At 47.3% G+C, this 144,179-nt stretch overlaps 1 protein-coding gene across 2 annotated transcripts; it reads left to right on the forward strand.

The window, feature by feature from the left end:
• The first annotated feature begins 229 nt into the window (after positions 1-229).
• Positions 230-80,717, forward strand: LOC147716873 (uncharacterized). Of its 2 annotated transcripts, none has more exons than XM_086923777.1 (3): positions 230-376; positions 29,777-29,903; positions 76,873-80,717. In XM_086923777.1, the coding sequence occupies exons 1-3, from the start codon at positions 359-361 to the stop codon at positions 77,865-77,867; spliced, it is 1,140 nt and encodes a 379-aa protein (XP_086779903.1). In that variant the 5' UTR covers positions 230-358; the 3' UTR covers positions 77,868-80,717. The 2 variants fall into 2 exon arrangements, with proteins under 2 accessions (XP_086779903.1, XP_086779904.1); XM_086923778.1 differs by having other exon boundaries at positions 76,876-80,717.
• The last annotated feature ends 63,462 nt before the right edge of the window (positions 80,718-144,179 follow it).

The raw sequence follows: 144,179 nt of genomic DNA on the forward strand, positions 1-144,179 counted from the left end.
TTCCCGAACACCGTAGCCAATGACCAATTGGGCAGCGTTTTACCAACCCAATCATCTACCATGTTACAGGCTATTATACAGTACAGCCAATGAACACCGAGAAATCCTATACCCAATCCAGAGATAAGCGTTTCCACAACCAACCCAAGGTCATTACGCTTCCCACACTATAACTTCAATATGTTTCCTCGAATATGATTGGATGCACTTACCCGGTTGCCCCCCCCCCCCCTTGACTCTGGCCGTACTTGGCGTTATTACGGGACAAGAGGTGTTCGTTAAGGGTGTATCACCGGAACACAGATTTCAGTCTGAAAAATAAAACTTTCCTGGAAATATTGCAGCACAATTAACTACTATGGAAATGGCGGAGCAGGTAGGAATTCACTTCAGTCAGCATACGAGGCTACTGTTTCTTTGCGGTAGCAGGAGTAAAGGTTGTATCGACACATTGTCGCCAGAAGTTGGTAGGTGGGTTAGGTTATCTGCGAGAAACGGTTGGTATATGAGGGTGTTGAGAGACTGTTAGGAATAATCCTTGATCTAATCGAAGGAAAATGAAGTAGCAAGTTGGAAACCTACCGCGCACGGTTGGGCAGCAAAGCCAGGTCCATAAACCCGGGCCGAGGCTTGGCTGACAACGTCCAAGAGCAGGATATATGTGATCTTGACATATCTCGATGTACGTATTAGTATAACCAGATTTTACATAGTCACAGATGAGTCAACAAATTACCAAAATATCTTTAACATTTCAAGGTCTGTCAACAGGAGAAATACGATGACCACTTTCTAGGATGTTCTTAGTCTAGTTTTATTTGTATTCATTTGGGCTTAACTTCATAAGTTGACAAGATAGATGGGTAACTGGTCTGAAGCACATATGTTAAGTAGCTGCGACATTAGAACAAGCATTTACAATGCAACAGTTTCGCCTTTGCAAAAGTTAGAGCTATTGGCATTGTAAATGACAACATTTTTATTTATGTGTTGGTTTTGAAAACAGATAAATAAATGGCATTGTCATTTACAATGGCAAAAGCTTAATCTCTTGCAAATGCCACCCCCACACACAGAGCACCCCCACACAGAGCCCCCCCACACACACAGAGCCCCCCACACACACCCACACAGTCACCCACACAGAGCCCACCACAACCACACAGAGCCACCCCCACAACCACACAGAGCCACACCCACACAGAGGCCCCCCACACAGAGCCCCCCCACACAGAGCCCCCCCACCCCCCACACAAAGCACATATTACTGTAACCATTTGAGGAGATAATAGGTGCAGTAACAGCAAATTTCACAGCGCCTTACGCTGGGGCAGAACTAGCCCGTGAGGATGGCGATGATGCATGGTATACGTGTCACTGTAGAAAAGTTTTAAAGAGTGTGCCAAAACTCTCTCAAAGTCCCTAAGTGCATATGCTGATAACCAGGTGGTGCTCTACAATAAAAGGCGCTGCTTAGGATGAAATAGGTTACACAGGAGTTTAGAAATACTTTTTTTGCCTGACCACTTTAGGCAAAGATGCTTCCGCAGCCCACTGTAAGCGCACGCTGGCTTTTAAAGGTCTGCGCAGACTCAGACGCAATATTGATTGAAAGGCGAGAAAGGGGGGCATGTGTTTGCCCCTACGTATCCTGGAGTGGTGGAACACGCAGCCAGCCTTATGACGACAGACCTGGTTCTGGGGTCCTGAGGAGCCCCCACTGCCTGAACATTTCTGCTTCACCATCCAGTCTTCGATCCCCTTGCGAGCCAGGCAGGCATTCACCGCAAAACTGTCCCCTGCGAGGAAACAATGAGACAGGCACTTCAGGGCTTCGGTGAGCTACACCATGGGAGCAGAAAACACAGCAGCGCACCGTGGCCCCCCATCTACACTCAACTTATTAGTCACCATTCACTTGAAGAAATGCATATGGGCCCGCTACTGCTCAAAACTATTATGGACAAATGCATTCAGTGTAAAAATTTTAAAAAGTGGTTTAACTATACATTGTAAAAAAAGATTGCCAGGATAATGCTAGTAATGTGGTCACACAAATTGGGTGCAAGTTCCCATGACCACGGGTTCCTTCCTCCTGAGAAAACGGCACAGCTTGGCCAGCGTTTTCATGTGAAATGACCCATGTTACAACTTTGACAAGCGGGGAGCCAGCGTAGGAAATAGTGTCTTTAAAATGAGGACAGGGGTGGGGGTTTGAGGTTGACACGAAAAAAAAGAATTCCAAACTATCCCAAGCAAAAAGAAAAGTTTGCCAAACAGAGGGGGCGATTGGGGGGAATAATAAAGATGTCGTACCTTCAGGACTTTCTCTGGGTTTGCACACAGCAGCTGCCCATCAGTTCCGTGGAAGAAGGGGGTAGTGGGTGAGATATGCAAAACAAGCCTCGTCCCCAGAAGCCGATGGGCTCGAACACGCCCCTCCATTTCCGGAGCTCTTAACGTGTAGTATCCCCGGGCACACGTAGGTGCCCGGAGAGAGGAACAAAGATTGTTGGGGGCACGAGGGGCTCTGACCTCCACTCCACGGGAGACACATTTCCGCGTATCAGAAAGTAGGCACCGTGAAAAAAGGATCCTGGAAATTGGTTTAATTTACAATGGACACCGGCCTGCCAGTACCATCTAAGCTGTGCCAAGCCCCGCGCCCCTTCGACAACGTACACTGAATAAAACGCTAACACACTGTTAATAAAACATTTCCCCGGGGAAAGGTCATTTAAAAAGGCTTTGGTTATTAGGAGGGCAGTGCCTGGAGTAGGGCAAGGGTCGTAGTAGTTGGGTGGTGGATGGCTTAGTATAAAGAGGGAGGGTATTATAGTAGAAAGATAATGCTAGTCCGTGCGTGTATGTCTATGTGTAGTGAAGAAGGTCGTGGGGTGGCGGCTGCATTGCACGGTATAAGGTGGTGGTGAGTTATTTCTTGTACGTAGTGCTTTTGTCTGTTTGGTGAAATCTGCATGCGAGGAAAGCTCCCACTGCCCGGCTCTACTCCGCTCCCGCCAACAAAACTTAATCAGTTGTGGAAAGTGCTCAAAACAGTGGTGATTGAAAGCCCGACGCAGTATAAAAATACTGGTGTCTATGGCACTTTATTTGCAAATGTAAAATGATCATGATTACAATTGTGTAATTGCGCCTGAAGTAGCCTAAACCGAATTAGATAGTGCGACGTCACATAATATACCCCCAATTGTTTATAGTCTGTAATACCTACAAAGACTGCCGCTCCGAGGCTTATAAATTTAAATTGAAAGCGTTTGCTGGCAGCGGGCGGGAGCTATCTGAGGCAGCCTGCTCTATTTTCACCCTGCCTGCTTTGGATTCGTCGCAGTGGGAAGCGGTAGAAGAGACTGTGGGCGCCTTGCTGGGGTTTTGTGGCAGTGGGGAGAGGTGGAAGAGGCTGAGGGCGCCAAGCAGAAGGAAGCCGTTTTAGGGAAACTTCTCTGTTTGCGCCATGCCTGCCTGCTGGGAAGAGACGGACGGCACCGTGCGTGAATAAAGGTGCACATGCTGTGTGATGAAACGCGGTGCTTGTAACTGAACACTATAAAATAAACAGCAAGGAACCATAAAGCAATACAACTAAACAACCCAAAACAACACCAGGTCCAACAATCAAAAGTATAGACTCGGAATCACTCTACCTTTGAAAAAAGATATAAACTGCTGTGCGGCGTGATGGTGCAGTTAGACCCCGGGGCGGGTGAAAAGAATACGTCACCCTCTCGGCCAAAGTGATTGCAAATAGCAGCTGCGGTCCACGTGTGGGGGTAGGGGCAGTGTAAGATTGAGAGAAATGAACAACCAAGATGATTCACACATACACACGTTCGAGCAAAGAAAGTAGCAGGCGCGGGCATTACCATGTCGGCCGCAGCCGTGATGCATCCCATGGATGGTGGGAGACATGATGCAGGAAATCTTCAGACGGCCACCAAGGAACGCCTGCCGAACAACAGAAGACAGGATTGCAAATCCTCTCTTCCCCGTGGAACGAAACCACGCCTCCACAACAAGAGACAAACTCCGCCTCTTGCGGAAGACTGAAAGCCCTTTTTCAAAGTCGTCCGCCCCATTCACCCGGTGCACTCGTGTGAGTGTTTGGAAAGAGCCAGCTGTGTGTAGACATAAACGAAAGACATCAGTTCCAAAATAGAATGAACTAATAGGAACAGGCTTTAAACTGCAGAACGTCACGTAATAACTAGCGCGCGCATATAATTCGTGACATTTCTTAGTGGCATAATCCCGGAAGCTACACAAAATGTTGGTTTTAAATAACATATTTTTGTTAATGCTGTAGAGAGCGTTTTCGGCATTCGGTACACTTGCCTGCTAATCACGGGGTGTACTAGCGTTTGTAAATAACTGATGCGAATGGCTCCTTTTCCAAGTCTCATAAGTAAACAAGCAGGGGGTTGAGATCAGTGGTCGAATATAAAGGTTATGGTAACTGCAATTGTGAGTACGACGGCGGAGGACTCGGAAAGGGAGGTCAGAGATGTGGCTAAAATAACAAAATGCACAGTATGTAATTATATTCTAATCTAGGCATTTCGTTTACAGCTTGCAGGTAACTATAGAAAACAAGCGAAAGCACAGTGCCCTTCCCATTGGCGGAAGGTAAAATTCCAGCCAATGGGAAGAGGAGAGGGCGGGACTTAAAAAAATACCCAGAAACGCCCCTGAATCGCGTCAAGGCGGGCCCTGAACTGAGTGACGCTCCTCTCCTCCAATGGCTGGCCAGCATTTACGAGGCCAGCCAATGGAGAAGAGGGGCGTGTTCAGGCCCCCATACTACACACATAAGATTTCGGCTCCGCCCACTGCTTATGCAGTGCGACGGTAGCCGAAACCTAAAAAGTAACCATTAGCAGCGCTAATTCGTCTAGCTTGTAACTGAAATGTCTTCTTCAGTTCCAGATGAATGTAGGCACTCCAATACATGCACTCTGTCACTCCTCATGTTATGACCATAAGGAAGAAGGCCTCCCGCTCAATAATACTTTTAGGTCTTAGAGGAGGGCGGGCATTTTTTTGCCAAAGAAGAGAGAACCTCTATGACGACTATTTAGTTTAACAAACGACCACAAAGTTTCTATACTGCCACAGTGCACTCCTCATGTTATTTCCATTTGTAAAGCGCATTACCAACAGTGAGGGTATCCTAGGGCTGAGCAGGTGTGTGGCTAGCTATGCCTATGATAGGTTGGTTAATTGAAAAGCCAATCCTTTAGTTTCTTGCAGTATTCAAGAGAGGAGGCTCTGATGTGGATTGGGGGATCGTTCCATGATTTAAGAGTGATGTATTGGAACCTCTGTCCTCCTGATCTGGTGGACATGTGGCATGTAGGAGTCCTGCGGAGGTGTCTAGATGGTTGGTGGAAGGAGCGATGACTGTTCATGTAGGTAGAGGGATAAGGTGGGTAGTGCCTTGAATCTGTGTGTGTGTAAGGAGTCAGAACTGAGCACCTTTGTTTATCTGGAGCCTATAGAGCTCCCAGAGGTGTGGTGTGATGTCAAGGTTCACATAGATGTCATCTGCGGCAGCAATGATGACTGTTTTTGTATGGTGATTTTGTCTGAATCCTAACTGCGTAGCTTTAAGCGGCTTCTGTTTGGTCAAGCATCAGTTGATTAGTTTCTCTAAGACCTTTGTTAGGTGTGGTAGGAGGTAGCTGGGTCTGTAGTTGGAAAGCATGGCTGGGTCAATGGGTGGGGTCCTGAGCAGAGACATGGTAGTGGCATGTTTCTCGACATTCAGAAATGTGGCTGAGTCGATGGATGTGTTGAAGATTAGGTGTTAGTGCTGCGCTGATCAGAAAGAGTCATTTGGTGAAGTCATAATGGGAGCAAGGCTCAGATGGGACCTCTAAGTGGATGGACTTTGTGGCAAGAAGCAATATCAACTGGGGTGATGGCATCCACCAAGTCATGTTTTTTTTTTTTTTGCTGAAATGGGAATTGAGTTGTAACTGTGACGAGGTCTGGTTGAGGGTTGAATATGCTGTATGTGGAGGTGACTTTGTTACAGAAGAATCCGTTTATTGATGCATTGAGTCATTCTTGTATTCACCTATTATCTCCTCGTCCGTCTTCCTCGCCACAGTAAACACCATTGAGCCTCCGGCTCCCATGGAAACTCCAAGTCAACTTTTACATTCTAGTCTCCCTCTCCCAATATTGCCTCCGGTGGTGACAGTCAATCCCATAAAGGGATACAGAAATAGCAAAACGCCCTGTTTTTTTGTTTCTGCACTACTTCGAGTGCTGTGTGCCTGCTTTGCAGGTGAGTGGGGCTGGGTGTCGGGGAATGTTGGTTATGTTTTGGTTATTTTTTTGTTTCTCTTCCCCTCATCTGCCTCTTCTTCGGGTCCTGCTCTAGCGGACTCGGGGTTTCAGGTGGATTGGTTCGCTAGAGGGCCGACCTCTGTTGCGGGGAAGCACGCGTCTTGACCTGCTTTAGCAGTCTTTTTTTGTAATCATGCTGCCTTTCTCTCAGCGTGCGTCCTGCACAGCGGACATAGCATGGTAGTGGATTTTGCTTTTCTTCCCCTATTGGTAGGCGGTGTTGCTGAGCTTCTTCGCCTTGCCTTACCTGTTTGTTTGGTCCTCCGCTGCATGTTTCTTTGTATTTGGGGTCTTGCGGCTTCATTAGGGAGGCGCGCCGGACTTCCTCAGCTTTTGTATTTGTGTTGGGGGCGTGCAGTGGGAGGGTTTGTTGGTTGCCATGGCGACTTGGAGCCTTTATCTCGCGGTCATGTTTGAGGTTTACAACCTGTCTGGGTTCATTAGATTTTGCTGGTCAAGGAGGGTGGTTAGTCTGCTGGGGCTGCTCCTGGCTCCTTGGATGTGGCTTCTGGTTCTGGCATGACACTTCCTTCTTTGGATGAATTGCAAAGGATGATTGATTTGGCGGTGGCTGCTGCTTTACAGGACAAGGTGGCTGTTCCTCCTGCTAAAAAGGCGAAGGCTGATGATGCTCCTGCTCTTGACTCTGAGACGGAGGAGGATGTTGACGTCAAGCGACGTTTTGTGCAGGGTGCCGACCTTAAGGTGGTGCTTGGTCACATTCGCAAGAATTTGTTTTTTCCTGATTCTGTTGTGCCTTTAGAGGATGATTTATTTGCGCAATATCAGCGTCCTGAGCCTGAATCTCTGCCCCTTCATTCTTCTGTTTTGAAAGTTTTGGAGACGGAGTGGAAGGATGTGGACAAGGGCTCTTTTCCACGTTTTTTGAATACACATTATACTTTGCAAGACTTTTCCGGGAAGTTTCCTTCCTCAGTTAAGGTTGATTCCTTGATGGCTAGTATGTCGTCTCATGGGACCATTGTTTCTGAGGATTCCTCTCCTGCTGACAGGTGGATTGTAAGGTGGATGATGCAGTGAAACGCACTTTTGCTGCTGCTAATTTTTCCATTCGGGCGGCGGCCTATTATTCTTACGCCATCCAATCTTTGCTTAAGGACTTTCAGTCGTTATCAGAATTGTTGTACCAGGGGGAAGATGTGTCTTCTACACTGGCTATGATGGAGCAACAGGTTCATCTGCTTTCTGAGTGTGTCGTATGATTCCTTGAGGGCGGCTGCTTCTGCGGCGGGGTCTTCTGTCGCTGCGAAGAGGCAGTTGTGGCTCCGCTCCTGGAAGGCTGATGCTACACAGAAGGGTCTGTTGATAAAGATCCCCTTTACTGGTGTTAAGCTGTTTGGTTCCCCATTGGATGACATGGTTAAGAAAACGGCGGAGGACCGTAAGCTGCTTGCTCCTGAACGGGCTGGTCGCTTCCGTGCCTTTGGTTCACATAGGGCTTTTGGTCCTTCACGAAGGGGCCTTGCGAGTCAGCCCTTACGTAGGAGGGGGAGTGGCCGGGGTGCTCCTTCCTTTGACAAATCCCGGTTCTCGGGCGCTTCTACCTCCTCCTCCTCCAGCTTCAAAATCATGACTGGGTTGCTCCTGGAGTTGGTCCGGTTGGGGGGTCGGCTGAGTTTTTTCCAGGACTCTTGGAGCGAGACTGTTTCGGATCAGTGGGTCCTTCATGTGGTTTCCGAGGGTTTTTGTCTTGGATTTACCCAGACTCCCCAGGCTGTTTCAGGTCCACTCCTTGTCCCAGAGACCCCTAAAGAAGGTGGCGCTTTTGGAAGGCATTGAATCCCTAGTGCGAAAGAGAGCGGTGATTCCCGTGCCAGGGGATCAATTGGGGTTGGGAGTTTATTCAATTCTGTTCCTGGTGTCCAAACGCACAGGGTATCTCAGACCTGTGATGGATTTGAAATGGGTAAATACTTATGTTTTTCATCAAAAATTCAAGATGGTTTCTCTCCAGGTGATCCTTCCTCTTGTTTCTCAAGGGGATTTTCTGGCCTCGATAGACTTTACGGATGCATATCTCCATGTTCCTGTACACCGACTCTCAGAAGTTTCTGCGTTTCTGCGACATGGGTCGGCACTATCCGTTCCAGGTATTGCCTTTTGGGCTCTGATCTTCGCCCAGGGTTTTTACTAAGGTTCTGGCCCCTCTTGTTGGCCATTTGCATGGGGAGGGCATTAGCGTTTTTCCTTATCTAGACGATATTTTGATTTCTGCTTCTTCTCTTTCTAAGGCGGAGTTGCATGTCCGGAGGGTGTGCCATGTCCTGGAGAATCACGGATTCCTGGTGAATGTCCCGAAGTCCTCCCTGGTTCCTGCACAGGAATTGACTTACATTGGCGCACTTTTCAAGACTCAGTTGGGGATGGTGTTCCTGCTCCCTGCTCGGATTCTGTCTCTGATCTCTGCTGTTTGATCCCTGTTGTTGGGGCCTTCTCATCCTGTGAGCCTGTGGTTGAGGGTGCAGGGTCTAATGTCAGCATCTTTGTTAATGGTACCGTGGGCTTGCCTTCACATGTATCCGGTGGTGTCCCACATTTTATTGCATTGGGACCCCTGTTCCCTCGATATGAATGTTTTGATCCCTGTGTCATCCGAGGTTCGAGTGGTCCTGGGTTGGTGGTTGGACGTGGTTCATCTGTCTCAGGGTCGCCCATTTCTGATTTTTCCATCTCGAATTATCACTACAGATGCCAGCCTGCTGGGCTGGGGTGCTACTCTGGGGGATTCGACGACACAAGGGGTTTGGTCTCAATCTGTGATGTCCTGTCCGTTCAACTACAAGGAACTGAAAGCGGTTCTTTTGGGTCTGTTGGCATTCTCGGATCTTCTGTTGGGTCACCATGTGCAGGTCCGGACGGACAATCAGGTGGTGATGTCGTATATCAACCATCAGGGGGGTTGCAGGGTTCTTTCCCTCAGTTGCCTCAGTCGTCAGATTTGTTCTTGGGCAGAGTTACACCTGGCGTCCCTGTCTGCGATTTATCTGCCTGGTCGGGAGAACACTGTGGCGGACTGTCTGAGCCGTGTGTTACCCTCCATGGGTTCGTTGTCCCTGATGCACTTGATGTTCAGGAGATTGAGGCGGATATTTGGGTCTCCAGTTGTGGACCTCTTTGCGTCCCAGTCCAATGCCACGGTCCGCTGCTTTTGCACAATTATGCCTTGCCGGGATGCTTGGAGGGTGGATGCTCTGTGATTCCGTTGGCCGCGGGGCCTCTTGTATGCCTTCCCCTCTATTCCCCTGATTCCAGCTGTCTTGCAGAAAATCAAGAGGGTGGGGTCCTTTGTCCTTCCGATTGTCCCGGGTGGTGTTGTCGCCCTTGGTATCCCCTATTGTTGGAATTGGCTGTGACACCGGGGTGGGCGCTACCATTCGTGCCTTCCCCTCTGTTGGGCCCTCTACTTCCGCTTCCTGTCCCTGAGTCTGCGGGCCTGGCTCTTTAGAGGAAATCCCTGATCCGTGATGGTTGTTCGAGGGCTGTTGCTGGTGTTATTTAGCAGTCCCAGAGGCCTTCTACGTTGAAATCCTATGCTAAGCATTGGGACAACTTTGCTTCTTGGTGTCTTCGTCACATTCTTTCTGTGGCTTCTTTAGACCCGGCTTGCATTCTTGATTTTCTGAATGACTGTTTAGAGTTGGGTTTAGCCATTTCTACTATTCGGGCTCAATGGGCGGCCATTAGGGCATTTCATGTATTTCCTTTGGTTTCGGTGGCTCCTTTGGTGGTGCAGCTTTTTAGGTCTCTGTATTTCCAGCGGCCCGTCCTATCCTGTGTCCTCCTCCTTGGGACCTTCCTTTGGGATTGCGTTCATTGCAATCTGCTCCTTTCGAACCTTTGGAGACGGTTGATTTGAAGTTTTTGATGCTTAAGGTCTTCTTTCTTGTAGCTATTGCTTCTGCCAGGCGTATTGGGGAATTGGGGGGCTTTCCTGCGGTCTGCTCCGTTTTTGGTTGTTTTGATGGATCGTGTGGTCTTGCCCCCTCATCCTACGTTTGTGCCGAAGGTTAATTCCTTCTTTCATCGGTCTACTGAGGTGGTCCTTCCTGTTCTTTGCCCGGATCCTTCCTCGGATGAGGAGTGTCTTTTGCATCTGTTGGATGTTCGACGTGCCTTGTTGGTTTATTTATCCCGCACCTTGAATCATCAAGGAATCTGTTATTTTTCATTTGCTCGCATGCTAACAGAATCTCTAAACTGAATTCTAAAAATTATGCATAATGCATATGATTTGAGCTTCATGGTATATTGTTAATGAGGATGTTATTCTTCACTAATATTTACAAAAGCAAGTGTCATACTCCGGCTCTGTCGGGCCAGAAGGGCCACTTTCTTGTTTCAATTCACCTTACGAGTGACGTGTTCCAAACAGTTCTGAAAAGAATCTCCCATCCCCCATCCCCTTCTTGAGATGAGGGCTATAGTATTGGCTCTGGTACAGCCCTGAGGGCATTTCCATTGACTTTTACAAAACTTATGTTGATTCAAGTAAAGTGCAACCCGCCCCCCTACACACACCCGACACCACACACACACACTATGCTGCAGGTATAATTCTCATTAAAACACCCTTAGGAAGCTTGACACAGTCTGTATTTTGTGGATCCTCTAAGCCCATGTCCTTAGTGAATACCCACTATACCATCGTAGATAGTGTAATTTCACTCAACGTAAGTAAGCACATACCTATTTTTTTTAATACATGACAACCAATAGGTGCTCATCTAGGGCTGTTGTGCTCATTTGCATCTTTGGAGTTCAGTGTGATGGTCCACTTCAGTTATAAGCGGAGTGCAGTAGCTGTACTTCTTGGCACAGAGAAGGTGTATGAAATGATGGAGGAGCCTTATAGGCCGTTGAAGGGAACTTTTGCTCCAGGGCTGAGGTAACCTGAATGACCATGGTATTCTGCTCCTATTAGTAATATAGTTCACAAGCATGAGCCTTTGTGTACAGCAGGACTGGGCAGGGATGTCTCCTTCGCATGGAACGTCTGATACAGCTTTTCGGCAGTAGTATACGTTCTTTGGGCTTAACTTTGTTTGTCTTGTGATGGTAAAGAGGAGATTAGGCTGGCAGAATAGGCTGGCAGAATATGTTCCTCTTTTAATTAAAGGGTAAGATATCCACTATCAAGCTGACAGTGCTCTTTAGATTATATCTTTCTTGCTACTTCCATACCTTCAATACAAACCTTTTTAGGTCTCGTGTGCGTTGCTGCGCAAAGCGCTGCTCGCTCTGCGAGAGATTTTGTGGTTGAGGGGTTTTCAGAAAGGGACTCGAAGCCCATCCCCTCATTTCCATTGGCTGGCGTCACCGTTTATACTAAACGTTGGCCTGCCATTGGAAATGAGGGTTTTTGGTTGACTCCCTTCGGCCTCTGATCCGGACTGAGTTATCTGCTTTGCTGCTGTCGCAAAGCGCTTTCTTATCTTTATGGGGCCATGTGTTTCTAATTAGAAACACATGGCCCCATAAAGACAAGAGATCCCCATGCTCCGGCTGCAGCGCTGTCCTCTTTCACTGTCAGGACCACGCTTGTTATCTTACTGCAATTGTGGTTGGCAAACGCACACACCAACGATGTTTTTTGTCACTGAATCTTTCTTTCAAACAACGCTTAAGTTGAAATCGGGAGGAAGAGGGCTGCAAATAAATAATTAATAAATATAATGTAGATGAAGTACATCATAATGATACCCCGAGGTTGGCAGGCAGTAGGGTGCCGACGACCGTGTTCGCTGACGACACCCTCCTGTTGTCTAAGTCTCCCATGGGGATACAGCGCATACTAGAGGGTTTTAAGGAATTTTGCAGAGGCCGGGGCTTGGAGATAAATGCCAGTAAAACAAAATTCATGATCTTCAACCCACCCGCAACTACTCGCCCAAATCCCAGCTTGGGCACAACTACATTAGAAAGGGTATCGACTTTTGAATATCTGGGGGGTTACCATCAATGAGAATTTCTCATGGGGCCCCCAGCAAATCAAGTCGCAAATGAAATTGGCTCAGCTCGCTGGGGGAATCCTCAAGCTCTCCAATTCGTCAACATTCAAAACCCGTTGGTCCCCCTCTGGAGATTTATAAAATGCAAGCAAGGAAAATGCAAGCAAGGAGTGCAGTCCTGTACGGCGGCGAGTTATGGGGATATTCTTACAGACCCGAAATTGTCAAAACAGAGAATACATTTTTAAGACAATTGTTGGCCCTCCCACCTAGTACCCCGCTCCTCCCCTTGAGGTTTGACTTAAGCCCCTGAGGTTCTGGCGCAGGATCTGGAAAACGCCAGAGCTGCTAAAATATAGGCTAGAACTTAAAGAAATATTAACCTATCATAGTGCCGTTAAAATCCCTTGGTTCATGTTTATAAAGAACGAATGCATAAGATTGGGACTACCCGCCCTATGGGATGACCCTGAGAGGAGCTGCAAAAAAAAAGAAAAATATAAAAGAAACAATGAATTACTATGATGTCGCACAAACACTAGTCCTATCCTCACTGGTGATTATCAATGTTAGAAATGTGGTTTGTGCTTGGCTAGAGTATGCATTTTAGTCAGGCAGAACCCACCATTCTAGTCAGGGAAGTCAGTTGCACACTAACGATAACCTGTGCTCATCCTCTGGTAGCTTGTCGCAGAGCCGACCGGCTTATCTTCAGAGGCAATGTGTAAAGCATTTGTACAACACACTCACACAGTAGCAAAACAGCTAGGCCACAATAGAGGCACCACACAGGTTTATATTAAAAAAAAAAAAGCTTTTGATATTGTAACCACATTGGGAACAAAATGACACGAAACACATTAGAAGTGCAGTTAATGCAGGATTGTAATGTCACATTAAATGCTGGGAATAATCATTGCTTAAATATTACTTTACCTGCATATATCACATAGGTACTTTCCGAAGTAATGCTGTTTCTCTAGAAATAGTCCCCTATATCGCCGTAAAAAGCATATTGATGGCATTAGGAAACTAAAAGTGGTACAGAAGCACCTGCGCTCCTATTAGCGGTCATGTGGTAATTTCTCAGGGGGCACACAAAGAATCCGGATTTGAGTGGGGCATGGGCACGTTTCCACCCTGCCACGTGGCGGAAATAATACCCCCCTAAATGTTGGCAAGCCCTCCATGGCCACCGGGTTGTGCCCTTGTGATTATGACACATAACTGCCGCCTGTGAAGGTAGTGCGGGACGGCCATGCACTGAGGTGGGGAGAACATTTCTACCAGAAAGAGTTTCCAACTCTGGGGAACCGCAGGGCTAAACCAAGCGTCCTCCCTATTCAGACGGGTGTGCAACTAGAGGGTCCCACACGTCTACCCTGACCCCAATATTTCTGTTCCTGGAGACGGGAAGGGTCGGTGGGGGGGTCATGACCTGTGTCCTCGAGTTTTCCCCAGCATGGAGAAGTAGCCGTGACGGCTGTGCTGTTCTATCTTTGGTTGGACGGAAATTCCTTCTGGGAGTGTGGCTGCCTCCCGCAAGTAATGTTGAGGGTGGGGCTAGCTGTTGCCATGACAACCCTGGTCACTGCAAAAACATGGTAAGCAGACAAAGCATTTTGCGTTAAGCATGCAACACTGCCCGCTCACCCTTTCCCCTGGCAAAGTGCTTTGTTTGCGCACAAAGCACTTTGTGGATACAGCGCAGGGGCAGAAATAAAGTGAGGAAGTCTTTGATTAGCACCCTGCTGCCGGACTCACAGCCAACCTAGTCCCACAGTAGAGGTGCTTAGGGGCAATTCTTGATGGCCCTGGGATTGCAAAACAGGGGGCAAGCTAACAAGCTCTTGAAAAGCATTAGTATGGCTCAGTAGCAGGCAGCAGGCCAGCACATCAAGCAGATTTATTTATTTATTTTATTTAGAAAGTTTTATATAGCGCGGACAAGATCCTTGCGGATATCAGAGCGCTTTACAAGAGAAGTACCTGGGGGAGCATAGACAGACAGGTGGAACAATAGATCACATAGTATGAGACAGCATTCGATGTCCAGTGCCCTCCTCCGCCGTGTAGCGGGGGACCTCTTCCAACCCTCCGAAGTCGTCGAGCTGTCGGGACTAGGCTCCTGGAATTTCAGCTGCCCCTGTGATGTGCAATTAGTAACAGTACTGAAAGGTTGAGTGAGAAAGTTCGGGCGGGGAGGTGTAGTGGAACAATAGGTCACATAGTATGAGACAGCTTTCGATGTCCAGTGCCCTCCTCCGCCGTGTAGCGGGGGACCTCTTCCAGCCCTCCGAAGTCGTCGAGCTGCTGGGACTAGGCTCCTGGAATTTCAGCTGCCCCTGTTCATTACGAGTGTTCAGAGTAAAGCTAGTAGGGATTTGCTCGTTGTAGATCTCAGGCAGTTGGCATATGATGGCAAGACAGTGGAGTAGGGAGATAGAGAGATTCCTCGGCGCGTTGGGGTGCTCGGAGTCAGGGGTAGGCATCCTTGGATCAGGGCGAGATAAGGCGTCATGGGTCATCCTTCCGAGATCAGCCCCGGGGGGCGGCCATCATAAGGGCAGGCATCTGTAATTCCTGAGCGAGTATTGTATATTGTGCACAATTCAAGGCCAGTGGTAAATGGCAGATCGCAGATCAAACGTCCGGCAGATCGCAGAGGTCGAAGCAGGCGAGGGTCACCGCCAGGGATTCCTGAAGAGGGCTCACCCCCGCGGGCAAGAGCCACAGAGAGAGTCTGCAGGGTCGCCCCTGGGAGAGGCAGCAAGCGCTGGGGCCAGATTGGTCAGGCAAAGGCGCCGATCGTTAGCTGGGAGTCACACCGGGCTGCCATTTTAGGGTCAGGCAGGCGGGGGAAGGTCGATTCTAGCCGGGCCACCCCCGGTGTCTTGCCGCTAGAGGCCCCCGGAGACTATCCTCAAATAGAGGCAGCCCCTGCGTTCCTTAGATTTCGCCCGTCAGCGTACCTCCCATCGAGAGTTGAGTCACCGGCGCTCCGGCCGCCATTTTGCCCGCAGCCGTCCTCACCTCGCGTCTCCTCCCGGATCCAGCTACAGCGGCGCCAGGGGCGATCGGAGCAGCCCCGCAGGTGTCCTGCACATTCCGCTTCCTCTGGGTGCCGAAAGCAGCCCCCGGGCCAATGGGGAACCGCCAAACCAGGCTCCCGAGCAGCGCCGGAGCCGGGAGCCGAGATGGAACACGGCCGCCCGGCTCGGCTCTGCCCCCAATAAAGTGAGGAAGTCTTTGATTAGCACCCTGCTGCCGGACTCACAGCCAACCTAGTCCCACAGCAGAGGTGCTTAGGGGCAATTCTTGATGGCCCTGGTATTGCAAAACAGGGGGCAAGCTAACAAGCTCTTGAAAAGCATTAGTATGGCTCAGTAGCAGGCAGCAGGCCAGCACATAAAGCAGATTGCAGAGTGATAGTTCCTCCTGCAGCCCAGCAACCAGCAGGCAACAGACCAAAAAAGCGAAGTAGTCCGTCAAATGGTGGTCCTTCCTGGCAGCACAGCAGTCTTCTAGCAATATGCAGATTATAGATCCAGCAGCATCTGGTTACAGGTCTCATGCATTGTCTGAAAGCATGTGGTCAGAGCCCCAGTACGTATTCTCAAAAATGTATTTGATAATGGGGTGACTTCAAAGGAACTCTCGAAGTGTGCAAGAATTCCTTTCAGCCCAGCACTGGCTCCAAACAATCAGTAGGGGGTAAATCAGCCCTTTTTGAGTTGGCAGGACACAAGCTTTACAGATGTTAAATGTGAACCACCTCTCCCAGCCCAGGAAGAATATTGGTATGCAGAAGAATGCGAGTGGATCCCTGTCACACCCAGCCCTTCCTGTGTGGTGGCTGTCTAGAAAGTATGCACAAAGTGTAGCTGTTAATGCAACAAATGTTCCCTCTAATTGATTTCCTCTGTGTGCGGCAGAGTAAGGTCTCTGTGCTGCAGCCAAGGCTATGTGCTTTTGAAAGAATTTATGTTAAATGCAGCCCATGACTGACGCTGTGATCAGGGGAGCAACTAGAGCCAAACTTCAGCGGGGGCTAACACTCCCAGCCAAGGCTGGCCCAAGCACTGGTCGCACACTGTGCAACAGTGGCGCCCCTCCCCCTTTTTCTCCTACTCCATGAATTCCCTCATCACCAATTACCAACAATGCACCTCATCTCTCTATCTCTCCTTTCTGACAAACATTTGATTTTTTAACTGCGCTGCTCCTAGTTTACTCGCACTCAGTTCTGTGATCTGCATTGTACATGTTTGTGTTGCATGCACATTAACCCTCTGCGGTGTGTGGGTCCACGAAGAGGGCGAGAGCCGCTTCGAGGAGGTCCCTCGCTGAACACAACACATGGGCCAGCATGTGGAGATAGTTGCACAATAAGTGCCCAGGAACAAACTCTAAACTCTGCCCTGCCAGCAGAGTTTTGCCACTCTACGTTTCAACAAAAACTCTGCCTGCCACTGCATATCTTAGTTTAGCGGTGTCTACACCTTTTCTACGCCTACGATATTTTGGATGTATTGTACATTGACCACTAGAGAGAGCACCCAGGTCGTAGAAATAATATACACTGCATGGTTTTCAGAAGGTCACAGCAGAGCTGCAATGAACGCATTTAGCTGTAGTTTGAGTCACTAAGTCCTACCTGTTTGAGTAGCCAGCAGGCTGCTGACTGGCTAGCAGCGTGCCGGGCTCAGCTGCCAGGGTTAATTTTCCTATCATGTATCATTTATACAGCTGTGAGGAGCGGTTTGAGTCGCCGCTTGTGTGGAAGGATCGAGGGGGGTTCTCAATGAAAGTCTTCTTGCGTATTGTTGGGTTAACTCTTATCCAAAGGGTCTAAGAAAGCAGTGCTTTGCTAAAATTGTCACTATTAACTACAGACCATCTTATCACCAGGCCCCCTGGGATTCTAATAACTATTCATACACCGGCTGCAGTGTCCCCAGCCCATCTGACATGTGCACTGTCATAAGGGCAGGAGCATATCCATGGAAATATTGGAGTCTTGTTTATGTGGAATTATGTGCCAACCATCATAAAGCACTAATCAGCCTTGTAGCCTGCTGCCCCAGAGGCTTACTGAACTAGTGATGCGCAAGTGATGCGAGTCTAGAATCGGTGTGCTGCTGTCAGGGCTAAATGTTGTCAGATAGGGAGAGGAAGATGGCAGTGCACTGCACACTTGTGTGGAAATAGATGGGGTGTTTGTGTGGAAACTAGTGACCTAGCCTTGTGCTGCACCTGCCTCACCCTGCTATGCAGAGGTTAGCTGCTGTTTTAAAAGAACCAGGGAGCCAGTCATGCTCTGCAGACTTTTTGGGAAACGGAGGTAGTGAAAACTAGGGCTCAGGTCTTGCGTTACACTTGCCTCTCTCTAGTGTGAAAGGGTTAGCTGCTGCGCAGGGTCTAGCTTTTGTGCAGGGTTTTGCTGCTGTGCTAAAGAGTCGGTGGACTAGTGTGGAAAAACTTGTGGTGAAAACTAGTGCTCGGTCTTGCATTCCACCTCTCTCGCTCTGCTGTGCAATGGTGAGCTGCTGTGCAGGTTTTAGCTGTTGTGCAGGTTTTAGCTGCTGTGAAGGTTTTAGCTGCTGTTCTAATGGGACCAGGGTGCTAATAGTGCTCTGTAGGCTAGTATCGAAACAGAGGTAGTGGAAAGTAGTGCTCCGGCCTTTCGCTGCACCTACCGCACTCTGCTATGTAGTGCATGGGATAGCTGATGTGCAGTAGTTAGGTGCTGTGCTAAGGAGGCCAGTGCACCAATCATGTTCTGCAGACTTGTGTGGAAACCGAGGTAGTGAAAACTAGGGCTCAGCCTTGTACTCCACCTACACTCAATTTGCGCCGCGGTTAAGCGGATATACACACGTACATATGCACACACACACAAGCAGATACACATACATACACATACATACATATACACACACAAACAGATTTTTTTTTTATAAAGCTCTACGTTGTCACTTTAGTCTCATTTCATAATAGTCAAATCTTAATTTGGATTTACAAGATGTGTATCAATAAACACTACCAGGAGTATTGACACTCATTAACCTCCCTTTCATTTAGGACTCTGAGCTGAGCCGGCTTCCACCCTGGATGAGGCAACTCATTCTCCATGATCACTATCTGGGCATACCTGAAGGCTAGAGCTGACAATTAAATTTGTATTCGTATTGTTTTAGGATTTGTATGCTCTGTCTGACATAGTCGGCCATCAGGCCTTACTACTGATGCTAAAATATCATGACACTCAAACATCTGCTGAACCTGTCCCAATCTGCTGGGTTATTCCAACTTTTTGCCTTCTAGCTCCTATTTTTATGACCTTCTTTTTGTTGGCTTTAGGAATCTGTGTACTTTACCACTGCTAATAAAGGCTGCAGTGCGTGTGCTCTCTCCTCTAAACATTGTATGAGTGGTCACCGGGAGGCGGGCACTCTTTCTGAAAGTGCACACACTTGTGTTAAGTTTCTCCGCAGTGTGAATGTCATTTGGCTATACCTCCCTGCCGCTCGTGCTGAATTAAATACTTTGTAATGATCGCATTTGGGCACACTACAACACCTTTTCCACAGCTAATTACACAAGCTCAATACCGGGAGTTTTATGTTTCATTTAAAGCAATATGACGGGCTTGACAAGGTCTTTGATTTAATAGCACTTGAGATGAAATACAGCACGATGTTATGCAATCGTATATTATCTGCATTCTATATTTAGGGCTTCATTTTTTAGAGTGATTAGTGCCATTCTCTTCATTTTAAGGTGATGTTCCGTCTAAAGGCTGGTGTTATATTATGTGCACATGTTTAGATACGTATTATAGAATGGTGTTGCCTTAAGCTTCATTATGTTGTAAAATTAATTGCACTATGCATTTTGTTGAAACATATTTGTTACGTAATCTTGGAACTCCACCAGTCACATTCTTTGATGTTAGGAATGTGTTTAGCTATTGTGGAGTGTCTATACTACTGCACCGCTTTAAACATATAAGTATTTCCGTTATGTTTACTCGTGCCTTTGAGGTGTTGGCACTATATAAATTCACAGATGTATGGCACTAATTAGATTGATGAAGGCTTCAATGAAGCCGAAACGCGTCTCTCCAATCTCGGGGTCGAGTGAGACCTTTGACAATAAAGAAAGTTAAATCGCACATCCTCGAGTATGTGCCTTCTTCCTGTCAGGAGTGGGATGGTGTGTTCATGTACATATATGTATATATTTATTTATTATGCAAAAAAGAATCTGAGAACTCTGGGTAGTTCTCAAGTTTAGGTGGAAAGCAGCTCCTGTATAGAGCACTCTCAACACCAGCAACACTCTAGATCTGCTCACCTCAAGTGTGTGTGTGTGGGTGGTGGTGGTGGTGGTGCCTTGTTTCCATAGGGAAAGCATTTTTGACTTGCCTATAACTTTGGTGTAGTTTGACCAATCTGAATGACATTTTCTTAAAAAAACAGTGTCAAACTAGGTCAGGGCTCTACAAATCTAAAAAATCTCACTTGACCTGCAGGTCGAGTGAGTAGACTTTTCTACTCGACCTAACAGCAATGCACTCGACCCACAATTGATCGCATAATGGACTTTTTTCAAAACATTTGCAGCGCCAACAACCTAGGAAAACGTTGGCCACCCAAATAAACGGCAAATTTCACCCATTTACCTCCACAGAAATCCTATATCCTATAAATGCCAAACTACTCGCAAATGAGTAAATAGTAATTGCCAGTACAAGAAATTTAAAATGATATACACTCATTTCAAAACAATAAAAAAAAGTTTCCCTCGGTATTATTAATGGTGCCTGGAGTGTCCATTTTCATTACTACATTTTAGATCTCCATCCGCCATTAGGTTGAATGCCCACTATCGCACCGAGCCCGAGGTGAGCAGTCTACTTGCAGGCACAGGCTGCTAATTACATTAATAAATCACTCACGGACTGAAAAGAATGCACGGTGAACGTATGCGCAAATACGTGCTAAACATAACAGTAAATACATCTGTTGTGGGGATATGAAAGCCACTTGCAGGGTAAATGTAATACAGCGCTGTGCAAAACTCCTTATGAATGAATTAATAAAACACTCCGATGTTCGGTCAGGTTTGATAGCACACTCTCACACCGGTGCTTCCTGAAAGGTGCATATGTATCAATAATATCACTGTTGTCTCCTTAGAAAGCACCGCACACAGGGGTTTAACCCACAGACTGTACTGAAGGTAGAGTATCACTACAGGGTTGATTAACGAGCTCTAATTATGCCCACTGGGACTGGTATTATCGGGTGGCTCATCCCGTTGAGTGTCCCAAGGGGCCGCAGGACATTGGTTTTATAACATTTGCTTGAGACTGACGTACATGCAGTTCTCTCCCACTGGTATTTGGACGGGGTGTATAGACAGTCCCACTATTGCAAAAACAATCGAAGTCTGTTGTGTTACCCTTTGCAGTGGGTTCTTACACTGTGCTCTGCCCACAATTACAGTCATGTAATGTTGTCCTTATTTATGGAAACTGCAGTCGTTAACGTATAAAATTGTTGGGGGTTTTTTTTAAACCTTTTTTCTGCATTTGTATATAATACTATGCAATAAAACTATTTTTAAAAAAGCAGTCTGCAAAAAGTACCCAGTGCCAGCCTTCCATATTCTTTTCCATGAGTCACCCAGCTATGTGTAGTCCAATTTCAATGTGTAGCCTGCTTTGCCCAATGAATGTGCAGCACAGCCATTCGCTCCAGTACACCTCAAACGCGTTTCTAAAGCAATCACTGTTAAGCATAAACTAGTATTAACCTTTGGTTATTAAACCAGTTAGGCTGATGATTTCACCCTACTTTAGCTATTAGACGGGTTGGAAACAGCTCGTCATGCACCAGGAGGTACAACACAGTTACAAGTAAAGACCAATAACTTCTGAATCTGAAAAAAGCAGAGTCACAAGCATTCTCATGTAGCACTAGCTCAAACCTCTGAAACACTTTATCCCAGTGCACGTGGTTACAACGAACAAGCAGCTTGCAAAGTCGGACCTGAAGCTCCTAATGGCATGCACGCGTTCATGATTTAAAGTAGGTACAACCTTTGCCGATTAACAAAACTTTAACAAATCACACCCACCACACTGAAGTGCAGAACCATACTTAATTGTTTCCTGATACAGCGCATTTCCAAAGTGGAAAGAACGGGTCTACGAGTCCAGGCAGGTCTGGCAAGTAGTATGTGCCCAAGGTGGTGCAGGCTAAGTTTATTCAGGGAGCTGGTCGAGCCAGCTTTGTTTGAGCTTCAGAACAAGAACATGCGTTCAGATAAGGTCATTTCAACATCAAGCCAGAGGAGGAAGATCTATTTCACATCAACCCGAATGTTTAGGAGAGCTGCTAACCTAGGTTACTGTAACCAAGCTCTGCGATCTTGGTGACCAAGGGTGTGGTGGCAGTAAGTTATGTGGAACCGTAGACTAACGTATGACACAGGGGTTGAAAGCCTCAATCATGTGCATGTGCTGTGCTCATCAAAGTGACAATGAAATCACAAATACACTAGTCTACTGAGGATTAGATAAGTTTTGCGGTCGGCGGGCCAAAATGAAATTTAATGTGAAAACGGACTCACCTCTGCCAAAATCGCCCTGCATGTCTCCGAGTCCTGACTCCACCGAGGCGAGCGCGTGGTGGCGTGCTACGTCACTGCTGCACTTTAAGCAGCATAGCACAGGGGCAGGCCAGGGCCGTCATTGGTAGCGCTTTTGCGCGCTACAAGATTGACGGCCCTGGCACCCAAACAATAGGCAATGCGTGCATGATGCCCCCTACGCCTTTCACAGCGCACCGCACCCGCGTGCATGATACATGCTATGCTGCCCCCTAAGCCTTTCATCGCGCACCGCACCCTGCACCGCAATGCTGCCACTTGCTACTGCACCTACCTCAGAGGCACTCGCCAGGCCGGTCAAGTAGGCCTTGAAACTGACTCGACCTGCAGAAAATTTGGATTTGTGGAGCCCTGTAGGTTCTGTGTGTCATGGAATGCTTGGGGGTGATCCATGCAGGGGAGACAGAGAAATAGGGGCACTAAATAAGGGTGCGTTTGTTATGTTAATTCCCATAGGAGCGTGTTGTCTAACCTAGATATTGTTGCGGAAATTGTGCATTTTGTTATTTGGTGCAAATCCGTTTAGTGTTTTTTGTGAAATCAAATCCGAGCAATATAGTGATCTCTCTGGCTGCTATTTCGCGCAATGATCGGGGTGAAAGGGTGAATTGCGCGCCAGCTGGGATGCTCTGATTGGCTGGATGCAACCCGAACAGAAAGTTGCGGCGGTTTCACAGTGATCGCAGGTAAATCGGGACGTGCTAGTGGCATATCGTGAAAGTGCACCAGCAGAAATGCTGTGATTGGCTGTGCGCAACATAAAAAGATGGTTTCTGTGCCATTTTATCGATTACAAGCAGGTTCCCGGGGTTGAAAATTTCTCTAAAAGCTAAGATAAGGGATCAGGGTGGAGATACTCCACCCCATGTTTGAGAAATGGATAGTGTTAGTGACACAAGTTGTGTGTCCAAAATTGTAAATTTTTTGATTGCGCTAGTTATTTGCCACGACCACCTGTGCGGCCTGCCACATACCATCACAGGGACATTGCGAATATTGTTGAAAATATATATTTTTTTAAATCTAAATATTTGTACACACTCGCCGGTCACTACCACATACTCATTTACGCACTCACAAACTTACTCAGACACTTATACACCCATTCATATAGCTACTCACACACTTATACATCAAGTCACATACATGCTCATGTGCCAACTCACATACCCATTCAGGTACTCCTGCACCCACTTAAAAGACTCTGAGAGTGACACACCCATGTACAGACCCATTCGGGCTCACACATCTCCCTAAAGACCCACTTATAGACTGCACAGATTCTCATACCTACTTAGCGACTCCTACACCCACTCACAGACACACCTGGCAAGTCATGTACCCACTCACAAGACTCACTTGGAGAGTCACTCATCCATGTACAGACCCACTCACACACGCAGATATGTACTCCGAGATCCACTGAGAGACTTGTACACCCACTGATCGATTCACTCAGACACTCTGACACTCACTCACACACACTGTCACAGATCCTGTCAGTTATGCACCCCAGTCTCAGAGACTCACCCCCACTCACACCCCTACTCAGACATTCACTCACACCCACTCCCAAACTTATTCACCCAGTTACTCCTACAGTTGGACTCACGCACCCATTCACAGAACCACTCTGACACTCACGCTCACAGACCCACTGAGAGACCTGTACTAGCTTAAATGAAAGGCTGACATACCCTTTTTAAAATTCAACATGCCCATATATTCAGTTTTCGAGCGGTCTGTTTTATGAAGTATTTGAGTCTTTAAAATGAAGTTTCCCCCATTTGAAAAATGTAGCCAACGTTTCCGAAGAGAGCTAAAATCTGTGACTGAAGAACTTTTCTTTTAAAGGCAGAAGGGCGGATGCTTTTGGAGTTCTTCATATAAAGTGTTTCAGAAAGAAGAGTTGACAACAGAAAAGGACCAAAATCCGTACCTGGATTTCTGAAAAATGTAGAATTCTTAAGAAACTGGTTGGCAGAATCCATTGTGCTGGATGAGCATAACTAACCGAATGTTTATTCAAGTACTTCAGAAAAACAAATTAGCATGGTGTAATAATATCAGAAAGGGCTGGATTCACTTTATTTAAGCATTCCAAATAGTGCTGATAAGACCCAAGCGTGTTCGAGCTGGCGTCCTTCTGCTTATTGTAGCAGGTCCTACTGTGGATACATTCACTCTGCCCTAATTTTTATGTTCTATCTCCAACTAGAAAAGCGTCACTAAAAGAGAATAACAATAATTTTGTGAATCCCCGATGAAGTCCCTGTTGGGGACGAAATGTGTTGGCCGGGCTGCTGTTGGATTTGGTAAAGAATAAAGAATAAGTTTGCTTTGAAATATCATGCCTTGGCTCTTGCATTATATTGAAATCTATGAGAAGAATCTGTTTGAATGATCACTACATCAAGCAAATTTGGAATTATACTTGACTTCTCAATCAGTTTATGTGCATTGGCTGGACCTGAAAGAAGTAGTTGCATGATTGGAATACGAATTTGGACTGACGCTGTATTGAGGTAATGTACATTTAGATTAAACATTTTTGGAGACTTTCTAAGCACTCCCTTTTTTAAAACTTTTTTTTTGTGCATAACATATAGTATTACAATCCATAATCAAGAGAGCTGGTACTTATTATACATTTGTCTTTCATTATTTCAGTACATTAATAAGTATACTTTGATGAAAACTTGGAATCCGAATCAATTCGGCAATGTGCGGTGCTTTAACTGTCCTCCTGCGATGACTCAGTTGCAGGTGTGGTGCATAACCTCCCTCTAAAGGCATTCCACTTTCCCCATAATTGTTCCCATTTTTGGGGGCATTGTCTATTTATATACACTACTCTTTCGGCCACCATGGCCATATCCATGTCCTTACTCCAGTCTCGTATTGGGGGAATGTTTTGTGCCCCCCATAGTCTGGCTATGTTCCTCTTAGCTATCATCATTCCCAGTGTCACCCAGGTTTGCGCTGTGGTGTTAAGATCTGTTGCTTCCCATATGTTTAATAGACATCGTTTAGGTACTGGTGGTACAGGGGCCTCACTGATTTGTGTTATTGTGGACATGACCTTCTCCCAATATGTCACTATTGCTGGGCATTCCCACATTATGCGATAAAATGTACCTACTGCCCCACCTTGTCGGAGGCAAAGTTGACTGTCTGTCTTTCCTATTTTGTAAAGTTGTTATCCCAGTGTAGTATATCCTATGGAGCACTTTAAGTTGCACTAGGTGGAGTTTCGAGGAGATTGCTAGCTCCTTCGCAGATGCTAATGCCTCTTGCCAGTCAGTCTCCTCTAGCTCTCCCACCTTTCTGCCACTTCTTCCGGAGAGACTGTGTAGGGTCAGGGTGGTTGTTTATAATTTTGCGGTATGTTAAGGACGTGGCTTTTTTGTCCATGTGGTCTGTTAGGAGTCTGTTTTCTAACTGGGAAGCTTTGGGGAGGGCAGTGTCAGGTGGGATGACAGCCTCTAGGGCGTTCTTAATCTGAAGACAGCGAAATCTTTCCGTAGGTGCCACCTCGTATTGTTCTCGGAGTTGAGCCAATGCGATTATTTTTCTTTTGTCCCACAGATCCCCTACCCTTGATATTCCTATGATGTCCCATTGTCTGAATACTTTGCTATTGCGCAATTTGCCTAGTTTACCTGTGTCCCAAAGGGGTTTTGCCTACGCGATCTTATTATTCCAACCCAGCTTTTTTTGGACCATATGCCAAAGCTGAATTGTACGCTTCGTCGGTCCTAATAGAGCCATCTTGTGGTTAGTGTTATATAGTGCTCGGTTGAGCCCCTCCGGCCTCGGGACAAATCTATCCAGGCAATAGGCCCGGTCAGTATGTTGGACATGAACCATTTATTTATTCCGGCCAGTTGGGGCGCCGATTAGTACTTTTGTATATAGGGGAGCACAATGCCACCATCATACCAGGTCCTAACTAATTTGGTCATCGCTCTCCGGGCTGGTTTCCCATTCCAAAGGAGTTTAGTCACTTCTGTTTCAATTGAGCGGAAATAGGACGGGGGGAGGGGGACTAAGAATGGGGCGTTATGCAGAGCATAAAGGAATCGATGGAGCGCCATAATTTTGAGGAGCACTACCCTCCCTAGCAGTGTCAATGGTAACGTATCCCTGCGTAATCTCTTTCGGGGCTCTAAAAGATTTAGGGCCATAAAGGCCTCTGGGTCTGAAGTGATATGAATCCCCACATATTTAAAACTGTCCTCCACTATTTTCACTGCACATCCTCTAGGTAGCTTTGGTGGTGTGCCTGCCAGGACATACAACGTTAATTTGCTCAATTTAATCATGTAACCGGAGTGCTTCCCATAAGAGTTACAAATATTCAAAGTTCTATGCATTGAACGGTTGGGGAGGCCATATACAAGAGTATATCATCTGCATATAAGGATATGCGGTTCTCCTAGCCCTCGGTCCAGCAGAGCCCACGGGTAACCGGATCTTGTCTGATCCATGCGGCTAATGGTTTCAGCAGGTGTGCGTAAAGGAGCCGCGACAATGGACATCCCTGTCTGGTCCCGCGCCCCAGAGGGAACTCCTTGGCTATAGGGCCGTTCGCTGCTACATGCGTGAGAGGGTTCATGTATAAAAATCTTACCCAGGAGCAAAACTTGGTTCAAATCCGAGTCGCTCGAGAACCGCAAGTTGGAAAGGCCACTCAACTGTATCAAAGGCCATAGTGGCGTCTAGAGATAATAGTATGGCATCAGTACGTTGTGCAGTTGTCGCATGTTCAGGGCTGTATTCCTGCCCAGCATCAACCCAGACTGATCCGGATGTATTACCTTAGTTAGGTAGGGTGTCATTCTGTTTGTCGGGGCTTTGGCCAATATCTTTGCTTCCACGTTGATTAGGGAGATCGGCCAGTAAGAGGTGCTTTCCCGGGAGAGCTTTCCCGTTTTGTGTATAGCCAGCACTGTTGCCGTCCTCTAATCTTTAGGGAGTTCTCCCAATTCTAGGCTTGCGTTGTACAGGTTTAATAGGTGTGGAGTAATTGCATTTGCATTTCTTTTATATAATTCTATAGGGATGCCGTTCGGCCCTAGGGCTTTTCCAGATTGTACATTCCCTATCTCTATCATTAGTTCGTCAGTGGTGAATTCTGATTCCAGCAGCAATGTTTCTTCCTCTGTAAGCTTGGGGAGTTTTCTGTCTCGGAAGAACGCCTCTGCGTCCTCCAAGTGTATTGTGTTTGTAGGTGTATAGACATCGGTATAATGAAGTGCCAGCGTGTCTACTATCGCTTGGGGGTCTGTCACTATTTCTCCCATAGTGCTTTAAAGTTCTGCCACCCAGCGACTTGATCACTCTCGTTTTATCCAGAGCACTCCCTTTTTAGGTCTCGCTACGACGAACGCGCTAACCGCGTTCTCGCAGCGAGAACTGTACTCGGCGTCTCAGCCGAAAAACAACTAGGGGAGACAAGAGTTGGCAGCGCGCCCAGCATTCCCTATGGTGGCGTCGGATTCCGACGCGCGCCTTCGGATCGGGTTGCGCGTGTGAGCTTCTACCGTAGACAGCTCACGTGACGTCGTGCGGCCCAATCCGAAGGCGCGCGTCGGAATCGGCTCTCGCAGTCTCTCTCCTTCTCGTTTATTTATTTTTACCAGCCTGAGCTCTTCGGCAGCAGCAGTGAAGCAGTGCCATGCGAGGGGGGCTCACTGGGGATAGCTCCTGCTTTACACATGCCCGGGGAACGTAGCCCAGTTCCAGGAAGAGAAGATCTAGACTTTGAGCTAAAGTGTAATATTCAGCTGTCAGTGCTGCATTGTGCACGGAATGCTGCTCTCACTGCTCCTTAACTCGCCATCCCTCACTTCGCCGGTGCCTCTCACAACCGGCAGGTCTTTGAACTAGTGCTCACTGGGGTCCCTCTTGTTCGATTTATAAAGGAATAAAGACTTTGCTAACTGCGAGTGCCCTAGTCCAGCCGACTAAGTTCTGAGTTTCGACAGCAGAACTCTTTTAAAGACGTCACGGCCACTAAAGCGTGCAAGAAACACTCAGAGTAAGGATAGGCAGGGACTTGTACCATGCGTTAAAAAGGCGAACAAGGTAAAGCGTTCAATGCAAGGCCATGTCATCATGACCACAGCACTCAGAGGCAGAAGGGAGCTGTGCGCCTGTTATGATCAAAATCAGACCTTGTCTTGGAAACTTTGTCAATTATCTCATGACGTGACAAGTGCTGTAGACAGTGTGATTACATTCAGACACTTGCACAGCTCTGATTGCTTGCGAACTGTGCTACCTGCAGCTCATATACTAATTCAGAGTTTCAGCGAGTTTCTGAGTCAGGTATGCTCCTTAAGCAGAGCAATTACTTTTAATACCACGCACAGCGGCACAATAAGCTTGTGGGTCCTCTATCAGCTGCTGCACTTCATAAATGAAAAAGAAGGTTTGTGTGTTTCTGCAGAGAAACTGTTCCAAATAAAAAGAGCCCTGTATGTCTTTTGCAAAACCAGTACACAAAACAATCAATGAAAGACGTTCAGTTGCTTGGCCGACTCTCTAAAATGTATCATAACATCTAATTTGTTTGGCACATGTTGACACTATATGCTTCTGAATGGTATGATATTCATACCCTTCTGCCCAAGAGGAATTCTTCTTAGAGCTGAAAGTCTGTTCCTTTTTTTTTTTTTTTTTGTTTTGCAACCCAAATGCATTGGAACACCTAACATAAGCACCAGTTACATTACACAAGGACACATTAATTTTTGGTAGGCGCGGGGAGATTAAGTGACTTGTCCAGAATCACAGGATGTTGAGCAGACGCCGCGGCTCGAACGATGTTCCCCAGCTCCAAAGTTGGCAGCTCTGGCCGTTACGCCACACCTTCTCCTTTGACATAAAACTGGCTGATGCCTACGGGGAACAAGCATTTGCAATGCAAAAGGTCTCGCATATACGCGAGTTTGCGTTATTGACATTGTATATGACAATGCCTTAAATTTTTGTTTTAGTTTTTAAAACATAAATAAAAGGCATTGATTGTCATTTACAATGCCAATAGCTTAAACTCTCGTAAATGCGAGACCTATTGCATTGCAAATGCTTGTTACGAATATTTTTTCGTTAGAATTACTGTAATAGATAAAATGACTAAATGATTTTCCTAAGTACTGAATAATGAAGAACCGTGATCAACTAAAAAGAAGTCCCATCTATCCAAAGAGACCCTCAGCGACCCCCCTGCCTCATGTAGGTCACACTGGTCTTGAGTGGGGAGAGTAGTCCTTTACAATATTGCCATCTGAGACGTCCTGCCGATGTATATTGAATAGGTTAGTCCGCTAGTAGAGTAGCGCAGGTACACTGCTACTAAGATGTAATGGCAAATCTCTGAAGAATGTGGATCATTGATTATTATGTTTCCATTTCACCTGCCATTGATTTCAGTTCATGTAAGCAAATTCATATCAGTTTGATGTCTTTATGGTTCTGTGGCAGAAATGTTGAAAATCAATTTTGTGACCTTTTTATGCTTTTATGCTGACCAGATGTAATAACACGGTTCTTGATTTTTTTTTAGTGCTTACTCTACACTTCATAAGGTTAGGAAAGTGAATTAACACATTAACCTACACATATCTCTATATTCGTCATGGGACCAAAGAATGTTTCATTTGCGCTGACTTTCTTTTCTGCAGCAGTCAGAGTTGAGATTGTATTAAGCATTTGGGACTGATTCGATATTTTTGCTTTTCTTTCAGACACCAGTTACATTTTATATTGTCGCTATCCAGTTTGCAGATGAGGTGATGGCTACTGTAGAAGAAGAGCAACCGTCTACAATAGTCGTGAAGCAAGAACAGGGGGATGAACAATTGATTTCAGAACGTAAGAGTTTGATTGCCATTCTTAGAAACTATATTTAAATCACGGACTCAAAAATGGTGTGAACTTTCATCAGGACTGAGTGGAAATTATGTTGCATGTTGAATTTAAGGTCTGTCCCCATTTCGCCAAATTGCCGAATTCTGCACAGTCACTGACAGTTATTTCCCCCCTGAAACTTCAGTAAAGATGCACAGAATATGTAGAGATGGGGCATCTGCCTTACAAACTTATCCTACTCATCAAAGCAGTGCATCACAAACTGCAGCATTGCAAGCTACATACCCCAACATTTTGTTTTAGAAAAATAGGAAGTTGGCATTTTTAGAGGCTTTTTCGAAGGAATGGCACATGTTCTTCATTAATGTTAGTTGTTATAACGCAATACATTACATTGCAGTAATCTCCTTGTGATTACTATTATAATTTGGGCTCCCGGTTTTTTGGTATTGTTTTGTGCCATTTCCGTCTGTATTTACCCATACTTATTTTATGCTGATTTTATATGTATTTATCCGTATTGATGGGGGGTTAGTGCCAAATTTAAGTTTAAATTAGTATATTTTCCCATTTATTTAACCTATAAATATGCACTCTGCAGGTTTCAGGGCTGGGGAACACCCGCAGCATGTAAATCGGTGCACTTTATTTGAAAATATGAAAATTTCAGTATCAACCTTGTGCATATCTACTACTTTTAAAGCCTCTTTACTAATATTGCTTTCTGTTTTTTAACATCCTTATCTATCAATCCAGACATCTATTGGCCTGGCAGTCATGGCAGACAGTATTTAGAATTACTCAAAAAGCAACCCAATTTCCGTTTTTTATCCACATTTAAAAATAAATACAGGCAAGCAAACAAGCGAAGGGGGCAGGGTAGAAACACCGAACCCCTAGGCCTGCTGAGGGGGTCCTAGAAGGACACCCAGCGCCCCAAAAAGTATTTAAAGAATAAATAAATCGGCAGAATTCACGCTGGGGTTGCGCTTTTTAATTTAATGAGGCTTTTGGGTTGGCTAGGCAAGGCATTTCTTAAAAAATAACAGCGGAGGCTGCCGGCCCCCCATTCTGGGGGCCTGTATGTGGTTAGAACTTTGGCGTCATTTGAAGAATCTGTATGAAATTATCCAAAAAGTTTTCTTTTTTTTATTATCCTATATTGAAAGTTTGGGGGTGAATGGTGTAGGAGGGGATGTGAAAAAGGGGGTCCCAAAATGTGTTTTCTCTATGCAGTTTCGACACGAAACTTTACAGAAGAGTACAGGTGAAAGTGCTGAATGAAATTACTGCATATTTGGCAGGGAGAAAGGTGATGGTCCAGAAAGCATACTTTTGTTTAAATGGTGTAAATCTGTAGTTTTTAAGAAATCTAACATTTTCAAGATATCGATATTTGAGAATTATGACATATGAATGGCTGAGGGGTTACAAGCACGAGCGTGCGGCTCATTGGCTGTGAACTGTTGAAACCAGGAAGTGTTGGCAGCCATTTTGTTATTTACTTTCAGGGGTGTGGAATTTATTGAAATATGTACTTGTCCATGGGACAAGTAGCTTCATAAATCTACTTGTCCTGTAACAAAATCCACTTGTCCCTTTGGTGCCATGTAGTGTCCGTCAAATAATGGCTTCAATCTCTTTGTAGAAGAGCTCTGATAAACGCCTCTCTGGTTATGTCAGGCTAATACTATAGAAGGATTTGAATTTTTGATGTTTTCACCAGCTATTCTCTAATCTTTTCCCATACTGAGAAAGGTTGGAAATTTACCCCCGACAACGGCAGAAGTAACGTTTCTTCCAGGGCTGGGAAAAATGTGGCTGGAGAAAAAGTGAACTTGTAAACACTCAACAGATTTCCGCTGGGGCATATTCATATTTGCTCATGCTAAGATGCAATTCACAAATATTTCCTAGGACTACGGTTTTCTGGCCTACTTAAGGAAATTCATGTGAATTCATGAAAAACGTAAATCTCCTTTAATACAAGGACATATATCATGGGTGCACTTTTGTGACTTTAACATTTGAGCCCCTAATGAAATTTGAGTTAACCAAGACCTTTTGTTTTTATTGAAATGCTATCTCTTCCTATCTGTGAGCTGGCTTCATTGTGTGTGACCGCATTCTGCTCTTTTACAAAGTAGTTTTGTTCAGTGCCGGGAATTTCTATGGCAATGTGGCGTTTATGAGACCAAATACTAGCTGTCTAGTAAGAACTCACTGGCAAACAGCACCACACCTACCTGATAATCCCAAGGTAGATAAAGGAGCACAATGTAGGCCAAGTGAGTAACCAGAACATTTAAATACCCCCCACGTTGATTCAAAGTTCTTATGACACCAAGCAAGCGAAAAAAAGTAATAGGAATCCTCTCCACAATAGCTCTCTTGCCTCTTCCATCTAAGCATCTATCCATTCATCCTTTCACCCACTGATATCTAGCATTTCACCTTTACATTGGCACCCATTCATTCTTTTATCCATTACCTTTCACTAATCTGTTCATCCATCTGTTCATCTGTCTCTCGATCCACTCATCCATATCCAAACCTACCCATTCATCTCCAAACCTATCCATTTCAACCATCCATCCATCCTTTCGCTCATCCATACACCCTCCCTTTCACTCCATCTATATACCCTCCCATTCACTTCATATATCCACCCTCCCTTTCACTCATCCTTCCACCCACCCTTCGACCCATCCATCAATCCATCCATTTATCCTTTACATTCATCCATCCTTTCGCTCTCTAATCCTTACACCATGTAACTCATCCACTCATTCACCCTTTCCTTCATTATAACATCCTTTGTCCATCCACCATCCCGGTGACTCATTCATCCATCCATCTAGCCAGCCAACCTTCTACTCACTCATCCTTTCACCCACACATCCATTCATCCTTTCAAATTAATTACAAGTCTTTGTCTGCCGAGCTGCAGACAGAAGAGGCCCATCAAGAGCTCCACCACCTCTACTGTAGCTGCTAAAGCCTATCCTGCCATCTCCAAACCTATCGATCCAACTGATCCATCCCGCCTTCCTTTCACTCATCCATCCTTTTGCTCATCCATCCATGCTTTCACCCCACACATCCTCCTTTTCACTCCTATTCATCCATCCTTTCACTCATCCCTCCATCCACCCCATCCATCCTCCTTTTCACTCATCTATCCACCTACCCTTTCACTTCATCCATTTATGCGTTCGCTCATCCATCCACCCTTTCACCCATCCATCTTCCGTTTCGCTCATATATCCATCCACCCTTTCACTAATCCCCCCATCCACCTTTACACTCAACTCTCCACCCACCAAGCTATCCGTCAACCCTTCCACCCACCCAGCCACCCACCCATCCATCCATCCCTCACCCAGTCAGCTATCTATTCATCTACTCTCTCACCCATTAATCCACCCTTTCAGTAAGTCATCCATCCTTTCACTCATCAATCCACTTTCAACCTATCCATCCACTCACCCATCCCTTCATTCACCCTTGCTCTTTTCCTCCCATTCTCACACATCCATCCTTACATCCATCCACTCATTCATCCATCTATCCATTCACCCTTTCACTCCACTCATTCATCCATCTATCCATCCAGCCTTTCACTCATTCATCCATGCATCCATCGATTTACCCTTTCACTCATTAATGTATGCATCTATCATCCACTCTTGCACGTATTCATCCATGCATCTATACATCTACCCTTTCACGTATTCATACATGCACCTATCCATCCACTCATTCATCCATGCACCTATCCATCCAGCCTTTCACTCATTCATCCATGCATCTATCCATTCACCCATTAATGTATGCATCTATCATCCACTCTTGCACGTATTCATCCATGCATCTGTATATCCACCCTTTCACTCATTCAGCCATGCATCTATCCATTAACCCATTCACTCATTAATGTATGCATCTATCATCCACTTTTGCACGTATTCATCCATGCATTTATACATCCACCCTTTCAGTTATTCATACATGCATCTATCCATTCACCCTTTCACTCATTAATTTATGCATCTATCATCCACTCTTGCACGTATTCATTCATGCATCTGTATATCCACCCCTTCACTCATTCATACATGCATCTATTCATCCACCCTTTTACTCACTCACTCACCCACCCACCCACCCTTTCAAGTCCATTATGGGCCTTTGTCTGCGGACCAGCAGACTGAAGAGGCCCATCAAAAAGTTCACAGCTGCTGTAGTTTCTACAGCAGTGTGTTCACAATGCCCCTGGTGCAGGCACAAAGTGACATGAGAGGCCTAGTGCAAGGACAGAATTGGGGGTGGCCTTAGGCCTGCATGAAAGCCCATGGGGAAACTAATGAGCTTTAATGTAAGCCCTCGATGTGTAAGATATGAGAGGCCAAGGGGAGCGGGTCAGAGATGTCAGAGGGCGGCTAAGGGGGGTGCGGTGGGGTGAGCAGGTTCAGGCACCGGGTGTAACATAAGGTGTACAGGAAAGGCAAAGTGCAAAGGAGGGGGTGCATGAGAAGGGAAAGCAAATTGAGTTAAAGATGAGGCCCAGGAGTGGAGCAGAGAATACAAGGCAGGGGTCATACAGTTCAAGTCAGAGCAAGGGGCCAAGAGGCAGATAAGGCAGCCTCTTACATGGGGCCTGGAAGCTACACGAGCACGAGCTATTTCCAACTTAGAGCTCTGCTTTATCATTTTGTTGTTCTGTTCTGGGGAAATTAAAGTGCAGGCCCCAGCTTTTGCATTCACCCTTTCACTGCCAATAAACTGCTCAGAGCATCTTATTAACTGGCTGTGACCTACAGGGTTGAACAGCTGTGTATCGGATTACCATAAAACTGTCTACTTGTCCTTTAGACAAAATACAAATTAAAACCTCTTGCCCTCCTAAGAAATCTAGATGTCTCGGGTGTCGGGAGATAGGAATTCCCCACCCCTGACTTTGTTCGCTCGCTGGTCTCTGTGTAGAAGCCGTCGGGTATGCAGTTTTACCTCTGCGAGGCAACACTGGCATCTGTGTGAGATATGCCTTTCACGCTGCCTCTCCTCTTATCACTAGGTCGCGGCTATGGCTTTAGAAGCCCGTTCGTCGGTTCCCACCTCTTTACGTTTGCAAACTAATACGTTGCTGTGGGGCGCAGGTGTCCCTTTGCGAGACTGGGTGCGAACTGTTGATAAGTCACACTATATGAGCATTGAAAAGCCATTTTGTTATTGAGTCAGTTAGCTCGCATCTGTCCGAGGCAACTCTGAAAACATACCGAAGCCCTGTTTGTGAGAAATACCCCTTTCACGCTGCTTCTCCCCACATCAGTAGGTAATGCACCCTGTTCCCATATCACCAGCATACCCCCAGCAACCTTATTGGGCCCGCAAGTCTGCCTATGCAAACTAGTGGTGGGCTCGCAGATGTTCCGTTGGGACTTCTCGGGACTGCAGTTGTAACTATGAAGTCAAGACTGGAAATATACCGCAGGTCTCTCTCTGCGAGATACCCCCTTCATGCTCCCTCTGCCCAACTTCACCACTTCGCCGGTATGCCTTTAGAAGCCAGTGCGTTGGCTCGCAGCTCTCTACCTTTGCGAGGTACTACGTTGCTGTGCCTCTACCTCTGCGAGCTACTACGCTGCTGTGCCTCTTCCTCTGCGAGCTACCACGCTGCTGTTCCTTTTGGAGCGAACAGCCCGTAGTTCTCCCTCTGCGAGTCGAGCCCATGGGCCGCAGCTGTCCCTCTGTGATGCGAACTGTTTATAAGTCACACTATATGAGCATTGAGAAAGAGGAAGAGAGGGAAAGAGTGAGAGAGAGAGAGGAAGAGAGAGAGAGAGAGAGAGAGAGAGAGAGAGAGAGAGAGAGAGAGAGAGAGAGAGGAGACAGAGTGAGCGATTAAGAGAGAAAGTGAGCGAGGAAGAGAAAGTGCGCGAGGAAGAGAAAGTGAGCGAGGAATAGAGACCGTGAGAGAGGAAGAGAGAGATAGAGTGAGAGGAAGAGAGTGAGAGAGTGAGAGAGAGGTAGCCAGCCAAAGAGAGAGAGAGTGAGGGGGGGGGGGTCGAACTTGGATTTGTGATTCACAGCCTGTTAGATAAAAGCAAGATAAGATTGTGTGTCATGTGACCTTTGACTATCTTGAGAACTATCTCTAGCAATTTCAGCTGCAATAGTTCTTTCTTGATTAATCTCTTTGTTCATCATTTGGAGATCATTTGGAAAAAGTTTACCTTTAATGCCATCTTTACATGCATTGAAAGAATCCTCGTAGCAGTCACAATGACAAGTAATTCCATTTCAGTCCGCCAAGGTTTGGAGAGTTGCAGAAAAGCTAAATAGAACAACTCTTATCTGGAGTATCACAACTTAATTTGCTGTGATTAATCAGAATTCCTTTGTCATGCTTTGCCAAACATCCTTCAGATCCAATTACAGCGTATTTTCCTTCATTTATATTTTCCGTGATTCTTTTAAAAAAAACTATGATGTTGCAGTATTTCATGTATGTTTTCCAGGTATTGACTTCTATTTGGATAGTTCTTATCCAACATATTTGTTTTCAGAATATCTGTACTTTCCAGTTCATTCAGTGCCAAGTATTCAATTTCTTGTAGAGATTTCAAAAGTTGATTTCGTGCTGCAGGAAGACCAAGACTTATCCAGATGATCCCTCTTAACTTGGAATATAAACTTGCAGATGTCAATCTATACGAACATTCGTAGGATCCAATTTCTCGATGTGAAAGCATCTTCAAGCTGAAGCTGTACAATTTTTTGATAAGTGTCCTCTCTTGCAAAATTTCCTCACATTTCTTTCAGTTCTGTCTTCTCAGAGTTGGTAATATATGACGTGACATAGAAAGCAACAGCAATTGAGTTATCTGCAACATATTGTATGTCCATATTTGCATTCCACATCTTCATAATTACCGGATTGTAATCATTAATGTACTTTGATTCTTCTGTTCTTTTTAAATTGTACGTTTTTTTGGGTGATTTTCGAGTGATGGTATGCCTCACTGCTGACATAAAACTGCTCAGTCTTCCTTTGGAAATTACTGGACGTGGAAAGCCAAATCATCATTTTGTAGAAAATGTAGCCGTTGTCTGATATTTCTGTCTGTAATACTTTCCACATCAATGACTTCCATATATAAATACGCCTCACTAATTGAAAGGAGTCTGGTGCTGTGGTTGCTGCCATGAAAATTGGGTCACTGTCATTCAGGACTCGGGACACAGTTTCACCTTTGGGATCGGGTTGTGTTGAACAGGGTTACTGGCACCAAGTGTCGCGCCTTGTGTTGCACAGGGTTAGTGGCACCATGTGTCACCGGCCTTGCATATGGAAATATGCCTCCCTGATTGAAGGGAGTCTGATGCCGTGGTCGCTGCCACGGCATACAGACATTGAGACAGCAATCCATCCATTCAGTAAGACACATTTAATCAATCACTTATACAGTCGGTCACACATCTACTAAATCCTTCATTCAGACACTTATACACCCAGTCATATTCAATATATATATATATATATATATATATATATATATATATATATATATATATATATATATATTTTCACTGAAAAAACCATAGGTTATAGACCATATATAGTTGGGGATTAGCATTTACAAAACCTTATTTTACTCGCATAAAACCATTGAAATTCGCATATATAGTTAGTTGCGCTAACTATATATCGTGCACCCGCAATCCACTGCTGATGATGTCACATATTACATCATTCATGACATGGTCAGTGACATCACTGGTGACATCACTGGTGACATCTCAAATGACATCACTGATGACATCTCAAATGACATCACTGATGACATCAATGATGACATCTTAAATGACATCACTGATGACATCTCATTTGATATTACTGATCACATCACTGATGACCCTCTTTAGACTCTGATATAACCTTAGATACACTCAGTGTAAACAGACACTCAAAATGGCGGACGGCTCTTCAGATTTGGGCGTGGTCCACTAAAATGGCCCTGGGACACCTTGGAATTCGGACGCTTGCCTGATAGGGCTTGGGTCCCATTCTCGAAAGCGTCCCCTCAGCTTTGAAGATTCTACAAAAGTCTTGGGGGCCCCCGACTCCCGCAGGCTTCTTGTGGGGAGCGGCTGCCATGATTGCTCGTGGAATGGCCACGACTGAGCTACGAGATGGTGGTGCTCTCATGCTGACGCCAGCTTCAGTCTGAAACATCCAGAAACACTGTAGACTACCAATTCGATCAGTTCCGGTAGCGCCCCAACATGACCCGGTAGAGAAGAACTTGCCCTCCCCTCTTTGACTGATGGTTCTTGTTGCCTGTCCCTTCTGTTGTCATTTAACAGAACTTTTTAGACTGCTGAAAGGGGTTGTTTTCCGAACGCTGGTTGGTGGAGACATTTTGACTATATTCTGGACCTACGTTGTTGTGTAATGCGTTATATGACACGCCGCGTTAGCGCACCCGGAAGTGCTCCGGTGCGCAAAGCGCAGCTTCCCGGAAGCGATCCGGGGCGCGGCGCGCAGCGCGTAACGTAAGCATAACAGGTCATGTGGCTTGTTAATAAAACTTTTCATTGGTTCATTTTACTTTTGTTATTTTAATGATGAAAGGCTTGGTCATATGACCTAAAAATTACGCTTTTTATTGGTTTCGAACATTATTTTTCTTAAACATATATGTTATAATGTTCCAGGCTAATGTACTTTCCCGGAAAATTTACAACTGTCCTGCAAGTAAAATATATTCCTTTTTCGAGAAAAAGGGCGTTTCTTCGTCCCATGACAGAGCCGTTGAGCAAAAGATGCTCGGCCTGCTGTCTTAGTCGCGGATACGCCTGATTATCAGATTATTATCGATCACTTTATGTTGCAGGAGTGGAAAACACAACTGCCCTTGACCATTTATCTTTACTGCGTTCCTGCGTATTATACCTTTTATCCGTCATGTAATTGGACTGCTTTATTTCACTTGCCTTTTACTGATTCGAAAACAGTGACTAAAATTAAAAACTTTACCAATGTAAATACTACTACCATGTTTTGTTTTAAAAACCTTTATTGTGAAAATGTCAGTATACAAATACGGCCTATAACCACGTGGGCCGGCCACGGAGCAAACTGAAATCGTATATGATGAGGAGACATTTACATTGTAGAGGAACGTAACGAGCGGGCCATTAGGTTGCAAGAACTAAGGTGTCTAACAGTTGCGGAATCGGTGGACGTACATTTTGTAATTAAAATACGACAGGGCCACTTTCAATAAAATTATCTAGATATACATTTGCGGGCAAGTACCATGGGTGACGTTAATTCGAACTTTCAATAGTACAGTAATCAATAACACATCAGAACTTAATATCAATAGGGATGTCGAAATATTCAATCAATTCTCGTCCCCGCCCGCCATGTGCATCAAAACTGCATTCATATCTCGTGATATCAAGGTTGTTCAACCAGTACACAACAAGGAGTTACGAGTCCCATTTATACCGGCGCCATTTTGGGCGAGGCCGGGCAGGTCCAGGATATAGTCAAAATGTCCCCACCAACCATCGGCCAGACCAGAACCCCTTTCGGCCCTTTATGCTACAAGATGGTGTCTTCCATTCAGAAAATATTGTTGGCAGCATTTTGAAAGGAAAGATAAACAGCCGTTCTCCTAGTGAGTCTCACATTGTTACATTTAAGAAGAATGTTGAAGAGTAGTATGTTGAAAATCTGAAGCCATTGTTCTACAAACTCTCAACCAGCCTTGGATGGAAAAAAAAATCCTGAAGAATGTACAAACTGAAAACCAATTTTTGTCTGTATAGCATCAACAGCAACGCTTGACTCAGCTTTGTGTGAAGCCGCCATTTTGATTCAATCAATAACGTCCCCCTGCACACATTCAGGGACCTGGTCGTGTCTTCAGGTCAAACAGATTGTGGGACAAGATACAGAAAGGAAAAGGAAAAAAGTTCCGCCAGACACCGGGAGCCGGCCGCCTATGTCATGGGCGATCTTTGGCCACACCAGGGCGATAGTGAAGCTGCAGCAGGTGCAAATATGCTTCAGACAGTGTTACAAGCACTGCTCAGAACTCTCAACTATGGCACTCAACATCCAGGACTTGCCACCCGGATCTTGGCGCCTTGTGCTGGTTCCGACCTATTCATACATCAGTCCGCTACTGACACCACCTCACAGGCCAACGGGGCACCCCACGCCGACTTTCGGCGCAGCATTGTAGGATGGCCACACCAGAGCAGCAACTTGCTAAACACCACCTCGGTACCATCCAGATCTCGGCGCGTTGTGCTGCCTTCGGCCTACTGTAGCTGCAAGTGCGGACGCAACTCAACTGGATAGCGAGTGAAACACCAAGGGGCGCCCCACTGCAGCCGAGGAGCCTCCATCTTGGGGGCGACGCACAGCATCACCAATGCAGTCAGATCCTCAAACAGCCCCCACTGACTGGTTTCCTAATGATGGAAGGCTTGGTCATATGACCTAAAAATAACACTTTTCATTGGTTTAGAACATTTTTTTTTCCCAAACGATGAAAGCCCCACCTTGTTTCTGGATGTTTCAGACTGAAGCTGGCGTCAGCATGAAAGCACCACCATCTCGTGGCTCCGTCGTGGTCATTCCGCGAGCAATCATGGCAGCCGCTCCCCACCGGAAGCCTGCAGGAGTCGAGGGCCCCCAAGACTTTTGTAGAATCTTCACGGCTGAGGGGACGCTTTCGAGAATGGGGTCCAAGACCTAGCAGACAAGCGTCCGAGTTCCAAGTTGTCCCAGGGCCATTTTAGTGGACCAGGCCCAAAAAGGAAAGAGCCTACCGCCATTTTGAGAGTCCTGTGGCAGCCGCCTATCACTGAACCGCAAGAGTAGGCGCAACTCAGCTGAATGGCGGATTTTGGCACAGTGTACCAAAAGCGGGCGGAATGGCAACTGAAACGGTAAAGGGGCGCCCCACTACAGCACACGAGCCGCCACCTGGGGAGGCCCGTTCACGCCGCCTCCCCCTCCTCCCCCCCTGGCCCCCCCCCCCCTGGGGCGCCCCACGCCGTTTTTCGGAGCAGCATTGTAGGATACCAAAACCAGTGCGGCAACTTACTGGACATCACCTGGGTGCCATCCACATCTCAGCGCGTTCTGCTGCCTTGGGACTATTCGCACAACAGACCGCTACTGACGAGGCCTCCCCGCGCACCCCCGGGACGCCCCACGCCGTTTTTCGGAGCTGCATTGTAGGATACCAAAAACCAGTGCGGCACCCAGGTAACATCACCTGGGTGCCGTCCAGAACTCAGCATGTTGTGCTGCCTTGGGACTATTCGCACAAAACCACAAAACACAGCTACTGACCATTGTTGCTTCTTTTTTCAAAAAAATGTTTAAATGTATTTACTGTTTTTGTTGCGTTCTATATATTTATAAGTTATTAAAGTGTTATAGTCCTACTACTTGTTGGAGTATATTTTTAATGTGACACATAATTCTAAAAACTTTGATGTACAAAGAGGCATCCCTGGAATCTTCCGCTTCAGGCTCGGTCCCACACACCCTCACAGTGAGAATCCCCTCCCCAAGCACAATACAGGATGGTTATCAGATAGTAGGAACCCGGATGGTGTGACGGATCTCATGGGGTGGGGGCCTTCATCTACTGTAACTCCTTTGAAGAGGGATGATTCTCAAACATGCCAACATTTCAGAAGAGCAAAGTGGGAGATTTTTTTTAAAAAAATCGGGAGAATGAGGCCTTGAATCGGGTTATTGTCATGTGTGGGCTTTGGAAGTGTGCTGCTGCAGGATCGGACATTTCAAACTCAAATGCACGTTCTTTTTCTTACCTTTCCGAAGCATGGAGCGCAATAGCAGGCAGAGAAAGGGTGATGCAAGTGTTGAACACTGCCTGGCCTGGCAAGTTGCTGGCAGTGCCACCCCCGCCCACTCCTGAAACAGGGCACACACACCGCCGCCCCGAGTACTTCACACATCTTTAAAAGACCATGCGCTTGTTAATGAGGCTTAAATGGTTTATCACCCCTTCTAGAGCCCCTGCATCGGCCCTCTGACGTTTCCTGGAAGAATTAGCACGTAACACAATACCAAGCCCTGTCAGCTGAAACCCCAGAGGAATCAGGTTTTTGCTTGCAGGAATCGGGAGGCGGGAGACTAGCACTGAAATCGGTAGTCTCACGCCTGAATCGGGAGGGTTGGCATGTCTGGATTCTCTACAGCTGGGGCCATAAACTACATCCGCAGGGCTAGGTGATAGCCTGGGACCGGCCTGGACAATCGTACACAGAGGACGAGGAGTGTCAAAGGGTGCGGTAGTGAATAGGGTGAAAGGGAGGTGTCGGGCGGGCACGGGGTGTGATTCTCAGGGAAGAGCAGCGCAGATGGGGGTAGGTTTATGGCCCATGCATGAGAGGGAGAGCGGGGGTGACCAGTGCGTGGGGGAGATGCTTGCGAGGGTGGGGAGCCGTGCTGAGAATCGACGGCGTGCAGAGAGTGGGTCTGGTCAAGGCATCTAAAATGGCTGCCGTGCACGACAAAATTGTGGCATTGGAAAAAAGGCAAGATGGCGCAGACAATGTTTATCAATAAGGATTCATTTATAACAAAATATTTTATCGCAGTGACAAATTGGCGGTCAACACTTCCTGATTTCCATCAAATCGAACGTTAACAGACGTCACGCAGCAAAAAAAATAAAACGCTCACGCACAGCCGCTGGAAGACATGTATCAACATATATGAGCCTCCTCAGCCACCCTCAGAAAACATAAGGGATCAGGATACGTCTCCCGTACCCCCTTATACCTAGTAATTTAATTAAATCCAAACACAAAATGGCGAATTCCCGTTTCGCTACCAGTTTGCGGCCCGGTTCGCGATCCGGGAAGCGCTTCTACCGTGAAAAATCAATTTTTTTTTATTTTCCCCACGGGACCCTTTAATAACCCCAACATCATTCCTAGGGGGTCAAGAGGGGTCTACCTTGCCCCCTTTCATTAAATTCCCCCTTCGTTTTTCTCCTCCTCTTGTCTCTCGATCCTACCGAGAGACAAAATGGCGGCCGCTACGGACTGTTTAGAATGTTGACAGACACCGGAGAGCCAATCAGCTTCGCTTCGCAAAGCTCCGTTACGCGAAAAGTACGCGAACTGGTGCGCTATCCAGGACGCTGTCACAGATATATACATTTTTTAAAACGTTAATTTCACAAAATCCACTGGAGCACATATATTGAGACCCAGCAAAGGCACATCGGGCTAACAGTCCCTACAATTTTGCCAAGTTTCGTGCAAATCCATTCAGCCGTTCCAGCTAAAAGTGAGGCCAAACGCCCTATGGAAATTAACATGGGAAAAACGCGTTTTGGGACCCCCCTTTTTTCTCGGCCCCCCCTTGACGAAACCCCCCCAAATTTTCAAGGGCTGCTCAGAAACACAATGTGCCATTTTCCTGATAATTTCAGCCGATTACGTCCACAAACGCCAAAGTTATTAGACATAGAATTTTCAAAAGTCCCATAGGAAAAAAATCCTAACTATATATACCTACTGGCGACCGCCAGTAGGTAATATATATATATATATATATATATATTTGTCTTTAAAGTTTAAAGAAAAACACATTCACTGGATGATGTCATCCGTGATGTCATTTGAGATGTCAGCAGAAGTGATGTCACTGACCATGTCATGAATTATGTAATATGTGATATCAGCAGTGCATTGCGGGGGCGCAAGTTATATTTAGCTGAACTAACTATAACAGGGGAATTTCTATGGTTTTGTACGAGTGAAATGTCCAACTAACCATTATGTGTGTATATATATATATATATATATATATATATATATATATATATACATACATCCTACTGGCGGTCGTCAGTAGGTATATATAGTTAGGACCTAGTTCCCATAGGAAATCCGCAACATTCTATTGGGAATAACTTTGGCGTTGATTGATGAATCTTCGCAAATTTCTCCAAGAAGATGGCCCGCTCCGCTCCTTCCCTGAAAGTTTTGGGGGGGATTCGTCAAGTGGGGCCTGAGAAAAAAGGGGGGGTCCCAAAACATGATTTCACCATGTTATTTTCCATAGGACGATTAGACACGGCTACAGCCCGAACGGCTGAACGGAATTACTAGAAATTTGGCAAAATGGTAGTCTTATTCGCAGATCACGCTTTTGCTTAAATGGTGTAAATCCCTCCAGTAGTTCCTGAGAAAATTAAAAGGAATTTCTTTTATATATCTGGGCGGAGCCTAACCACACATCTCATCGTGAGATCTGATTGGCTGTCAGCACTTCATCCAAGAAGTGTTGACAGCCATCTTGGGATCAATATACATAATAGCACCTCATTAAAAAGCATTGCAGGTAATAGAAGGTTTTAGGACTTTAGTTACATTATAAACCATTTGTTTTGATGGTACCATACTCATTTTAGGAATTGTGGTGTGTTCTAAGGTGATTTTACCATGTGAAAAAGCCTTCTGCTTGGATATCATGAATCATGTTTGAAAGAAAACTATTATCTCATGCTTTTCCCACAGTGGTTTGGAAGGGGATCTATAAGCTAAACTGAAAGCATATTTTCTGTAAATTCACATTATCTTTCTCAGGCATGTGAGAATGAAGTCTGACATTCTCAGTAAAACATGTACATCCAACAAGGACAGAGATTCCTCCAGTTGATTCCTTTGTGTTCTACTGCAGCCTCCTAGAGTGTTCTAAAGAACAACTAGAGCGCTAACAGTCCTACGTATTAAAAATGTATGGCGCACCTGAAGACATCTTGATGGAATAAAGTGGTAACTCTTAAAACATTTAAGTTAAACAGGAGGAGGTATATTTTGCCATAGAAAGTATGATGAGTGCTGCAGTAAGAAAATTTAGGGCACATTTTGAGTGACTTCTCAAATCCTCTTCTATTTCATTAGAAAAATCTGACATGCAATCTCCCAAGATGGCCACCAGAGACAAGAGCCCAAATGTAGCCCAAATATCACCCAGATGTAGCCCAAGTATAGCCCAATAACAGAATGTCCCAGAGTGTTCTAAAGAACAACTAGAGCGCTAACAGTCTTACTTATGACAAAAGTATGGCACACCAGAAGTCATCTTGATTGGAATGAAGTGGTAAGTCTGAAAACATTTAATTTAAAAAGGAACAAAATGAGGGGGTTCATTTTGCCGTAGAAATTATGATTAGTGCTTCAGAAAGAAAAATTAGGGCACATTTTGAGTGGCTTCTCAAATCCTCTTCTATTTTATTAAAAAAAATTCTGACATGCAGACCGAAACATGCATTTTGAATACAAGCAGCAGACTTCCCTGGTGAGCAGTAGCTTTACTACAGTGATCTAATGAGCAACTAGAGTGCTAACATTCAGAATTTATGGCAAATGTGTGACACATCTGAATGCCTTCTTGATGGAACCAAAGTAAACAAGCATTGAAAATGCAATAGATCTCGCCCTCGTTCAAGTTAAAGCCATTCTGTTTGTAATGAGGTGGCTTTTTAGCTTTGCCTTTATTAGTGTTTTTCAAACTTTCATGTAAATAACATGCATATGAATGAATCTATGTATATGTATGCATGCATTTATATAGATATGCAGATTATATATGTTTATGTATCTGTGTATATATATACATACATATATATACATGCATCTGCATATATATGTGTATGCGTGTAGAGAAAGAGGTAGAGGTAGAGACTAGTAGAGAGATGGTAGAGAGTAGAGAGTGAGTAATAGAGAGTAGAGAGTGAGTAGTAGAGAGTATGGATCAGTAGAGAGAGTGAGTAGTAGAGAGTAGTAGAGTGAATAGTAGAGTGAGTAGTAGAGAGTAATTAGTAGAGTTGGTAGTGAGTGAGTAGTAGAGAGTGAGTAGTAGAGAGTGAGAATAGTGGAGTAGTAGAGAGTGAGTAGTAGAGTGAGAGCGTAGTAGAGAATGAGTAGTAGAGAGTGAGTATTAAAGAGTAGTGGAGTAGTAGAGAGTGTAGTAGAGAGTAGTGGAGAATATTCCAAGGTTTGGCACAGCACCACTTACACAAGTCCAATCAAATCAAATCATTTAGAGTCCTTATTGAAGCGCTGAATCTTGGTGTACATTCAAATGCTTTTATTTTCCTTAAGTTTATGTACCACAGCCAGCCGACGCGTTTCGTTCTGTACAACAGAACTTCTTCAGAGCGTTCTTATTTCCTCTTCAAACATGCACAGGGGCTGCGTTGCAGAGAGGTGTAAAAAAGGGTGTGGCCTCATTACACCTCTCTGCAATGCAGCCCCCTGGCGCATACTTGAGGATCCTGGTGGGCTAGTTGGCCCCAAGGGAAACCCCAGTATGCAAGGGGAATTAGTTCCCCCTCTGCAAACGCGCCAGGGGGCTGGGTTGCAGAGAGGTGTAACAAGGGGCATAGCCTCATTACACCTCTGTGCAATGCAGCCCCCTGGCGCATACTGGAGGTTCCAGGTGAGCTAGTTGGCCCCCAGGGGCCACCAGTATGCAAGGGGAATTAGTTCCCCCTCTTCAAACATGCATGGGGGCTGCTTTGCAGAGAGATTTAAAAAAGGGTGTGGCCTCATTACACCTCTCTGCAATGCAGCCCCCTGGCGCATACTGCAGGTTCACAGTGGGCTAGTTGGCCCCCAGGTACCCCCAGTATGCAAGGGGAATTAGTTCCCCCTCTGCAAACATGCCCGGGGGCTGCGTTGCAGAGAGGTGTAAAAAGGGGCGTGGCTTCATTACACCTCTCGACAATGCAGTCCCCTGGCGCATACTGGAGATTCCTGGTGGGCTTTCAGGTCTTATATAGTTAGGAATTAGCATTAAAAAACCTTTAAAATTCACTGAAAAAACCATAGGTTTCAGGCCTTGTATAGTTCGGAATTAGCATTTGAAAAACCTTTGAAATTCACTGAAACAACCATAGGTTTCAGGCCTTGTATAGTTCGGAATTAGCATTTAAAAAAACTTTAAAATTCACTCAAAATACTATAAGTTTTAGGGGTGTTTCCAGGCCAATGGGACCACCCCCTGGCTCAAAGAGAGATTTAGGAGGGGATTCACCAACAGATTTACCACTGCCGCCATCTTCGCCAGAAATTTGGCCGGACATGGGTCAAGCGGCAAACCCGATTTAACCCAATTTAAGATTGGCCATGAGTGTCAATGACGAAGGAGCTGAAATAGGCGGAAAGTCTGCCAGGACTGACCCTAGAGGGACCGATGGAACTGGTCCGTCCTAAGAACAAGGGGAGACTACAACCGGCCTCAGTGGAAAAGAGTCCTGAATCAGCTTAATCTTAGTAGTAAAGAAGCTGGCGAGATCCGAAGCTCAAGTCTCGGTAAGGGCGGTCTGGGTCGCAGTCGACCGTGGGGAAGTAAATTCCCTAACAATCGTGAAGATCTCTTTACAGGAATTAGAGGCAGCCTCAATCCTCCTAGCAAAGTAACTATTCTTCTCAAGGAGGATATCCCGATGATATGCCTTAACCATGGTTCTATAATCGAGTCTGGCTGCAGAATCGTACTGAGCCCGCCAGGCCCTTTCAGCCACCTTGCACTGCCTGCGGGAAGCAAGCAGCGCTTCCGTGAACCAAGGAGCAGAGACCCGTTTAGATAGTGAACGAGGAGCCCTCGAAGGAGCCAAATCGTTCAGCCTGTCCACAAGCCAGGCCTGCAGAGACTCCAGGTCCCTATCTAAAACCCCTCTGAGAGGGCATGGATGTTCGCACAATGCCTGCGCCAGCATTTCTGCGTTCACCTGATGGTATGCCCTCGACGCTAATCCTTGCTGTCTAAGGGCACTGCTCAGAGGTTTCTTATTTTCCAGTATGCAAAAATTGACCAACCGATGATCTGTCCAAAGGACCGGCAAGAGTGCCGTCACCTCTATGGGGGACGTAGAGAAGACCTGATCCAAAGTATGGCCTTTATCGTGCGTTGGTTCAAACAGATAGGGGGTCAGGCCCAAGGGGGCCGTAATATCGGACAATTTGATCACATCTGGGTCCGAATCCTCATCCATATGAAAATGGAGATCTCCAGCCAAGATACAGTGGTCAGCTCTCAGGAACAGCGTTGACATGATAGACTGAAGCTCATCGAAAAAAGAACCCGCGGGACCAGGGGGCCTGTACACTAGCAGCCCTTTCACCGACTGATGCGGCGCCAATGATAGAGAGAAGGCAAGGGATTCAGACCCATTGATAGCCTCCGTAGGAATAATTGAGCAAACAGATTTCTTCACTACGAGTGCTACCCCTCCACCCCTCCCTTCCAGTCTATCTTGCCTATAAATATTGTATTCTGGAGGGATCGCCATAGCGATATCGGGATTGGAGGAGACTCCTAACCAGGTCTCTGTTAGCAACAGGCACACCGGTTTTTCCAAGACAGGAGGTCAAAAAGCTCCTGAGCGTGACTGCGCACGGACCTGGTGTTTAGCAGCATACAGAGATGCTTCACAGTTTCCGTCTCCCGATTGAAGAGTGTCCGTGGAGCATTGCCTGGCCACCAGCCGCAGCCCGGGCATTTCCTCTTGCCCCTATGGCGACCAGGAAACACCTTATAGCAAGCACACAATACCTTTTGTAGACCGCAGCTTAGAAGATGTATAGCAGACCATGATCACACCCGGTAAAATTAGTCCAAAAGAACTACATTTGACGAAAGCGGTAAAACGTTAAAAAAAATTGGTTTAATATGCAGCGTGTGTTCGTAGGAAAGGGATGCAGAATTAAAATGGAATAGGTAAGTTTGTTTTAATTTTTAAAAATGAATTTATTGAAAAGATGCATTTGATGGAAATATTTAAATTTTTGGATATGGTCGATTTTTGATCAAAATAGAAGCAGATTAAAAAAAATAAGAACAAGTTAATAAGATATTGAATGAAAAATAATTTTGTTGCTAAAGTATTTGTCATCATTTTATTCGTTCTATTTGTACTTTTACATTTCTAAATCATATTTTAGTTGTGATTGAATTGTTATAAAAGAATGCGGAGTAATGGTATTTGCGGGATGTTAAATGCAAAGGTATGCGGGAAGATAACATGCAGGATTACGTCATATATTCCATCAGCTCCCAATAGGTGGTTAATTGCGTGTGGCCAAATGTGACATCTCGAACCCAGTCTTTCAAAGCTGGCTCCCCTCTTCGTCCCCAGTGCATGGCTATTCGGCGTTTGGCAAAAAGTAAGAGCATAGTGTGTAGTTCTCTAATTATTATTATTATTAAAACAGTTTTGTATAGCGCACGGTTACCCTAGAGCATCCCAGCGCTTAACCAAACAGAGTAACAATTTAAGTGAGTGAAAGGCATAGCGGCTTAACAAAAGAGAAAAGTTTTCAGTTGTTTACGAAAACGCAAAAGGCATGGCTCAGAGCGCAAACTTAGGGGGAGTGAGTACCAGAGGGTTGCAACCTTTACGGAGAATCTCCTCCCTCCTGAACGGGCCTTTTTGACCCTAGGGATCTTAAGTAGGTGTTGTTGGTCTGAGCGTAGTGTTCTACTTGCCTTATACGGGGTCACCAGCTTTTGAAGGGAGGGAGGGCCTTTACCTTGCAAGATTTTATGTGCAAGGCACAGAGATTTGAATTTCACCCTTTCTCGCACTGGCAGCCAATGCAGCACCCTCAATGCGGGTTTGGCCGATCGTGACATAGGGATGTTATAAAGCATTTGTGACGCCGCATTCTGAAGTTGCTGTAATTTGTTCAGAGTGATCTTGGGGGCACCCAGATAGATTGCATTACTGAAATCTAATCTTGATATAATCAGGCCCTGGATCAGAAGCTTCCGAGATAGAAATGGAAGCAGAGGCAGCACTTTGCACACCGATCGGAGAAGGCCGAAACAGACACCAGCCAGTTTAGTAGCCTGGGTCCTGAAGGATTATCTCGGTCTTTGAACCGTTCAGCTTTAGTGCTCCAAGGGGGCCATGTACACATTGAATAATGTGGGCTCAAAGAAGAGCCCTGAGGCACTCCACAATGGAGGTGGGTGGATGCCGATCGTGCGCCCCCCTTCCCAGACCTGAAAGGTCCGGTCGCTGAGAAATGACCTAAGCCATTTCAGCGCCATCCCCCTCACTCCGGCATCTGACAGCTGTTGAAGTAACACTCGATGGTTAACAGTGTCAAACGCTGCACTAAGGTCCAGGAGGATCACTGCCACTGATCCTCCTGAGTCCAAAATGCAACGTGCCTCTTCCGCGACTGCCAGCAAGGAGGTGTCAGTGCCTTGACCCGGGCGAAAGCCTGTTTGGGAAATTCTCAGTACACCGTTGGACTCAAGGAAATTGGATAGCTGGAAGTTAACCAATTTTTCCGTGATTTTACTGAGTCCCGGAAGTAACGAGATGGGCCTGTAGTTCGCCATGTCAAAGGGGGTCAAGGCTAGGTTTTTTTAGGAGAGCTTTTACTATTGCACCCTTCCAATTGGGTGGCACCACCCCGGCACCCAACGAGGCATTGATTACCTCAGTGATAGGTTCCACAAGGGAAGGGGCAATTGCAATTAGCGTATCTTTAACATACCCGAAAAAAACAATTAGGGGGTTTGTTTATCATGGATTATTGTGAATATGGCTGTCCAATACAAGGACCACTGCGGACAATCCCAAGCCATGTGCAAAAATGTCCCTTGCTCATTGCACCATCAGGATTCAAGCAAGCCAGGCCGAAGACGGCTGAAATGCCAGAAACCGGTCCCCGGAAGCTTGTTTCCTTCCCAGTATAAGAATTAGCTTGGTAGTTTGGTCTGCCCTGTTCCCATGATGCACTGGGCCAGGGTCAGACTAATTTGCATGTAGCCAGGTTCTGAGCTGGGATGGTGCAGTGAGCTAAAAAACGGTGATGGATCAAGCCCTGATCTTTGGACTGGGTAAGAGTGGCCTGCTTAATTCAGACACTCTGTTCATCACCACCCCCTTTTCTGAATCTTTTTTGTCCACCATAAGCGTGGAAGGGTATACTCAGATGTGAGTCCCTTGCTCATTGCACCATCAGGATTCAAGCAAGCCGGGCCGAAGACGGCTGAAATGCCAGAAACCGGTCCCCGGAAGCTTGTTTCCTTCCCAGTATAAGAATTGGCTTGGTAGTTTGGTCTGCCCTGTTCCCATGATGCACTGGGCCAGGGTCAAACTAATTTGCATGTAGCCAGGTTCTGAGCTGGGATGGTGCAGTGAGCTAAAAAACGGTGATGGATCAAGCCCTGATCTTTGGACTGGGTAAGAGTGGTCTGCTTAATTCAGACACTCTGTTCAACACCACCCCCTTTTCTGAATCGTTTTTGTCCACCATAAGCGTGGAAGGGTATACTCAGATGTGAGTCCCTTGCTCATTGCACCATCAGGATTCAAGCAAGCCGGGCCGAAGACGGCTGAAATGCCAGAAACCGGTCCCCGGAAGCTTGTTTCCTTCCCAGTATAAGAATTGGCTTGGTAGTTTGGTCTGCCCTGTTCCCATGATGCACTGGGCCAGGGTCAGACTAATTTGCATGTAGCCAGGTTCTGAGCTGGGATGGTGCAGTGAGCTAAAAAACGGTGATGGATCAAGCCCTGATCTTTGTACTGGGTAAGAGTGGTCTGCTTAATTTAGACACTCTGTTCATCATCACCCCCTTTTCCGAATCGTTTTTGTCCACCATAAGCGTGAAAGGGTATACTCAGATGTGAGTCCCTTGCTCATTGCACCATCAGGATTCAAGCAAGCCGGGCCGAAGACGGCTGAAATGCCAGAAACCGGTCCCCGGAAGCTTGTTTCCTTCCCAGTATAAGAATTGGCTTGGTAGTTTGGTTTGCCCTGTTCCCATGATGCACTGGGCCAGGGTCAGACTAATTTGCATGTAGCCAGGTTCTGAGCTGGGATGGTGCAGTGAGCTAAAAAATGGTGATGGATCAAGCCCTGATCTTTGGACTGGGTAAGAGTGGTCTGCTTAATTCAGACACTCTGTTCATCACCACCCCCTTTTCTGAATCGTTTTTGTCCACCATAAGCGTGGAAGGGTATACTCAGATGTGAGTCCCTTGCTCATTGCACCATCAGGATTCAAGCAAGCCGGGCCGAAGACGGCTGAAATGCCAGAAACCGGTCCCCGGAAGCTGGTTTCCTTCGCAGTATAAGAATTGGCTTGGTAGTTTGGTCTGCCCTGTTCCCATGATGCACTGGGCCACGGTCAGACTAATTTGCATGTAGCCAGGTTCTGAGCTGGGATGGTGCAGTGAGCTAAAAAACGGTGAAGGATCAAGCCCTGATCTTTGGACTGGGTAAGAGTGGTCTGCTTAATTCAGATACTCTGTTCATCACCACCCCCTTTTCTGAATCATGTGCAAAAATGTATCCTGGGCAAACCCATACCTCCAGCATCTATTGTCCTCCTTAATCCCCATTTGGTGTAATTGAAGGTGGGTCCTGAAAAATCTATGCAAAAATTTGAAATTTATTAAACGGAGTTTGCAGTTAGGTGACAATGCAGTCAGTTGGGCACAGCAGTATGTCCATTGGTCTTCTGTCAGTCAGTCAGTCAAAAATACTTTATTCGATTAATTAAAATCATAAAAGGCACAAATTTCATACAATAAAATATAAAATCAAGCAACAAGCAATCGTAATATACACCAACGGTTTTTAAAAACACAATTCATAAAAACACTCGTTAAAAAATCAGTCTGGATTACAGGAACTAGGGAGATTCTTTGATCTACGTCGCACAGCTGTGGAGAAGTGTGGCTCAGGGCTTAGAGGCCGCAGACCTGAAAGCTGAGATCGGCCCTGTACCAGGGTTCAATTCCCCGCCTCGGTGGGTCTTGGGCTAAAAATTCCACGGACTCGATAATTCTCACTCCGGTGCCCTCTCGACTCACGGGTTCACACTCTGCGACTCTGGGCAATAGCTTGCTTAATCTCCACAACGGCCCCTCGCGGCGGGATGCCTGGCTTTCACCTTGTGGATACCCTGCCGGGGTTATCTCACAGGGGAATACCAGGACGGGTTCCCTAAGCTAGCGCCGGGAAACCCACTGCGGGTAGCTGTGCGCTATATAAGCTCAAATACATTTACATTTACAGCTGCCACCAGAAAACTAGCCACACTAAACCTAATGTTGGGTACTGCTTAACATCTGTAGATAAAACAAAGCAGGTCTAACTTGTGAAAAGCCGGCTTCTTTCAGAATTGGAAGCAGATATTTTTTTCGACTATCAGAATAAAACCCGCAAAACATAATAAAATGCGGTGTGTCTTGGTGAGAGAAATTATCGCAATTGCACGGTTCCAGCGAGGGGGAAGAGAGAAGCATAAAATGCGCTCTAACCCTAGGTTTTGTAAGTTCCCTCTCCTCTTAATCCAGTTTTGCCCTGTCTATATAATGGTGCTTAATCCATAATACATCCTCCTTCGTAGTGTAAGTTGGAAATGTAAAGAGCTCGGGACGCCCTAGACGAGAGAACGTCGCTCTAACATACTCAAGCCAGGGTATTCTTTTGACGTTATCCATAGCTATGATGTCATTAAGGATCGAATGGTTGAGTGTAATTTCCTGGTTTAACCAGGTTTTCACCCAGCACAACAGTGGGGCCATCTTCAGTTTATCCGTGACATAACCCAGGCCAACCTCCGAGTGAATAGAAAAAGTGGGAGTGGATTGGGGAACTGAAAGCAAATGTCTCAGAAACCTGTTTTCTACTACTTGGATCTTGTCCTGGGCGACATAACCCCACAGTGAAGCACCATATGTAGCAATAGCCAAACATTTCGAGTTGTAAACTCTCAGCAGGGCCTCCATCGGTCGTGCCCCCAGTCTTTTTGCCAAGCTCATCAGCGCTGAGGTGGACCTCGCAACCAAGTTGCTTTTGAGCTTGATTATTTATTTATTTATTTTGCGTGTTTATAGAGCGCTTGAATAGACTCCCAGGGGAGTATCTCCGCGCTTTATGACTGCCAAACCTACCAGGGAACAAGTTATATAACTGTAATCCAATTCTGAGACTTGTAAAGCTAGACCTGAAACAGAAACGTCTTCAACTTTTTCCTGAAGGCCAGATGATTTTCCAGCTGCCTAAGCTGGAGGGGGAGGCCATTCCAAATCTTCGGTCCCCTTACCGACAGAGCCTTACCCCCTTGCCTTGCCCGCTTGATCCTAGGAACCACAAGAAGCAATTGATCACTGGACCGTAGAGCACGGGAAGGGGCATACGGCACAAACTTGTCTGCGAGATAAGAGGGACCCAAACCATGAAGACCTTTATGTACCGTACAACAGATCTTAAAGGTGACTCTCTGCCGGATGGAGAGCCAATGAAGCCTGGCAAGAAGAGGTTTTGATGGTGTTCTGGGAGGAGCATTTACCACCAGCCTAGCTGCAGTGTTCTGCACAACCTGCAACCTGTCCAGATCCTCCTCATTAGCTGACAACAAGAGGCCATTACAATAGTCGAGACGACTGATAACCAGCGCCTGGACCAGGGTCTTTCTAATAGTGTCTGGAAGCAGTGGAAAAACTCGGCGTAGTAGCCCTATAGTTCGAAAGCAGGACCCCACAATGTTGGTAACATGCTGCTTCAGGCTGAGTTCTTGTTCCAGACGGACCCCTAAGTTCTTAACTATCTGCTTAGGCTCAGGGACTGGGCCTAGGTCTAGAGGCCACCAGTCAGGAGCCCAGCAGATTTTAGCCTCACCAAAGAGCATAACCTCTGTCTTTGAGACGTTGCACTGCAACTTGTTCAAAGACATCCATTGGGAAACTGCTCTCATCCCCTCAGAGAAAGAGTGTAATACCTCTGGAGTTAGATGGTCAAAGGGAAAGAGCAGCTGAGTATCGTCAGCATATGACACTGGGCAAAAGCCAAAGGCTCTCAGGATGTTCGCCAGGGGGGGCCACATAGATGTTGAATAATGTAGGGCTCAAACAAGAGCCCTGTGGCACCCCCTTAGTAATCCTGGTCTCCTTGGATCGAAAGTCTCCCATGGTGACACATTGGGTTCGATCCAGAAGAAAGCTCTTTAGCCAAGCCAGTGCCGTGCCCCCTAGTCCGGTCTCAGTCAGGCGCTCAACCAAAATTTCATGAGAGGTGGTATCAAAAGCTGCCGATAGATCTAGCAGCACCAGGACAGCTGATGTTCCTTTGTCCTGGAGCATGCGTAGATCATCGGTAATTGACAGCAATGCTGTTTCCGTGCTGTATTTTGGTCTAAAGCCCGACTGAGATGGATCAAGTGCACCAGTGTGTTCCAGGTGATTGGACAAGTGCTTGTTGACATACTTTTCTATGAGCTTTCCCAAGAATGGTAAGAGGGAAATGGGTCTCAAATTGGTCATGTCAGCCCACGCAGTGGCGGTATTCTTGCGGATGGGTCGCACTTGGGCTCTCTTCCACTCTAAAGGGACACAGCCTGTGTCCAAAGAGAGGTTGACCAAACTTTGGATTTCTGGTGCCAATATGCTCCTCACTGAGATCACTCTCGGTGGAAGCTGATCCATGGGACTCCCACTTTTTATAGTTGTAATGAGTCCCTCCACTTCATCCACAGTGATGTTAGGAAAATTGGTGAAGGTGGGGACGAGGACCTTTTTACTCGCTGGGACCACAGTGGGAAAGATAACATGTCCAATGGATGCTATGGAGGCATGAATCTTTTCATAGATGGTATCGATCTTATTCGTGAGGAAGCTGGCAGTATCGTCACAAAGTTGTTGAGATGAAGTGTCAACACTCTCACATGCTGCCGGTTTCAAAAAGGAGTTCAGTATCTGGTAGAGTGTCCTTGGCGCATTTCCTACCGCCTCTAATTGTGAGGAGATATGTTGTTTGCGGGCAGTTCGGATAGCTTTATGATATGAATTTAGCGCCGTCTGATACTTCCCTTTATCTGACTCCAAATGGGATGTACGCCAGATTTTCTCTAGTTTCCTAGTCCTCCGTTTCATGGACCTTAAATCCTCTGAGAACCACACCTCCTGATTTTTCGTCGGGCGGGTCTTAAAGGTTTTCATTGGAGCTATATGCTCAATGGCAATGGTTACTGCCTTTTCATAATTTTCTAGCGCCACATTGATATCGTTCGTTGTGACATGATCTTGAATAGGGAAGGCATCCCTCAGAGATTCGTTAGTTATCTTGTGCCATTGTCTCCGTTTAATAGGAATCTGAGTGGATCTTCTAGGAATAGGTCCTATCTCAGGAATAGAGAATTCTAACGTAAAATGGTCAGTCCATACATTTACGATAGGGGCAGAGCACTCAATTCCGGGAAACCTGGACAAGATGAGGTCCAGAGTATGTCCGGCCCTATGGGTAGGTCCTATATTACGGAGCAGGAATCCCAATGAAAAAAGGGCATTTAAAAAATCCTGGGTTTCTTTTTCCTCCTTTAACTCTGCATGTATATTAAAATTACCCAATAGTAAAAAGTCTTTATCTCCATTAACATGGGGGGCCAATAATTCCAATAACATATTGGAAAAATTGTTCATGGGTCCGGGAGGGCGATTGGTGCTCTGATCTTTCACAAAGCATTTAGGCGAGGTATAGATTTTAAAAACCAACATCTCAATCTTTGCAGAGCAATATTGCTCGAGAATGGAGACCATGATGCTATCCTTGTGCACAATGGCTGAGCCACCTCCCTTTTTTATGGGTCTATCCTGGCAGATAATTTTATATCCCTCCGGTATTCCCAATGTAATGGTAGGTGCAGTGTGAGGCTTTAGCCAAGTTTCGGTGAAGAAACATAAGTCAGGTTGTGCCTCTGAGATGAGATCCCAGATCTGAATGTGATGTTTAGGCAGTGATCTGACATTACACAGTAAACATTTATTGCGGGAACCTATATCAGTAGGAACCGGGAGGACAGGCACAGCAGGTACCTCCATCCGAGGCGGAGCCTCCATGCTCTGAAAATGACAGTTCTTACAGGAAAAGGGCCCTTCCAGCACACAGAATCACCGAGCAAAGATGTATGTACATGGTGGAGTGCGGCAGCCGAATATGTTATAATAGGCATTAGGGGGCCCCAAGTACCTTTCTTGTTGAAGAGGACCCCTAGATAACAAAAGACATTTACTCTCGAGACCTCGTCACCATTACAGAAGAAAGACTTGGATTTAAATTTTTTACAGTGTTTCCCCACTACCATATAATGCGATTTCTTGATATTCACCTTAAGATCTAAGGTATCCATGAGAACACCAAACGCGTCCAGCAATCTCTGAAGCCCCACACCAGTGCGGGCCAACTGGACAGCATCGTCCGCGTATAGGAGGACCGGTATAACAGATTCCTCTACACGCGGCGCATCACCCTCAAGTTCCCCAGGGACTTTTCCAGGCCATTAATATAGATGGTAAAGAGGAGGGGGGCCAGGATGCACCCTTGCCTCACCCCCCTCTCAAACCTAAAGTGCTTCGTGCATCTCCCTTCCTGAGTGACCCTCACTGAGTCAGAAAGGTCCTGATATAGGGCTGCTAAAAAACTTACTTAAGGAGTGTCGATGCCCATTACCAGCAAAATACGCCATAGCTTAGCCCGATTAACCAAATCGAAGGCTGAGGACAGGTCCAGAAAAGCCCTAAAAAGAGCCCGTCCTCCGCCACCGTGTATTTCCTAATTAGAAGCTGGAGATTTAGACGCTGATCAAGGGTGCCCCTCTTCTCTCAACCCATATTGCAGGTTAGACAAGACACCACAACTAACCAAGACATCCCTGAGTTTGTGGAGTAGCACCCTGCCCAAGATCTTCACTGCAGAGTCTAACAGGGAAATGGGTCTATTACAGGAGGGATCTCCGTGCTGGCCCTTTAAAAAAATTGGTATATTGACTGCTGTAGCCCATGAGGCAGGAAACCTGTTGCCGCTGGCGGCATTAAAAACGTTTCTTAGAATCCTTGCCCACAATTTTGGAGAAGAGCCATATAAAACCGCTGGCACCCCATCGGGGCCCGGAGCCTTGTTTTTAGAGGATTCATTTATAGCGCTCTCCACATCCACAGTGTCAAAAATTATGCGAGGTAGAGACTGCGACTCGGCAAGAGTACTATTTGAGGGACATGAGCTAGCAGAACCATACATATTGCTAAAACGGTGAAACCACTGTTCGTCGGGGATGACACAATCCAAATCTGAACCATCTATACCCGAAAAGAATGGGTGATTGATTGTTGCCCAGAACTTCCCACTATCTCGGAGGATGGCCATTGAGAGGAGATTATCCCCGGCTTCCATTTTTATTTCCTTTTTCCGCCTGGCGATAGCTTCTTTATAGGCCCCTCTCAACTCGGCAATTGCCGCCTTATCCCTGGGACTACTTTTCAGCGCTTGAAACAAGGCCCTATGGGCCCTAGAGCAACTACCATCAAACCATCTTACATGATTACTACATCTGCGGGTGTTGGTGTTAGTCAGGTCCTTAGAGATCTGTGTACAGATTACCTCAAAGGCACTGACTACCTCAGCTGCGGGCGAGATATCATTGAGGCAAGTGGCCAGGGGCCCATCAATTTTTGCACAAAGATCCTCCAAAAGGGATGCAAGGACGACCTTTGCCCACTTGAGCCTACGACCCTGGTCTTCTGTCAGTGGGGTATGTAATTCCTCATTCCACGCCTGAAATGCCTTAGGCTGCAGTATTGTGGCTGTGTTTTGCATGTTATTATAGATACATTTAAGTAATCTGCGCGGATAGTCTGACTTTAGTATATTTTCTAGAGCTAGCCGTGTAGGTGTTGGGCTAGGGAATGTATTTAGTAGTGACCTACATGTAGCCCTAAGATTATAATATAAGAATAACTCTGAGAATGTTAGTCTACTCTACCGTAGAAGCAAAGGGGGAGGGGGGTGCATAAATGATACCTCCTGGTACAAATCTGCAAATGTTACCAAACACGTGTTCTGCTTGCGGCTTCTCCCATTGTGGGTATTATGGGGTTATATGCCAGAGGGATGGAGGGGGCATGTACAATTTTCAAGTTTCTTCTTCCCATACAGGGCTCAATATGGCCGAGATACCCGCCACCCCCTCTCAACACAATCCCCAAGGATGGGAAACCGGAAACAGTTCTGAACTTTTTGGAAGACGGGAGGGAGTGACCCTCCCGGCCGTATTTATTAAAATATGAAACAAAATTAAAACATTAAAATAACAGTTTCATATTATGTACAATTTCATTACCACATTGCGATGTTTTGGCTAACCTTAACATATTCTCTAATACAAAGGTTCTCCTAGCCGAACTAACATCCTACAAAACATTTAACTTGAAATTTTGAAATTGTACATCCTAACGTTTAAGGGCCAACGGCAAGGTCGTAACCGGTGTCAAGATCCCTAACCCAGAAATATCCCCCTCACTTGTGAGGGGCGACCGCACAGAGGAGTACCTCGAGGGCAACTACCAATTTCCCTTGACTTGACGGGGGCCCCAATAAACTCGACGCCACTTAAAGGTCGTCCGAGGACTCGTGTGAGGTATCTAGAAGGTAGCGTAGACCCCCCCCCAAACCCCACACAACTTACCACATCTGCCGTCGCAGATGACCTGGCCCCGGGAAATTCTCCAGGAGGGGGCTGTAGCCCCTCCTACCCAGGAAGGGGCCTTGACCGCCTTTCCTTTCCTTTCGGCGGCCCATCCTTAGAAGGGACCGCCTACCCCGTTGAGGGGCCAATGGCCACCTCCCTCGAGCGCTCCCATCCGTAATGGGTGACGCCCACTCATAGGGATCTTCCAATTAGTGCTCACCGATCATGACCTTACCGCCACAGGCCGGATAGTTGACCGGCTATCCGGACCCCCCACAAAAACTCCTACCTAAAGGTCATGTCTTAAAGTCTTTAGCCAAGCCATCAAGTCTCCTATGAGTAACTCGTTCCCCACCCGGGACAAGTGAACCCCATCCCCCAAATACATACTGTCACCAGTAATACAACCATGCGAAATCGAATGCAGTGTATTGGAACGGAACAATCTACTCACTTTGTTATTGATTTTTCTTACTGAATGATTCAGAGCAGAAACAGAAATAGCCCCCCGCCATACTTTTCGTGGGATCATATGGGACCATGCAATCGTGCACCCTGGAACTCTCCTCGCCAACCAACTTACAGTGGAAAGCATCGCCTCAAGAAGAAGTCGTCTACCAGTGGTGACCAAATCATTGCCCCCAAGATGTACTATGACTACGACCCATCCTTAGAAGGGACCGCCTCCCCGTTGAGGGGCCAAAGGCCACCTCCCCCGAGCGCTCCCATCCGTGTTGGGTGACGCCCACTCATAGGGATCTTCCAATTAGTGCTCACCGATCATGACCTTACCGCCACAGGCCGGATAGTTGACCGGCTATCCGGACCCCCCACACAACTCCTACCTAAAGGTCATGTTTCAACGATTTCAACCATGCTAAGAAGTCTCCTAAGAGTAACTCATTCCCCACCCAAGACAAATGCACACCATCCCCCGAATACATACTGTCATCATTAATACAGCTATGAGAAATAGAATGCAATGCCCTGGAACGGAACAACCTACTCACTTTATTGTTAAGCTTTCTAACAGAATGGTTCAAAGCAGGAATAGAGATAGCCCCCCGCCACACCTTTCGTGGAATCAAATGGGACCATGCAATCGTGCACCCCGGAACTCTCCTCGCCAACCAACTTACGGTGGAAAGTATTGCCTCCAGGAGTAGTCGTCTACCGATGGTGACCAAATCATTACCCCCAACATGCACTAGAACTATAGACGGCGGTGACCTCGTCCGCCCTAGCAAACCCTCGAAAAATGATTGAAACTGGTCAATACAGAGTCCGCCCCTTCCGTAGAAGGACACTCTGTACCCGTATTCCCCAGCCACGTGAATCATATCACCTGCTTTGAATACGTCCGCGGCACGCCTCACGTATGAGTGGCCCACGACCCACACCTCCTCTTTCACAGCCGGTGATGTCTGACCGCTGGCCCGGTGTTGGGTCGACTGCATAGTCCGCCCCGCCTCGTAGGCTTGCGCAACTGAAACCAAACAAAAACAAGAAGCGTGAGTACATCATTACAGCTTCACAACATGTGCAACCGCACATACCTCTTATAACAATTGGAGGACCAACGCCCCACACGTTTAACTTGTTCGACATTCAGACCCCTGGCTGTAGCCTCTGTAGCAGCCCCTATCCGAAAGGAATGGGTCCCAAACTCGCCCGGGTTCAAGCCCGCAGCAGTAATCGACATCGCAAGCACCCGCTGAAACTGAAACCTCGTCAGTGGGGTGGTGTCAGCGTGTCTCAACAAGGTCCCCCCCCATGATGCCACTCTGTGTGCCAAATATTCCTCTACACAACTCACCGGGCACATGGAGGACCCAGGTATCCTTTGTATTATTATGCAATCACCCCTTGCACCCTGATCGGTCTTGGACCTGACGAACGAGAGAGTCATCGTCTCCCCTCTGATCTGAACGTGCTCTCGGCACAGTCCCCCCATCACATCCTGCTTGTTCCTCGCCACTAGTTCGCTTACTCGCATAGCCCCATGGAATGCCAGCGTAAAAGCGGCTCGAAATAACACCGTTTCATACTGGGATGAACATGTTGCAGGGAGTTTAGATAATAACAGGGCCAACCTATCCAAACCTATCGGGCGCCTTTCATCTACTCTGCGACCCTCAAGGCGTTGCCACCCACGTAGTGCTTTTTGTACAACGAAAGACGCTGTCGGGTCCTGGATCCCATAAGCCCTAGCCACAAAGGAAATGGCGGCCCGATGCCTCTGGGCCGTAGCCACTGATTTGCCTGCGTGACGTAACGACAGCAGGAATTTCACTACCAACTCCTCCTGACCCCAAAGCTCCCCTCTAGCCGCCCCCAAAAAGGCCCAATAGGAACGGAACGCCCCTTCATATGCCTTCCTCGTCCTGGGTGCTAAACTCTCTCCCACGAGGTCCTGTAGTTCTGGGCACCGAGAGACCAGAGAGCTTCGGGAAAGGGTGCTGCCACCGGGTCCGCTGTGGGCAGAAAACCCCAGAAGGCCTGCATATGAAAACGAGAAAGCGCATCAGCCGCTTGGTTCATCACCCCCGGGACATGTCGTGCCCTAAATAGTACATTCAATTGCATACACAATAACACAATTTCCTTGAGCAATCTCAGAATCCATTTGCATCGTGCTGCCTGGCTATTGATACTCAACAACGGTCATGTTATCAGACCAGAATACCACCGAGTGATCTCTGAATCCCTCAGGCCAAGTTCTCAGGGCCACCAGTATGGGAAAAAGTTCTAGGAAAGCAATGTTGCTCGTCAGACCACTATCATGCCACCATGACGGCCATTTTTGTGCCGACCACTGTGTGCCGAATATGGCACCAAAACCAATGCTCCCTGCCGAATCTGTCCACAGCCCTAGCTCCTCAGAGGACACGGCCGGTTTGTTCCAGACAATTCGACCATTGAAATCCGCCAGAAATGCCAACCAAATGCGCATGTCCTGGCGAACCTCTGCCGAGAGCCTTGTGCGATGATGACCCTCCCTCAGGCCGACCATGGCTTGAGCGATCGAGCGAGAAAAGGGGCGGGCCATCGGTATAACTCTCAGGGCAAAATTCAACTGTCCCACCAATTGCTGTAATTGATGTAGCTTCACCTTAGACTCACTTTTACACATCTGCAAGGATGCCCTGAATCTTAACACTTTGTCATCTGGTAAACGAAAACAACCTTCTTTGGAATCGAGCTCGATCCCCAGAAACTCAAGGCAAGTCGAGGGACCCACAGTCTTACCTGGTGCCAATGGCACGCCAAACTGATTCATCAAGACACAAAATGCAGTCAAAGCCTGTCCACATTCTGGATCCCCGGCTGCCCCCAGAAACAAAAAGTCATCGAGATAATGCATAACATGTTTAAACCCCGTCTTCCTTGTGAAGACCCATTGCAGGAAGCAACTGAACTTTTCGAAATAGGCACACGATATAGAGCACCCCATCGGCATGCACCTATCCATGTAGTAGTGACCCTGAAACATGAAACCCAGGAGACGCTGATCGTCTGGATGTACCGGGAGCAACCGGAACGCTGACTCGATATCACATTTTGCCATCAGCGCTCCGGGCCCCAGGCGATTCAATATGGCTACGGCCTCATCGAAGGATGCGTACCGCACCGAACACACTTCCGGGTCTATTGCCTCGTTTACGGAAAGACCACGTGGGGCTGATAAGTTATGTATCAGCCGAAACTCACCCGGGTCCTTCTTGGGGACCACCCCTAAAGGGGAACAAACAAAGTTAGCAACTGGTGGCACATTAAATGGGCCGGCGACTCGACCTCGAGCCACCTCTTTCCCGATCTTTTCCTGTACCACGGTCGTATGCTGTAAGACCGATATCTGGTTTTTACATTTTGCTATACCCTGGAACTCCCTCACTGGGATGCGGAAACCATACGAAAATCCGTCCCGTAACACCCCAGCGGAAGCGTGATCCGGGTATTCACTGAGCCAGGGAATCATTGCCATGGTATCAATCGGAGTAGGTAAAGGCGCCCCTCGGACTATGTCAGACCTGTTTGGCGCCTCCTCTACCCCCGTTATCACCCGTTTTGGCTCTGCACATGGACTCAGGATGGGATGATTGCCCGCACCCCCCACATTCGTGCCTAAATTTGCATGACCCCTGGGGCCTAGTACATTTCCCCCTGTTAAAGTTCCAACAAACCCCCCTTTTACCTGCGTTGCCGGTCGGCCTCGGGTGATTGTCGTTACTCGTACCTGATCGAAAGGGCGTCCCCGCATATTGGCGGGAGGATTCACCCACGTAACTCCCTACCAATGGCACCTTCAACATACCAGAATCCTCCATTTTGGACCAGGACACAGAATCATAACAATCCCAAGTTAAGTTTTTATCGTGCTCTTTTGCTTTTCTGAAAACATTGTCGTAACAAAACCAATGGTTGCCCTCATGAGACACTGAATACCCCATGATCCGTGACTGATAAATCGGCAATTCGGGCAGCAATTCGGGCCTACGTTCACCTAAGATGGATGTAAAAAACCCCCATGCTTTGCCCCAATTACCAATGTTTTCATTTACCTTAAAGGCGGCCATCTTTGCGCGCCAAACACTCGGATGCATGAGCTCCTTTTGACTCTTAACATGCTCCATCTCATAATGATCGGTAAGCAACGAGAAAATGTTTATATACTCCCCTGCCCATATCTTCTCCTTGATAGCCAGAGGGACATGTTGACCCAACCTTTCCCTTCGAGAGGGTGCAGACTCATCCCTCGCAATTGGCAATGGCCGCTTACCTGAACCGGAAGCTGTATCTGCGACTGGACCTGACCCAGATGGTTTCTCAACTGCCACAGCCGGTGATGGCGCCTTCGTCGCTTCCCTTGTTTCCCGCAGCTGCTTCATCAACACCTGTGCGTCATCAGCCGTGGCGCCCTTGCTACCTTTACCCAACCACGCTGCTAATTGTGCTGCCAGCTCGGGCGGCATATCCTCCCCGGACACGGGGGTGACCACTACGGGAATCGGATTTCCTTCCTCCGGGACCGGAGTGGGTGCTTCGAGCGGAGTACAGGGAACTGGGACGTCTCCCCCAGCTGTTCCCCTCCTGGGCCTCTTGCCTTTTCCCCCTGGAGCTGTTCCCGCCAGAGGACGTTTCGGCCCCCCTTCCTCGTCTTTCTCCGCCATTCGCTTCTTTAGGTCGGTTACCTCTTTCATGAGAACTCGCAGCATCTGCTCGGTAGTCATTCGTTTTCCCGCCTTCTTAGGCATTCTCCGACAGAGTATCTGCAAAACAAACAAGAAGATTATAACGCTCAAAATTGGCTCTTCGTTCCGTCTCGAGCTCACGTGCAGCGAGGTGGTGCAGCTTCAGAGCACAGGAACAAGAGGATGCTTCCTTGGCTTGTTGCTCCTTTTATCCGTCTTCAGGGCGGGCGTAAACCCGCCCCGGCCTGCCCCGAGGGCGTGGCCGGCCGCGTCAGTGTCTAGGCCAGCCCACTCTAGGGCGGGAAAAAGGCGCGCCCCGGCTACGCCACTTCGGGCATACCAGCCGAGACTCGCCTCCCGCCCAAGATGGCTTCCCGGGGGGATCGTGGTACTCCACCATACGTTCGGGGGGACCGAGTGGTCGCCCCTTTCCAATATTCCACTCGACCGCTCGCATAGTCGAGCTAAATTTAACAAGGTCGAGCTGGTTTTAGGTCCTATTCGCCCTTTCTGGCGAGTAGGAAAACAAACCAACTTTTGTCCTCTGGCTGTGAAAACGGAGCAAATGTGACAAGATAACAAGATTTAAAGTCATTTTTATTGCTCACAAAGTTAATGAGCAATTAAGATGCCTTTAAATCTTGTTACCTTGTCACTTTTGCTCCGCTTTCACAGACTGAGGTCAAGTAGGTTGCAGTTAGGTCGAGGACATTTTTTAAGGTAGTAGTCCTGCAGGACTAGTAGCATTTTTTTGATTTTTCGAGCCCTGCTGTAGTTTGTCCCACATCCACCTCCTAGTTTCCACAGTGTCTATGCCGCCCTGGGGTTTTTTGTAGGCCTGATATATCGCTACTTGTAGGGGGATCGGCGTTGCCACATCCAGCTCTACAGAAGTGTGCGGTTGGAACGATGTTCGGTGAATCCAGCAATGGAGAAATTGATCTTGGGCGCTTAGTGCATACAGCTGTAAATCTGGGGCTCCCAAACCACCCTGGGGTAAGGGAAGGGTCAAAAGTTCCCACGAGATCATTGCCTGATGCTCCGCTTAGACAATGGAAATGAGGAGAGATCATAGAAATTTAAAGAATGCTTGAGTCAAGGGGATCGGAATATTCACAAATAAGTGCAACAGCTTCGGCAAGACTACCATCTTTGCTATTGCGATTCTCCTGGCCTGAGACCGAGACAGCCCACACCAAAACCTTTTCTTCCAGCCACGATTCCTTTCGTCCGTGGTTCATGTACCAAATGTCCTGCATGTCTCTACTTAACCACACACCTAGATATTTTACCGGCCCATCAGCCCATGCAAGCTGGAATTCAGTTTGAAAAGAGGTGGTAGCGTCCGTCGCGGGGAATGTAGTAGATTTAGCCCAATTTGTATAGACTCCCGACAGGCCGCTGAATTTGATGAATTCCCGAACGATCGTGCCATATTCGTCACTAGGTCCTTTATATAGAACGTCACGTCATCTGCATATAATGAGATGAGGGGGGCTCTGGTGCTAAAGCCTATCCCCCGAGCTGTATGATGCTGCCTTATGCGTGCCACCAATGGTTCCATTGCAATCGCAAAGAGCAGAGGGGACAGCAGGCACCCCTGCCACATTCCGCGTGTGTTAACGAATGGATCCGACAGCAAGCCATTCACTCTTTTCTTTGCAGAGGTACTACTGTATAACAATCTCAACAGTCTGAGAAACAGAGGACTGAACCCCATCCTCTGCAGGACCCCAAACAAGTAGGACCACTCAAGCGTATCAAACTCTTTGGTTGTGTCAAGAAAACTGCTATTACATGGGAGTCGGGATGTAAATGATGAACCACCGTAAAGAAGATCCTAAGATTGTGGGACGTGGAGTACCCAAGGATGAAGCCTGAATGGTCAGGGCGGCTATCAGTGAAAGCAAAGGCTGCAGACGATTGGCGACTAATTTAGCCAAAATTGTATCATCATCATTTATAAGTGATAGGGCTCTGTAGCAGTCCAGTTCAGTTTGGGGCTTCCCTGGCTTCAGCAGAGTAATGATAATGGCCTCTTACAACGACGGTGGCAGACACCTGGTGGTCTGGGCCTCCTCATACATTGCTTCCAAATGAGGTGCGAGTACTTCAGCATAAGTTTTATAGAAGTCCGTGGTAAGCAGTCAGAGCCCGGGGCCTTCTCAGGCGGCAAACTCTAAATCACCTAGGTGTCCTCATTTACCTCAAAAGGAACATCTAGAAACTCCCTGTGGCCATTGCTCAGCCATAGCAGCTCCAGTGAATCTAAAAAGGGTCCAAGGCCCCCGTGATCTTTGCCGTGAGTTGAGGTGTATATAGCGTAGAGTAGAATTGTGTGAACTCATTTAGAATTTCATTCGGGCCTTTAATCGCGGCTGAGTTCTCACCCTTAATTTCATTGTGGTAGGCTGTCGAAAGTGGGGTTCACAGCATCGACGCCAAAGTTCTGCCAGGTCGGCCCATCCTCTCCATATCTTCTGGACTGCAACTGTTTTCCTAAAAACCTCGCCCTCCGCTGATCCTCCTCCTCAAACTCCAACAATTTCTCTTTCAGTGTGGCTATTACCATTTGATCGTCTGTGGTGTAAAATTTGGTATCTACCGCACGTCGTGTGAAGGGAGTCTCCCTGAGCTCTGTTCAGTTTTCTTCTCAGAAACTCAAGTTTGATGATGTCTACCACCAAAAAGTCTCTCTTCAGACCTTGTGGAGCCTGTGGAAAACAGAGACTATATTCTGAAGATCCTCATAAAAAGTGCATATTTTGCCTATATCCTGAACACCAGATAAAGGACTGTAAAATATGAAAATATGTAGAGCATTCTCTCAGAAGACGCTGAAGTACAGAGTCGGGCCGACAGGATAGCGGTTGTAAAAATGGCCTTTCTTCCCAAACTGCTTTATTTCTTTGTAAGCATTCCTATAAAATTGAACGTCGTAATCTTCAGAACTCTGCAATCGTCAATGCTGAAGTATGTCTGTAATGTGTGTCTTTTATGCCCCTCTGACACCAGCAGTTCACCAAGTAGTTCATGATCTGTCAGATTCCGAAAATCCTCGCTTCTGCGCATGTCAACCGGATCAGTGCACCGGACCACGCTAACTAGGTACACCGTTAACCAGCTCCAGTCCTTTTTCCCTCATTGTGTTAACACTATGGCTAAGTGATGTCTAATTGGTATTTCAGGAACTCTTTTCTAAAAACGATGTACACCGACTACCCTGATACCGGGGATTCGACCAAGCAACCGGCATTCTCGGACTGATCGACCGCGCATATTAAAAAGACCACTGACAAGTCTCTACGGTAATACATATTGATGTTTTACTGTTTTACATAAGAGGTTTCCCTCTCCTGGGTTTTCCTATGTTAACTGAAGCATTTTTTTCATGATTTCAGTACGTGTAAAAAGGTGCCTGTTGATTCTTTTTGGCACCACCCTTCCCAGTAAAAGATCGTTATACAGAAGTCCCTGGTAAGGCTTGCTTCTTACCTTTTGTCCAAACGAGCGCCTAACAAAAAATGTTGTTCTTGGTAGAGCGAAGGCTTCAACTTACCAATTCTCTTGCAGGTCCCCGTTTTTTACAAAATATATGGCTCCGCCGTGGACCCACTGCTTTTATTGATAGGATTCTGTCACACAACACCATTTTCGTCCTACATATCAGGAGGGTAAGCTGTTTGGAATCATGGTGGTCTTCACTCATTAGTTTTCTTGAATGTTCGGAATAAGCTGACACGTAGACTCTGTCTTCTGTTTTTCAGAAACTTTCTGGCCCTGAGGAGAATCCCATTTGTGATCTGTAGGGATTCGAAACGCGTAGGCCCCTGTCTAAATGAGTTGCTCTTATATAAACCCAAGTGTTGAGTGATACTACACTCGAGTTTTATTGTACACATTGTTGATGAAATGTTTGTTGACAATTGTCATTTTTACTAAATTATCGGATTGTACTTTTTCCTTTTGAGAAAATATTTTTGTAACATTCGTTTGATTTACAGAGCAGTCCTGTTTTGTTTTACTTTCTTACACTGGCACATCCGCTACCCCAGGTTGTGTCGAGTCTTGTATGAGAGTATGCATGTGAATTGAATGACTGTGATATGTCTGACTAGTGTAAATGTGTATGTATTTTTTATTGTGTCCAATTCACCTTTATCTAATGTATGTAATTTGTTTATAATTCATGTATTGCATTTTTTTCATTAAAAATGAATAAATAGCTATTAAGTAGCACATTTCCGGTCGAAATTAGTTTTTCTTCCGTTTGAGCTATTCACTGTTTTGACAACTATATCAGTTTAGGCACATCCCCTTGTTATATTGATTGAAGTATGTATGAGGCGGTAAGAAACCCCGATGCAGATGGGACCTTCTGGTTCAGCCCTTTGATCGGGGTGGCTTTGAGGCTCCTGACCGTTGATTATACTACTTGTGCGCGCAGGCACAATTCGCGCACTATTGGCATTTCACCCAGCGCTTTCAGCCTCATGTGGCTATCGAATCGGATGCTGTCCCTCTAATGCCACTGCAGGCGGTGACTCTGTCAGGGGGATCTGGTGGCCCACGGACTGAAATAAACCCTGAACTGTGCACGGCATGGGCATGGCGAATGCTTATGACACAGACTATTTATAAGCTCCTTTGCTGCCCCTAGCGTCACATCCTGAAATCTCTGCGGCACGAGAGACGCCGGCCCTACGGGAGTTGGCTAAAATGGGTATCTCTCGGCTGTGTGACCTCTATAAGAATGGTCAATTTAAAACGTTGCAGGAGGCGCAGAATGGCACAGATCATGGCTTTATGTTTGGCTTTACAAACGTCCAAGTTCGACAGGCTATTCGCGTGGCGTATCTGGTGTACCCTGAGGGCCCACTACTCTACGGGCATTGCAGGTAATGCTGTCAGGAGTGTGGAATGGCGGATGCAGACTTCTTACATGTGGCATGGTTGTGTGCGGGGGTATTTGATTTCTGGACTGCTGTGGTGAAAATACTTACTGATTTTGTGTTGGAACCTGTGCACTGCACTCATGAAATAGGCTTACTGGAGTATGTTAAACTCCTTAAACCCTGCAATAGGCGAATTGTCGCAGTTTCTACTCTATTTGCAAAACTGGCTGTTGCACAGTGTTGGGGCGCTAAGACGATTCCTAATCAATCAATCAATCAAAGCATTTATATAGCACACTACTCACCCGGAGGGTCTCAAGGCGCTAGGGGAGGGGGATCCGCTACTGCTCGAACAGCCAGGTCTTGAGCTGCTTCCTGAAGGCGAGGTGGTCCTGGGTCAGGCAGAGGTGGTTCGGGAGGGAGTTCCATGTCTTGGCGGCGAGGTAGGAGAAGGACCGTCCCCCTGTGGTGGTTCTTCGGATTCGCGGGACGGCGGCTAGGGCGGCGAGGGCGTGGCCGGTCGATCGAAGCTGGCGTTTGGGAGCGTAGAAGTTGAGGCGGCTGTTGAGGCATCCTGGTCCTTGGTTGTGTAGGGCTTTGTGAGCATGGGTGAGGAGACGGAAGGTGATTCTCTTGTTGACCGGGAGCCAGTGCAGGTCTCTCAGGTGTTCGGAGATGTGGCTGCAACGGGGGATGTCCAGGATGAGTCGTGCAGAGGCGTTCTGGATCCGCTGAAGTCTCTTCTGGAGTTTGGTGGTGGTTCCTGCGTAGAGGGAGTTGCCGTAGTCCAGACGGCTGGTGACGAGGGCCTGGGTGACCGTCTTCCTGGTCTCGGTGGGGATCCACCGGAAGATCTTACGTAGCATGTGCAGGATGTTGAAACACGACGAGGAGACGGCGTTGACTTGTCTGGTCATGGAGAGGGAGGAGTCCAGGATGAAGCCTAGGTTGAGTGCGTGGTCTGTTGGTTTGGGTGCGCTGCCTAGGGCGGCGGGCCACCAGGAGTCGTCCCAGGCGGAGGGTGAGGATCCCAGGATGAGGACTTCCGTCTTGTCCGAGTTCAGTTTCAGGCGACTGTTCTGCATCCATTCGGCTACCTCTTTCATCCCTTCGTGGAGGTTGGCTCGGGCGGTGGCGGGGTCATTGGTGAGGGAGAGGATCAGCTGGGTGTCGTCGGCGTAGGAGATGATGTTGAGGCTGGCGTGCGATGTCTGCGAGGGGGCTCATGTAGACGTTGAAGAGGGTTGGACTGAGCGAGGAGCCTTGAGGAACGCCGCATATGACTTCGGTGTCTTCAGATCTGAACGGGGGGAGGCGAACTCTTTGTCCTTCCGGCGAGGAAGAAGATGATCCACTCCAGTGCCTTCTCCTGGATTCCGATGTTGCTGAGTCGCTTCACTAGTGTGCGGTGGCAGACAGTGTCGAAGGCCGCAGAGAGGTCTAGGAGGATGAGGGCTGCTGTTTCTCCGTTGTCAAGCAGGGCTCGGATGTCATCAGTGGCTGCGATCAGGGCGGTCTCGGTGCTGTGGTTGGCCCGGAAGGTAGACTGCGAGAAGTCGAGGGATCTGTTCGTCTCGAGGAAGGCGGCCAGCTGCTTGTTGACGGTCTTCTCGATGACTTTTGCAGGGAACGGGAGCAGCGAGATGGGGCGGTAGTTTTTGAGGTCGGTGGGGTCGGCTGATGGTTTCTTTAGTAGAGCGCTGAGTTCGGCGTGCTTCCAGCTCTCCGGGAAGGTAGCTGTGTCGAAGGAGGTGTTGATGAAGTCCCGCAGGTGGGGTGCGATGACAGCATTGGCCTTGTTGAAGACGTGGTGAGGGCAGTGGTCGGTCGGAGATCCGGACTGGATGGAGTTCATCGTGCGGACGGTGTCTTCGGTGCTGATCTGGGTCCAGGCGTGGAGGGTGGCGGTGGGGGGCGATGGTTCGGTCGTGGCGTGCGTCGGTTGAGTGCTGAAGCTGTTGTGTATGTCTGCGATCTTGTTGTGGAAGTAGGAGGCGAGGGAGTTGCAGAGGTCTTGCGAAGGGGTGATGTCGTTGTTTCCGGAGTTGGGGTTGGAGAGCTCTTTAACGATGTTGAAGAGTTCCTTGCTGTTGTGTGCGTTGTTGTCGAGTCGTTCCTTGAATGCAGTTTTATTGGTTGCGTGGATGAGTTGGTGGTGTTTTCGGGTGGCGAGCTTGAGGGCAGTCATGTTGTCCGGTGTTGGGTCTCTGCGGCAGGTTCTCTCGAGGGCTCGGCAGTTCTTCTTGGAGCTCTTGAGTTCTTCGGTGAACCATGGGGCTTTCTTGCTGCCGGGTCTGCTGGGCGGGGTCCTCGGGGGGGGCGAGGTCGTCAGCGCAGTCGCTGATCCACTTCGTGAGGTTGGTGGCCGCTTGGCTGGGGTTCGTTGCGCTGGTGGGTGGGTTCTTGCTCAGGGAAGTCGCAAGCTGGTCGGCTGTGATCTTGTTCCAGCTTCTGCGTGCAACCTGTTGTTGGTGGTGGTGGATCGTGGTCCTTCTGAAGCTGAAGTGGACGCAGCTGTGGTCCGTCCAGTGGAGTCCGGTGGCGTGGCTGAAGGCGATGTCCTTGCTGGATGAGAAGACTGGGTCGAGTGTGTGTCCGGCGTAATGGGTGGGGGTGGTCACCAGCTGCTTGAGTCCAAGGTTAGCGAGGTTGTCCAGCAGGGTGGTGGTGTTGCGGTCGTTGTTGTTCTCCAGGTGGAAGTTGAGGTCCCCGAGGAGGATGATGAAGTCGGCGATGTCTTCGCTGAATTGTGTGCGTTGTCCCGGGGGTCTGTAGATGAGGGTGCCTCTGAGGGTGGTCTTGGGGTTGATGTGGACCTGGAAGTGAAGGTGTTCGGCGGTTGTCAGGGTGTTGTCGGTGTTGGTCGTGATGCGGATGGTGTTGCTGTGGATGATGGCGATGCCTCCTCCGGTCTGGTTGATGCGGTCCCTTCGGATTATCTTGTAGCCGTCTGGGATGGCGATGGCGATGTTGGGCGCTGAAGAGGCGTTCATCCAGGTTTCCGTGAGGAAGGCGGCGTCTGGTGAAGTGGTGTCGATCAGGTTCCAGAGCTCGACGGCGTGTCTGTGGACGGAGCGGGTGTTGAGCAGGATGCACTTCAGGTGGCTGCTGTTGTTGCTCGTCTTGGTCTTGGTGGGTGCGGGTGTCGTGCAGGTCCGGATGCATGTGAACTCGTAGGAGCGGCAGCTGAAGGGTCCGTGGGTGCATCTCGGGGTGGCTCGGTAGCATCCCGGGAGTCGGCCGGTGTTGAGTGCGTTTAGGGTGGCGGCGTCATACGTCGGGTGGGCTGGGGTCTGCGAGGGCCAGGGGTCCTGACACTGGGCGCGGTCCAGGCGCGGACGGGCGTAGACGGGCTTGCCTTTGGCGCACAATCAGCGCGCCCGCTGCGCGTGAACGCTGCGCGTCTGCACGGTCGCCATATATGGCGAAGTGTCAGGGAGGAAGGAGCTGGGAGGCAATACAGTGAAGAAATTGCTCCATGACGTTATCTATTGTAGGAATCAGTTGATGATATAGGAGGAGGAATTACCAGAGACTTCCCGTCCCAAGGACTTTTTGGCCCCGCTTACAGCTTATCTGCTATCCCACCCAGACCTGCTGTGAATCTCTAGATTGTCAAGAATGTCAGTAGGACTGACAAGATTAGATTTTTTTTCATGGAAATCTGACTCTTGCTCAGTGCACGTTGGGAACACATCTTTGCATCTGGGTAAATTCAGGTTGTAGCTGGGTGTACATAAAATCAGTAGCTCTGGAGGTGGCTGAAATCAATATGTTTCTCTGTCTCTCGGTCATAACATTGTTTCTACTACATGCTCTTTCAGTTGGTAGCTTTTCTGCAGAGCTCAGACCAGTTGTCGCACGTGACAATTGTAATTGCCATTTCATGTTGAGCAGTGTGTAGAAGGTATACAGCTTTTGAAATACTGCTGTTTTAACAATTGAGGAGAGAGTGTGTATGTATGAGAGCAAGGCAAAGGCTATGACGTAATGCTGAGCGACAAAATAAAAAGGCTGCAATGAAGAGGAAGGAAATGATATGGGACATGCAGGTGTAACTAGCTATCAGAGTGAGAAAATGCAGAGGAAAGTGGTATGAAAGAATTGGAGTGACTGAGACGCTCCGAAGACCACTATCACTTCTATGTGCCTAGCAATTTTCAATTCACCGACTAATATTCTCAGAATTGAAACCTATTAAATTCTAATTATTCACAACAAAATCTTTTTGTTACTAATCATTGATCCTATACTCCTAACCAGCATTTTCAAAGACAGTAGGCATGGCTAGCTTTAGGAATATGTTCATTGCTGTGTGATATATCTAGATACAGTAACAGAAAATGATTTGCCACTCATTAATTATTGCTTTGATTTACTCACAGGAAAGTGTCATTCGAAGTGTCCATGTTTGATATTGCAATTACCTGCATATGCTCACTGAAACCATAGAAGTGTCACACATGCAATCTGAACACTTGGCATCTGAGTAGGAGTCCATTTGAAATTTTCTAGTGGTAGAAGCCTAATGCTTATCTATCACCGGGGTCGATGGATTAGAACAAAGGGCGGTGCGCAAGATGTTTGGAGCATAGATTGACTTTCTCGCAGAAGTCTTGAAACCGGCTGCGAAAAGCAGGATTTAACTCACTTAAGGCAGTGACAGTGGCTGTGGAAGGTTTAATAGTTGTAAAAGCACCAGCTGGAGTCAAATAGTTCTCTAATTTCCCTAAACAGTAGTTCCCAAACTGCGCAGAGGCACCCTTGTGCGCCACCAAATTCAGCAGGGGGCGCCATGGTCACTACAAACTATCAATACAGGACACAACATTGTTCAACAGTGAAGCTTTGCAGATCATTTCAATGAACTGCAGTTCCTATAACTACCACTAGATACCAGTATGAGCACATACCTCCAGAATTGGGAACAGCGGCACTAGTTGCATCATTGTGATTGCTGAAGGACAAATTCTACTGATCTTGTTTCCCCTTTTGTAAGCCACATCATCCACACTAAAAGCGCAGTTTTTTTAGAAGAATGGTACCACTGCCCTTTGCACTTAAGGCGACTTACTTTTGTTTTCACTGTTGCACTTTCTCAGCTTTGTCAGAATACTGATGATATTTTAAATCAGGACTCTCTTTTGCAGTAGTGAAACATGCTGGTGTTAACATGTTTTTTTCTAAATTCAGTCCTGTGTTCAGGACAGTCAGTCTGGCCTTTTAATTACCATAGTTTCTCAGGTTTACCCCTATAGCAAATAGTGATATCATTTTGATTCCAGAATGTATGCAGTAGGGAGTTATATGTGACCTCTTTCAGTATCTGGTGGTGTACAGAAACAACAAGATGCCTGGATTGCAGCTGGCATCTTAATGTACTATCTTTCCCTTCGCTGTGAACTGTTGCTGCATTAGCCATCGTTACATAAGGTCTCTACTAGAAGGCTGATGAATGAGCATTACAGTTCGTACTGTGCAAGAGCAAAGCACTATTACTCGCAGTCCGGTAAATGAATGGTTGAAGTGGGCCTACGATGTGCGCCATTCCATGTGTTGTGGTGGGCAGAAGCAAAATGTGATTGACACCACAGTAGGCTAATAATAGTTGAAAAGGGCTGAAAAAAAGCCCCTCCAAATATGTATTTTAAAAAAATTAAAAACCAAAAGTTGTAGGTTACACCCGACCTAAAAGGTTCCAGGTAGTGACAAATTAAACAATGCAGTTTTTCCTTAATCAGGAGAGTTGTCAAGTGCACAGTCATATCCTGATTTAAAGATACCTCTCGATCGAGAATATGGTTTCACAGCAGAGACTCATCTAGCCATATACCAGTTTTTATTTTTTTTGCAGTTTTATACAGCGCAAATTCGACTTTCTTCACCACCAAAAAAGCAATGGGGAGCCGTGGCCAATTGGTCGAGGGAGCCGTGGCCAATTGGTCGAGGGAGCCGTGGCCAATTGGTCGAGGGAGCCGTGGCCAATTGGTCGAGGGAGCCGCGGCCAATTGGTCGAGGGAGCCGCGGCCAATTGGTTGAGGTAGCTGCGGGTCCAAAAAGTTTGCAAATCACTGCCCTAAAACCTTGAAGGTAAAGGTGGTGTTGAGAAACCCAGCAAATACTTCAGGTGAAAGGGTCTGTAAAGTAAGCAGAGACACTGTGATGGTGGAAGAGGAAACTGGTTGAGGATAAAGAACTAAAGCAGAAGTAATGACTACTGAGTGTCACCCCGAAATGAGATCTCATTAGGACAAAGCATCTTGATGACTTTGTGGAATAAGAACCATTCCCTACAGTAAAATGACTGTTAATCGTATTTTAAAAACCACCACTATTTTATGTAACATAATATATAGAGTGTAATTTATGTACAGGGTGTGATCTGTTAGTGTTATTACAATGTTGATAATATCCTCTTGTTTAAAAAAAGGGAGATGTGTGGTATCCTAGAGCTTCCCCAGGCAAATTACAGTACATAGAATGTAGATGTGGAGTGTGAGCATCAGAGTTCCTTGAATGCATGATGTAGTTTGAAGGCAGGGCTGAACCGATAAAGGAGACTCCTTATTGCTCCTGTTGTACTGTTTACATCTCTTCTACTGAACTGATTTTACCCCACTGTGCCTGAGCTTTATCGCGCTATTTATTGAAATTGGCAGGCTTTTTTATGTGGTTTATTATGAGTATTCAGTTGCGTGGTAGATCCAATCCCTGTTATACTTCAGGAAGGATGACAATAGTATTTGTGATTCTGATAAGTGTGTGTGTGTGTATATATATATATATATATATATATATATATATATATATATATATATATATTCATAATTTATTAAAACCTTTATGAAGTAAGAATTTGCACTTGTAGTTACAGTATGTACAGGCGGGAGGTCCGCAATCGCAAAGAGAATCACATCTGTTACATACATTATATGAACCACTATATGCAACAAACCCACAGCGTTGCACAGAAATAGAAATTCTGAGGTGAAGCAGAAAGAGCGGAAGGTCCCTGGGGGCAGACCCCATTGAGATGGAAAAGGGGGCAAGGCCCCACAGGGCATGTGGGTAGAGGGCAGTACCTCACGAACCGGCTCCGGCGGCCGCCGCGGGTGGAGTGCCGGCAGGTAGTGACGGATAGCATTTTGATAAGTATGTTTTCACAGCTGTCGTGTTCATAACTGCAATAATTTTCAGTATAAATTCGTAGTGTTGAGTTGTCATCAAACTGTTAAGGCTAGTATTATATTTTGTATTACAATAACTGTATTTTATTAACAATAGAATAAAATCTATATTTTTTTTCTTTCCAGTAGAGCCAGAAACCAGGGTTGAGTGGATGGAGATGAATTATCAGGAATGTGCAGATGAAATAAAATCTTCTCTGGGAACATCAGAGATCAGAAAAGAGGTGGTTCTCCAAATTTCAGAGCAGGAGCCCCTCATAAATACACTTCACCTTCCAAAACCAAACCAGAGAAGTCCAGTTGAAGAGGGACCTAAAACATGCACTGAAGGTAAAAAAGGTATAAAAAAATCGACGAATCCCACCAAGCAAAGAAGAGGTCATACAGGAGAAAGAATATACACATGTACTGATTGTGGGAAAAGCTTTAGTCATGATGCAACTTTGGTAAATCATCGAAGAACCCATACTGGAGAGAGACCTTATACTTGTAATCAGTGTGGGAAAAGCTTTAGTAAAAGCACACATCTAATTAACCATCGCAGAACTCACACAGGAGAAAGACCTTTTATATGTTCTGATTGTGGGAAAAGGTTCAGTAATATCACAAACCTCATTACTCATCAGAGAATCCATACCGGAGAAAAGCCATATAAATGCAGTCAATGTGGCAGAGGTTTCAGTCAGAATATACACCTTGTTACCCATCTCAGGACCCACACAGGAGAGAGGCCATATGCATGTACTTTATGTGTAAAGAGTTTCAGCAACCATGCAAATCTTACTAATCATTTGAGAACACACACTGGGGAGAAACCTTACAAATGCAGTTTTTGTGAGAAAAGCTTTAGTCAGAATTCTCATCTACGTAATCATCAGAGAACTCATACAGGCGAGGAGCCATATACATGTGAACATTGTGGAAAGAGTTTCAGCTGGTCAGCGAATCTTGTTGCACATCAACGAATTCACACAGGAGCAAAATCATATACATGTATTGAATGTGGTAAGAGATTTAGTCACCCTTCTCGTATGATCAAACATCAACAAAAACACAATCAACAGATTGAAAAGATACCAGAGTTTCAACCCCTTGAAGATACAGAATTGAATTTGCTATAGAATTATAAGAAAGATGCACTGCTAGAAGCATTCCGAAATATGTAAATATAGACCAATTTTCCGAACCTGTTGAATGAATCAAGAAAATAATTGCACAAAGACTCAAGAAAACATATATTATGTTTGTAAAATATAAGCTCTATACAACGCATGGCAAAAAAAAGAAGCAGCCTACCAATACCATTCCAAGCACTTCCATAGGGACTAGGCAATAATTCACTACGAAAAAATGTAAAACTGGATTTTTTTATTTACAAATGAACATTGCCTCAAATGAGAAAAAAAAACCTAACTGTGTGACCAGATCCAAAGTTCTTTTCTGCTGTTGATTAGGTCCATGACCAGGTACAAAGACTGGGAGGGAAAAAGGTGATACAAAAATAAAAATACATTTAATGAAGGTATGAAAATAATATGCATAATATCTTTGTTTCAAGTAATGTGCATTTAAGAACATTCTTTTGTGGTCTCATACCAACACAGCTAAGACCTGCAGCAATAGAACATGACATTGTCGTGCATGTACATTGACTACTTGGTGCATTCAACATGAATTATCAGAATTATGTGGATGAAAAAAGAATCGAAACACCACACATGCAATAGGTGGTAATATTTATATGCCACTTATCGTGAGGATCCACAGCTTAGATTGTGTGCTAAATTCATGAATGAAGCAACAAATCTCTAAATGAAAGCTGAGGTGTAAGCAGGAGATATTGAAATGCTTCTTTACAAAATACTTAAACTTATAACAAGAAACCAACCTCATGAAAGAACGCAAGACTCTGTTCTTTACAACACCTGCATTATCACATGCCTAGGGTTCCAGAAAAAGTGCCCTTATTGCATAACATTAATGAAAATGATGCTTAACAGCGGTATTTCACTATTTAATATGCAAGAGAATTGAATGTTTCTATTGAATGTATAAACTATTCTAATTACAGAACATTTTCAGGGAGATTTATTGTCACTGCTCCAGTTCCACCTAATACCAAAATCACTCATTGATGTCTCCTACAATTTGGACTCCTGTCCTTGTGTGCTTAATGGATTCACAGCTTGTGATTTCAGATATCCTCTCTCTTTTCTAGTCTTTGTAAACCACTATACAATATGCAACCACTACTAAAATAAAAAGATTTATTGCCTTCAAAGTAAATACTGATGGTAGTATAATGTAAAAAAATACTATAACAAGTGAGCGTACAAATGCTTATAAACATGCCAGAGGGTTTATTAAAGACACTTCACAGTAGTCTGAAGAATCTAGTTGAGGTTATTTCGAGTTTCTACCTAAACCTCTGCAAACGATGCAAACAGTAAATCCGCTCTGCTGCGACAACTCCTATTTGCAAAAACAATGTTAAAATTAACGTTTTTAACAGCTAAATGAAGGCATGCATTCAGGTTGGGGTTTTTGAGAGTAACATTTGCTTTGCTCCTTAAACGTGGCTACAAAGTTAACAGGATTAAAATGTAAATTAAAAATGAATTGGTTAAACATGGTGGGCAAAACACATCGTTTCTATAGAACAGTGAAATGTAGCAAAAGAGGATTTTTGATCTTCAACGAATATTGATTTACGATGGTACCTGATTGGTAAAGAAAATGTAGCCTTAAAGGCTAGAGATGTGCTTTACTTAGTTTGCTCCAGAAGGCAGATACAAAATGAATTTATATACAATTCTTACGTAGAATTGTTTGTTTTTGTTGATGATGGGTTGAGCTTGCAGCTAATATGTTGCCCATCTACATGTAATATTGTTGGAAACTCTGTTACGCCTAGAAGATCTTTAGAACATGGGAATAGTAATATATGTCAAATATGGTAATAAAAACTGTGACCATGTGAGCACCCAATACCAACTGCAAGTAGATGTACAGAGCATTGAAAATAGCTAAAAAAGAAATAGGTAAAGCTGTTGAATTTATGAGCAATTTGTCCTCCATAATAGGGATTCCATTATTGGTCCATTCTACTTTGGGTACTGTGGCATCTAGTTATGTAGTCTCGGGCCAGCAAAATATAGATACACGCATAATTGTCACCTGTACAAAGCTTCAACTCGAAGTAGTTTGGGGCCTTGCCATTGCATATTATAACTTGCATGCCGAATGAGCTCTGGATCTAATTTTTTATTGCCATTCCTTTAAGAACCAAAGTTGAAATTGTATTCAATATTGTAGACAATGACCTGTATTAAAAAACGATAGGTCAAAGCTCCTGTGACTGTCACCTTTTCAAACATTGATATCTAGCTAATTCTTTTCGAATGGCCTAGTAATTGTCAAATTCCAATTAGGAAATAGGCTTCATACAACCATATTGAATACCATTAATATTCTGCGTTCTTTCCTCTAAAGCTTTCATTTTACTGAGATCTGTGTCAACTGCAGGACTTAGATACCAATACCTTTGAGTTGCGTCCTGCCTATTAGTTTAGATGTCCTTATAAAAAGTATTTTTCTGTGCAAAGCTGGTGTTTGACCCCTAAATGTAAGATACAGGTTCTTAAAATGTATACGATACCCTGCTTTCTCAACATTAAGTCTTGTCATACCAGGTATTGTTGCTGCATCCCATGATAACATATTCTTTCAGTACTGTGATGAAATACTGTCCGTTGGGCTCAAGATCTATCAGAGGCTAAGAAGTGCTGCCTCGACTAGCTCTGTGGAAAGTGTTCAGAATACTGCTGTTTAATTTCTTATTTATTAACAGTGGAAGGGAAATGAAATGCTTCGCTTGTATGGTGTGATGTTAGTAGTACTACTGTCAGCACATGACTATCAAGTTTACTTCCTGGAAGAGTTAAATTATAAATAAATACAACTAACTCCAACCCAAGAGCCTTCTCTCATATTTCTGTAATTTCATAATGGGCGCGACTAACTAAAGACTGGAATTCAGACCTGTTCTCAGTTACTCTTTAAGATTCCCCTTTGAGTCAAATGGTTTATTTATTAACTGTGGACAGAGTAGTGTGTTAGTATAGGCCTTTTTTGTTTTCTCCTTACATTTTTGGCAGTTTGTTTGTGGTTTTGCAATTTATGATTACGCCTATTCACATTATCTACCAACTTGCCTTTTTTGTCACAAGTGTATTTAACATATTTCTTGATTGAGCACTGCGTTCAACGTCATTGGTTTTGGTTTGGTACCAATCTTTTTGCTATCTTCGCCTAACTTAATGTGTAATTTATCAAGGAGTTGCCTTTCAAGTAACCTTGGCCACCTGGCATTCATGGCTTTACGAAAGGGGCTATGATTTGTTTGTTGTGTCATTCTTTAAGACTTTCCAATTGGAAAATGTATAGTCTTCGTAATATATGAGGTGTCCTACACAGTCCCTGTGCCTTGAAGCTGTAGTGTCAGTGAGTGAAGCTAAAGATTCCAAACACAACCACTTTACTGTGATGTGTGATGCAAAGTTAATGTAATCTGAAGTGTTGTCCAAGTGACTCCTTTCTGCAGACTAAATAAAATGTGATGGGTCTAGAACTGCTAATGGCCTCTATATATTTTCTCCAAAATTGTATACTGTGTCTGTTAGTAATTCACAGAATTTAGATTTCTACTTTTCCCTCAAGTATACTGTATATTCTTAAGATCTGTGAAATATAACATGTCATTCATTATATGCACACTTCATTCGGATGCTTGTCAGCAAACATACGAGGTAAGGCACCTGTAGCTAGCAAAAGTAAGACGCGCCGTGTCTGAATGATATATTTTTTTAATTATCTTTTTTTTGGGGGGGTGGTGATGGAATGCATGTTAGAAGTTTTAAAGTGTGCAAGTTTGTTGCCTTACGTAATTTATTTTTCAAATAAAAGTAATAGGCTTTCTTACCAAATACCCCGTTTGTTACTCGGGCCAGTCTTGTACAGTGCCAGGGGAGGTCTGCTCTATATTCCAAATGTGGCAGAAGACCATATTTTTTTTTATATATGACTTACAGACAGCCTTCAATATTTCACTACTCTTGTGTAATGAAAAAACAATAACAAAATATTTTTGCATATATACATAATGGCTTTGCTCCATTGGTTTGTTCAATTGTCATTGGCATTTCGTTTCTGCCTACAGTATAGAGCATAGGAATATGGATTAGCCCACTTCATCTATCTTTTACACTGTGAGTTGAAGGCATTCTGTCTGCTCACATGCAGATCTGCCTTAAAAGAAGTGTACTTCAGTGTCAGAGACTTTAGTCATTCTTGTGTGTTTAAACTATATCTTTGTATTACAGTAACTCAAAGCCAGAAGCACCTTTTCTTTTCACTAGTGAGAATCACGTTACATGCATTAAAAATACAAAAAGGTTTCTATACTTGTTCTAATTATGCCTACCTGGACCCACACGTATATCGAGTGGTTAGGATTTTCTTTAATCTACAAATTGTGTTGCAGCTTAGTCCAGATGGGAGCATGTGTTCTGTTATTTGGCATCAGTAGGCTCACAATAAGAAAACATAATTATCACACCAGCTTGCCAAGGCCATAGCTATTGATTTTTGCTAATGCTTGTTTTAAAGGCAGCTGTTCAGTCGAGTGATACCCGAGTATAAATTGCCTAATACTTGAGCTATGGTTGAGGCAGTATTCAGATTTAACAAAGATGGTGGTTGAATGGGAAAGTATATTTTCCGAGAAATTTAAGCAAAGGATCTACGATCTGCAAACCGGAAAAAAATTCTCTTAAATGTTTCTTGTTAGCTGAAAATCATTGCAGTTTGGTAAATTGGACCATCAAAAGTATCTTTTCTAAACTGGGTTGACACGTCGACCGGTTTACATCTGCCTGGCCAGTGTTTTTCTATGGAGGCCTGCAAAAAAAAGGTGACAACCATAATTCTAAAACTGAGTTCATTTTGTGTGACTTTAAATGAGTTTTTCATCTGAATTATTTCACATTGTTTATTTATTTTTTAATTGATCTTATGTTTCATTGTTCTCATGTTTCCTATATGTGCAGTTTTGGTTTGTTTACTAGTTTGCATATTTGTTGCTGTTTTTGAGAACTTTGCTAAATAAAAATTAAACTGAGAATTGGATTAACCATTTGTTCTTGCTGGTAAGTACTGTCCAGTTACAACGTAAAATACCATGTATAACTGGTTATTTTGTATATATTCAGTGTTGTCAACAATAATGTAATTTCAAAAGTCAGTGATCTTATCAATGATTTCTTAGAACATTTCATAAATAATGTGAGATCATAAGCAGCCCATGGCGAGGGCTCGAGTTATAGTTTATTCAGTTATGTTGAATTTCAGTGGGGGGGTTTTTGGGAGGGGGGATTTAAAATGTTATATTAGCTGACATTTTCACCTAACTTTAATGTCACTTTAAACTTTTTTTAGTGAATTTCTACCTTTTTAAAAACATAAAGCAATTGTACCACCTAGCCCTCACCCCGCCCCAACTTTCCCTACAAGGGATAGAGAATCAGGGTATTACTACCCTGCACCCTATACCTCGATTACTTTTAATTTTCAGGACACTGGAATAGAGTTCCTTTCTTCTGTAATGGCAGCCACAACATTTCTGTTTGTGTTGCTGCCAACCAGTCCGAGCGAGTCCTCCCATGGGAGCCTCCCGAGAGATAGCGGACAGTAAAAAAAGATCGCTCCATTATTTCCAGCAGGAATCTCTGAATCTCTCATTTACCTAGCTATCCAGATATCTATACATTTTTAACCTTAAATTCACAAAAACTACTAAACCGATTACACCAAATCACAAAAAGCAAACTTTTTGGCTAAAGATCTAGCGGTCTGCCAAATTTGTTGTCAATCATTTTGGCTGTTGCAATGTGTAAAAATTCCTATGGAATTTGCATGGCTAATTGTGTCTTGGAAGTAAAGGACCTGGGCGTCCCCACGGAAAGACAGTCTAGGACTGTTTATCACACCTAGTAGTTGGAATCTAGGGTGAGGGTACCGTTTATCAGGAAACAACTTTATAAAGCATGCCAATAATCTGGCAGGAGAGGTAAAGTTACAATAATTCGGGCCTGATTTCTATCTGTGTATGTTCAAAAACAGGCTATGTACATTCGTAATCCTAATCAATTGTATCCCTAAAGATGCCAACTAATCAAAAAAGGGGGCTGTTCTCTCGCCGTACAATCAACATCATATAATCCACATTGGAAATGACAGTTTACTAGTAATGTACACAATGAACTGGAAGGCCTAGTTCTCATAAAAACTTATATAAGTCAATATTTTAAGTGAATGTTAAAAAAGTTTACCACACCAGGAGTTGCTCTGTTACACATTTATTATACATACAAGTTAAAAAAAATTCATCATCACAAAGTATACAGTTCATCAAAAAAACAATGTTAACACATTTGCATAAAACAATAAAAACAAAGAATCACAGGTCGACGCGGCGTTTCGGTTTCTTCTATTTCTACCTTCTTCAGGACAGATTCTAAATGAATTTAAAAAGAAATTTTTTTTAAAAAACAGAGTTACTCTACATTGCTTTGGTGCAGACCATCATGTATACATAGTTATGAGTAGTCACAAAAGTTAATTATCTCAAACTTCATTTTTAGGCATCTCTAGTGAAGGCAGGCATTATTCTAGAGCCAAGATTTTCCTATTACGTGGCATTGTTGGTATTTCCACACATTTAGGTTTGGGCCCCTCATGCTTGTTATTCTATAAAACATTAGTTAGAGAAATCTAATGATCATACTTTTTCTATTCATACACTTCGTACAAAACTAGTAGTGTTTACCTCTCCCATGGACTCTTCAGTCCAATGCTTATGTGGCCCACAAGGAGCAATGCTATTAATACATTCTGGATAATTGTAGATCTATTGCATACCTTAAAACAAGTGGAGTAACTTCCCCCACTGGACAGTACTTTCTGTTCAAAACCTTGTTGCCATCTTATTTCTGGGCTTGTTCGCGGTTTCTGTTAGGTATATTACCTCTGGATAGAATAAATTTAATGTCAGGGTGGCACATGATGATTTTATATCTCTCTGAATTTCACAATGGATATCAAAATAGACTATACAAAAGGTCTGTGTTCAATTCATACCTCCAGGTATAGTTTATAAATATTACTATGTACCTTATATTTAGTTTTTACACGCTTGGTCGTCGACTACCAGGAGGAGCCACCTAATTCACCTTGATGGGTTTCTTCAATGACCCTGGGAAATATTTAAGTTATTTAGTTAAAAGAAATTTTTTAAAAAAAAATTTCAGTCCATAAACAGGGCTCTAATTTAATTGTAGTACCTAAATTTTCACTCACCACTCAAGGTTGAAAGTTGCTACTAGTTGCAGTTTTCTCTTGTATTCTGGTTCTCAGGCACCTCAATATGGATGTCAGAACTTGTGCTGCAAAAAGTGATGGAAAAGATGTTTTACTCTATTTTTCTACTTCGCAAGGAGTTTTTGTTAGTTACTGCAGCCTTTGGCTTCATTGTCACCAGTACTATTAGACTTATAAATTAAACTCGGTTTTTAATTGTTACTACTATGCCCTTTTTAAGCTCTTACTAAACTTTTTGTGGTTTGAGCTATGCCCTCTCTCTTTTTCCTAGGCGTCTTACCTTTTACATAAAAAAAGGCCTCCTTGCTCCTCAATACTGGTAGTCTGTCCACAGCGTCCCTTATCCGGTCTTGTCCGATCCGTCAGGGGAAGAGAATGGAAAGCTAGTTATCACCGCGATGTTAATATAGTCCCTACGCGTTGATTGGATTGTTCTTACTACAATGTGGGTTGGTTGTTCATCCTCCTATCAGAGAGAGGTTACCGTGGTAACCGAACGCTTTCTGCCGAATGCGGAACAAGCATTCGATTTGCCTTCCCAAGCTTTGATCGCTCCTTCGGTTGGATAGGCAGGCTGCCTGGCAACCGAACGCGTTTCCAATTCGCTTAGGCGTGCTGGCTGCCTGGCAACGCGTCTCTCGTTTCCTTAGGCGCGTCAATGCGCGGTTTGGTTATGGACGATGTTTTACAGTTTCCCGTTTGTATTCTCCGACGGGCTCACGGCGTGGGGGGACTAGAAGGATATGCCTCCCGCCTGTTTCAACATTACTTTACAGGCTTCCTGCTTGCCGTCTATTTATATGATACAAAGCAATTACGTGGGGTTACGTGAGGTATTTTTATAGTTTTCTGGGTGCATTATTTAAGTCCGGATATACCCCCGCTTGTTTAAAAACATCTCTTTTTAGTTTTCATGATCGCTATTCATTGAGATAATTCTAAATGTTATCGTGGACCCGCAGTTCAATTAAAAGTACATTGCGGATGCGCATTTATTTCCTGATATTAATGAATCTTCTTTTGTGGTGTTGTTAATCGCTCCCATCACAGTATGGTACTAGATTATTAACATGGAGTAGTGAAATTACTCCACCCCATTTACTACTGGGCTTCTATTGGATGGTATTACTACATCCTCCCTAAAAGTATTACTATTCCCTCACTTGACCTAAAAGTATTACTGTTCCCTCAATTAACCTAGAGTTCCTCCATTGAGCGATCCATGCAGTGTTAGTCTACCTCCTGTGGTGGGATGCAAATTCACGAATACACAAGTTTTGTTCAGATCTTGTGTACTGTGTCTAGTTGCTTATTTCACTCTCTTATCCTTGGATAATTCTTTCCCAGTCTTCCTTGGAGTTTAGGCCACACCTAACACTATTCAAGGTTGACATGAAGAATTGTTCCCTTCTTTTCCTTTTATTATTCTGATTCCCTCCTCTGATGTTTTCAATTACTTTTTCTAGACCACACCATTTTAGGTCCTCAATTTTATGACCAGCTTCTCTCCAGTGTTCAGTAAGGGGTGTTCCAATCTTATTGGTCCTGATGGCTGAGCGATGTTCGTTAAGTCTCAGCCTGAGTTCCCTAGAGGTTTCTCCTACATATGGTTTGTTGCAGGGGCATTGAATAAGATAGATTGCATTCGTGGTTCTGCAGTTGATGAAGCTCCTGATGTTGATTGTTTTGTCATTCACTGTAATAGTACCACCTTTTATGATATTTGTACAGTTGACACAACCCGCACATGGGTGGGTTCCTGTCGGTAGTGGTTTACCGTCTATGGTGGTTTGAGGGTTCTTGGGGTCCTCCTTTTCTTTTTAACGTAATTGTGTCTTGGGCCTCCCTTTTTATTGCCCCCAGATTGATGGATAAACCCAAAACATTCCAGGAAGGAGCAGAGATGGATGAGACTTTTTATTGTAATTGTTTTGTGTTAGTTCATCAAACTGCTCCAAAGTTATTAGAAAACCAAAAAAATAGATTTCCTATGGAAACGTGGTCCTAATTATAACTACTGTGCCTGTCTGTATGTATGTATTAGTTATAGTTGTTTTTTTGTTTGGCCAATAACTTTGATGCCATTTGATAAATCTAACCTACATTTTCAAAACACATTCTTTAGTCGGTTTAGCTGCTATGTTAAAAGTTTTGGGGTGATCGATCAAGCAGGCCTGTAACAAAAGGGGGTTCTAAAATGCGTTTTCCCTATGCAATTTCCCATAAGGATTTTGAACACGACTACAGCCCGGTAAGATGTTAGGCCTGAAATTGTGCTTTTTTTTATTTTGTGTTTATCCGTTCGGTAGTTTTTTAGATATTTAAGATTAAAAAGTTAGGTCTTTGGGGACAGAAAGTGGGCCAGAGATTGGAGGCATGTAAATAATAAAGGAGGGGGGGTTAATGAGGACTGCCTCCGAGGGTTTATAAAACCCTAGGGTCCACCACCTCCCCCAGGCTATTGATAAACTATGCGGGGGCCCCACGCCCCTCCACATGCCAAGGACCGCCTCCACCCCAGGGCTTAATACAAATAAATACGGGGGGCACGTTGTCCAGCCCCAGGGACCGCTACCTGCCCGGCACTACATATGGAGAATTGGGGGCCTTGCAGACCCCCAGGGGACCAACATCTTCCCGGGGCATAACTTTAAAAAGAGAAAGGGTCTGGCCAAGCCATAGCAAATGCTCCGCTTCCAGCAAGCGAGAGCAGAGCAATGCTCTTACTTGCTGGAAACTGAACCTTTGCTTTCACACACAGGGACCTACATGTGTGTCAATGCAGTGCCGCCAGGCACTGCAGGGGCATTCAAGGTCCCCAACGGAAATGCTGGGCCCAAGGTGATAGAATCCCCTGGGCCAAAATTGGCCCAGGAAGGGGGTCCATGTGGCCCCCTACCCTATATTAAAAAAGAAAATGAAAAGTCTGGGCCCAGGGAAAAGGGTTCCCGGGCCATGGGGGCAACAAATCCCCCTTTCCATAGGATACATTATTTTCTTCTTTTTTTTTCTTCAAACCGCCGGAGAGTCGCAGAGGCTCTGCCCCCTTTCACCACTACTCTGCAAAACGCCTCATGGTGCACTACTAGTCGGGCCATAAAGTCCCCTTAGATGTTGAGGGACCTTGGGGCTCAACACGCCCTCCTGTTACCTCCAGTAAGATCCAAACAGTAAGATTGCTGAGAGGTCGTCAGATTTTATGCCCCCTTTCTCCATCACTCTACAAACGTCCCTCTTGACAAACTGCTGGTTGGGAGATTCAGTTCTCTTGGATGCTGAGGGTCATTGGGGCCAAGAACCCCTCCTCTCACCTCCAGTAAGTCCCGCACAGTGTGATTACTGAGCGCTGGTCTGAGGCCCCGCCCCTCTCTCCACCAGTCTGCAAACATGACTTCTAGTTATATAGTTAGGAAATATAATTTAAAAAAACCTTACAAATTCACTGAAAGAAACAAAAGTTACAGGTACATTACAGTTAGGATCACATTTCATTCATACAAAACCAGTGAAATTCAGTAGTTATGGTTACCTAAGCTAACTATAACTTGCACACTCACACTACACAGATTATGACCACACCTACTACATCACTCATGACATGGTCCGTGAAATCACTGATGACCTCTCAAATGACTGATTTCATCATCTACAGAACCACAAACCCATTCACATGCATACCAGTATTCACACACCCACTCACTCCTCCTTAGAGGCACTCACTCAGCCACTCACACAGCCATTCACTCACCCTTACAGCTGCTCATGCAACCAGTCACTCACCCATACAGCCTGTCCGGTAACCACACATTCACCCATACAGCTACTTACACACTCATGTATTTACCTATACACCCACTTACCCATACAACCTCTCAACACAGCCGCTCACTCTCCCACACAGGCAATCCTACACAACCACTTACATACCGATTTACACAAGCACTCACATCCACTCACTCACCCATACAGCCATTCATGCACTCATTCACCAATACAGCCACACACACACACACACACACACCAACTCACTTAACCAACCACCCACTCAAACAGGCTATCACCCCTACACACACTTGCACACCCAGTCATTCACTCATATAGCCTTTCAGACACACACCCACTCACTCATACAGCCAGTGATACACCCACTCACTCACCAATGCAGCCCCTCACCCACTCATACACACAAGGATACATTCAGTCACATAGTGTTAGAAGCAGTATCAGTTTTGTAGTAGGTTATTATATATGTTTAAAAATGATAAACTCTTATAAGCAGTGCAGGACGTAAGTTATAGTTAACTATAATTGCTGAAATTCACTGGTTTTGTACAAGTGAAATGTGAGCCTAACTATAACGTCCCTGTAACCTTTGGTCTTTAGAGTGAATATATATAGTTATAAGTTGGGATCATGTTTCCATCCGAAAAGCGTTTGGCTCACCTATCTCTTTTGCACCATTTCAGGAATCCTCACTAAACTTTCCCAAACAAGTGCCTCTGTGATTCTAGTTATGCATTGAAAGTTTTGGGGTCATCAAGCTGGGGCTGAGAAAAAGGAGGTTAAAAAAAGTGTGTTTCCTGTGTTAATTCCCATAGAGGCTTTAGACACGCTTGCAGCCTGAACTTCTGGATAGAATTACCCCAATTTTGTTCCAGAGACCACGCTTTTGTTATTTGGTGTAAGCTCAGATCTCATTGGCTACCAACACTTCAGCCAGGAAGTGCTGGCAGCTGTCTTGAGACCAATATACATGATAGCACACCATTGAATGCCTGGTAGTGCATGGCAGGTTTTGAGGGTCACAAAAACGGAACATAAAGGGTGATCACAGATTTTAGTAACAATATAAATCATTTGTTGATGGTACTTACTAAATTTAGGAATTATGGTGTTCTATGGAGACTTAACCATGTGGGAAAGATTTCTGCTGGGTTGGCATGAATCCTATTTGGGAGAAAACGGTTTTGTCATGATTTTCCTATGAGGTTATGGAAGGTGGTCCCAAAGCTAAAATGCGTATGTTTTGTAAATTCACACACTCTCAGTCATATGAAAATGAAGTCTAGCATTCTAAATCATGTACTTCCAACAGGAGCAGCCAGTTAGTTGATTTCTCTTGTGTTCTACTGCAGCCTCCCTGAGCGTTCTAAAGAACAACTAGAGCACTTAGTCTTACTTATAGCAAAAGTATGGCACACCTGACGACATGTATTGAATCAAACTGGTTAAACGTAAAAACATTTAATTTAGAAAGGAACAAAATGAGGGGGTTCGGTTTGTCCTAGAAATTAGGGTTAGCGCCTTCGAAAGAAAACTTTAAATACATTTTAAGTGAGTTCTCAAATACCTTCCTCTTCTATTTCATTAAAACATTCTAAGATGCAGACTGAAACATGCCCTTGAACCCCAGTAGCAGTCTGCCAGTTAATTCTGTGGTGATCAGCAGCTTTACTACAGTGTTCTAATGAGCTACTAGAGTGCCAACATTTTGAATTTATGCCTAAAGTGTGCGCATGTAAACGCCATTTTGATGGAGTCAAAGTAGAAAACTGAAAGCATTTTCTACTGAGGATACTGTAGTAAATGAGAACATTAGGGAGCTTCATAACTAATGAGTCTCCCAAGATGCCCTCCAGAGAGAAAAGAGCCCAAATATAGCACAGATATCACCCAAATGTCACCAAAGAATAGCCCAATGGCAGAAGTGTGCAAACCACTCTTGTCTTTTATGCAGTTTTATATAGCACATACTTGACCAGAAAGTATAGGAGTACTTCATATGAGCGTTAGTTAATTACAAAAGGACACATCCATCTTGGTTTTAGGCATGGGGAGATTAAATGATTTACCCAGAATCACAGGAAGTCGAACTGATGCCGAAACCCGAACCTCGTTCCCAAGTTGCAAAGTCTGCAGCTCTGGCCATAATGCCACATCCTGTCCCTTTATTGTAATAGATTACCAAGTGATCCACTGACTAAAAAAACAAAGATAGCATATTATTTAAAAGTCCTTTATCACTATTTGAGAACTCAGAAAAGATGTCCACATTCTAGTTGTTTAGAACATTAACCATAATTTTTATGGGAATAAGACCCTCTCATGAGGAGGATGCACAGGCAACAAGCTGACCAGGCTGTGCAAGCAGAAGGGCCAGTGGCAGCACAACGGGCCATGGAGGCAGGGGCAACAAATCAACCATGCAGTACAGGTAAGAGGCTGTGGCATTATAAAAACACCATTGAGGGCAGAAGGCAGAGACCGTGGCAGTACAACCATACATGCCAACAGACAAGATTCAGGCAGGAGACTCCTGATGTTATTAAGCCCAAAATGGCTTTATTTCACCTGTCTCCTCCCCCAAATCTCCTCCTTTTCAATGTAAGTCTGGGGAAAATCTATTTTCCTGGTTTAAAAAAAAAATCTCCCTCTTACCAAGTTTAAAGTGTTGGCACGTAAGGTACATTGGATCACAGCAGGAGGTATGAAGGAAGGGACATTGTCTCAGATGAGGGAGATGGGCAGCGGCACCAAACTGACCTTACAGGGCAGGCATCAGGGCTTGCAGCAGCACAATACACCACACAGGGCAAGCAGGATGGCAGTTAGCAGGGACCGACAGCAGCCATCTGACCATGCTAGGCAGGTGAGAGGGTCAGTGGCAGCTCAACAGAATACCCAGAGTAGATAGGAGGGTGGCAGGTCCATGGAATATGGTGGGCAAAAAGGAGGGAGCAAGGGCATGTGCACAGACTTCAGAGGGCAGTGGAAAGGAGAGTAGGTGCAGCAAGCTAAGCACAGAGGCAAAGCTGCAGGGCAATAATGGAGCATAGAATTAGTGAACTGAGGGCAGTTGGAGCGGGTAGGGATGTCAAGCTAAATGGAGGGCATTGGCATCTCATCGGACCATGCAGGGCAGGAGGTAGGGGGCTGGTGCATGGACTCCGACATCCGAGGGTAGTGAGAGGAATGGGACAGCAAGCTAACTGTTTAGGGCATGTGGGAAGGGCCGTGGTAGAGCAACGACCTCACAGCTTTAATGAGGGAGCAGGGTCATGGACTTGTACAATGGATGGCAAGGAGCAAGTGAACTGGCATTACGGTGGGCATCTTACTTGAGGATTAAAACAACCTTAGAAATTCACTGAAAAAAACCAAAGGTTACAGGGACGTTCTAGTTAGGCTCAGATTTCATATGTACAAAAACCAGTGAAATTTACCAGTTCTAGATACCTGACCTAACTATAAGTTGCGATTCTGCAGTGTACTGTTTATGACCTCAGATATTACATCACTCCTGACCTAGGAAGTACCATGGTACCAGTAAAATTGGGAGGAGGTAAGGAGAATCACAGTATCATATTGTTTATGCTATAGGGTGACCATGAAAAGAGTCTCTGGTTGTTTGGAAAATAAAATAAACTTAAATATGTTGGTTCAGCCAGCATGTCAGGGTTCAAAGGAAGATATGGTTTCCATAGGTGGTAAAATCGATACCATCTATGTAACTCCGCTGTATGCCCCTCCACTGTACGCAATTACACTTTACACCACTCCACTCTATTCTTCTGAATGCCACTGCACCCGACCTCACTACACTGTACGCCACTCTACTCCACTGTATCCCATCAGACTCTACCCCACTCCACTCTACAGTACTACACTCTACGCTGTTCCACTGTACGACACTTCACTATATGCTGTTCCACTACATGCCTCTTCACACTGTTGCTCCCCGTATGCCACTACACTCCACGTTATTCCACTCTATACCACTACACTTTATGCTACCCTACTGCATGCCACTACAGTCTACCCCACTATATTCTACAGTACTCCACTCTGCGGTGTTCCACTCTATTCCACTGTAAGCAACCACCTTCCTCCCTCCCCGCCATTCCTCTCTGCGCTATTCCAGTGTACTCCACTCCACCCATCTCCATTGCACACCACTCCACTCCACCCATCTCCATTGAACACCACTCCACTCAACACTGTGCTCCACCAAATAGCAATTTATGTCTTTTCACTCTACCACACTATACTCACCTCTTTAGCTCTTAACTGTACAACAATGTACTCCTGTCAATCTCACTCTACAGCACTCTGGTTTAGTGTATTGAACTGTGCGACATTCTACCCACCTCACTGTAACCCATTTTATTGCACAATACGCTAACACACTACTTCACTTTATGCCACTTAAATCAACTCTCACACTGTACCGCACTCTACTCCATGTCACTCCAATCTGTAACACTGTACGCAGTGGCACTCCACTGTACTCCACTCTGTGACACTTTCCAAGACTCTACAATACACCAAACCACTCTTACCCTACTACACTCTATACTACTCCAGGCCACTCCATGCCGCTCTACTCTACTACATAACACTCCACTCTGACACTTCACTCCAGTTAATCCTCTGGTATTCCACTCTGATTTTCCTATGTGATACTTTAATGCACTCTATGCCACTGTTTGACCCTCCACTCTATGCCACTCTCCTTTACAAAACTGTACTACACTATGCCGCTCTACGAATCTCTACTACACTCTGCCCATACAGCCTGCTGGACAAGTGTACTCCACTCTATTGCGGTACACATCACTATACAACTCTACTCCACTCTACAAAACTTTACAACACAGCACTCCAATGTACTCTACGAGACCCCACTCCAATTTATGACACTTTACTCAACGCTACACCACTCCACTGCACTCTATGCCACTGTACTGCAGGAGATGCCACTCCACTGTATGACACTTTACTATGACACTGTCCTCCACTGAACTGTACAACACTCCATATAACAACTCATCAGGTGTCGTTCCAGGGTGTATACGCTGGATCGCCCCTATCCCCGTACCACCACTCATTTAGAACCAGGAGATGGTAGGCCTGGTAGTAGGAGAGGATATCGGAAGTCGCTAAACCACCACAATACGTTGAAAGAAAACACATCCGCAATACCTCTCCTTGTTTTTAAACTGTTTTTAAATGATTTTTAACATTTTTAGAAACATTTTAAACGACTCATTGATAATCTTATGCACTGACACGGTTATAAAATGTGTATCTCAAATTGTGTAATATTTTTGTTGATTATTAGGTGGAGTGGGTGTTCTATTTCATATCGGGCCCCTAATACAGGTCCAGGGAACATTGATCACCTTCCCTACATCATCTCCCCTTCATTTCATATGAACGAGCCTTATAAGGTCATAACTCCTAATAAGGACACACTGTCTTATAGGGACTGAACACCTTATAAGGACTGACTCCTTTTATGGACTAAACCTTTCACCTGCTTCCATGCTGAGGGAGGGTTCTTCCCAATCGATATTGCTAAGACGTCATCCTTGGCGCACATGAATAATTTATGAGAACGATACCCGGGGTATACTTTACCTATCCTATCCACGTATAAGTTTTAATCCCCAACTTCATCCTCATCCTAAACAATAGCTAACACACGCACATGGACTGTATAAATATAGAACCTCTTACTATCAGTAAGGAGGAGGGACCAAGACTTTACTCTGACCAGAGACACTGCGGTTCCAACATGCAATCGCTCCAGCCTACAGTGGTCTGACTATCCCTTGCGGGGTGTCCAATTTGAGTCCAGGACGAAGTCCCACACTCTCACAATTTCAGGTAATGGGGTTCGACTAAATCCTAGCGTGGTTCTTGGCTCTTAGGCTCCTAGGCTCTTTCGCACCTACTCACATGCTAGGTACACTTAGGTACATCTAGACAGGCATCGTAGGAGTATGCACTATCTTTTATAAATGCACTTTATATTCATGTATCTGTTCATGACTATTTCAAAATGGTAGAACTGTACTATTCCTTTTTATTCACTGTACTGCTGAGCTTATAATCTCTGCTACTGTGTAACAGTTGTAGCAGCACATATATTTTATACTAGAAGAACAAAGGTACAATAAATTATTTTTGTAAACACGCTCAACTGTTTCTTCTGTGTATCTCTCCGAGAGAAAATGAGGACGCATGAGTGACAGGGTGAAAAGTAGTATATTGTTTCCACGAGTTTGAGGAATCAGGATTTGTTATGTTCTGATGTTGCCAAAAACTAATCTCTCTGATAAAAGCAGATTCTAGTGGCACTGTGAGCTAGCTAATGCAAAAATAGGCTAACATACTCGGCGGGGGTGTACAGAGTCAGTCTGCCACCAAAACCACATTATATGTTATCCAAAAACAGCACAGGTCCTGCAAGAAGGGTGCCTTAATGGGATTATTATTTATTATTATTTATTGCATTTATATATGGCGCGACAGCTACCCTGAGGGTTTCCCGGCGCCCTGGATCAATGTTACTGAAAGGAGACAGGGGACAGTTATTGATTGAACAGCCATGATTTCACTCCCTTGCGAAAGTGTAAATAACATGGTTGTAGCCGTAATTGGAGGGGTAGTGAATTCCATAGTGTCGGCGCCAAAAAGGAGAAAGAGCGACCTCCTAGTCGAGCCCTTTTTATCTTGGGCACAATTAATTTTGCTTGATTCATTGAGCGCAGGTTACGCGCAGGTAGGTATTTCTGGACCATTTTACATAGGTACTCCGGGGCTGGTCCTAAGCTAATTCTGTGCATATAGCACAGTGCCTTGAATTTTGCTCTGCTGGACACTCTCAGCCAGTGTAGATTTCTAAGATGGTCTGTCATCCTCGTACGTCCTGGGAGATTGAGGAGCATTCTGGCCGCAGAATTTTGTACTACTTGTAGTTGGTTCAGAGTTCTATTCGTAGCTCCTAAAAATAGTACATTACCGTAATCTAATCTAGACGTAATCAATGCCTGTATAACAGTCCTCTGGACCCCCTCTGGCAATTGCCACAATATTTTTCTCAGCCATTTAAGGATGAGAAAACATGTGGAGGCCGTTTTGGCTGTATGTGTCTGCATGGACAGTTTGTCATCAATTATAATCCCTAGATTACGTGCGGATTGAACTGCGGTAGGGGTGGCGCCCATTTCCGCGGGCCAGTGCGTTGGACCCCAGAGATTCTTTTGATTGCCAAAAATTAACAGCTCCGTTTTTTCCCCATTCAGTTTTTGTTTTTTAGAGTGGAGCCAATTGGCCATTTTAAGTAGTCCTGATCGAAGGGGAGAGATGTCCGATTTTTCTGAAGATGTGAGGGAGAACACAAGTTGTGTGTCGTCAGCATATGAATAGATGGTAAGATCCATCTCTTCTGCTATTTTAGCTAGGGGTGTGACATACACATTGAAAAGGAGGGGGCTCAATATAGAGCCCTGGGGTACTCCATAGGGGGACGTATGTACTTCAGACCGGTTACCTTTGGAGAAGACCTATTAAGTGCGGTGCAGGAGAAATTGCTCCAACCATTTTAATGCTTTCCCTCTAATACCAATGTCTTCTAGGCACTTGATGAGGGTGGTATGGCATATGGTGTCGAATGCGGCACTCAAATCCAGAAGGATGAGTGCCGCCATGCCTCCCTTGTCCAGTTCTTGTCGAATTACCTCAGTAACCCCAAGTAGGGTGGACTCCGTAGAATGACCTTTTCTAAAGCCTGATTGTGAGTAGTGAAGCAGATTATTCCTCCTATAAACTCCTCTAAGGAACTGTATCAAATATACAAAGAAATCTCCATAATGGACGCAACTCCTTCCTCCCAAAATGATTCTGTGGAAACCTGTAACAAAATTGCCCAGTATTTCTCAGGAAAGATCACTAAAATATATGCCAGCTTTTCCAATAATATAAAATCGGCGACTGAATTTATTGAAAATGACAATCTCTTAAACACTACAGAGTGCCTAGGCTCTTTCGAAGTTCCTCCCTTTGAAGCTTTGGCTAAAATGTGCAAGAACATCAAATCAGGATCTCCTCGAGACCCTGCGCCTCCTAAAATTCTAGCGGAAGCTTTCCCTGCACTAGAGCCTCATTTCAGACATCTGCTCCAAGTCTCCTTCTCCACAGCGTGTTTACCTGTGGAATGGAAACAGGCAGTAGTGTTACCGATCAAAAAACAGCCGAACATAAGTCAAGACATTTTGGAAAACCTTCGTCCAATATCTTTGCTACCCTACCTTGCAAAGCTAGCTGAGAAAATTGCTAATACCCAACTTATGGAACATCTAGAAGCACATAATGCTTTTCATAAATCTCAATCGGGGTTTAGGTCTAAATTTTCCACAGAGACTGCTCTCCTGAGGGCTACTGAAACCCTACGGGAAGGAGCGGATGAGGGTAAAACCATGGCCCTCATCATGCTAGACCTCAGTGCCGCGTTTGACACTGTAGCGCATTCCATTCTGCTACAGTGTCTAAACAGAGCGGGAGTCATCCATAAGGCACTGGGATGGCTGAAAGCCTTTCTGATCAACAGAAGCTTTCAAGTCCAAAGAGGGACTTTTCTCTCAGACAGCGTGATGCTTGAACAGGGGGTGCCTCAGGGCTCTGCCCTGAGTCCAACCCTGTTCAATTTATACATGGCTCCCCTGGCAGAAGTGGTGCAATCGTTCGGCGTAGAGCTTGTCTCTTACGCCGACGACACGCAACTTCTAATATCACTGTCTCAGGCCCCTTCTCTGGAAGCAGACAACTTCAATGCTTGCATGAGTAAGCTTGCCACCTGGATGACAGAGCACTGTCTAAAACTAAATGGCACTAAAACGGAGGTTCTCATAATTGGAGGCAATGAGGCAAAATGGACAAAAGAATGGTGGCCCAACTGCTTCGGTCCTTTGCCCCCTCCCAACCGGGAAGCAAAAAATCTAGGTGTCTGGGTAGACAATAAATTGTCTTTTGATAGCCACTTCAGGAAAACGGTAGGCAAATGTTTTGGAGTAATGAAAACGCTCAATCGCACCCTTGATTTGCTGCCTCTGAACTCCAGACGCACCATGACGCAGGCACTAATTACTTCCCGTATGGATTACGGGAATGTGCTGCTCCTGGGAACATCTGCTAAAAACATCAAGAAACTACAGGTTCTACAAAATTCTGCAGCACGCCTAGTGCTAAGGCTTCCCCGTAGAGCCCCCTCGAGACCCTCTCTGGCATCCCTCCACTGGCTACCTATTAGCAAGAGGATTGTTTTCAGAGCCCTACTATGGTGTCATAGGATAATCCACCAAAGAGCGCCGGCTTATATGTCGGATCTAGCATCCCTGTATGAACCTAATAGATCCCTCAGATCTAAAGGAATGGGCTTGCTCAGAACTTCTCGCCCCAAGAAAGCCAGAATGGGAGGCAGGTCCTTCCGCTCACTAGCGGCCAAGCACTGGAATCTCCTGCCCACGGACACTAGGCTAGAGACCAATGAGGCCTCTTTTAGAAAGATGCTGAAAACGTTTTTATATACTTCATAATGGTACCCCTCTCTCTCCTCATAAATGCTCTCTCCACAGCGCGGGGACACGCCGGGAGGCGTCACCAGGCGCTTTATAAACCCCTTTAAACTAAACTAAACTAAATTATTGTTATTGATAAAGTCTGATAACTGCTTGTTGACGTGTTTTTCTAAATTTTTTGACATAATCGGTAGTAAAGATACCAGACGAAAATTAGAGAACATTTCAGGGTCGCTATTGGCCTTTTTTAGCAAAGGGACTACCATTGCGTGTTTCCAGTCATTTGGTAGTATAGCTTCCTCTAGGGAGGCATTTAATAATGCTCTAAGTACCTCCAGGGTAGGACTGTCTAATTGTTTAAGAACATGTGCAGGTAGAGGATCTAGGGGTGAACCTGATTTTATGCTAGTCAAGGTAGCTCTAAAGGTCAGAGCGTCTATTGGTTGCCATGTTCTAATTTCTTGGTTCCTCGGGAGCTCGGATTGATCTTTTTTGAGAGGAGTAGGGGAGTTGATATTGATATCATCGTTATTGGGTGTAAAATTGGTGTATATTATAGCTATTTTTTCGTAAAAGAAATTAGCAATGTTATTGCATTGGGTAGATGATAATACAGGGGGTTCAGGTAGAGTTGCTGCTCCAGCTAAATTTCTAAGTACCTTAAAGAGTCCCTGAATTATTCTGCGGTTCTAAAATCGTATTCTTGGTAAAGTTTCCCCTGGCGATTTTACATGATAGGTGATAAGTATTGAGCGCTAGCTTATACTTTTGTTTATTATCATGATTATAATTTTTTCTCCATTGTCTTTCTAACTTCTTACATCGGCTCTTTTCCTCTTTTAGTTTATTTGAGAACCAGGGATCTGGAGGGTTACGGTTGTAATTTTATCTATTTCAAAGCCCGGGTTGGATCTAGTTAGTTGTTCATCTAGATCTTTTATCTGAAGCTTTTTCCATTTTCTAAGCCACACTTCTGATTTTTTAATATTTTTGTGAGGAGGAGCCCATATAGTAAATTTACTAAGAAAGTGGTCCGACCACACAATGGGTAGTGTTGATTCCCATTTAATGCGATCGAAATTTGCGAATATGGGGTCCAGTAGGTGGCCGGCCTGATGGGAGGGAGCAGAGTTCCACAGGTGGATGTTTAAAGCCTCTAGATCTGAAAGAAAGTTGACTATCATTGGGCAATCCCGATCTTCTAAATGTAGGTTTAGGTCGCCTAAGATGGTGAATATGGAAGCCTCCAGTAAGAGAGGTGCTAAAAGATCAGTTAGGGCAGCCGTCCATTCTCCTGCCGCCCCAGGGGGGGGGGATAAATCAGGAGTCCTGTAAGTGTTATTTGTGGAGTTAGTGTAAGCTTAAAAAGTCCTGCTTCGCAATTACCTAATTGCGCTTCAGTCCACTTGCATTGATAGATATTTTTAAAAATTACAGAGATGCCTACTCCTCCTTGGTTCTCCCGATCTTTCCTAACTATAGAATAGTTAGGGGGGAGGGCTCGGGCTATGTCAGGGCCAGAGCTGTCTGATAACCAAGTTTCTGTGAGGAATAGCTCATCTGGCTTCTGATCAATTAAAAGATTAAAAATCTCCTCTTGGTGTTTTGGGAGTGATTTACAATTGGTACTCAAAAAGGAGAATTGACTATTTTGCTTATCAAGTTTGTTTCGGCTAGAGAGTTTACTATCCGCTGATATCCCAGTGATTGCGAGTGCGGCGTGAGAGAAGGAGAAGTTACTGTGTTGAGAACAGCTCGTGGGAGAATCTGGGTTCACTGTTCTACATTTGTCATCGCGTCTCGTCTTAAGGGCTAGCAGCGTATCTCTCGAATAAGTGGGAGCTGTGGGGTTTTGGGCAGGGGGGTGGCCCTTGGTCCCGTCTGGGCGTGGACGGGCGCAGACGGGCTTGCCTTTGGCGCGCGACAGCCCCATACCTGTTTAAATAGTGTCTCTGCAGGTAGTTCCTGCCCCCGACCTCTGCCCCGTGACTCGAATCTAGTCCCGCCTCTGCTCCCTCCACGTCAAGCGGGAGAACCCGTGGTGGAACGGGGAGCCGGCGGACTGGACAGTGGGCGTTAAAGAGGTGAGGTCCGACACTTTAAAAACATTAGTGACAGATTACAATAAACATGAGCAGCATTTTGTGTTTTAAAAATGCAAATTAAAATGATGGCAGTTTAAAAGTACTAATGCCTCCGTCAAGGTTTCAGTGCAAAATCAGGGTGTAAATAAGCAGATAATCGTCAGTCAAAACCCGCCGCCTCGCACCCTTACCAACATGAATCCAGCGAGTGCCTCAGAGATCCACTCCTAAATAGTGTCTCTGCAGGTAGTTCCCGCCCCCCGACCTCTGCCCCGTGACTCGAGCCTAGTCCCGCCTCTGCTCCCTCCACGTCAAGCGGAGTCCGAAATATTGTCTTGTGTTAAATAAGGGAAGAGTGCGTGACAAAATTGCAGACATCTGTAGAATTGCGACCGGGGCAGGTGGAATTCGAATTGTAGCTCTTGGAATGATTTCAGGATCTGAGCATCGATTCCCTGCAATCAGACAATTGTGGTAGGAGGCCATTGCACCAGAGAGGAGTCTCTTGTGTGAGTTTGCCACACCACCCCATCCTACGCTGTGCTTGTCGCCATATCACAAAGATCATCCTGGTTGATGGCGGTAGCGATTTGAGTGTTGCGCCAGAGTATAGATTTGTGTGTAATAATTTGGTGTCAATTAACCAGTGCTCAACAGCATAGGCAGGGCCCCGTCTATCCCCGTACCACGCATCATTTAAAACGAGGAGATGGGTCGCAGCCTGGACGTCCGGAGTCGCGAGCCCCCAAAGTATGTGGACTGGAAGCACGTTCGTAGTACGACATGAACTGAGCCACCACCCCAAATTAAGTGATTAAGGACCACGTGTAATAGATGGAGCCATGTATGTAATATTGGGTAGGGATTATTTTGAAGTTGATAAAGAAGGTGGGGTAGCAAGACCATCTTAAAGATGGCTGATCTTTAAAATAATAATAAAGGCAAATGTGACCTGGAGCGCACCTGTTCTTTAATTTGGATCAACAAAGGGGCCAGATTCTTATTCCCTGGAGGCGGGTTGAGACACCGACAGGCAGACCCCAAGATACCAAGATACTTAAAACATTCCGGCACTACCGTAACCTTGTGCGTCCAAGTCCCAAGCTGGTCACCCCCCGCATAGACCACAGAAACAATTTGCTGGAGGTCATAGAGACTGGAGTTTTCACAGAAAATTTGCATTATCCGAAGTAAGCGTGGGGCGGATCTATTCGGGCACGTAATAAAAAATGATACGTCGTCAGCGTATAACGCTACACAATCGGAGACTTCCTGTAACCACTCGAAGCCTTTTACCTGGGCATCAATTCTTACCCACACTGCGAGTGGCTCCATGGCGACTGCAAGGGGATAGAGAGATAGAGGTCATCCCTGCCTGGGGCCCCTTTCGATGTTAAACAGCCATGAGATCGAATCGGCAAACTGCACCGGGGCGATAATGTCTGTGTCTAGGAGGCGGATGTATTTAATACGTCAAGGGCCAATGTTAAGGTGGCTCAGCAGTACAAAGAGGTAAGTCCAGCTAAGGGAATGAAAGGCCTTGTTGATATCAGCGAGAAGGAGCGCAGCCGGCTCGTTCAGCCAATCCCCAAAGGCAATAGCTTTGTGTGCATGAAGGATATTATGTCGGGTGTCTGTGGCACGTCCGGGCATAAAGCCTGCTTGATCTGGATGAACTAAGGTTGCTATGTGCAGGATAATGCCTTTCACAATGATTTTAGCTAGAACTCGCAAGGAAATCTGTTCTAGCCCGGTGCTCTATCCTAGCTTCTGTCTGTGAGAGCACTCTGAATCTCCTCTGTTGTGACCGGGGCATCCAGGTCATCCCACACAAAATCCGGCAGGGACCTCGGGGGCAGATCATCCAGAAACCAGTCAATGGTGGCCTCAGGTAGAATCTCCAGCGGGGTGTATAAATCTACGAAGTAATCAAAAAAACTGGTAGCAATTTGTGTAGGGTCTGTAAGTACCTCGCCCACAGGATCAAGAATTACGAGAAGAATCACGGGTCAGAAAGTCTGCTGATATAGACGGGCACTGGAATTGTCTCCCCACTGAGAAATCTGGTTAAGCGTAGCAAGCCAATACTCTCTGGCTTCGTCCAACAGGTCACAAGTGTACCGTTGTTGTGTCATGGAGAGCTGATTGCTAACTGCACCACCATCTGCATCCCAACTTCTTCGTGCGGATTAGTTTTCCCTGGCATAACCTACGTCGTGCAGGGCGAAAGGCAATGTTCACCCCCTTAATATTGCCTTAATGGCTTCCCAGAGGGTCCCAGGGGAGTCAACTGTACCAACATTGTGGGAAAAATATTCAGTAATGGTGGTATACATCTACTGGTGATAGTGATTGTCCTGTAGGAGCCATGACAAGAGGCGCCAACAGGGTGGGGAGTGCCTGGGGCGTTGTGCAGTAGTAGTGTAACTGGAGAATGATCTGACAAGCCCCTGGGCAAAATCTCGACAGTCTCAATTTTGTGGATGTGGGGAGGAGATATGAATATATAATCAAGGCTTGAAAACGAATCATGAGTGCTCAAAAAGTATGTGTATGTGTATTTGTTCCCGTTTCAGATTTCCACCAGGTATCGATCCATCCCACTCCCTGGGTCAGTGTTGGGAGTCTCGACTCACATGTGTCAGCCCGCAGTCCCATACTACACCATCTAACTGTCAAAGGACACATTATATCATTCCTGTCACCGCCAGCTATCGTCTGCCGCTCTGGAATCTCCGCTCAAAGGGAAGTCAATCGCTTCACCAAGTTCCGTGAAAAGGGTGGGGGGCATATACACAAACTAAAGTAAGGCGCTCACCATGTAATCTGCCCGTCACAACTATATATCTGCCCTAGAGGTCTGACCAAGTCCTATCCTGTACAAATGCCAACCTGCGATGGATTAATATTGCCACTCCCCGAGAACCCGTAGTGAATCCCGAGTGGAATGTCTGGACAAAGCCAAAGTGCGTGAGACATAGTGTCTTGTTGGCCAGCAAGTGAGTTTCCTGTGTCATTAGGATATGTGTTATAGCGCCTGGCCTGGCCGAGTATGGCTCTTCTTTTAATCATGTCGAACAGGCCACGGACATTCCAGCTAACAATATTCAACCGCCACGCCTGGGTTTCTGTCATGGTGGGTATCTGACGTGCAAGTAGACCGGCATGTGAGTGATGTGACACGATTGTACTCTATATAGAAGAATAGAAGATTGTGACACTAAAGAACAACATAAACTTCCCATGAATCCCCCCACCCTCCAATACCTCAAGAATGTTGAAGCATCTGTCACTGCATGATGGGCATCCTGCCCCCAACGGGGGGTAGGATCCGCTCCCAGTCAATGGATCCCCAATGAACATTTTGTTTACATTAAAGTGTCTTCAAACCCACTGAAACGTACAAGTCAATGTATCCCAAGTTTAATCAGCCATCACGGTTAGTATATCTTACCAAATGGTTCTGCCAGCATAGGTTAGGAAGGTGTACAACTTTGTTGACCCTCCATTACACGTCTGCGAGAGTTGCTGCGATTTTGGGACCTTCTCTTAGAGCGTGACCAGGGTTGTTGTTTCCCGCTGATCCTGGGTGGGTCCCGGCCGGAACCTCCAGATGAAGTACCTGAGTTTATTCCAGAGGGAGCATGGGGCTTCAATTTAACCGATTCATCCCTCCAGCTGATCACCTCTTCTGGTTATTCGAAGAAAAAGGTCCATGATTTGTAGGAAACATGCAGGCGGGCTGGAAATAGTAGGGAAAATAGACTTTTCAGGCCTCAGAGACAGACTTTTGCTTCAGCAAATGATTGTTGGCACCGTTGGACCTCATTAGTGTAGTCCGGGAAGATCATGATAGGTTGGGAGGCGTAAGTGAAAACCTGTTTCAAGCTTGCGTGTTGGATAATCACATCTGGGTCCTTATAGTTAAGGAATCGGGCAAGAATTGGACGGGGACATGCCCAGGGAGGCGGTTTCTGCTGTAGAGCATGATGTGCGCGCTCGATTATGAAGCATGTTGACAAGGAATCGGCTAGGAGCCACTCCATGAGCCATTTAGTTAGAAAATCCAGCCTTAAGCTAAGCGGAGGTTATTCCTTGGAGCACGGCCCAGCTCGTCTTCCACTCTTGCCGCTAGGCCGCGCGTCAGCGACTCTAAGCTGGACATCTTCTTTTGAAAGGTGATCACTGCATCTTCCGTCGTAGAGATCAGCGATTCAGTTTCGGTAATTCCCTGCACCGCGTTGCGAAGATCCTGCCGAAGGAGCATGATGTCCAATCTGACCGCACCGATTTTTGCTTCTAGAGCATCTCTGGACTGTGTGATAGCCGCCAGCAGCACAGCATTATCAGGAATAGCAGTCGCTGCGTTTTCGGGGGCATTTGATTGGGCCCCAGCACCAGTGTACTTGTCCATTTTGGATTGTTTAGATGTGGCCTGAGGGTTTATCTTTAGCCATTGTGCTCTGTTCAGAGGGGAAGCTCCACAGGACAAATGTCTATAGCATGCCTAAGGCCAGTAAGTCACCGACATGCGGCCGGCACCTCCAGAACCTGCCACCGAGCACCCAGGTGCAGCCACTGGGGGAGGATACCACACCCACAAGCTGCACCAGGGTCTAGCCATGCCGCCTCCACAGGTGATGACCCCCCCCACACCCCCTAATGGGTGTCTCAACCCCCAGGGACCCGTCAGCAGCCGGGGCAGGTGCCACCAGTTGTTGTATGTTCCGGCAGCCCTCAGGATTAGGCAGAGGATCTCAGTGGGGGGCTAGGCAGTAGTGACACAAGGCCAATAGGGCGGCCTGCTCTATGCATGTGGAGCACCACAAAGGGCAACACAAGAGCAGGGGAGGTGCACCAGACCCCTGGCCAGAGAGCAGCAGCGAGATGGAACAACCAGGGGGAAAATACACTCACTGAGATGTCCTCAGTATGTTGTAATTCCTGGGTCCGAGTCAGGCTCATCTGGGTTCACAAGCACTCCTTCTCAAGCTGGTGTCACATGCCGCAGGACGGGCCACAATCTCGCCCCAAGGCCAGACAAGGATCAGGCCCGTAGATATCTGAGTCTGTTGTGACCGCCGAGCCCCGGGGCACCCAGCCCCCACTAGGCACGTGTCTGCGGCACCAAGGCATCACCAGGGCCATTGGGCAATCCTGGCCAGAGCGAGCGGCCGGAGAAATGGCAACACGGCCCGGTCAAGCTGTATCTTCAAGACCCAGCCAGGCCGCAATCACGTCGTGGCCCGAGAGTCGAAGTCTGGGCGCCAACTGTCTGTAATCCCCCTCACAGCCTTGCATCCAGCAAGACCATACAGGAGGCGAGGGGTGCAGCGCTGCAACACCAGCCACAGAACCCCAAGCTGATAAGTATGCCTGTCACCAATCAGGCCTCCGGGACCTGCTCCACTGCCGCCCTTATGATCAGACCCCAGGAAGGGGGCGCGGGGCCGGGGCCACCGCGGTCCAATCCGACCGCTGAGTCAGCTAGCACATTGGCAGGGGCACAAAGCTTCAGGATCTTTCGGGGCAATCCAAAGGCCACAGCCCCGCCTGACAGAGTAGGTCATGGCAATGCAGCTCTGCCATAATTCGCCAGCCAGGCCCCAGCTACCAGGCACACATCTTCGTCATACTCCTCGTAGGCCTCTGACTGCCAGGTCCGGATCTTGGCATCGCGAGACAGTTATTCCAGGCCGTGCCCGGAGCGCAGCCCCCGGGGGGGACCACCCACAGGCGACCAAATCAATAGGCTGCACGCAGTCCACAGACAGCGGGCCCGTCTCGCTGGAGTCCAAGCACGCCCAGACCGACACTCTGGCCCCATTCCTTCCGCAGCTATGGCAGCCTAGAGGCGGGACCCAGAGCTCAATGGAGGCGTCACGGGTACTCCGAGGTCTCACCAAGTTTTGCAGAGGGTCGGTGTAGCTGCAGCAATATCTAAGTTGTAGAGTTAGTGGGCGCTAGGCTCACATACTCGAATAAGGGAATGCACAGACACAGTTGGTATGGGTGGATAACTGGCCCAGAGCACGTGCGCTCGGCCCCCTTTATTGTCAGGGTCACCTGACTGGTGATGCCTGTGGGGAGGGGGTGTTCAGTGTATGTTACAACATGCTGAAACACTAAAATGCTGATCGGACGATCACTACACCCCTCCCAAACTTTAATAAAGGTCAAAACAATTTGGAAACGCAACATAATAATAATGACTTCCACGTAGTCTTCTCTACTGCTGGCCAACCGCCTACGAGGGTATCCTTGCAACCAGGACCACTAGTTCTCCTTGGCACAATTTCATGGTGCCTTGTGGATGCAGTCTTACTCGGGCTTGCAACCTGAAAGTGGGATCTACAATCTCTCTCTTCCTGTACCACATCCAGTGAAAGTGCAGATGGAATGATGGTGGATCAGTTATGTGTTATTTCCACTGTACAGTCCCGGGTGAAGTACTTTCTCCATCTGGTGATTCACTGTCTCCAACGGGATAAGCAGTTGCAGGGCGTCCCTCTCATGGATGCCCCTCTCTCGTGGGTGTCCCCTCTCACCGGACGACCCGGAGGCCCTTTGCTGCCAGGCTTCCATTGGACCGGTGGACTTCTGCCTTGTCGCTCCAACCGCGATGGAGGAATCGCTACGGGTCCTCTCTCTGTGTCCGAAACTCCAACCGAAAAGGGTGTTGTTGGCACTTGTTCATTTGCATGCTACCTTTGTTCTCCCAGGATTTCCAGAGCGAGCTTCAACAGTCCATCTCTTGTGTTGGGACCCACTGCTACCAGTGTCCCAGAGGCCCTGCCCCTTGGATTTCCAAGGTCCTGTGTCCGTTCCATCCCAGAGGTAGTTGTTACCAATGGACCGGCTTGCTCGCCTCAGTCATCACTGGGTGATTTTGGGATTCGCAAGTAGATGTGTACTTCCAGTGATACTGATGTTTTCCAGGCACCATGTTCCGATGTTCTTGCACCTTTGCACTTTCTTCTTCAGGTGTTCCCCTTCTGGTATGAGTGTTGATCTGTCACACTCACCTCTTTATTCTTCTCCTCTCCTTTTAATCTTTCGCCATGGCATCTTGCCACTCAAGTTCTCTCTTCGCTTCCTTTCTTTCGCAACGCAGTCTGGTCTTCTCTCATGTCTGTTTGCTCTAACCAGGCTTCTCCGTGTAGCATGCGTTCCACATGTTCCCCCTGGTCTTGTCCAAGCACTAGGACACTGTTTTCACTTCGCTCTGTGACTGGACCTGTCATTGCGACCTTCTCTCGCTTGATTACTTCTGATTTTTAGTTGATGTTGTTAGACTTCTCTTCTGTCTCTTCCTGGTCCTCTTCACGGACCTCCCTTTGGTCCTCTTCAAGGACATCTCCTCGGTAGTTCTTTTCACGCATGCCTTCTCCGTCCTTGTTGGACATCTTGTCAAATCTCTTCTCTCTCTCTGACCTCTTGTAGGTCAGCGCCATCCTTGTGACCATCTGGCAGGTCGGCCTCTTCCTCCTTGCGACCATCTGGTGGGTCGGCTTCTTCCTCCTTGCGACCAAACTGGTAGGACGGCTTCCTCCTCCTTGCGACCAAACTGGTAGGTCGGCTTCTTCCTCCTTGCGACCAAACTGGTAGGTCGGCTTCTTCCACCTTGCAACCACCTGACACGTCGGCTTCTTCCTCTTTGCGACCAACTGGCTAGTCAGCTTCTTCTCCTTGCGACCATCTGACCGGGCGGCTTCTTCCTCCTTGCAACCATCTGGCTGGTCGGCTTCTTCCGTGCGGGTCTTCGTGCTTTGGGTGGTCTGCGCAAACATTTCTCCATCTACTCTGCGGTCGCATTGCTTTGGCGCGCTTCTGACTGCGCCCTTCCGTTGAATGCACTTACTGCGCAGTGTCTTCAGTCCTTAACTCTTGAACTGTAGCAGCAGCTGTTCCTGTGCTGCTGCGTGCCTGCTTGGTGCGGTGGTTTAGTTTACTTCTGATATCCAGAGTGATCTCTTGTCTCTTTTGCTGCCTTCCAGTGTGCCTTACATTTTGTTCTCGTCCTGCACTTGGTAGTTGTAATGATGAGGTAGTTTCAGTTGCACCTTGCTCACGTTTGTGGGGTGCTGTCCTGTCCCCTTACTGAAGTCTTTTGCGCTTTCCTCCCCATCACTTTGGGCTGCAGCACCTCTCCCTGTGCTGCACTACTTCGCTCCTGGCACACCGTTGCCTCCAAACTCCATAGCCCAATGTCATCTATTGCACTCCCTAAACGTGCCCCCTTTCTGTCAAGCTGTCTTTTATTTTGTGGGTATACTACTGCTGCTTGGCCACTAGATTGTGCTGCTGCTCCTTTCATTCCCTGCAGCGCTTCGATGGGCCCCAGGAGCTTCACACTTGCTGCATGCTGTGTGGGGGCTCATTTTGCTGCATCTGCAGGTGGGCTCTGCTTTAGTCATTGGCGCGGGCCACGCAGGGGGGGTCACACTGCACGTTTAGTGCTTGGGGAGGGAGACCTTTACTCTCTCCCGCCTACGCAGCTCAACGCTTCAGTGGCGCTGGCCGCACGCAGTCTCTCCTTGCACACGGCCCCTGGCTGCAGACCCTCTCGCTTTCCGGGCCATTTGGGGGACTCGTGTTGCCGCGGGTTGGCTCCGCTTTATTTATGTCTGGTAGCCCATGTCATTGTGGGCCACCTGGGCCTACATTCACTCGGCATTGGTTTATCAGCCCTCAGCAGCCCTACACACGCTGCGGGCCTTGCTCTCACGTGCCTGCCGGCCGGCCTACTCAATCTCTACTCAGGCGGGGCACCATCAGTCCCGGCTGCTCTACTGCATTAACGCCGCGGACCCGGCGCTGTCTCCTCTCTCCTCCACCCCGCGCCTCACATTCCTCATGTTGCGCGGGGTTGGGGAGGTTCTGGCGCTATTCCCGGGGCTGCTCAGATCACCGGCTTCATTCACGCTGCACTCTGGGCTCACTTCACGGTTTATCAGGGTCTTTGGATGCGGTGTGGGCTCCCGCTCTGATTTCTGGACAGGACCGCAGCAAGTCGATGGCACTTGTCATGCCACGACTTCGCTGCTCTCACCTTCGCCCCACACTCCAGGCAGTCGCCACGGCCTCTTTCCTCACTAGGCTCGCCGCCTGCCTGGAGGGTCGTCGCGGCTGATGCGGATGGGCTCCGATCGGTTTGCACTTCTCCCCGGGGCACTTCACACTCCCCGGTGGGTTATTGGGTGCCTCTGCACAGGGGCAGATTTACTTGCAGGCACACGAGGTGCCTGCGGGGTGGGCTCCTGGTCACCTTACCTTCACCCTGGGGCCTTACACACGCCCCGCTGGCTTTTAGGCGCATTCCCCACTGGCTTATGGGGGTGCTCTTAACACGGGCAGCTCTCTCCCCCTTTTCCCACAGCTTCTGGGATGCTGCACACACGGGCACAGCCCCCTCGTCGCCAATGTAGAGTTAGCGGGCACTACGTCCACATACTCGAATAAGGGAATACACAGACACAGTTGGTATGGGTGGATAACTGGCCCAGAGCACGTGCGCTCGGCCCCTTTTATTGTCAGCGTCACCTGACTGGTGACGCTTGTGGTCAGTGGGTGTTCAGTGTATGTTACAACATGCTGAAACACTAGAATGCTGATCGGACGATAACTACATAAGTGACAGGATTTATGCAGGATTTTCGGTGGGCTACGGGAGCTACTTTAAGGCGCGTCCGCCACGTCTGACCGCCTGACCACGCCCTATATATTCATATATTTTTAATAGGACAATGTACCTATACTGTTATTTTTCACAATATACACTGGGATATGTTAGGAATGCCGCCATCCAATTTTCAATTGTCACCTGCACTTTTGGGCACCTGATAGCTCATACTTTTCTTCTGTGTACCCCTCATTTGCTCTGAACTCCCTGTGCCATAATTTGAACACAGTGATATACTCCCCTTTCTAAATTCTCTAGTTTGTTGCCGCCTTAAGGTGCACCTTCCAAATGCTTAGTTATGCCCTTGTACATCAACTTTTTGTGTTTAATCACTTTAATCTCTTTTTTTATTCTTCTCAGTCTCTGCCATTACCTTCTTGTGACTCACTCACACCTTCGTTTTTCCTCTCTTTCCTTCACTCAGTCCCCCCTTGTCATCCACATACCCTTACGCAAGCAAAGCACCCTATTCCCTTCCAATCATCTCTTACCCCAATTGAGTCAGTGCATCCCCATTTTGTCCTGTTTGTTGTCTGCCTTTCCTGGCTGTCGAATCGAGGCCTGCTCTTAAGCCGTCCATCCAGCAATGGCACTCATTCTTTCTTCTGCGCTCCCATCTCTTTGTTCTGACACGGATGTCCAGTTAGTCTGCAAGAAGTCAATCTTTTTCACTGCATTTACCCCTTGCAACCTACTGTTCCTCCCATTCACCATCTTAGTGCTTTATTCTGCGTCATCCTTTTCTTTATCTCACGTTCTTCCACCTTCTTGTCATGTTCCAACTCAGTGTCCTCCAAACCCCTATATCCTCCACCCAACCATTTGTGCCAGGCACCTCCCTATCCCCAATTCCTCCATCTCCAAAGTCACCCAACAATGTTTTGTAAGCAATCACTAGCATCTTCAGCAGGGAGGCCCCTCTACACCTTACCTAAACAGCTCCCAAACAGTCCTGTGACATCTTCAGGGCAGCAATAGCGGATCATTCCCTCACTTCCTGCCACTTCCGCAACCTCACCCAGCGTCCTCATTCTCCAAATGGGGGGTGAGCACATTAAAGCAGAAGCTGCCTCCACCACCACTGCAGCTCTCCTGGCGGGCCTAGGGGGGACCCAAGCCTGGTCAAGAACCCCGATCTTAACGAAGGCATCCTGAAGAATTAGGGTGAGGCTGCACCACAAAGGTGTACATTACTCCCTGGACAAATCCTCACACATGGGCCAATCATCGTATCCGATCAGGTCTCCAGAAGCAAATAAAGGTCGAGCACTAATTGGAAGCCCGAGTCTCTCCTGTTATCGATTAGGGATTAGGTGGCGGTGGGAAAACCGGTCAAATTAATTGAGTTTCCAATGAACCGATGCTTTGTTCTATCAGGCCCGAACGAGTGCAGCGGCCTTAGTGTGCTAATCTCATACTCTGTGTTCATGAGATAATGCCTGTTATACTGTCTGAAGCCCTATAAGCTACCAGATAGGACAGCTCAGTGGGTTTAGGAGCCTGCTGGGGAAATGCATAGCAGTCAGATTACAATGTACACCATTTAAGTTGGGGCCCGAAGCAGCTGTTGTATATTGACTGTCAAGTGCAATAAACAAAAAATGTTTGGTTCCTCGAATGATTTACTTGTATGTAATATTAAGGTATGGTAAGTTCGTCTTTCTCCGTGTGTCTGTTGCTTGCTGTGCTATGTCTACTATGGGACTCAGGAGTGGTACGAAAGTAAAATGTACATCCTGTAAATAGCAATCCAAACAAACATTTTGTTTTTATCTGTAATTATTCTCTCATAAGTAAAATACAATATTACATGTTTGACTTCGTAGTCAATCGAGAAAAAGTGCCTTTTAAAAAAGGTAAATTGCAACCAGTTTTTTAAGATTGTAAACCACTGAATGCTAAATGTTGGCTTCTGTGATTAGAAAGAGGTGATATTTCCTTCCCCACCAACCATAATGGTTTCGAATGATTTCCTGAACTGAATGTGATTAAGCCTTTGATATGCGAAAGACTCCGACGATTAGCAGCTTCCTATTTTCTTGGATGAACAGAGACTTGTTAATGGAAAGGGGCGACCACTCGGTCCCCCCGAACGTATGGCAGAGTGCCTCGATCCCCCCGGGAAGCCATTTTGGGCGGGAGGCGCGTCTCGGCTGGTATGCCCGAAGCGGCGTAGCCGGGGCGCGCTTTTTCCCGCCCTAGAGTGGGCTGGCCTAGACACTGACGCGGCTGGCCACGCCCTCGGGGCAGGCAGGGGCGGGTTTACGCCCGCCCTGAAGACGGATAAAAGGAGAAGCAAGACCAGAAGACATCCTCTTGTTCCTGTGCTCTGAAGCTGCACCTCCTCGCTGCACGTGAGCTCGAGACGGAACGAAGAGCCAATTTTGAGCGTTTTAATCGTTCTTGTTTGTTTTACAGTTACTTTGTTGGAGAATGCCGAAGAAGGTGGGAAAGCGCATGACTACTGACCAGATGCTTCGTGTTCTCATGAAGGAGATGTCCGAGCTAAAGAAGCGGGTGGACAAGAATGAGGAAGGGGGTCCAAAACGTCCTTTGGCGGGAGCAGCCCCGGGAGGGAAAAACAAGAGGCCCAGGAGGGGGGCAGCGGGTGAAGACATCCCGGGTCCCAGTGCCCCGCTCGAGGCTCCAACTCCCGTGCCGGAGGAGGGGAATCCAATTCCCGTTGTGGTCACCCCCGTGTCCGAGGATGATATGCCGCCCGAATTGGCAGCACAATTGGCAGCGTGGTTGGGTAAAGGTAACGAGGGCGCCACGGCTGTCGATGCGCAGGCGCTGATGAAGCAATTGCGTGAGAAACGGGAAGCAGCCAAGGTGCCCGTGCCGGCTGCAGTAGGGGACAAGACACCAGGGACGATTGCGACCACAGAGGCAGCGTCAGGTGCAGGTAAGCGGCCATTGCCGATCGCGAGGGATGAGTCAACACCCTCGCGGAGAGAAAGGTTGGGGCAACATGTTCCTTTGACAATTAAGGAAAAGATTTGGGCGGGGGAGTATGTGAACATTTTCTCACTGCTTGTTGATCATTATGAGGTAGAGCATGTAAAGAGTCAGAAGGATCTCATGCATCCGAGTGTTTGGCGCGCAAAAATGGCCGCCTTTAAAGTGAATGAGAATATCGGCAATTGGGGCAATGCTTGGGGAATCTTTACATCGATCTTGGGGGAACGTAGACCTGAGTTGCTTTCCGAGTTCCCAATCTATCAATCACGAATCATGGGGTACTCGACATCGCACCAGGGTAATCATTGGTTCTGTTACGATAATCTGTTCAGAAAGAAAAAGGAGCATAATAAAAGTTTAACCTGGGATTGTTATGATGCCTTGACTTGGGATAAAATGAAGGAGTCAGGGATGTTAAAAATGCCGTTGGTGGGGAGTAATGTTGGCGAATCCTCCCGGCAATATGCGGGGACGCCCTTTCGATCAGGTACGGGTACCGACGAGTACTCGAAACCTGCCGGCAGTACCGGGAAAAAGGGTTTCTGCTTTAATTTCAACAGGGGAAAATGTACTAGACCCCAGGGATCGTGTTAATTCAAGCATGAATGTAGTGGTTGTGGGTCGTCCCATCCTGAGTCCTCGTGCAGAGCCAGAACGGGTGATAATGGGGGGAGAGGAGGTGCCAAACAGGTCTAATATAGTCCGAGGGGCGCCTTTACCTACCCCGATTGATACCCTGGCGATGATTCCCTGGCTCAGTGAATACCCGGATCGTACTTCTGCTGGGGTGCTGCGGAACGGGTTTTCGTATGGTTTCCGCATCCCGGTAGGGGACTTTCAGGGTGTGGAAAAGTGTAAAAATCAACTTTCCGTTCTGCAGCATACGACCGTGGTACAGGATAAGATCCGAAAAGAGGTGACTCGAGGTCGGGTCGCCGGCCCGTTTAGTGTACCCCCGGTCCAGAATTTTGTTTGTTCTCCCTTAGGGGTAGTCCCCAAGAAAGACCCCGGTGAGTTCCGACTGATTCACAATTTATCAGCTCCGCGAGGTCTTTCCGTAAATGATGCAATCAATCCAGAAGTGTGTTCGGTGCGGTACGCATCCTTCGATGAGGCCGTAGCCATTTTGAATCGCCTGGGGCCCGGGGCGCTGATGGCGAAGTCAGATATCGAGTCAGCGTTCCGATTGCTCCCGGTACACCCAGACGACCAGCGTCTCCTGGGATTCAGGTTTCAGGGTTGTTATTACATGGATAGGTGTATGCCAATGGGGTGCTCTATATCCTGTGCTTATTTCGAGAAATTCAGTAGTTTTCTACAATGGGTCTTCACAAAGAAAACAGGTTTCCAAGATGTAATGCACTACCTTGATGATTTTCTGTTTCTTGGGGCGGCCGGGGATCTCGAATGTGGCCGGGCCTTGGCCGAATTTTGTGTGTTAATGAAACAGTTTGGTGTGCCATTGGCGCCGGGTAAAACAGTGGGTCCTACGACTTGCCTCGAGTTTCTGGGGATCGAGTTGGACTCCATTGAAGGGTGTTTCCGTTTGCCAGCTGAGAAAGTGTTGAAGTTCAGGGCTGCGCTGCAAATGTGTATAAATGCATCAAAAGTTACGCTGCAACAATTACAGCAGTTGGTGGGACAGTTGAATTTTGCCCTGAGGGTAATACCAATGGCCCACCCCTTTTCCCGTTCAATTGCCCAAGCGATGGTCGGCCTTAAAGAGTGCCATCATCGCACGAGACTATCGGCCGAGATCCGCCAGGACATGCGTATTTGGTTAGCATTTCTGGTGGAATTCAATGGTAGAATCGTCTGGAATGAACCAGCCGTGTCTTCTGAAGAGCTGGGGCTATAGACAGATTCAGCAGGAAGCATAGGTTTTGGCGCCATCTTCGGCACGAAATGGTCGGCACAAAGATGGCCGACATGGTGGCATGAGAATGGTCTGACGAGTAATATTGCTTTCCTGGAACTGTTTCCCATCTTGGTGGCCTTGAGGACATGGCCCGATGGGTTCAAGGATCACTCTGTCATATTTTGGTCTGACAATATGACCGTGGTCGAGTGCATCAATAGTCAGGCAGCACGTTGTAAACTGATTTTAAGACTGCTTAAGGAAATTGTTTTACTATGTATGCAATTGAACGTGCTATTCAGAGCAAAGCATGTGCCGGGGGTGATGAATCAGGCGGCTGACGCACTGTCTCGTTTTCAAATGCAGGCTTTTTCGGGTTTCCTCCCCTCAGCGGACCCAGAGCCGGCACCCTTTCCCGAAGCTCTCTGGTCTCTCGGTGCCCCGAACTTCGTCACCTCGTGGGAGAGAGTCTAGCACCAAGGACGAGGAAGGCATACGAAGGGGCGTTTCGGGCCTATTTAGCCTTTTTGGGGAGTGATAGAGAGCGACTTTGGGGTCACGAGGAAGGGGTAGTGAATTTCCTGATGTCCTTACGTAGGGCTGGGAAGTCGGTGGCTACGGCCCAGAGGCATCGTGCTGCCATTTCCTTTGTTGCCAGAGCACACGCTATCCAGGACCCAACAGCGTCTTTCGTTGTACAGAAAGCGCTGCGTGGGTGGCAACGCCTTGAGGGTCGCAGAGTAGATGAAAGGCGCCCGATAGGTTTGGATAGATTGTCCCAGTTGTTGGCCACACTCCCGGCCACATGTTCATCTCAGTTTGAGGCGGTGCTGTTCCGAGCCGCTTTTACGCTAGCATTTCACGGAGCAATGCGCGTAAGCGAACTAGTTGCAAGGAACAAACTGGATGTGGCAGGGGGTTTGTGCCAGGAACACGTTCAGATCAGGGGAGAAACAATGACTGTCTCCTTTGTAAAATCCAAGACTGATCAAGATGGGATGGGTGACTGCGTCATCATACGCAGGATTCCTGGGTCCTCCATGTGTCCGGTAAAGTGTTTAGAGGATTACCTAGCACGAAGGGTGGCATCATGGGGGGTACTTTGTTAAGACACGCTGACGCCACCCCACTGACGAAATTTCAGTTTCAGCGGGTGCTTGCGATGTCAATTGCCGCTGCGGGCTTGAACCCGGGCGAGTTTGGGACCCACTCCTTTCGGATAGGGGCTGCTACGGAAGCTACAGCCAGGGGTCTTAATGTTGAGCAAGTGAAACGAGTGGGGCGTTGGTCCTCCAATTGTTACAAAAGATACGTGTGGTTGCACATGTTGTGAAGCTGTAATAATGTACTCACGCTTCTTGTTTTTGTTTGGTTTTCAGTTACGCAAGCCTACGAGGCGGAGCGGACTATGCAGTCGACCCTACACCGGGCCAGCGGTCAGACATCACCGGCTGTGAAAAAGGAGGTGTGGGTCGTGGGCCACTCATACGTGAGGCGTGCCGCAGACGTATTCAAAGCAGGTGACATGATTCACGTAGCTGGGGAATACGGGTACAGGATGTCCTTCTACGGAAGGGGCGGTCTCTGTATTGACCAGTTTCAAGCATTTTTCGAGGGTTTGTTAGGGCGGACAAGGTCACCGCCGTCTATAGTTATAGTGCATGTTGGGGGTAATGATTTGGTCACCATCGGTAGACGACTACTCCTGGAGGCAATACTTTCCACCGTAAGTTGGTTGGCGAGGAGAGTTCCGGGGTGCACGATTGCATGGTCCCATTTGATTCCACGAAAGGTGTGGCGGGGGGCTATCTCTATTCCTGCTTTGAACCATTCTGTTAGAAAGCTTAACAATAAAGTGAGTAGGTTGTTCCGTTCCAGGGCATTGCATTCTATTTCTCATAGCTGTATTAATGATGACAGTATGTATTCGGGGGATGGTGTGCATTTGTCTTGGGTGGGGAATGAGTTACTCTTAGGAGACTTCTTAGCATGGTTGAAATCGTTGAAACATGACCTTTAGGTAGGAGTTGTGTGGGGGGTCCGGATAGCCGGTCAACTATCCGGCCTGTGGCGGTAAGGTCATGATCGGTGAGCACTAATTGGAAGATCCCTATGAGTGGGCGTCACCCAACACGGATGGGAGCGCTCGGGGGAGGTGGCCTTTGGCCCCTCAACGGGGAGGCGGTCCCTTCTAAGGATGGGTCGCCGAAAGAAGAGGAAAGGCGGTCAAGGCCCCTTCCTGTGTAGGAGGGGTTACAGCCCCCTCCTGGGGAATTTCCCGGGGCCAGTGACATCTGCGACGGCAGATGCGGTAAGTTGTGTGGGGTTGGGGGGAGGTCTACGATACCTTCTAGATACCTCACACGAGTCTTCGAACGACCTTTAACTGGCGTCGAGTTGATAAGTGCCCCCGTCAAGTCAAGGGAAATTGGTAGTAGTTGCACTTGAGTACGCCTCAGTGCTGTCGCCCCTCCAAGTGGGGGGGGTATGTCTGGTTAGGGATCTTGACACCGGTTACGACCTTGCCGTTGGCCCTTAAACGTTAGGATGTACAATTTCAATATTTCAAGTAAATGTTTTGTAGGATGTTAGTTCGGCTAGGAGAACCTCTGTATTAGAGAATCTGTTAAGGTTAGCCAAACATCGCAATGTGGTATGAAATTGTACATTAATGTTTAAAATGTTTATAATTTTTTGTTTTAATAAATACGGCCGGGAGGGTCACTCCCTCCCACTTCCAAAAACTTCAAGAACTGTTTCCGGTTTCCCTCCTTTGGGGATTGTGTTGAGAGGGGGTGGCGGGTATCTCAGCCATATGGAAAGGGGCGACCACTCGGTCCCCCCGAACGTATGGCAGAGTGCCTCGATCCCCCCGGGAAGCCATTTTGGGCGGGAGGCGCGTCTCGGCTGGTATGCCCGAAGCGGCGTAGCCGGGGCGCGCTTTTTCCCGCCCTAGAGTGGGCTGGCCTAGACACTGACGCGGCTGGCCACGCCCTCGGGGCAGGCAGGGGCGGGTTTACGCCCGCCCTGAAGACGGATAAAAGGAGAAGCAAGACCAGAAGACATCCTCTTGTTCCTGTGCTCTGAAGCTGCACCTCCTCGCTGCACGTGAGCTCGAGACGGAACGAAGAGCCAATTTTGACCCACCCACCAGCCCCTGATGACAGCAAGTGGTTTTGAACAAAGTTAATGGAAAACTCTGATTTTCGTTTACAGGTTGTGGTATTATCGTGATGATTTTGAGTATGTAATAAAGAATGTCGATTTGTGGTACGTTTTGCAAATAAAGAAATTCTGCTTTAGTGTTCATTGGTGGCATGCTTTTAATGAAAGTATAGTTGCTACTGTGATTTTAGTTTAGTCATTTAGTTAGCATTGTCGTATTTATTTTGGTCGGGCGGTAAGGTCATGATCGGTGAGCACTAATTGGAAGATCCCTATGAGTGGGCGTCACCCAACACGGATGGGAGCGCTCGGGGGAGGTGGCCTTTGGCCCCTCAACGGGGAGGCGGTCCCTTCTAAGGATGGGTCGCCGAAAGAAGAGGAAAGGCGGTCAAGGCCCCTTCCTGTGTAGGAGGGGTTACAGCCCCCTCCTGGGAAATTTCCCGGGGCCAGTGACATCTGCGACGGCAGATGCGGTAAGTTGTGTGGGGTTGGGGGGAGGTCTACGATACCTTCTAGATACCTCACACGAGTCTTTGAACGACCTTTAACTGGCGTCGAGTTGATAAGTGCCCCCGTCAAGTCAAGGGAAATTGGTAGTAGTTGCACTTGAGTACGCCTCAGTGCTGTCGCCCCTCCAAGTGGGGGGGGTATGTCTGGTTAGGGATCTTGACACCGGTTACGACCTTGCCGTTGGCCCTTAAACGTTAGGATGTACAATTTCAATATTTCAAGTAAATGTTTTGTAGGATGTTAGTTCGGCTAGGAGAACCTCTGTATTAGAGAATCTGTTAAGGTTAGCCAAACATCGCAATGTGGTATGAAATTGTACATTAATGTTTAAAATGTTTATAATTTTTTGTTTTAATAAATACGGCCGGGAGGGTCACTCCCTCCCACTTCCAAAAACTTCAAGAACTGTTTCCGGTTTCCCTCCTTTGGGGATTGTGTTGAGAGGGGGTGGCGGGTATCTCAGCCATATGGAATGTATGCCTGGGCTCCTAGTATGAAGAATCTGAGGCTCACGACGTGGTGCGGGAACAACTTTCCCAGTTGGGATGCTGCATTAGTGTTACATCACTAAAGATGTAAGGACAATAAAAAATCCAAGTATCACACAAAGAACGAGTGTAATAAATCTATTTAGCATGAGTGGTAAGAGTAGTATGTAGTTGGGAGTGCACAGTCGCTAATATATACTAAAAAATAGTGTGATAGCTCACTGTCATTTTCAGGCACCACACTTTCCATTTAAATGATCACTAAATGTACCCAGATGTCCCCTTTTATGAATAACATGATGAGTGAAAAAAGTTTCAGCATTTATTTATCATTTGCGTATCACCTGCACCTATGCTCTCACCTGCTTTCCTGGGCTGCCAACCTTAACCGCACACCATTATTGTCCAAGGCCTACAACCAGAAAGTGCCTATTTGTGGCACGTGCTCCATCTAGATGTTCTGCATTTGGTGATTTTGTGCTCGGGAAAAAGAGCAATTACTGAGCCTATTTGCAAAAAATTATATTTGCTATTCTTTGGGTGCCCCAGGTGAATTTGCTGGCCTGTTGGAAACTCATGCATTTACGACGGGTCTTTAAACACGAGTCGTATTCACAGGCTTCACATGAAGCAGTTGCAGCGCAAAAGAAAAGTATGACAACCATGATCTTGAGCCCTATGGTAGAGGGGTCAAAGGCATGGCTAAAACAACTAAATATTCTCTCAGTATTCTCTTGTTTTCAGACCTTCACAGTAACTGTATATAAAGTGATGCACACAACTTAAATGAGAAACAAATGCAAATTTAACTAATTTGTGAAAAATGCACTCTTTTATATTATGTCTTTTCGTTAATGTGAATGGCGCAGATATCGGTTTGTGAGACTAGAGAGTCACAGAATTGAGTCCTGGTTGGCGCAGTGCTGAATAGTGATGTGTGCATATAGTGCTATGAGGTCCCAGTATGTGTCAGAAAGCACTGTGAATCTGTAAGTCATTATTTTACAATTGTATTACACACAATGATTTAGTGTCTGTGCTAAAGAAAGTGTTTATAAAAAATACATATTAGTAATATCGAAGGAGACTGCAGGTAGTGTGCACATTTTTATAAGTCCATAAAAAGGACACCTTTCAAAACACATCACTCTTACATTACCACTCTAATAATCATTTCATCTTGATGCTTTAAGTGACTCCATAAATAAAAGCCCTCTAGACTCGCACCCTTTCACTCTAACACAGAAATACCTCCGAATCCCCATTAACAATCTAGGCATTGTTCTTTATAACAACAATTTTGAATCTGTTTTTGGAAATTTAAAAACATGGGGGCCTGTGTCCTCATACACCCAGCCAACTTTGACCTCTGCGTGCATGCGGATGTCCTTTCAGATGAGTTGAGGGGGTGGAAGGGAGGTGGCCATAAGGGAAATATGTTGAGTCCTAATCCTCCAGACCTCTGGAGTGTTAAATTAACGACCCTGGAGGTGGAGAAAGCAGGAAGGAGCAACAATCCATGTTTAGCGTCTAGAGATGGCCCAGAGAAGGGGCCGCAATCCGGGGCGTTATTTTTGTCAATTACAGATAGACATAGACAGCTTCCTCACTTCCACAGAAAGCTGCAGGGGAGATGCTGTTGATAAATATTTTGGAGGTTGGCCTGACTTCAAAACATTTTGGGTAGGGGAGCTCAGAGCAAAAAAGTTCGAGGTCTCTGATTTAAGGGAAGGTTGTTTCTATTCTCACTTCTTTTGGTTGCGAACTGACGGTGACCATAAACAGGACATTGACATGAAATAACGTAGATAAAATACATGGCTTTATTGCACAAAAGAAGGGTTATAAACTGAGTAGCAAAGTTATTTTTATTGTTTGGAGTTGGGTTTACACATGTAGCATTTTGCTGGCTTTTTTAAAAAGAAGTAATTTCCAAAATGTGAAGGATCATGCTAATGTTTTCTGAAAAGTGATACCCCAAACCACTGAGCAAGTGCAAGGAGCAACTCTGTGCCTGGGAGGGACGCAAGAAAAGAGGCATCATTTATTTGTGCATGTTCCGGCCCTGTGCTAAGTACTGCTCAGGCTGCAAATCGGGGTTCAATCGAGACAGAAAACTGACACTTATTAGCGAATCAGATCGCTAAAAAATCGCTGACATGTGCAAATCAATGCAATTTTTAACTTGAAAAGACAAGCTGTGTAGGTGTTTTGCAACGGTTAGCAAACAGTTGTATGTGATTTCATAGAAGAATAATTTAATGGAAGGCTACTACTGAGAAACCATTTCACCTGAACTGTTTAATGGAAATATGGTATTTACCATTTCATAGAAATTAATTCATAGAATATATATATATATATATATATATATATATATATATATATATATATATATATATATACATCCAAGGGAATCCCGCTCCGTGAAGAACAGGGAGAAGCTAACAGGGGGTAGCTTTGGAAGATCTTTATTCAAATGCAGCTTACGCATGATGCATTTCAGCTCATTGACCTTCTTCAGATGCTGCTGCCTTAGCAAAGAGTGACTCCACCCTCACCTTTGAATATCCAGAAGCACTGCCATTGGCGGAAGTCCGCTGACCACAGGTCACATGAATGTAACTCGATTGCAGCTCTCTCACAACTACAGCTCCCAGAGTGCTGTACGGCTGGGTAAGTGTTGGCGGGCAGTTGCTGAATAAATCTGAAAGAGACACGTTAGTGATAGATTCCTTACCTTAGAATATCCCCAGGCGTCAGACTGGATCCGGAAATTTTTGCGTAGCAATACCCCTGCGCGCTGGTAGGCGTCGTCTGCGGCTCCGCGTCCGTCGTCGGCGTCGTGAGCGCCGGGATGACGTCATCGGAGTATATAGACGGCGCCCATGCGCGCTGACGTCAGTTCTTCTTTTTTCCGCGCCAGCTAGCGCAGATCCGGAAGAAGCTCTACCCCCAGTCACTTTTTGACTGAAAACTTTTTCGATCTTTTTGATCCTCTACTTAGTCGATCCTCGACTATCGGTGCCAGGGATGCCCGGGTTCAAGCCTTGCTCGAAGTGCGGCCGACTCATGTCGGTCACGGACCCCCATCGCCGGTGCCTGAAGTGCTTAGGCCTCGACCACGACGATCGAACCTGCTCCGACTGCCTGGCCCTGACGTCGAAGGCTAGGCGGGAGCGGTCCCGCAAGCGTCTCGAGCTGAGGCAGTCGGCCCCGCGCCGCTCCAGGTCCCGGTCCCGGTCCCACGGGAGGTCGAGGGACAGGTCGCGAGGTCGGAGTCATCGACGTTCCGGGAGTGGACACCGATCGTCTGGTTCCAAGTCCTCAGGTAAGAGGCATGAGAGGTCGGAGCGACACCATCGATCCTCCGACCCGCCCCGTCGCTCGCACGATGCGACCGGGGACTCGGGCGACACCGCCCACGCGGCTCCGCGGGAGTCGCAAGCGTCGCCGCCTGCCCCACACCTTCGGGTCCCTGGGCACGGCGCGTCGCAGGAGGAGGTCGAGAGGTACCTCATGGCCATGAGGGCCCTCCCTCCTCAGTCGGTTCCCGTGGCGCCTTCGGGCCGATCGGCTCCGTCTGGAGGTCCTTCCGGGTCGGGCGCTTCGGCCCCGACGACGTCGGGTGCTTCGGGCCCGGCGCCGCTGGCGACTTCGGTCCCGGCGCCGCGCGACCTCGCTGGATCCGGCCCCGGATCCGGGACCCCGCCGGTCGACCTTACGACCTCGCCGGCGCCGTCCCTTCAGGTGTCGTCCCCGGCGACCGATGTGGTTGCCGACCCCAATGCTTCCTACGGTCCTGCTCAGGAGTCGGAGGGGCGCCGCTGGGCGCCGATTCCGTCGGCCTTCGGAGAGTTCTATCTCCACGAGGAGGCCCTGGCTGTTAATCCTGGTCTTCAGGAGCCGGGTGACGAGGAGCAATGGGAGGGGTCCGAGGACCCTCTGGCACGTGATTGCCAGTCACATCAGGACTGGACATATGAGCTTGGGGAGGCCAGTGGTATTGACACCTCGCCAGACACTGGATTTACCTCGCCCCCGACTGTGGCTTCGGAGGCGGGTTCTGCTTACAGTGTAGTGTTGACGAAGGCAGCTAAGGCCTTAAACCTTCAGCTCCCCGTCGCGGCCGTGAGGACTAATCTCCTCACTGAGGTCCTCAAACAGCAGTCCGGCTCCGCGGAGCCCCTCCTGCCGTTCAACGAGGCCTTGTGTGACGTTCTTCTGGGCACTTGGTCCAAGCCCGCCACAGGCCCCCCTGTGGACAGGAACGTGGCCAGACGCTACCGCCCGGCACCGGGCGACCCTTGCTTTTTGTCCACCCACCCCACCCCCGAGAGTCTGGTCATCCAGGCCTCCAACTCCCAGACCGCATTCCCGTCGGCCCCGCCCGACAGGGAATCCAAGAGATATGAGCAGTTCGGGAAGAAGGTCTTCTCGTCTGTGAGCCTGGGGCTACGGTCAGTAAACACCAACTGTCTCTTGGGCCGCTACACCCACACTCTGTGGGACACGGTTGCGGAGGTGCTGCCACAATGCCCTGAGGAGGTCAGGGCTAAACTCAGCCAAACCCTTGCGGACGGCCGAGATGCAGCACGTTTTTCTATCCGGTGTGGGCTGGATACCACGGACTCACTGGGCAGGGCGATGGCAACGACGGTGGCGGTTCGACGCCACGCCTGGTTGAGGTCCGCCAACTTCTCGGCCGATGTCCAGGCCACCCTCCTGGACATGCCGTTTGATGGCCGTCGCCTCTTCGGCGACAAGGCAGACCATGCGCTGGAGCGTTTCAAGGACTCCAGGGCCACGGCCAAGTCCTTGGGCCTTACGGCCCCACGCCAGCAATCGGGTGCCTTTCGCTCCTTTCGTGGCCACGGAAGGGGCGCCCCACCACGTACCGTCAGCCACGCGCCGCAGAATGTACAGCAACGCGGTGGCGGACGTGGGAACCGCCGTGGCGGTGGTCGGGGACAGCGGCGAGCCCAGTCCACACCTCCCTCAGCAGCCCCTGCCTCAAAACCTTCCTAGTCCGAGTTTTCAGGCCCATGTGACGCCTGTGGGAGGCAGGGTTCGCCATCACCTCTCCCACTGGCATACAGTCACTTCGGACAGGTGGGTGCTGCAAATTGTCCGAAGGGGTTTCTCCCTCCCCTTCGAGTCTTCCCCTCCATCCATGCCACCTCAATGCCACCGTGTGTCGGGGGATCACTTGCGACTTCTGCAAGAGGAAGTTTCGGCCCTCTTGGCCAAGAGGGCCATCGAGCGCGTTCCTGGGCCAGAAGTAGGACGTGGCTGTTACTCCCACTACTTTCTGGTACCCAAGAAGGGCAAAGGGGGCCTACGCCCTATCTTGGATCTGCGGAACGTCAACGGCTTCCTCCGTACGGAGAAGTTCAAGATGCTCACTTTGGCTCAGGTCCTGGCTGCCCTGGACCCAGGAGACTGGATGGTAGCGTTGGACTTGCAGGACGCCTATTTCCACATCCCCGTCCTGCCGGCCCACCGGCGTTACCTGCGGTTCACGGTAGGCCACGAGCACTTTCAGTTTACCGTGCTCCCCTTCGGCCTTACCAGCGCCCCACGGGTGTTCACGAAGGTGATGGCGGTGGTCGCAGCCCATCTGCGCAGGCAAGGGGTGTCAGTCTTCCCCTACCTCGACGACTGGTTGTTGAAGGCGGGCTCGCCCCAGACAGTCGTCAGCCACCTCCAGACTACGGCCGACCTCCTGCACTTGCTGGGGTTCTCCATCAATGTGCCGAAGTCACACCTGTGTCCCTCTCAGAAGCTCCTCTTCATCGGAGCGGTTCTCGACTCGGCGCAGTTTCGGGTTTACCCACCCGAGCAGCGGGTCCGGGATATTCAGGCTCTGATTCCTGTCTTCCGGCCGTTATCCCGGGTCTCGGTCAGGTTGACGCTGCGGCTTCTGGGACTGATGGCCTCCTGCATCCTTCTGGTGCGTCACGCCAGGTGGCGGATGCGGGCTCTGCAGTGGGACCTGAAGTTTCAGTGGGCCCAGCATCAGGGCAACCGGTCCGATCATGTCCTGATCTCGGAGGGCACTGCGAAGCAACTGCAGTGGTGGCTCACGGACCGCGACTGGGTCAGTGGCAGGCCCCTCTCCCTACCCCAGCCGGAGCACGTAGTTGTGACGGACGCGTCCCTCCAAGGCTGGGGAGGCCACATGGGAGAGGCGGAGATCAGAGGCCTCTGGTCTCCGGCGGAGTCCCGGCTCTATATCAACCTTCTGGAGCTGCGGGCGATTTGTCTAGCACTGAAGGCATTCCTCCCCTCTGTCCGAGGGAGCGTAGTGCAAGTGTTCACCGACAACACCACCGCCATGTGGTACTGCAACAAACAGGGCGGTGTAGGGTCGTGGACCCTTTGCCAGGAGGCTCTGCGCCTCTGGCAGTGGCTGGAACATCAGGGCGTGACCCTGGTGGTTCAACACCTGGCAGGCTCTCTGAATGCCAGGGCGGACGAACTCAGCCGCCGGTGCATGATGGATCACGAATGGCGTCTGAACTCGGATGTGGCGCAAGGTCTCTTTCGACAGTGGGGAGAGCCTTGGTTAGATCTATTCGCCACAGAAGAGAACGCGCAATGTCAGCAGTTCTGCGCGTTGGAGTTTCCAAGGCGGCACTCGCTCGGAGACGCTTTTCGTCGCGAGTGGAGCTGCGGTCTGTTGTACGCCTTTCCGCCTATACCACTTCTGCCCAGAGTGCTGAAGAAGATCAGGCGCGACCGGGCCCAGGTCGTCCTTGTGGCTCCGGACTGGGCACGAAGGTACTGGTATCCCGAGCTACTCAGCATGTCAGTCGATCCCCCGATTCGTCTGCCTCTTCGGGAGGACCTTCTGTCGCAGCAGCAGGGGACGGTCCTGCACCCGAACCTGTCCAGTCTCCACCTACAAGCTTGGAGATTGAGCGGCGACAGTTGAGGCCATTTGACTTGCCTCCCGAAGTCTGTGATATCATTCTGGCAGCCAGGCGTCCCTCCACAAAGTCGGTATACGCCTGCCGGTGGAACAAATTTGTGGCATGGTGCACAGCAAAGGCTGTGGATCCTCTCTCTGCACCCCTTTCGGAAGTGCTGCTCTTTCTTCTTTCCCTTGCCCAGCAGGGCTCTGCTCTGGGCACTCTTAAAGGGTACCTTTCTGCTCTATCAGCCTTCTTGAGGCTACCAGATCAACCTTCTTTGTTCAAGTCCCCTATTGTGAGTAGATTTCTGAAGGGCATCACACACATGTTCCCTCCTGTCCCCTTCGTGATGCCCCAGTGGGACTTGAATCTGGTTCTCACCTATCTGATGTGTGCTCCCTTTGAGCCACTTCATAACTGCCCTCTTCGTCTCCTTACTCTAAAGACGGCCTTCCTGGTTGCCATCACCTCTGCCAGGAGGGTGAGTGAGCTCCAGGCTCTTTCTTCTTCTCCACCTTTCCTGTCTGTTCATCCTGATAAGGTGGTGTTACGTACACGTCCTTCCTTTCTGCCCAAGGTTGTCACGGCCTTCCACATCGGGCAGTCCATCACCTTGCCCACCTTCTTTCCGCCTCCGCACCCCTCGAAAGAGGAGGAGAGGCTCCACCGTCTGGATCCAAAAAGTGCGCTCTCCTACTACCTAGACCGCACTCGCCAATTCCGGGTGGATGACCAACTCTTCGTTGGTTACGTGGGCGCGAAGAAGGGAAAGGCTGTACACAAGAGGACCATCTCCAGGTGGATCATCTTGTGCATCCAAGCATGTTACTCCATGGCGAGGAAGGAGCCCCCGGCTGGATTGCGGGCTCATTCCACTCGGGCCACGGCAACGACAACTGCCCTGGGCCGCGGTGTCCCCCTGCAGGACATCTGTCAGGCAGCCACGTGGGCCTCGCTGCACACGTTCGCAAGACACTACTGCCTGGACAGTCAAGTCCGGAGGGATGGCTTCTTTGGCCGTTCCGTCCTCCAGGACTTTCTGGTGTGATATTGGTTCGCAGACCCACCACCGGGGTTGGTATTGCTGGGGTATCTATTCTAAGGTAAGGAATCTATCACTAACGTGTCTCTTTCAGATGCACAAGTTACTACTTGTGTAACGATATATCTGTAAGAGACATTAGTTAGTGATAGATTCCTTACCGCCCTCCCATCCTCCCCGTTCTGCGAACCGATATTTAGGGTTAAGGTCATCCCCTTTCAGGGCCCTAGTTTCATGGCACCAGTGTTAGTTCTATCATGGCTCTGCGTATCTGGCGCGGAAAAGCTGTGTTATCAGAACTGACGTCAGCGCGCATGGGCGCCGTCTATATACTCCGATGACGTCATCCCGGCGCTCACGACGCCGACGACGGACGCGGAGCCGCAGACGACGCCTACCAGCGCGCAGGGGTATTGCTACGCAAAAATTTCCGGATCCAGTCTGACGCCTGGGGATATTCTAAGGTAAGGAATCTATCACTAACTAATGTCTCTTACAGATATATCGTTACACAAATAGTAACTTGTGCATCACTCCTCATAGTTAAAGGCTTTGAATTCTGGAAAGGTGCGAAGTGTCAAATTAGGAGTTTTTGCACCAAATGAAAGTTCATCTTCCTCCGGTCCCCTTTGAACGTTACAACCTCAGAATGTGTGTGCGCCTGCTGAACCACGAGACAGCAATCCAGTGACCCCGTCTACTTGTCAGTGACAAGCTGCACCACGCAGTAGTTCAGGATGCGGGAGTGCACCTCAGGGTGTGCTGGAAACAATTCAATCCCTTAAAACGTCTTGTCGCTGCGTGCAGCGGATGTCAGTAAGATTCCAGCCTCTTTTCGTAACGGGACCTCTGACGCTACTCTGACTAATGTAAATGTAAATGTATAGGCATTTATATAGCGCACTACTTACCCGTAGGGTCCCAAGGCGCTTCGACCGCAGCGAAACCCTTCCTGGCTTCCCTGAGAGATGGTCCCTTAATGGGTATCTCCAGGGTGAGACCAGGCATCCCCGGCGGTCTGGTGGGGCCGTTAGTGAAGATGAGGCAAGCTAATGCCCAGAGTTGCCGAGTGTGATCGCTGATCAGAGTGGGCACCGAGGCGAGAGAATTATCGAGTCCGCTGACCCTGGTCCAGAAACCTGCCGCGCCGGGAATCGAACCCTGGTCCCGGGCCGTCCTCTGCTATATGTTTTAAAGTGTAAATGCAATGGCTGTAAGTTTTACTTTTAGGCATGCTTGGAGGTATTTATTTTACAGCTTTACTTCAGGGGGCGTTATTTTTAATATTTGTTTTTTACATTGTCAAAGTCTTATACTGGAGGCAGAATGGTGATAACTGTCAAGAGATGATCGGGAATAAAGGAATGGGGGCTTTGGAAATGGAAAACCTTCTTTGAGTGCTACTCTCTCTTCAACCCTCTGAATCTGGCCACATCTCTTAATTTCCCTTTGTGCAAAAATATGTGTAATGTAATGTGGTGCTCTTGTAAAGTGCACTAATTCCCTTGGGACAGATTTGCACTATATAAAACTGCAATAAATAAAAACAAATATTGAGGGTAATGTGACTTACTCTGCATATGTGTCACATGAATTCATATGCATTGGCATTCACTGTCACTGTACTTTTTCAAATTCCTCATGTAAGATGTGAAACTGATGGAAGGGTGAGGAAAAGACATGGTTGGATGGGAGGTGTGGGGCAGTAAGGAAAGGCCAGACAAAGACGCTCGCACTCAATCAATCAGTCTTATAAAGGGCTGCTCCTGACTCCTGAGGGTATTGGACGCTGGGGTATGGGGTGTTTCATTCAAAAAGCCAATTCTTGAGTTCTTTTCTTCCACGGAGGGAGGTGCTTGTAGGTGGAAGGGCAGGTTGTTCAGGCTTTCGCAGCGAGGTAGAAGGCACAGCCTATGCTTCAGCGGATGCGGGGGTTGTGCGCGAGGGCCCAGGAGGTGGCGCACAGGTGTCTAGCAGGTTGCTGGAAGTTCATGCGTTGGCTGGTGTAAGATGGCTCCAAGTCGTGTGGAGCTTGCTAGGCGTACATTAGTAGCTTGAACTGGTATTTCTTCTGGACTGGGAGCCAAGGAGGCTCCTTAGGTGGGGAGTGATGTGGGTTCATTTGGGGAGGTTGAGGATGAGTCTAGCTGCTACGTTCTGTATGGTCTAGTGTCTCTTGAGGAGTTGGGTGGAGATTCTAGTATGTAGAGAGTTCCTGTAGTCGAGACGGTCAGTGCGAGGGCTTGGGTGACGTTTTTCCTGGTGTTGACTGGGATGCATTTGAATATTTTCATGCAAAGGGTGTGGAAGCACGAGGATGTGACTTTGTTGATTTGGAGCTTCATGGTGAGTTTGGTTTTGGGGATTATGCTGAGGTTGCGGGCATGGTCTGTGGGTGGGCGGGTTGTTGGGGGGGGGGGGTGGTTCAGAGGTTGTAAGGCAACCAGCTTCTTTCTTCCCATAGATCAGCACTACCGTCTTTTCCATGTTGAGCTTCAGGCAGTTGGCCCTGATCAAGTCAGCGATGCTGGCCATGGCGTTGCAGAAGTTTGTTCTGGTGGTGGAGTAGTTGTCGGGGAGAGAGGATGAGTTGTGTGTCATCTGTGTAGAATACAATGTTGAGCCCTTGGGATCTGAATATGTTTGCAAAGGGTGTTATGTAGATGTTGAACAGGGTGGGGGTGAAAGACGATCCTTGGGGACATCGCAGGTGATGGTACTGGGTTTTGAGGAGAAGAGAGGCAGACATATTGTCTGAGTTTGTCCTGGGAGGGAGGATGAGATCCTTTTGAGGGCTTTTCCTTGGATGTCGATGTGGTTGAGTCTGTTGATGAGAGTGTGACGGGATACAGTGTTGAATGTGGCTAGAAGGTCTAGGAGGATCATGGTCAGGGAGAGATCTGATGACGTCAGTAGTGGTGATTAGGGCTGTTTCAGTGATGTGGTTTGTGCGCAAGCCAGATTGGGAGGCATTGATCAGGTTTTATTCTAGGTGTCTGTTGAGCTGGTGGTTGATGGCTTTCTCTTGGCAGGGTATGAAAGCAGTGAGATGGGGCCGTATTTTTTGAGTTTGCTGGGGTGAGCGGAGAGAATTCTTCAGGAGTGGTCTTACCTCTGCATGTTTCCAACTTTTGGGGAAAGTTGCTGTGGTGATGGAGAAAAAGAGGATGTAGGTGAGTTCCATGCTGATTTCTTGGCTTCCGAGGTTGAAGAAATGGCGTGGGCACGGCTCCAGGAAGCTCAGGAGTGTATTGAGAACATGTACCACTCCTTTCTAAATATTCACCTTGTTGAGTGATTTACCAAAAAAGTGCCAAATCTGCACCAATAGAGGTACTCATTGAATGGATGCAAATTCACTACATTATAGAATTCACAAACATTGGCAGTAGTAGGCTTGTTAAGCAATATCTAGGTATACTGGCAATCAGACACCCACAAGGCGAGGGTACAAATGCTTGCAAATAGTCTAACCACTGGAAATTCCATGGGGTAGCTTTCCAAACTGTTGTTTTTCGCCCATGGTGCCACTTTAGATGGAGGCCCTAATTTAGGGTTTAGGAGATGCAGTAAACTCAGACAGGTTGCAGGATGACTTTACTGCGGTTTTTCACTTGCCAAATTTATATATGTCCTTCAGTTCTGCAGACTTCTTTATACATTTGCATGAACTGCTGTTATGGAGGCTTCTGTCAATGTAGAAAAAGTTTAATGATGGGCTCTGTCAAACATGGTGGCTGGCTGTCAAACTTTTCCAAAGTTTTTCGTTTTCAAAAACAAACACTTAAAACTTCCCCAAAAAATGAATGGTCCTCAACACCAGTTTTCTTCCAGGGTGTTGGGTAATTTTTTTCATGCTGTTCTTCACTACCTGGAAAAGTTGGCATTGAAGAGACAGTAAAAAGAAAAAAGCCATCTGAATCTCCATTCTAAATAGGGCGGATGGTCAGATAGCTTTTATCCAATGACACTTACTCTGCCGGGCCATCAACAGAAGTTTTACACTGACAGAGTAAATTTTATTCCATCGACGTAAAACTTGTTATCTGCGTAACTCAAAATCAGACGGCCAGAACTTAAGTTATCAGCCCCAGAGACTCGCCTAATGCATATCAGTACTGACACAACTCTCTTAGGAACAGTCCTTCCTGAACCTTAATCTCATCACACATTCACCCTGTGGTCCACTGTTTTTTTAAAGTGGAAATTTGAGATTCATACCCACCAAATCACAGTGACTGTCTTCTATAAAAGTGATTCTAGAAGTTTATTTAAACTAGTATTGGCAAAGCCAATAGGTCTGGCTTAATATGTCAATGCATGCAAATAGTAATTACATGTTAGCAGATTAAAGTCGGACTTGTTGGCTTAGCTGATGTTTGGTATTAACTAGCTGGAGGTTCCTACCATGTCTAATAATTTTTAAAATAATAGGACAATAATATGAATGCTAATCATGTTCTTTCTACTAAACAGTTCTGTTCTTTGAGTAAGGCGAGACAGCACAACAAAAATACATTGCAGCAGCTGTATTTATATATTGTTTACTGTATCAAGGTAATAGAGACAATAAAAATCGTCATGATCTGTTCATAAAAGGTGAAATAGATAATGCTGTCAGGTCCTAGATTTCAATTTGAGAAACAGATGTCATTAAAGCTACATTCAATGGAATCCATTTTGCTGAAAGGATGAAAGGCTGATTTGGCCCATCAGGATTTGAAACCTGCGCTGTCCGGTGCTCATCCAGGTCGACACAAGATGTACTACAAGGCTTACTTTGCTGAGATTTCATTGGTAATCTGAAAGGTATGCATGTGAGTCATACCAGCAGTTTTTAGGTCGAGCCTAGACAGGGCTTGCGCTGTCTCCTCAAGACACGGTATATCTCTGGTGTGGGCTTACAGCTCGCGCCCTGCGACTCATTTATTTGTTTGTGTCCTTTCAAATTCTTTGCTTTTAAGTGGCCAATCTTCCCATTAGTCCCGCCTTTTCATTGGATGTTCTCTCACATGGAGCAGGCCCACATTTCTTGAAGGCTTCCACTTGACTCATTTTAGTAACTGGGTGAAGTACTTTTTTTATTGTAAAAGAACTCTTCATGCATGTTTGTGTGTTTCCCTTCATCAGTGTGCTGCCTGCTTTACGGCTAAAAGTGTTACAGCAAATAAATGAAGGACGTAATGCTGTCAACGCAAACATTCTCCCCAGTCAAAAAATCTGGGTTAAATCCATCATTCTTTTGCCCACTATGCCACCCCAGTTTGGACCCAGCTATAAGCAAACCAGTCTGGACCCTCTGCCTCATAGTAACAGTCCAGACCGAACTGCCAGGCCAGGTCCTCCCTGGACCGGAAACAAGCATCCTGGGATCGATTTCAGGGTATGTCACTATACTTCAGCCAGGCCAGCTTGAATCCAGCGGCACGGTGAGCAAGGGACCCACGTCTGGGTATACCCATCCCACTTAGGGCGAAAAGTGTTACTGCAACCAAATGATGAACGGAATGCTGACAACACAAACATTCTGCCCCAGTCAAAAGATCTGGGTTACATCCATCATTCTTTTGCCCACTACGCCACCCCAGTTTGGACCCAACCAGATGCAAATCAGTCTTGACCCTTTGCCTATTTGGAACAGTCCAGACCGAACTGCCAGGCCAGGTCCTTCCTGGACCGGAAACCAGCATCCTGGGACCAGTTTCAGGCTTTGCGGCTGCCTGCTTCATCTTTAACCATTGCGGCTGCTTTGGGAGGCCACTCTCCTTTCTTTTTCTCAGCATGCGCCCATGTGTTCTATTTTAATTATAATCAGTGTAACAGCTGCTGCGCTTCATCTTTAAGTATTGCGGCCACACACTTTTCTTTTTTTCATGGCACTTTTTCCCCTCTCCCACCCTGTTTATTTGATATGCAGGCATATTATTCTCTTTGTATTCTACACAACAGCCCCAAGACAACTGCCGAAATACTAACTGCACCCCACATTTTCCCACAGCCAACATTTTATGTTTTCACCAAGCTCTGGAACTCAAATCGAACAACCTAATTAGGTACACACACTCCCTAAAGAGTGTGGAACTTAAAGAGTGGGCAGAGCCGAAGCAGATGCTAGTTAGAAGAAAAAAAAACACAAACTTTGCTCTCTGCTTAAAAAAAGAAAATGCGGGTGATAGCTGTCCTATCAAATTAAGTTCCATTGACCATAACAGGGTGCGAGTACTGTAAAGGACAGTATTAGTGGACAAAAAGAAGCAAGTCCAAATGAGTAAGTGGTATTTAAAGTTTAGTATTGGATACTGGAGGAATGAGGGAAATTAATACAGGTACAGTGCCTTGTGACTGCTTTTACCCGCTCCCCCCTCTTTCATAACCCAACCAGGTTGCTTGCTCTGTGACTGCTCCCCCCAACACTTTGCTGCTTGCCCCTAGTTTTTTAGGTCTTGCCTATGCAGCGCGTAAGCTCTGCTTAGAGGGACCTTTAGCCATGGTACTGTACTTTTTGAAAACCTGTGCATGTTTTGCACTGTTTCCAATGAGTACTTATTCATGGCGAGCATTTGACTTGCGGGAGCGAGCAGCTGCGTCATCTGTTTGCAATTATCACGCCTTGCTTCTCGTTCCCGCAAGGCAAACGCTCTGCATGCACTAGTACTTGTTAACTTCCGCGACCGCGGGGCCGCGCTAGTGTTTCAGCGCTTGTCATTACCTGGTTAGTGTGGCAGTGATAGGCAGTGCTCAATGGTGTGCCACAGTTAAATGAGGCAGCGCATGTTGTCAGTCTGTAGAGTCTCGTGTGCACACTACTTTGCCATGCATCACTACGTTTGTGTTCGGAGGCGCGGCCAGGCATTCAACCTACAACTGGCCAGCGGAGCCTGCAGGTAGAGAAGGAACCTCTTAAATACAAGTCAATTGCACAGCTGACGCCTCGGGGTTCCTTGTTGTGCGCGACGCAATCGCTGTCAGTTTTAAGAAGGCGTTACACAATGTGCTCTCAAGTCGACCAAGTCACCTCTGTGCATCGCTCGACCAGAGGAGGTGACATTGTTTTAGTTGTATATAATAACATTCTGTTACTTTTTGTGTGTGGAAATATTTATTTACCCGTTCTCTCCTTTGTTCTTCTGGAGTTGTGATGCAGTCGCCTCTAGGGGGCAGTGTGCTGCTCAGCTACAGTTCCTTGACCTGCCACTAGCTGCCTTGTCATTGCAGGAAGCGAAAGCCACATGGAAGTCTAACTAAAATCAGAGTCTCAACCAAGGACGAAACTAGCACCTTGAACAAGGAAGTATAAAATCGGCAGGTCTAGATTTGAATCAGCAGCTATAGGGTCGTAAATGTGACCCGAGTGGGCTGGCTTGGCAGATTAGAGCATGAAACTGAGAGCTAGTCACTTTAATTGTATAAATCTTCCCTTGACAGTGTAAACTTCTTCACGGCCCGTGTAGCTGACGTCGGCATTGCTTTAGTGTTTTTTAACTTCGTAAATTATTCATTCAAATTAAATCCGCCTGGCTCTGTGTGGGAGATGGATGTTCCCCTCAGTGTATTGATTTTAGTGCTTGGCTGTGTGACATAAATATTCTACACCGATTCAAATGTGCTTTGTTAACCCATGTATAGTATAACAGCGTATTCCAGATCTGCAAACTTTAGGCATATGTTGTGACGACTACAGACCTTTCCACGCCCAAGAAGCTCTCTATGTCGTTCATGTTCTGTCTACGAAGTTGATCGGATTCCTTTATAACACACATTTGTGTCTTTAAGACATACGTAAATCATTCACTAGGACAGTAAAATGCTCCATATCTAGATTTCTAGTCTAAGCTTTAAGCAGCCAAGAACATGATCCACCGTGGCAATTTTAAAAACATTACATGCTCTACAAAAAGTACATACACATTTCAGTGCCATTTTCAACAAAAAATGTGACCATGATAAATTGTGTCTGTGTGAAATTAAAAGCTTTAAAAAGGTTCCAGAAAAAAGTAAAAAGCATCTCAATACAGCTGGGCCTGTGCTTGATAGAGGTTCACCAGAAACTCTTTTCATCTTATCTAGGTGGCATCTATCACGTTTGTCCTTTTTTTATTATTGCCCAGTTGCCCAATTGCCCGTTGTGAGCTTGTTCACTGGTAGCAACCCCGATTTCTTTTAGAACCGTCTAACTTTAACTCATCCTAGATTCCGTGCTGCTGCAAGTCGTACAGACATAATATGGAAAGAGAGCCACCGCAGGCAATCAGGAAAAGGAATACTAAGCATTTAAAGCTCTTGAGCCTGTTCTGAGGAAAGTATTTTTAATTTATTCTTTGCAGTGGTTCCGCCAAGTCGGTAGTCATTGATTCCTTGTTTGTGTTTTTTTGCCCAGGGGTGTTTCTTCCATTGGTGCAGCAGGTGCAATGGCACCGGGGCCCATGGAACCCTGATTATTTGTGTATTTAATATAACTGTAGCCATATTGAGGGAGGGGGGCTGCATTTGCTTATTCGCCCTGGGGTCCGTGCCACACTGAATAGACTGCTGTTTTTGCCACGTTACATCATTGGTCAGTGTTTAGCATTAGAGGTTGCACTCCTGAGTGACGTGAGCAAAAATTTAACATTGATTGTGCCGGGACATGAAAAGAAAATGCATCTCAGGGCACCAATTGTGTAAGACATCTAGACTAAAAATATTGCGAATGCTTCGTGCACGCTGAATCTGGGATGTGTGCCCGTCAGATCGACAGCAGCTCTGTTCGTTGCTAGTGTGTACAGGGTCATATGTTAAGGGATGCAATGCACCAAACCAATACGACCAAGTCACTTTTTTCTTGGTTACTGTTGTATGAGGTGATCCTAAGGGAAGGTTTCACTTGATTTAAAAACAACTTTACTTGGGAGGGAGGGAAGGGGGCAAGCAACACCGACAAACATTTGTGTGTGTAAACGGCCGCTTTATTGAAATAGGTGCACATCACACATTAAAACTGGCAATTTGCCTTACAAAACTAAAACCTCTCTAAACATCGAATGACCTCACCCCTTGACATTTCTTCCCCCACCCCTACGATCCCCACATGATAAAAAACCCCACCCTGCAACATACAATACATAACTTGCAATACATTAAATAATGCACAATCTTATCACTCTAATGTAAATTTCCAAACCGCTTAGCCTTTCCCCGCTCCTGTTCACCCACTCCCCAAACTTAACGATAAACTGCCAAACTCTAGCCAAACTTGGCCAACTTCAAAAACAACTCCGCCACCCAGGAAATGGCGAATGGGTAGGTGCTTACACCTCCTCCACCTTTTCCTGCCCCCCCTCCCCCCAAGAACAGGCACCCTGATGTCTTCCCCCTCGGCCCTTTACTCCTGACGCACACCCAACAGCCTGGACAAAACCTCCCTTAATTCTAGTAGATAAAGGTCCTTGCCCAGGCATGAAAGGTGAACCCCGTCACCCCTGAACAATTCTGGAGTATCGTACCGAATGTCCCAGTGCCAGACCCGCGAAAGCCCCAAGTGCCTGCAGAAGCAAACCATCTCTACATTAATCTTCCGCCTGGCTTTATCCACTGCCAGCAGATCCAACGTCCTCCGTAACACTGCCAACGGATGCGATCCCGTCGCCTCTCTCCCGTCCCCGTGGCGAAAGACCAACCCCTCCGCCGATCTAGCTGACCATCATTTCAATCCCCATCGTACAGGGCACACCACCCCCACGGCTTCCTTCCCCAACGACACCCATCTACCAACACTCTTCTGGTCTGTCTTGGACTTTCGCAGCCACAGACGTACCTCCTCCCCCCAAAAATAACTTCCTACCACCTTACCCAAGTACCTGCCCTCGACCCCAGCAACTCAGACACCCGAAACGCTCCGGCGAACATCCACGCCATCAGGGTAGCGAACAAGCAAACCTCTCCCCTATCTCTGATTACCAACGACAAGGCCCCCATGACTCTCCCCAACATGGCCCACGATAAAGGGAGCCGAACCCGACCTGACCTCTCATACTCCCGGGCCCAACCCTCCAACATCCGTGACCGGAGCTCGCCTACTGACGGTGCATAACCCCACAAGAGTTTGCCCATAAAGGCAATCCCAGCTAGCTTGCACGCTATAGTGACCCGCGTGAGGCCCTTGGCGATCAACAAGAGTATAAACTGTACCACATCTTCTTGTCTCTCCTGCCCCGGAGCCCGCCAACATGCCCCGGACGCCACAAACTCCCCCCAGGGAGACACATACGTCTCTGTCAAGGACCCTAAAACCAGATGCAACATCCTGTGTTGCCTACGTACCACAGCTGTGGAGGCATGCCTATTGGGTCCCGATCCGCGTCCTTGGCTAACCCACGGAATCTCCCCCATTGAGAACGAGACAAATCATCCGCTATGTCATTATTGATCCCAGGAACGTGCCCCGCGTGAAAAGCAATTTCATGGCGCAGGCAACCCAACACAAACGCCATCAACAACTGCAGCTCCTGCTCATCCCTGGCGGACTGTCGATTCACCTCCTGCACCACTGCCATGTTGTCCACATTAAAAGTCACACGCCTGTGGGCCAACACCTCCCCCCACAGTGAGACCGCCACTAACAGAGGGAAGAGTTCCAAGAACGCAATGCTCCTCCCACCCCACCCACTGCGGGGGCCATTTCTCCGCACACCACCGCCCTTGCAAGTACAGCCGAAAACCTTCGCTCCCTGCTGCGTCCAAAAATATCTGGACATCCCTGACCAGGTCCTCCCCCCTCTGCATAGGGACTCCGTTGAAATGTTGCAGAAAAAACTGCCACATCCGCAAATCTTCGTGAATGACCGCGGACAGCTTCACATGGTGATGCGGAGGCCTCCTCCCCGCCAAGGCCCTGCCCAACCTTCTACAGAACGTCCGCCCTACCCGCACCACTCTGCAAGCAAAATTAAGGTGCCTCAACAGCACCTGAATCTCCAAAACCATGACTTTTTGCCTTGCCAACATGACTTCCGCAGTCCCAACATCTGCTGCTTCTTCTCCACTGGTAAACGGGCCTCCATGGTCCCCGAGTTCAGTTCAATGCCCAAAAATGACAGTGCTGTGCCTGGCCCCACTGTCTTCTCCGGTGCAAATGGCACGCCCAGGTACCCCATGAGCTCCTGAAACCTGTCCAGCGCCACCTAGCAGTTTGTGGAGTCTGGGGCCCCAAACAAGAAAAAATCATCCAGGTAGTGAGTAACTCCTTGGTGACCCGCACGTTCCGTAAAAAAACACTGCAGGAACGTACTGAAGCACTCGAAAAGTGCACATGACATCGAGCAGCCCATCGGCAATGCCTTGTCCACATACCAGCGGCCGTTAAACTGGATCCCCAGTAGGCCCCAATAATCTGGGTGATCCGGAAGCAGCCGGAAAGCCGATTTAATGCCGCACTTTGCCATTTTCGCAGTTGCGCCCGCAGCTACCACCAGGGCCATGGCAGCGTCAACTGACGAGTACGATACCGAAGACTCCCGCTCATCAATGTAGTCGTTGACCGAACCACCTTCAGGCCACGACAAGTGTTGAATGAGGCGAAACTGCCCCGCCTCCTTTTTGGGCACCACCCCAATGGGGGACACAATCAACTCCTCCAACGGCTAGTCTTCAAAAGGCCCCACCATGCAGCCCTCACTGACTTCCTTGTCCAATTTCTCTTGCACCACCTCCTGGTGCTGCCTGGCTGACCTCAAAATATCAGCCCATCTCCTCAGCCGTGGCCCCTCATAGCCTAACCAAAAGCCTTCCAAAAACCTGGTCCGTAACCGCTCCATGGCCCCCTGTCCGGGTAACCCTGCAGGGCCGCTACCAAACGATCCACCCTAACTGGAGTATGAGCCCTTTGGCCCAGACCACTTACCTCCTCTACCACCTCCAGATTGCTGAGCACTCCCCGATCGCACTCCCCCAGCCTGCCCGTGTTTCGTCCCGTGTTGCTGCCCTGACGCTCCCCAACATCGCACCAGGGGGTGGCCGAACTTACTGTAACCGGAACACTCATGCTTAAACCGGCAATGTTCCCTAGCACACGCCCTTTTATTGTAGTCCTAACAGGACCCCACTGACCCCGACTGAGTTTTAGATCCCGCCCCTACCCCTCCACGGGTGGTGCAGCCCTGAAAGGGCTGGTAAATAATGGTCAGCCCACTTGCCTTAAAGATAGTTTTCCCCGACCCAGCCAGCCCCCTCGTGTGCTGCCATAAATCGGAATCCAACTCACCCCACTTTTGCCTCCGGGTCCCACGCCATCCGGGCCCTGAACTCCTTGTCATACTGAGCCCTCGCATACCCGCCCCCTTTGATCTGGGCATTCCTTATGACGTTCATGTAATTAAACAGGGACACCGACTGCTCTGGGAATTTCTCACAATACACGCTGGCGTAAATTAAAAAGGTCGCCGTCCAATTTTCGATCGTGAGAGGCACTTTCGGCCTCTTCTGGAGTCCATATTCCTCCTCTTTGGACACTTCCTTCACCCATACTTCCCGATGTAAAAGCTTGAGTAACTCAACATACTCCCTCTTCCATATGCGCTCCTTAGTCGACATCATCAGTTGCGCGCCCAGTGGTTTAGTGACCCCCATGTACGGCAGCCACTTAATCTTCAGCTCCTTAGTATCAGGCTTCGCCGCCCCTTCCGCAGCTGTCCCCGCACCCGCCATGCCATTCCCGCTCGCTGCCCCACCAGCAACCGTGCCGCCAGCGCTTCCAGGCACCCCCGCCTTCTTGCCGACATCCTCCGACAACCTCCCACTGGGCCCCACCACCCTGTCATCCGGGCCCACTCCTTTGTCCACCACATATTTCCACCCCTCAGGCGATCCCCCATCCCCCACCCCAACAGACACCATGTGCGCCGCTCGATTACCTGCTGCCAAGGACGCCGCGCGCTGCTCATCGACCATCCGATCCAGGGACGCCGTCCTCTCCCGATAAGATGTCTGGGCCACCCTTTCCCGTGGGCCCCGTGATACCTGCAAAACCCCAACACCATTAGAGGACTCCCCGCCGCCCTCTTTATCCCTCAACTCTCCTTCCTCTAAACTGTCATCATCTTCAATTACTTGCACTCCGCCATGTACATAACCCCGCCTGGCCGGCGGCACCGACTGTACCCTGCCAGAAACACCAAACACATCCCTTGCCCCTCCCACGCCAATAAAAACATTTGAAGCGTGCTTCTTTTCCGTCGGTGTCCACCAAGTCGTAGATGCCCTGTGGGTGGAGGTATCAGCGAGCCCGTTACAGGCCTTCTTGTGCCAGCCACGACGGGATCCCCCTCTGGTGCCGGGCATGCCGCGGGAGGCTCATCCCTCCCTTCACCTTAACGCGAGGGCCATCCACAGCCCTGCCAAGTCAGGAACCCTGCGGCGAGCGTCCTCCTAAAAAATAAAATGTAGGTCCGGTGTGCTGGGTCCCTCAAACTGAGCCTCACCACCACCTCCACAACACCCCCCCACCCCAGCCGACCTACCACTCCTGAACCACCAACCTCTACCCGACCCCTCACCTCAACCCTGCCCTCCTCCTCATCACTCCAAACCAATCCCCCTACCCAGGCCCCCCCTTCATCCGATGAAACCTCTCCCATCCCCTCCCCGCAAATCCCCGAACTATCCACCCGCCACAACGGGCCCGACACCTCCCCGCCGCAGTGCCCCACTCCCCCCACCACCCCCTGCTTCTCACTCACCCCCTCCTCCCAGGTGTCGAACACATCTAGCCAACAACAAAGGAGACTTCCCCCTCTCGCCTCCTGTCCACCCCCACAACCCCCGGACCCCTCTCCCCCAGACTCCTCCCATGCGCCCCCCCAAGTCTCCCATAGACACCTAAGCCCCCCCATCCACCTGTGCCCCACAGGAGTCATTCCCTGCGCCCCTGGGAGATCCCCCCTGGCCCCTTGTCGCCCTCTGACCCCATCCTGTCCTTTACCCTTCCTGGGGGGAGATGGGCTCTCCCTGCGCCCCCTGCCTTTGCACCTCCCTTTAGCCTCCCCCTTCTCCCTCCCCCTCTTGCAGCTTGCCTACACCCCGCCCCCCGAGGCCCCACCGGCGCCAACCCTGCTGCCCCCGTGCTACCGGGGCAGCCAGACACAACCTTCTCCCCCTGCGGGTGGACACCCTTCTCTCCGCCCCCGCCACACGCTTGGCTCCCCATACCCGGGTCTCCAGCCGATCGCTTGGAGGCCCGAGCTGAATGCTTCGGTGCTCTGCGTCCTGCCCCGCCTCCACGCCCGATGCTCCCGAAGTACCGGGGCGGTCACCTGTCAGTCTTGCCCCCACTTCACACAACCCCCCAGCATCAGCGCGGCCCTGCGCCCTTACCTGAACTCGCGCCGCCTTCTTAGGCGGTGAATTCGCCAAAATGGCCGCGGCCACCCCAGCGGACACACGCCTCACAGGGCGCGCTCCACCCTCGGGGCCCATAAGCAAGCCCATCCGCCCTGCTTCGCTAAGCAGGCGGATGGGTTCAAGAACCCTGAAATCCTTGTTGGCCATAACGATATACTACCGCAAATAGCTACACAAAATCCACCACAAAACTTGCCAAAGGCCTGACAAACAAAAACCCTGTCTCCAGCACTCCCAGCCACCAGGTCACTAGAACCTAAAATGGTGGCTGGGCAAGCGCGACACCCCTATACATAACCATTGGGCTACTATTTAAAATTGGGCTGCCTTTGGGCTATTTTCCAGGCAGCCCAAAGCAGCAAAATAGCTGCTCCCTGCTCGCCCCCCTCCCGCTCCCAAATCTGCCCGGGGGCAGACCTTGCGGTGCTCGGCTACCCCCCCCCCCCCCAACCCCCCTTTTCGTTCGGCTAGCATAATATTTTCACTGCTAAATGAAACAAGCATTGGCATAGCCAATAGGTCTCGAGACGCCTTTGGGACATTATAAGTATTTAATTATGCAGCACACTATCCTTGGTGCAACATCAACTGTTGCATGGCTAAACACTTATAATGTCCCAAAGGCGAGACCTATTGGCTATGCCAATGCTTGTCTTATTTGAGAGCTCTGAAAGAGTGTGAGTTTTCCTGTGGTTTCCCTCGTGTTCCACTGCCCCTGAGCTTCACTCCCCTTGCTTCCACTCCTCCGTGTTGTTCCCCCAGCCCTGTTGCCCTTCCTTATTGCTTTGAAACGCCCCCCGCTTCTCCCTCAACAGCACCCTCTGTCACAATTGCTCACTCATGGTCATCTGCTTTAATGATGTTTTCTGATTTCATCCCCCCTCACGAGCATCTGCACCACCAGTGTGTATTCGGAGACACTTCTAACATACCCCTTCTTGTAATATTGCACCTCCCCTGACACAAGCCTACTTGATTCACTGTATGTGTAAATTCGAAATATTCAGAGAAGCACGAATAATCACGTGTTGTTTGCTTATGCTAAGGGTTCCGACCTTAGTCGCCTGTGACGTTATGCAATGCTAGGCGGCAGTAGCGGCAACAAGAACTGCATAGCTGCCTAATCTACACAGCTGCCAAACCTACACTTTATATACCTCATTTGCCCATGCACTGTAGGTACTGCAAATTGTTGCAATGTGACACTGTATCAAACCACACACAGAAAATCAGCGTGCAGCCTGTGAAATATGCAGTGTGTTTGGCCTACGGATATAACAATTACCGTGCTTAATTTCGGTCACAAACTGTTCAATATAGCTGGATATTTAGCTTGGCTTTATCAGGGCCGGCCTTAGGCATGTGCAAGCTGTGCACCTGCACAGGGCCACCAAACCCCAGGGGCCACCACACCAATATATATCCTTAATATATTTATCCTGAGGATGGATACATATTTGTGTGGCGGCCCCTGGCAGGGATTTGGCAGCCTCCGGCTCAGTTTCACTTCTAAACACCCTGACCCCCCCCCCCCCCCCCTTTACTGGCCTCCACGCTCTGCACCACCCGGACCACCTCTTCCGGGCCCCCTACCTACGCTCCCTGCCCAAGGCCACCATGACCCTAGAGCCGCCCCTGGCTTTATGAAGAGTCAGTGGCAAAAATGAGGCAGATAAGCCTGTATCGTTTGGGTAGTGCCGGGGCAAGGGTCACCTTTGTGTGGGTGCAGCAGCAAGTGTGGGCTTGCACCTAGTTGGGTACTCCAGGTATTAGCCCCCACGCCCTAAGGCACCCACCATTAGCATAGGAATACAGCTAGTTTGGAATTTCCGATGTCCCAGCATGGTCTCCACAGCTGGAGCTTCAAGTTCCTGATGGGGCGAGGCCTTGGCTGGGCATCTCTTCCAGCTCCGTTCAGTGCCCCCTACCCACGTAAAACGCTCTAAATCTGCAACCCACTAAATCCCAGCATCCGGGGCAAAAGACTTGAGGGTCAGGATAAACCTGCACACTGGGGCCTTTCTGTCTGCTTGTGGTAGTGGGCTTTCACTGACACGGAGAGTCCCATGGCTCTAAATGACAAATACCCCAAATAATTACTCTTGGGGGCACACATGAAAGGTCCCATTTGAAAGGCCTTTAGTCCTGCAGCGAAAGCTGCTCTCTCCCCAAAGATTGTGGGTATTGGTCTGTTTGAATGCTGGGTCGGTTGAGCATCAGCTGCAGAGACCCGTGTCACACTCCTATATGTACCAACAGAGATTTCCTTGTGCTTTTTTTTTGTTTGCAGTTTTATATATGGCGCGAACTCGACCCAAAGGTATCAGACCACTTTCCATGAGCACCAGTTGCCTTACAGAAGGACACATTCATTTCTAAGCATGGGGAGATTAAGTGATTTGCCCAGAATTAGAGTATGTTTGAGCCTCCTGCCAGACTGGAACCTGGTTTCCCAGCTTCAAAGTCTGCCGCTCTAGCTGGTAAACCAGATCCTATCCGTGCTGTATTGGATTTTCTATGAGTACCTTTGTACCAGCATAACGTCTCTCCTTGAAA

Source organism: Lissotriton vulgaris, chromosome 5 (genome assembly GCF_964263255.1).
Source record: "Lissotriton vulgaris chromosome 5, aLisVul1.2, whole genome shotgun sequence".
Lineage (NCBI taxonomy): Eukaryota > Metazoa > Chordata > Amphibia > Caudata > Salamandridae > Lissotriton > Lissotriton vulgaris.

Coding starts and splice junctions, on each gene's coding strand:
- LOC147716873 (XM_086923777.1), top strand. Junction 29,904..76,872: donor TGAACAATTGATTTCAGAAC/GTAAGAGTTTGA, acceptor TTTTCTTTCCAG/TAGAGCCAGAAACCAGGGTT.